This window comes from Pristis pectinata, chromosome 6, assembly GCF_009764475.1.
Source record: "Pristis pectinata isolate sPriPec2 chromosome 6, sPriPec2.1.pri, whole genome shotgun sequence".
Lineage (NCBI taxonomy): Eukaryota > Metazoa > Chordata > Chondrichthyes > Rhinopristiformes > Pristidae > Pristis > Pristis pectinata.
This window is the reverse complement of record NC_067410.1, coordinates 104,520,443-104,648,625: the sequence shown is the minus strand read 5'-3', so window position 1 is coordinate 104,648,625 and position 128,183 is coordinate 104,520,443. Positions and strand designations below refer to the sequence as shown.

The following is a 128,183-nucleotide window of genomic DNA, read 5'->3' as shown; positions in this document are numbered from 1 at the left end:
GATTCTAAATAGGGTGAAAGAACAAAAGAACACTGAATGCAAAAACATAAAAGTTGCCAAAAACAAGCAGCAGAGGTTAACACAGCTGGAAAATAATCAAACCAAGTCATAGAACTTATGGGGGTGGGGTGGAGGAGGTGACCTGAGAGAGGAAGCAGCAAAGAAACTAGGCTACACAGGTCAAAATGCAGCTGGAACTAGCATTGGAATATTTTGTAGAGCTCTGATCACCATATAAAGATGTAGAGGCAGTGCAAAATAGATTAACAAGAATGATACCAAAAAACAAGAAAAGATGAGCAGACTGGGCCTCTCATTTTGAAATGAAAGGTTGACCTAATAGGCATTTTTAAAATTAGAGAAGGTTTTACAAAGTTAACACAGATGTAGGAGTTTTAACTTGCAAGGAACAGCAAATCCAGAGGCTGTGAGTATCAAGAAGTCAATTAGAAATGCAACAGAACCCCTTTAACCACAAGAGTGGTGAATATGTCAAACTCACTACCACGTCAAGCGGCTGAAGTAATCATCCAAGGAGAAGTAAAATAAAAAGCATTTGAGGTAGAAGGGAATAGAAAAGATTAAGCTGATGAAGGACAGAGGATTGGAAGAAACCCAAGTAGAATCTTAACGCTGGCCTGAACTAGCTGGACCAGGTGGTCAATGCTAAATAACGTTTCTAGTTGTGGGGTAACTAGAGATCACAAATTCTAGATAGTCTGTAATAAATCTGTTAAGGAATTCAGAGGAAACACATTTACCCAGAGATTGGGGAGAGTGTGAAACACACTTCCCTTGGGTGTAACTGAGGTAAATTATTTTTGTTCATAAGATCTGGACATCACTTGCAATGCCAACATTTACTGCCCATTCCCAATTACCCCTGAAATGTATGGGTGGCAAGGCCAGGTGATAGTTGACCACATAGCTGGGGATCTGGAGTCACACATGGGCCAGACTGGCTAAGGATGGTGGATTTGCTTCCCCAAACAGGATAGGCCTTTAAAACAATCGGGTAGTTTTATGGCCTTCATTACTGATACGAGCTTTCCAATTACAAAATTTGATTCATTAAGTGAATTTTAATTCCACAGCTCCCACAGTGGGATCCAAACTCCAGCTAAACAATCCAGGCCTCTGAGTTGCTGGCCCAAAGTAAATAACATAGATACATTTAAGGGGCAAGCTGGAGAAGAACATGAGGGAGAGACAAAAAAATATTGAAAGGACAAAATGAAATTGTTTTTGTTTGGTTCAGGTATGGTAGTGTAGCTGTTAGCGTAACGCTTTACAGCACCAGCGACCAGGGTTCAATTCTGCCACTGCCTGTAAGGAGTTTGTACATTCTCCCCGTGTCTGCGTGGGTTTCCTTCGGGTGCTCCAGTTTCCTCCCACATTCCAAAGACATACGGGTTAGGGAGTGGTGGGCATGCTATGTTGGCGCAGGAAGCGTGGCGACACTTGCGGGCTGCCCCCAGAACACACTACACAATGGATGCATTTCACTCTGTGTTTCAATGTACATGTGACTAATAAAGATATCTTATCTCATCTTAAAATGGGATGGGATGGGAGAAGGTTCACAGAGTATGGGCTAAATAGGCCAAATGCCTGCCTGTGTGATACACTTCCCCTGTAACTAATATAGGAAAACATAGTGATCCAGATTGTCAGTAGATGTTAAGAACGTATTGCTCCTTCTCTCCAATCTTGGGAAAAGGTCCAAACACTTCTCTGAGACATTACTGAGTTAAAACCACAGTAAGCCTTTGATCCCAAGTTAATCAAATTATAGAGCCTTTAAAGGGATCCTTGTATTTAATATGCTGATTCCACTTCATCCAGAGACCAGCTGCACTTCCCATCTTACTCTGGAGGTGTCAAACACAAAGTACTAAACTGCTGTGAAGCAGCGGTTCATGCCTGTCCAGTCAAAAAATAAGTGCTTCAAAGTCTTCAAAGGAAAAATATCCCCTAAAGCGACAGAGACTCGCGGGGTCTTCACTTCACAATTAGCAACGTCACTAGGTCCAGAGCAACAACAGGATACAGATCAGATGGAAAGTTGGGCAGAGCAGTGGCAGGTGGAATTTAAGCCTAACAAGTATGAGGTGATGCATTTGGTAAGTCAAATAGTGGTAGGATATATACAGTAAATGGTAGAGCACTAAGGAATATTGATGAACTGAGAGACCTAGGGGTCCAAATCCTAAGTTCCCTGAAAGTGGCAACACATGTCAATGGGGTGATGAAGGCAGCAAATGGTATACTTGTCTTCAATAGGTTGGGGCACAGAATATACCAGTTGGGACAATATATTGCAACCTTACAAAACACCGGTTAGGCTGCACTTGAAGTATCATGTGTAGTTTTGATCATAGAATCATAGAGCAATACATCACAGATACAGGCCCTTCAGCCCAACCTGTCCTCACTGACCAAGATGCTGATCTGAACTAGTCCCATTTTCCGCAATTGGCCCATATCCCTCTAAACCTTTCCTATCCATGTACCTGTCCAGGTGTCTTTTAAAATGTTATTAGTATACCTGTCTCAACTACTTCCTCTGGCAGCTCATTCCATATACTGACCACTCTCTGGGTGAAAAAGTTGTCCCTCAGATTCCTATTAAATCTCTCCCCTCGCACCTTAAACCCATGCCCTCTAGTTCTTGATTCCCCAACCCTGCGAAAAAGACTTCTATGCATTCTCTTTATACATCTCTACAAGGTCACCCCGCATTCTCCTACGGTCCAATGAATAAAGTGCTAGCCTGCTCAACCTCCCTCTATAACTCAGTCCTGAGTTACCAACACCCTCGTAAATCTTTTCTACAATCTTTCCAGTTTAACAGCATCTTTTCCACAGCAGGGTGACCAAAACTGAACACAATGTTCCAAATGCAGCCTCACCAACGTCTTGTCCAACTGCAACAGAACATCCCAACTTCTATGCTGACCTGACTGATGAAGGCCAGCGTGCCAAAAGCCTTCTTCACCTCCCTGTCTAGCTGTGACAACACTTTCAGGGAAACATGTACTTGTATCCTAGGTCCCTCTGTTCTACAACACTCCCCAGAGCCCTACTGTTCACTGTGAATGTCCTAACCTGATCTGTCTTCCCAAAATGTAACACCTCGCATTTATCTGAATTAAACTCTATTTGCCATTTCTTGGCCCACTTACTCAGCTGGTCAAGATGGGAGATGGTCACAATCTTTCTCCCCCAAAGTAGGGTTATCAAAAACAAAATGGCACAAGTTTGAGAGATGAAGGAGCTTTAACCAGGATCTGATGGACAAGTTTTTTTAAATTCACAGAGCGGTCGATATCTAGAATGTGATGGCAGAGGTGGTGGAATCCGATACAATTACTGTGTTTAAGAGGCACTTAGACAAACACTTAAATAGCAAGGCATTGAAGGATACAGTCCTAATGCAGGCAAATAGGATTAAAGTAGATGGGCAAAAAGATTGGCATGGATGTGGTGAATTGAACAGCGTGCTTCTGCACTGTATGATTATGACTCCAAGACATTTCACCTCTCAGTGCAAGCTGCACAAATAGCAGCTCCACAAAAATCTCCAACTTACTTTTATCTCGTTCCTGCAAACTTAATTCAGAAGCATCCTGGCATGCAATGTGATCCTTTGGTTTGTTAATAAAAGCACAGAGCACCAAAGCAAGCAAGTTATGCATTACCTTTGTAAACCACTGTTTAACTTGAGTCCAAGTACAAAGTCCTATTATGGGCAGCACACTTTGGAAAGGACTCGGTGAGGGTGCCAAAATAATTTACCACAATGGGAACAGAGATGATGGATTTCAGTCACGTAGAGGGAGAATAGAGATGAGGGGGATAGCTTCAGTTAAAACAAAGTGGTTTAAGGGGGAGTTTGCAGGTGCTTTAAATTATAATCAGATCTTTATAGAGAGAAACGATTTCCACTTACAGAAGAATAGCTATTCAGATTTAATGCACTGTCAATAAGCCAATGAGGGGGATATTTTTGCGGCATAAAGTTTTTATGTCTGTCTGAATGGGTAGTGGAAGCAGATTCAATAAGTCTTCAAAAGAGACCTAGGTACGTGTTCCAAAAGAAATAAATTAGTGCAGGGAACTGGGTAATAAACAATGAAATGGGATTAACAAGAGGCCTTTCTGGGAACAAGAGTAGGCATGACTGATTGAATGGCCTTCCCTGTGCTGTGCCAACATACTCTATAGTTCATAAGGAATTCAGACTGATCGGAACTGCCACTTGTCCAAGAAAGAGTAATATCCCACTTTTCTTGCAAGTTTACTTGCAATTGTTCAACTATGAATCAATGAAAGAAGTGACACAGGCTTTTACTTTATTACCAAGGTTGGGATCCGTGGCTTGTCTCTTCTTAATCTTGGCTTCGGAAACCGCGGCGTAATAAGCACAGGTCATCTTTATGAGCCACGCACCCCTCAACAATGGCACAGAATACTTGGCCAAATAAGCAAAGATTTCTTCCTTCTTGCTAAGGATCGGGACCTGTGCACAAGAGCAAAATACATTTTGAATGCAAGTCAGTAGGTCAGGTATGTACATGCCCTAACAAAGCAGCACAAAAAAGACAGGCTGTTATTAAAAAGTCAGGAAAATTGACAGGTTTTCCTACATCTAGACTGCTATTTAGCAACCCCTGCATAGAGTCCAGCAAAGGTCTGGGGAAGGGAGACTGCATATAGATGGGTAAGTATCTAAAAATCAAACAACCAGCTTATTTCCATTTTCCATTTACAAGCAAAACATAGCCTTTGGTTTACTTACCAGAGAGAAAGTCACATCCAATGAACTGTACACCAACTAACGAAGACACACTGTATTTATGAAACGCCTTTCATGGAATAAAACAACCCAATAATAATTCAAAGGAGCATGATCAAATAAAACGAGCACTCAGTCAATAAAGGAAATTAGAGCAGATAACTAAAACAAAACTTTCTCAGAGAGGAAACTTTGAAAGAGCATCTTACAAGCAGAATTAAGAAAGCAAGAGGTTTAGGGAGAGATTCCTTGTCTCAAAGTCTTGGTAGAGCAATGGTGCAGGGAGCAAAATCAGGAATACACAGATGTCAGGAAACTGATAATATTAAGTTTTGGCATAGTGAGAAATGAAAGGCTGGCTGGGTAAATGTCGAACAAAAAACAAACTGCTGGAGGAGCTCAGTGTGTCAGGCAGCATCCGTGGAGGGAAATGGACAGTCAATGTTTCAGGTCAAGAACCTTCCTTTGGACTGAAAGAGTAGAGGGGACATAGCCAGTATAAAGAGGTGAGGGGGAGGGCTGGGGCAAGAGCTAGCAAGCGATAGGTAGAGAGAGGTGAGGCAGTGTTGATTGACAGATGGGTAAATGTTGAAATTTAGAAGCCTAGGAGGTAAGAAAGGCATGCTTGGATGGTTTCAACATCAGATGAGCTGACGCACGGACATAGTCAGGGAGCAAGAGGTGAAAGCTGACATTCTGAGGAAAATTTAGAAGTTCATCTTGAGGTCAAATACGAGACTCTCACGATGACAATGGGAGGGAAAGTGGGGGGATGTTAGTGAAGGAAAATGGGAGAAATAGAGAGGGAGATGATACATAGTACCCAAGTTCTTGGCAATAACAGGAATTTATGAACTACAGTTAATGGATAAAGCTTTCCTGCTCCCATTTAGATAAAATTTACAAACGCATTATGATCCTACCTTTTTGGCTAAAACTGTCAGAGGTTTGTTCCCTGCAAGATCAATGAACCAGTTGTGGATTGCACTCTGAGAGCGGGCAGTCACCAGCCAGTAGTTATCTTTGGCATTCACCTGAGGTTTCTTCTTCCCTGTGTCTTGAAAGGTGTTGAGCTTGAGCTTCTCCGCCAAGATGCTGCTGAAATAGGCACCGATCTGTTACAAGGCAAAGCCAAGAAGCAAGTTAGACTGTGGCAGTGTATGCGATTTTGCAACCTCAGCACTTTTGGCAATATTCTACTTTAGAAAAAGCCTTTGGGGGTGGCTGCAAGGTTGGGGCAGAAACAACATATTTTACTTCATTTGCTGGGGATAGAGTGGGGAGTGAAATACACACATCCCTTTATCTCAGTCTACTGTTAAATCCCTACAAGTGCAATACATTTGCATAATCCTCATAGTATACACCAACAATAACCTTAGCAATATTCCTCCATTTCCCATAAAGCCGAGATCAATGCATGAAAGCAAAATATACAGGTGGAGCTTTCATGTAGAAATTAACCCACATCAGGTTAAACCTTCACTGGTTTCTCAGATGTTGCTATGCACAAGGTTATCATGGCCTTTGCTGCCCTAACGGCCAGTACACTTCAAAATTGCTAATTGCTTGGGAAGTACTTTTGGGAGAGATGGTTCCAAATGCACAACTTTGACTGAAGGGCACATTGTAAATGGTAAGGATCTGCAAGAAGATGGAAAAAGGGGGAAAATGGGTAGAAATGGGAATCTGGAGAGTACTCATCATAAATGCAAAATAGCAATGAATGAAGGCAATAAGGAATTTGAGGCAACTCTCTTTATGCAGAGACTGCAATATGACACCACATGGAGCAATTAATGCAAAGTATATAGATACATCCAAAATGAAGCTGGGGAAAAGGAACAGAAAGGCATGCTCTGGGTAACAGGAAGTGGGGCAAAGAGAAATGTGACCACTTGGGCTAAAAGGCCAGTTCCTTTGTTGCAGACTCTATTTCACCATAATATGAATCTATACCACAATGTGCAAGCACCTTAGCTGCACTTTTCCCGGTATCAAGTCACCAATCCAGCCAACAAAGCTATTATAGAAGAAAGAACGAGTCACAGAGCAATGCAGCATGGATACAGGCCCTTCAGCCCAATGAGTCCATGCTGTCCACCTAGCTAGTCCAATTGCCTGTGTTTGGCCCATATCCCTCCAGGCCCCTCTCCTCCATGTAGCTATCCAAGTGCTTCTTGAACGATACTATTGTACATGCCTCAACCGCTTCCTCTGGCAGCTCATTCCATATACTCTGCGTGAAAGCACTTTGTCACACTGTTGGAACGGCCCAAAGTGTTGCATTACTGATTTAATTTTGCTTCTGAAGTGGCCAAAATTACATTGCAGAATCTGGAACACCGTCCAGATGGTCCTCTCCCAGTTATGAACAGCCAGCAGCCAAATGACCAAGTATACTTTTCATGTTCTGGAATGATAGCTAGAACCTCAGAACTCACCTAAAACAGCTGGCATCCCAGTTTCACAATTCATCTGATAGATGACACCAAATTGGCAGCCTCAGTTAAGCGCTCAAAACATTAACAAGACCCAACCCCCAATTTAACTTTGAGGAAACATTGGCACATACAAACAAGACAGTGATAATAAAACTGATTCCGTTTCTGACAAATAGAAATCTGTTGCAAACCAACCCTTCACTGACTGAAGGCCATGAGCAACATATGACCTCAAACAAAGCACAATTAAGTCAACCACTGTAGTTATAATTAATTCAATGCAAAAAAGCTTTGGCATAAGATTTGTAACTTAATACATTATCAATGACCAAAATTGGCACAGATTTATAGCAACATGCTCCAATTTCACTTCTATTGACCATGGGCATCATTCACTCATTAAAGAATGCTGAATCATGACAATAAAGAGTCTGAATAAACTGCTTCACTCTAAATTTTGAATTCAACTTTCCTACATTGGTATCCATTAACAGATTTCCCATTTTATCATAGAATCTCTGCCTCACTGTAAAGGGGATAGCTTTAAGATGAGAGGGGAAAAGGTTTAAAGGAGATGTACGAGCAAGTTTTTCTTTTTTTATTTACAGAGAGTGATGGGTGCCTAGAATGGGCTGTCTGGGGTGGTGGTGGAAGCAGATACGATAGTGACGTTCAAGAGGCTTTTAGAAAGGCTCATGAGTATGCAAGGGATGGAGGGATATGGATTACATGCAAGCAGAAAGAATTAGTTTAAATTGGCATCACCGACGATACAGACATCATGGGCTGAAGGACCTGTTCCTGTGCTATACTGTTCTACGTTCTTTCAGCTGACCCCAGCACAATGGAATCCAAGGACTGTCCATTCCGCTACAACATTCAGGTTCAGTTGGGCCAAGGCAATGTGGTTCCAGGTATTACTATAAGCATCCTGTGCTCTTACTCAATGGCATTGCACATGCAGCATACAAAGTCTCTTTTCCGCAAATTCCTCCAGGTTGGGTCAGGAATGGGAAAATGTAGTCAAACCTTGCATGGGAGTCCGCCTCCTCCTTTCCAATGCAAAATACAAACTGCTGGAGGAACTCAGTGGGTCGGCAGCATCTAGGGAGGCAGAGGGATGGTTAACATTTCAGATCAAGACCCTGCATTAGGGTCCGCTGCATTCCTCCAGCAGTTTGTTTCTTGCTTCATACTATAGCATCTGCAGTCTCTCGTGGTTCTCCTTTCAAATGTCCAGTAACTGCTGCATCCTCTATCTGAGAGTTTCAGCAAGATTTTCCTCTCTCCTGTGCTCCATCTATTTACGTCTCTTACAAGTAGATTAGCTGCCGTCCATCTTCGCTTAATTCCCAACTTATCATAAACATCTGCTTTGTTCTCCACATCCCTTCTTTACAAATTTAAACCTGCCTGTTTTCTAAATTTTCCCAGTTTTGAAGAACCCAAAACACTAATTCTGCTTCTCTCTCCATAGATGCTGCCTGTCAAGTTGATTATTTCCAGCATTTTCTATTTTTATTTCAGCATCTGTGGCTTCTAACCTAGTTCAGATTGGAGCCTGTCCCAATGGTACAATTCCTTCCTCAATGTTGTTAGTGGAACTGGAGTCTATCTTACCCATGCTGCTCCTTCCCTAACCCAATTATCCCCCTGTCAAATTATACATGGCTCAGGTAGTATTCTGGAGATTATAACTTGAGATCTTTTCTTTAAACTTTGTTCCTGATTCCTCACAAACTCTTCAAACAAATTCCCTTGCCTACATGTCATTGTTGGTCATTACATGGGCCAGAATTACAAGAGCCTTCTCATCTCTTTCCAATATCCTTTCAAGTCAGCTCAATCCTAACACTGGACAACCAACACAACACATGGGATTTTCAATTCTGTTTATAAAAGGATACGTTTATCCTCCTAATTATGGAATTTCCCATAACTACCACGTGATTCTTCCTCTTGTCCTCCTCTGAACTTTGCAGCTTCCTATTCCAAAGCATTCTGGCTCTCCTTCCAACAGTCTTCATCCTTATAGATGACAAGCACATTGCAGTGTTGGAGAGAATCAATAATTAGGTCCAGAATGCACTTCTGCAGCAGTACTGCAGACAAATTCAATTGCAGTATCAAAAGGGAGCTCGATAAATTTCTGAAATGAATGATTTACAGGATTAACCATTCCATAATTCAGCAAACCCTAAATTTTTGCCTCACTTTGGATGCCTCTTGCTCTGTGCACCAACTCCATCCTGTTTCTGCTCCTCGGAGTTGTGACTAGGATCTGGAACATTGTCCAGATATTCCTCCCTACCTTTCTGTCATGGGTGCATTCCCAATTCGTGCTCTAGCTCAATGTGAATGTGAGGATCCCGAAAACAGAAATATAATCCCTTATAACTTGTGATCAAAATTTCCCTTCAGCATTAGATGCACCTCCTTCTGACACTCAAGACTATTCCAGTTTGAACACATCCAGTCTTGGCCAATTATTCAGAAATCTGCTCCAAATTATCAATCATTTTAAACAAAGGGAGGAGAACACATTTCCAACAGAGTCCTTCTTCCTGATATTCTTTTTCACAAACCTCATGCTTCGTAGCTTTTTTTTAAAAAGAGGGAGGACAAACCTTTTCCCTCCCAGATTAAACCAAGATATGCAGCATAGAATTATACTGTGAAGAGGGTGATATTTGGCCCATTATATCAGCTCCTCGAAAGACCAATCCAAGTAACACCACCTCCCTGTTCATTCTCCATTACCCTCCTAAACATTCAAGTTATTGTACTTGCCAAGTTATCGATATTGTAGTATGATAAAATTGACTCTTGACCTCACAATCTACCTCATTATGACCTTGCAGCTTACTGCCTACCTGCACTGCACTTTCTCTGAAGTTGTTACACTTTATTCTGCATTCTGTTATTGTTTTACCTTGTACTACCTCAATGCACTGTGTAATGAATTGATCTGTACAAACGGTATGCAAGACAAGTTTTTCACTGTACCTCAGTACACGTGAGAATAATAAACCAATTCCAAGTTATCATTGAATCTCTTTCCCTCACCCATGTATTTCAGATCAGAACTCACTGCATGCAAGAATTCTCTCCTCATCTCTTCCTAGTTCCTTGCACAACCAAGAACATCCCTCTATATTTCAGTCAATGTACATCATGAGCATATTTCTTCAATAGATTTTTTATAAAGTACACTTATAAAATAAAACTTTATACTTCGAATGGTATTCACAGGAGAATAGTTTGGTTGAAACAAGTCCATTGTTATTATATTTGGAATGCAGTAACTTGCGCAACAATACACAGAGGCGAGAATGACCTTAAACCAACATACACTAATGCTGTCACAGTCAAAGATTAACAATTGTTAAGTCATAATTCAACCACGTTTAACAGCAGGCAGGTTACTTGGGTGAAACCAGCATTAAGTAGATGCTGTGCTAATAAGAAACACTTGTCTGAAAGTCTGGTTTTAACCTGGAATTATAGGGCTAATTACTGATTACCGTGATTTAAATGTGTCTGGAGGTGCCAGACCAGACATCTGTAGAGTTAGCACTCAAGCAGTAATTTCAAGCAATTTTTCCAAGGTGGTGTTAGGAGCCGAGGAACCTCCACACACCCACTTCCACTGACCACGTGCATTGTCCCAGCTATCCCACAACGGAGGGAAGAGGTGTGTGGGTTCCCAAAGTTCTGGTGGCAGATGTTCAGAGAAGGAGGGATATCCTTAATAGGCAGGGGAAACAGGAGCCCACCTCACCACCAAACCCTCACATCCACATTCATCTTCTCTCCAGTGGTTTCTTTTTATTCATTTTTCAGATATTGGAGTTTCACTGGCAAGTCTAGTATTTATCTCCCAGCACTTAGTGCCCTTCAGATGCTGGTGGACAACGGGTGAAGGTATTCCCACAGCACTGTTGCATAAGGAATGATTTAGACACAGAGGATACAGGAATGACAATACAGGTGAACCCCACATCTTTTTGCACTATTTTCTGTAACACAAGCCCCTTTTCCCATTGAATCCCATGTTATATCCCACTGAGCATGCTCAGAATCAGATTTATTATCACCGACATATGACGTGAAATTTGTTGCTTTGTGGCAGCAGTACAATGCAAAGACAAAAAAAATCTATAAATTACAAAAATTAATAAATGGTTTAAAAAAAAAGGAATAATGAGGTAGTGTTCATGGATTATTCAGAAATCTGATGATGGAGGGGAAGAAGCTGTTCCTGAATCATTGAGTTTGGGTCTTCAGGCTCCTTCCTGATGGTAGTAACGAGAAGAGGGCATGACCCGGGTGGTGAGGGTCCTTAATGAAGGATGCCGCCTTCTTGAGGCACCGCCTCTTGAAGTTGTCCTTGATAGTGGGAAGGGTTGTGCCCGTGATGGAGCTGACTGAGTCTACAACCCTCTTCAGCCTCTCGCGATCCCGTGCATTGGAGCCTCCGTACCAGGCGGTGATGCAACCAGTCAGAATGCTCTCCACCACACATCTATAGAAATTTGTGAGTCTTTGGTGACGTACCAAATCTCCTCAAACTCCTAATGAAGTAGAGCCACCGGCATGCCTTCTTCGTGATTGCATCAATGTGTTGGGCCCAGGACAAATCCTGCGAAATGCTGACACCTAGGAACGTGAAGCTGCTCACTCTTTCCACCGCTGACCCCTCAATGAGGACTGGTGTGTGTCCTCCCGACTTCCCCATCCTGAAGTCCACAATCAGTTCCTTGGTCTTGCTGACGTTGAGTGAAAGGTTGTTGTTGGGATGGCACTCAACCAGCAGATCTCACTCCCATAAGCCTCCTCATTGCCATTCAATCATGCCCGATTTTTTGAACCCTATTCTCCCGCTTTCTCCCCTGACCCTTAACCCCCTTACGAATCAAGAACATATCAATCTCTGCCTTAAGTACACCCAATGACTTGGTCTCCACAGCCGTCTCTGGCATCAAATTCCACAGATTCACCACCTTCTAGCTGAAGAAATTCCTCCTCATATCAGTTTTAAAAGGGATGTCCCTTTATTCTGAGGCTGTGCCCTCATATCCTAGGCTCTGCTACTGATGGAAACATCCTCTCCATGACCACTCAGGGCTTTCAGTAGGTTTCAGTGAGAACCGCACCCCCCAACATCCTTCTGAACTCCATCAAGTAACGTGGTGACTTAAATGGAAGTGGAATAAAAGCCGAGGGGTCGCCACGGCTAATATAGCCCCCAAAATGCAACAAGTCAAAGAAAAATGCCACTTCTGAAGATGTTGATCATTTGACCCCAAAAGGTACATGCAATGCCAAAATGTCCAACTGGCTGTATTTCCACAAGGAATTTTCCTGCTGAGCGTTTTTAAGTTTCATTTTCATTTTCCAAACGACTAAATATTCAATAACACTGAAATAACTTGGCCGCTAAGGCATTAATTTTACTTTCAACTGAAATGAATTCTGAATAAAAATACCAAAAACTAAGGCAATGAAAACAGTATTTAACTTGTTCAGTGAATGCAAGTCAATGGCCCTCGCCATGGTTCACAACAAAATTTATCGTAATTTCAGTGTGCAACCCATCTCCTGAATTACAACTTTTATAAATGCCAAGTATCTCCTTTACAAGGCAAAATGGATTTTCTGCAATTTATTGTAATAATCTCAGTGTACACTTAGAAGCATATTCATGACGAGGCCATTTTGAACGATTACAAGCAAAAACCTTCACTTTGTTCCATAATTTGATGCCAAATTCAACTTGTCCCCAATTCACAAGATATTTTCTTCAAGAAATTTCCATCTCACACCAGTATCCTCCCAGCATTAGCTGCATCATATCATCATATGCCCTGTTGCTTTCACAAGTACAATTTACTAACCAACTTGCTTTATGATTAGTATATTTCTGAAGCGTCTGCAGAACTGCCGAGTGCATGCTGTTTTATACTGACTGTTCATCCAAATGGCAAGGGTGCAGACAGCAAAAATAGCACTCAATGTACTCACACTAAATAGTAACCTGAGGAAAGGATGTGGGTTTCTGAAAAGATCTGCTTTAACACATAAGATTGCAGGGTTACAGAACCTGGACACCAACAAATGGAGCAATAGTAAGGAGTGAACAGGAGGAAGGTGATCATTTTCACAATAGCAGGCTGAAGAGGGAGCAGTTGATAGGCAGTGTTAAAGCCATGCAGGTTCACAAAGACTACTTGAATCATTATACAGAAGCTTATGAAGCGTGGTTATGTTTTGCTCCCAGTGCGGTTTCCTCCACATCAGTGAGACCCGATGAAGATTGGGTGACCGCTTCGTCGAGCACTGTCGCTCCGTCCGCCACAGAAGCAAGGATCTCCTGGTGGCCATCCACCTGAGTTCCACATCCCTCTCCCATACTGACATGTCCATCTACAGCCTCCTCTCCTGTCACTGAGGCCAGACACAAGTTGGAGGAATAACACCTCATATTCTGCCTTGGTAGTCTCCAACCTAACTACCTCAACATAGATTTCTCTAACTTCCAGTAACCCATCCCCCCTCCCCCCCACTTTTGTTTCCCCTTATTCCTGTGGCCCCCTCCCCCCTCCTCTTTCCCCTTTCCCCACCCTCATGACCTGCCCATCCCTTCCCCACCTCCTTGCCTTTATTCCATGGTCCACTGCCCTCTCCGACCAGATTCCTTCTCCTTCAGCCCTTTGCCTCTTCCACCTATCACCTCTCAGCTTCTTGCATCACTCCCTTACATCCCCCACCCCCCCCCCACCCACCCACCAACCTTCCCCCTCTCACCTGGAGTTACCCATCACCTGCCAGCCTATCCCCCTCCCCCCACCTTCTTATTCTGGCTTCTGCCTCTTCCTTTCCAGTCCTGATGAAGGGTCTCGACCCGAAACATCGACTGTTTATTTCCCTCCTTCGATGCTGCCTGAGCTGCTGAGTTCCTCCAGCATTTTGTGTGTGTTGCAATATGGTTACGTGACTGGACCTGTGGCGCCATCCACAGCAGCTGCGTAATTCTAACAAGGTTAAACAAATCTGAAGCCCAGAGTGGTGCAACAGGTAGTACTGCTGCTCCTCAGCTCCAGCAGTTCGATTCCGATCTCTGCCATTTTCTGTGTGGAGCTTGCACACTCTGTGTGGCTGCCTGCGATTGCTCTGGCTGCCCCCCACATCCCATCGACATTGGGTTGGTAGGTTTGTTGGCTGTTGCAAATTGCCCCTAGATCAAGTGAGCGGTAGGAGAAGTGGGGTAGATTTGATGGGCATGAAAGAGAATACCTTACAGAGAAAGTAAGCGGGGAGGATGGAATTGATGCGATTGCCCTAAGAAGGCGGTTTCTCAGCCCACCCTTGTTGTATGAAGAACATGGAAAAAAAAGTGGCTGCCAGTGATTGAAACTGCAAGATTGTGACACTTTACTCTGTACTGTTATTGTTTTTACCTGTACTACATCAATGCACTCTGTACTGACTCAATGTAACTGCACTGTGTAATGAATTGACCTGTACGATCAGTATGCAAGACAAGTTTTTCACTGTACCTCGGTACAAGTGACAATAATAAACCAATACCAATATTGTTTTAAAACCTTCCAGTTCTCTTGCAGTTCAACTAAAGGAATTATTACTCCCTTAGGCCCATATAACAACTCTGGAGCCTCAGCAACATGATTGGCTCTTAAATGAAAGGATACAGCAAGCCAACCTAGAGAAACAAAGGACTGCAGATGCTGGAATCCAGAGGAAAAACAGGATGATGCTGGAGGAACTCAGCAGGCCAGGCAGCATCCGTGGAGAAAAGCAGGCAGTCAACGTTTCGGGTCAGGGCCCTTCTTCAGGACTGAAGATAGGAAAAGGGGAAGCCCAACATATAGGAGGGAAAAGCAGAGGAGTGACAGGTGGACAAAAGAGGGAAGGCGGGGTGGGCACAAGGTAGATGCAGGTAAGAGATAGTGGTAGGCAGGTGCGGGGAAGGATGGGAGAGCAGATCCACTGGGGGATGAGTCAAGGGTAAGGAGAGAAAGGAGACAACAAAAGGAAGCTAGGAAAGGGAAGAAGAGAGGCAGCATGGTCGGGGAGGTGGGGGGGTGGGAATGACCTAAAGTGGGAGAATTCAATATTCATGCCAATTCTCCCACTTTACGTAACCCACCTCCCCGACCATGCTGCCTCTCTTCTTCCCTTTCCTAGCTTCCTTTTGTTGTCTCCTCTCTCCTTACCCTTGACTCATCCCCCAGTGGATCTGCTCTCCCCTCCTTCCCCGCACCTGCCTACCACTATCTCTTACCTGCATCTACCTTGTGCCCACCCCGCCTTCCCTCTTTTGTCCACCTGTCACTCCTCTGCTTTTCCCTCCTTTATGTTGGGCTTCCCCTTTTCCTATCTTCAGTCCTGAAGAAGGGCCCTGACCCGAAACGTTGACCGCCTGCTTTTCTCCACGGATGCTGCCTGGCCTGCTGAGTTCCTCCAGCATCAATGTGTTTTTCATCAAGTCAACCTGTTATACCAAACATCTGTGGATGGTTCAAGCGAGCTGTTCATCACCTTCCTCACAGGGCAACCAGGGATGGACAATAAACACAGGCTTTGCCAGTGATGCCCATAAAGTGTAATGACCTTCAATCACTTTTGCAATGGTACCATAACAGGGAAAGAACGCAGCAAGACAGTGATGGACAGACATGGAAACCAGGACAGGGTAAAACGGCCAACTGACTGAGGTCCACCCCGATTCCACGACTGTCTGGTACCTATTTCAGGACACGAGGCAGATGTACAAAGCGTTACAGCAGGGAAGTGTGTTATGATGCCCAATTAAGTCACATCAATGTGTTTGGCCCACCTGAGACGTCTCCTTCAATTATCCACTTCAATACATTTTTCTATTCCTTTCTCACTTTCCCCTCAAGAAGGTTGTGGAGATTGAGGACAAAAGTCTAGACAGGCACTCAGGTACAGTACAGAGAAAGTGCTGCACTGTTGGAAATTTCACCTTTCACACACCGATAAACTGAGGCCATGTCTGGTCTTACTTGGTGGACATCAGCAGTGCCATGCGATCTTTCAGAAGGACATTACTGTTCTCCCTGGCGACAATATTTAATCCTCAATCAACAAAATGCGGATTATGTAGTTATTATCCCATTCCTATTTGTGCAAGCTTGCTGTTCAAATAGATTGCTGCATTTCCTACTTTACACCAATGATCACACTCGTGTGCTGAATTGACTGTGAAGTGCTGTGGCATGGATTGAGATTGTGAAAAACACTATAGAAATCCAATCCTGTCTTCCTGGAAACAGGGTGGAACCAGAATAAAATGTCACGTACAATTCATGGAAAATGGAAAGAAATAAGGCTTCCTGTTAAAAGAAAAATCAAAAATCGGGCAGAATTCGTGATGAGGTGACTCTAGTCTAGCTCAAAATATGCTACTCCACCAGGACTGGCAGAAGTGTAGAAAACAACTGGTGCTTCTCATTGAAATATCGACCTCCACCATCAGGAACTCAACTTCAAATTGGGATGAATGGCAAGTGAAGTATTGAGCCAGTGCTGCATGACCAGAAGGTGTTACTCTTCAGATGAGATTCAGTCGAAGTCTTGACACCGGTTCTGCTGGATCAATAAATATCCCATGGAACTGTCCTGTAACCAATACTACCAAATGCAAACTGTCTGGTCACTCACGTCACCAATGGGGGAAGAGATCTGACAGTATGAAGAACATCCATCACTTCCGCTTACATAGCGTGTCACGACACTTCTACTACGTCTTGTTGATCCACTGTGTCTTCATACCCACAATGACTCAGTTTTAATACATGCATCAGTGTGTTCAAATCCCTCTTGGGCTTGCCCTCTGCAGGGATTAACAATTGCCTTCTCACCAATGTGTTAAATTTCAGAGACTCTCATAGGAAGCCCATCACAAACTTGGAAAACACCACAGGAAGAAATTAAGTCAAGCCTGTACGCAAGTATTCCAACAGCAAAGATAAAATCCACCACAGCAATGTTTAATTTACACAATATATTCTTTAAGCTGTCACAAGAACACCATGTCCAAATTCCATCATTACCTTCTCAGAATCTCTTCACCGTCTTTAATCAATGTTAAAAATTGGCACTGCTGTTCTAAGGAGTTCTTTTCACAAGGTAATTACAGACAGGCTAACAGGGATTAGAATACCTGATGCTTTCTTTTTGAAGGAGACTTACTTTTTTTGAAAAAAATATTATAAAGCTTTTCTCACAAGGCACACAGAATTAGCTGGCCCCTACAAGCAATTCTAACTACAAGTTGCCCTCAAAGTTGCACACACCATCTTCACTTGGAAATAAAAATGAATGGAAATGAATGGAATTGGAAATAATACTGGAAATCTGAAGAAAAGAACAGAAAATGCTGGAAAAATTCATCAGTTCAGGCAGCGTCTGGTTAAAACATAGAACAGTAGAGCACAGGAACAGGCCCTTCAGCCCACCATAAAATGCCCAACTAAACTAATCCTTTCTGCCTACACCATGTCCCATTCCTACCATTTCCCCCCACATTCATGTGCCCATCTAAGAGCTTTTTGAACACCCCTATCATATCTGCCTCCACCACCACCCCAGGCAGCGCATTCCAGGCAACCACCACTCTCTGTAAAAGAAAAAAATTGTCCTACACATCTCCTTTGAACTTTCCCTCTCTCACCTTAAATGCATGCCCTCTAGTATTAGACATTTCAACCCTGGGGAAAAGATACCAGCTGTCTACTCCATCTATGCCTCTCAATCTTGAAAACCTCTATGAGGTCTCCCCTCAACCTCCAGCGCTCCAGAGTTTGTCCAACCTATCCTCATTGCACATGCCCTCCAATCCAGGTAGCATCCTGGTAAACCTCTTCTGCAAGCCTTGACATCCTTCCTATAATGGGGCAACCAGAACTGAAGGCAATATTCCAGATGCAGCCTAACTAAAGTTTCATAAATTTGCAAGCATAACTTCCTGTCTCTTGAACGCAATGCCTCGACTAATGAAAGTTGCTGGCTCTAGATCCTCGAACACTCCACCCAGCAACATTGAACGAGTTTCTTCATCCAAAAGAAAAAGAATGTGGTTTACCATCATCTTCAAGGTTACATAGAACACAGAACAGTACAGCACAGGAACAGGCCCTTTGACCCACGATGCCTGTGCTGAACATGATGCCAAATTAAACTAAATCTCTTCTGCCTGCACATGATCCATATCCCTCCATTTCCTGCATATTCATCTGTCTTTCGAAACGCCACTATCGTATCTGCTTCCACCACTACCCCTCTCAGCATGTTCTAGGCACCTATCATTCTCACTGTTTAAAACAAAACTTGCCCCACACGTCTCCTTTAAGCTTTCCCCTTCTCACCTTAAATGCATGTCCTCTAGTGTTTGATATTTGTACGTTGGGAAAAAGATTCTGACTGTCTGCCCTATCGCTACCTCTCATAATTTCTATCAGGTCTCCCCTCAGCCTCTGATGCTCCAGAAAAAACAACCCAAGTCTGTCCAATCTCTCCATGTAGCTCAAACCCTCTAATCCAGGCAGCATCCTTCGGGCTGCTGGTAATTAGAGATGGTCTTGCCAGCGATTCACTATAATGGATAGATGGATAATATTGATTTTAGCCATCTAATCCACTATAGGTTGAACAGGAACCCTGGTTGTCCATTAGTGTCAGTGTAGTGGGCAGATACAGTAGTGTAGTGGGCAGGTACGGTAGCATAACGCTACTACAGCGCCAGCGATCCGGGTTCAATTCCGGCCACGTTCTCCCTGTGTCTGCGTGGGTTTCCTCCGGGTGCTCCGGTTTCCTCCCACATTCCAAAGACGTACGGGTTAGGAAGTTGTGGGCATGCTATGCTGGCGCCGGAACCGTGGCGACACTTGCAGGCTGCCCCCAGAACACACTACGCAAAAGATGTATTTCACTGTGTGTTTCGATGCACCTGTGACTAATAAAGAAATCTTTAAAAAAAACTTAGACATCAAGAGTTGTTCCGATGAAGGGTCTTTCTCATTCCACAGATGCTGCCTGACCTGCTGAGTGTTTCCAGTATTTTCTGGCTTTATTTTTTTGACATCTGTAGCTTCACTTCAGGAATAATCCCAGCAAGTCTGTTAGGTACAAGTTCAAGTTCAAATTTATTATTGTCACAGGCAGACATACACGGGGTATAAATGCCATGAAAATTAGCTTTCTGCAGCAGCAGCACGGTACATTACAAGCATGACAACAATAAGCTAAAGTTAAATTATACACAATTGAAACGTGTGCTAAAATAAACATGACAACACTAGTGCACTAGGTAGCTAAGTTTTTATATCCCAGTCACAATGCTTTTAGGAAGAGAATTTTTAGGATCAGGATCCAATTTAGAATGTTTCCACAGATGAAAGGATTAAGGGACCCTCGAATGTAGGCAATTGGCAAAAGCACCAAAGAAGTGATGAGCGAACATATTTTGTTAAATAAAGAGGTTGTGTGATTCCGCACTCTCACGCACTGCCAGTGCAGAGGTAGAGAGGGCAGATTCAATCATGGCATTCAGAAGGAAGCTGGATGAGTAGTTCTACGTAAATAAAAGAACAGGAGGGCAATGAGAGATGGCAGAGAAGTCGGACAGGTTGGATTGCTCTTACACTGAGCCAAACATGGGACAAATGGCCTCCTTCCATGCCAAAATGAGTCAAGGGGTACACTTGGAGCTGGTGTTTCCATGCCCAGATCTGTCTGAGTGGAATTAATCATGGGTTGGGAAGGTAGTGCAAAACATACAGTGATGTGAAGTTGTGAATGGTGGAAATAGTGGATTGCCACCAATAACACTAAATTGTACACTGAACAAGAGCTCTCCTGAATTGAAACACAATGTGCATGTGACTAATAAAGAAATCTTATCTTATAAATGCATTCACCTCCATTTAAAACACCAAAAATAACTTGCTTATGAAAGGCAAAGAACATACATCAGGACTGAAATTAATATATGGTGGCATGCAAAAGTTTGGGCACCCCTGGTCAAAATTTCTGTTATTGTGAATAGCTAAGCGAGTAAAAGATGACCTGACTTCCAAAAGGCATAAAGTTAAAGGTGACACATTTCTTTAATATTTTAAGATTACTTTTTTATTTCCATCTTTTACAGTTTCAAAATAACAAAAAAAAAAGGGCCCGAAGCAAAAGTTTGGACACCCTGCATGGTCAATACTTAGTAACACCCCCTTTGGCAAGTATCACAGCTTGTAAACGCTTACTATAGCCAGCTAAGGGTCTTTCAATTCTTGTTTGGAGGATATTTGCCCATTCTTCCTTGCAAAAGACTTCTAGTTCTGTGAGATTCTTGGGCTGTCTTGCATGCACTGCTCTTTTGAGGTCTATCCACAGATTTTCCATAATGTTTAGGTCGGGGGACTGTGAGGGCCATGGCAAAACCTTCAGCTTGTGCCTCGAGGTAGTCCTTTGTGGATTTTGAGGTGTGTTTAGGATCGTTATCCTGTTGTAGAAACCATCCTCTTTTCACCTTCAGCTTTTTTTTTAAACAGATAGTGTGATGTTTGCTTCCAGAATTTGCTGGTATTTAATTGCATTCATTCTTCCCTCTACCAGTGAAATGTTCCCCGTGCCACTAGCTGCAACACAAGCCCAAGGCATGATCAATCCACCCCCGTGCTTAACTGTTGGAGAGGTGTTCTTTTCATGAAATTCTGCACCTTTTTTTCTCCAAACATACAGTACCTTTGCTCATTGTGGCCAAAAAGTTCTATTTTAACTTCATCAGTCCACAGGACTTGTTTCAAAAATGCATCAGGCTTGTTTAGATGTTCCTTTGCAAACTTCTGATGCTGAATTTTGTGGCGAGGACGTAGGAAAGTTTGGAGAAACTTTGTTATTTTGAAACTGTAAAAGATGGAAATAAGAAAGTAATCTTGCTTAAAATATTAAAGAAATGTGTCATCTATAACTTAATATCTTTTGGAAATCAGGTCATCTTTTACTCGCTTAGCTATTCACAGTAACAGAAATTTTGACCGGGGTGCCCAAACTTTTACATGCCACTGTAAATGCAAGTGCTGGCCAATTTAGCCATTGTAATAAATGTTATAGCAACTTTCCCACAATCAATACGATAATTAAATAAAGGGAATTCTCCCTTATCTATCAGCCCCAGCCCCAGGGCCACATGGCTCACAGATAGAAGTATCACCCGCTTTGCCACTACCACATTTGACTGCTGGCCTAAACACAATGCATTCTCCACTGAGATGGTGATTAGGGAATTATTAATGTTCCAATATTTATCCACAGCTTCATTCTCTTTAAGACCACACTGGCAAGGAAAGAATGTGCTTCAGCAACTTGAGTTCAGATAGAATCACATCACAATTAACATTCTGCAAGTTAGAAGAACTCTACACCAAGGCAGCTCTGTTCCATGTTCTACTTTCATTTTTTAGTAGCTGCTCTTAGGTTTGCAGTTTAGATTTCTCAGGTCTGTGCAAGGGGTCTGCTCTTACTGTTGCGTGTGTGGACAAACCCTGTGTCAGAACACCAAGTTCATCGAGTATCAACCACTAGAGTTACACACAAAATAATCAGTATGATGGCTTATACCATCGTAAACAGACAAAAATCTTTAACCTCCCAATTCCAAAGATCCAGGTACAGCTGTAAGCAGCCACAAGGTCAAGTGCACACACTGCCTTGTTGGACAATACAGAATCACGAAGCATAGAATGCTCATCGGTCTGTCTTTTGTAAGTTGGATCATGCTGAGGACTTGCCAGTTATGAAGCACTGGCTAGCTCCAGTCTGTGTCTATCTCTGTATGTGGGCGTGTTGCTTAGAATCATTCAGTGCAGAAACAACCTTTCGTCCCATCAATTCCATGCTGACCATCAAACACCCATTTGCACTCAGCCCATTTTATTCTCTCAATGGTCCTTTCAAATCCCTCTACCACTCATTTACACTCCGGGGGAAATTTATGCTCAACCTACTAACCCACAGGGGCTTGGGACGCAGAAGAAAACCAGAGCACCCGGAGGAAACCCATGTGATCATTGGGTTTCCATATTTACGGTCTACAGCACAGAATGCACAACAGGTCAGATACAAGCACATCCAACCTCTCCCTGCACCTCTGGATTCGACATTCATTTATTTGATAACATCGCCAACCTGTGTGAAAAGGAAAGCAAAGCCAAGCAGATTTTTTTTTTCTTATTGGACGTTCATTTTAGATCAACATTCTAATGAATTTCCATAAATCTATAAACATACAAATAATTATTTCAGTCAGAGCGATGTACAGCACACAGACGGGCCCTGCAGACCACCACATTTTAACTGATTTTCTTTTTTGTTTTAGTTCTGATGCATTTCATCATAAGACATAGAAACTATAGAAAAGGCCTTGACAGCATGAACCGTTAGAGACCATCTGAGCAGAATGGGTGATGCGGGGTATATCTACATTTGAGGTCTAGCCGCCCCTTGCACACCACTTCACAAAATGGTCTTACAGACATTGGAAGTCCAATGCATGCAAATGGCAAGTGCAGCCACAGGAGGAGGGATCCCAGTCAAGCACACCTGACCCTCTGAACCGAAACCCCAACTGTTCTCTCGAGCAACTCAAACAGAACCATGGTGCTATTCTGCTGAAGAACAAGCCAGTTCTCTCTGATGGCCTGGCCAAAACTGGGCTCTCAAACAGTATTATTTTGAAAACTTGTTTATTGCAATGTGCTGTGCACAAATTGCTACCATACCTTCTACATTACAATGATTATACTTCAATAGCCCAGGAAGGGACATGAAGGGCACTGTATAAAATGATGCCAATAACATCCTTATATTATTCAGTAATGTTCTCCCTGACCCTTTTGTTTTGTAAATATTTATAGGATGTGGATACCACTGCAAGGCATTTTTGCTCATTCCTCATTATCCTTGAAGTGGCTTGTTGGACATTTCAGAGGAAAAGTCAATCATAATGGAACAGGTCACATGCAGCCCAGCTAAGAAATTTCCATTTCCTTAAGGAAAAAAATTAATTAAACATTTTTTTTTAAAAAAATCAGATGTCAAATAGCACAAGCTCTTATTCCACATTTTTATTGAACTAAATGAAGTTAAATTCACTACCTGGTGTAGTGAGATTTGAACTTGCAGCTGGATTACAAGACACAGAGACCGCAGATGTTGGAATCTGAAGCAGAAAACAAAACTTCCAGAAGAACTCAGTGGGTCAGGCAGAATCTGTGGAGGGGAAAGGACAGTCAACTTTTCTGGACTGAGGAAGGGCCTCGATCTGAAATGTTGACTGTCCATTTCCCTCCACAGATGCTGCCTGACCTACCGTGTCCCTTCAGCAGTTCACCTTTTGCTCTGGATTACGAGTCCAGTTACATATTAGTCAACTGTGTAAATCTGAATGCTGAAATATAGAAATAAAAAGTTGGGGATTCTAAATGTCATTTATTCAGAGTGTAAAAAACACTTCTCGATTTTACTTGCCACAAAAAACACATGATGGTGTACATTTAGTGAACAAAAAGCTGATGTTGGAAATGATGCAGGGTCAACACCTGACTTGCATTTCAAATTATGAGGAACATTGGTGAAGGGAAGCAGTTTTCACTGACAATGGGTTTGGAAACAGGACAGTTTTGTTTTTAGGTAACTGGCAAAAAGTCAGTGCCGCGAGAAAAGGGAGAAATAATTTTATCCTGTGAGTTATGATCAGGACTGCAATGCTTGAAAAGGGCAGTGTAAGCAGATTCAGAAAAAGAACTTAAATAAAAGAGCAAAACTGAAGAGAGTCAGTAGGGAAAGAGTAGGGGAGCACGACTGATCAGTTGTTTCTTCAACAAAACTGCATAAGCACAGTGGGCTGAGTGACCTTCTTCTGTGTGATTCCAGTGTTTAGATTGTCTCTTTTCCCTGGAAGTTGAGCATTTACACTTGCTATATTTTTGTTTCGTTTTCACTAGCCACTCCACTATTGCATCAACAATATTTTTCTTCCCCTCAATTGCTTCAAGTCTTGCAGTTGTTAAGCAATTTTCAACAGATGACCAAGTCATTTGTCCAGCAGCTGGTTAATCCTTAATTCATAACTTTCAACTTAAATCAACAATGCAGACACTTCAGTTCTAAAAAACGCTAAATCCAACTCCGCCCACAAAACAATGACAACTGTTCCTTAGAGATGCAGACTATCTAAACATGCCAATGAAAATTTTTAAATTAGGAAAGCTTGAGGACAGAGTTACAGCAATACAATGGCAATTAATTGAAAGGAGTCATTTGCTTTAATGAGAGAACAGATACAGTCAAAACAGAAAGAGAAAAAATCTGACAAAGGATCATCAACCTGCAACATTAACTGTTTCTCTTCCTCAATGCTCTCTTAGGCATCTGAGAAGATCAGTATGTCCACAAGGATTCTCTCGAACTTCTAGAGATGCATTATAGAAAGTATCCTGATGGGTTGCATCTCAGCATGGTAAGGCAACTGTTCTGCTCTTGGCCAAATGAACCTGCAGAGAGTGGTAAATACTGCCCAGTCCATCACAGGCTCATCACTTCCTTCCATCCAGTCCATCTTCACCGTGTGCTGCTTCAAGAAGGCCAACAGTATTGTCAAGGATGCCAGTCACTCTGGGCCATTCCCTTTTCTCCCTTCTACCTTCTGGGAGAAGATACAGGAGCTTGAAAGCCCAGACATCCAGACTGAAGAACAGCTTCCTCCCCACTGCTGTCAGACTCTGGAATCAATCATCTCTTTCACATCCCCTTCCTGGTGGTGCTGCCGCATTTTCATACTCTCTTGGTTATTCCGTTATTGTCATTTTAGTATTTTTGTTTTTGCACTACTGCAGAGTGAACCACAATCTTTGCACTATCCTGCTGTTTTGCACCAGTTGGTGTACTTACTATTATCGTGAACACCGTTTACTCTGTGAGCTCACGTGAAGAAGGAATGTCACTGCACTCTAATGTATATGACAATAAACTAACCTAATCTGACCTGCTGAATGCTTCCAGTATTTTCAGTTTTTATTTCCAAAAAAAATTAACACCCTTAATGACAAAGGAAGAGAATTATACCCAGTAACTTTGATTAAAAAATGCCACCTTACAGAAAGTTGGCAAAAAAAAATTTAGTCAAAAAAATTAAAATTTAACTTTGACAGCCTTTTAACAAAAATGCATTTGAAATTATGTTTATAAGAAAGAATGTTGACTTTCACAAAAGCAGAGTATGCAGGAAATGGCCAGTGGATCAGGCAGCATCCAAGGACAGGTGGACATAAGTTAATAATTCAGTACAGCAATGTTAATTCACTTTCTCACCCCTCAGGTTCTGCCCCATCCACGGAACAGTTCTAACACTTAATGATTAGAAAGGGAAAAGATTCACAAGGGTGTTACCAGGACTGGAGGGCTTGAGTTACAAGGAAAGGCTAGGACTTTTTTTTTTCCCCTGGAGCATAGGAGGCAGAGAGGTAACCATATAGAGGTATACAAAATCATGAGGGGCAGAGATAAACTGAATCATCAGTCTTTTTCCTAGGGTAGCTGGATCTAAAATTAGGGGACCTAGATTTAAGGCAAGAGGGGAAAGATTTAAAAGGGACACAGACGGTGGTGGGTATATGGAACAAGCTGCCAGAGTAAGGTGCAGAGGTGGGTACAATTACAAATGTTCAAAAGACATTTGGACAGGTACGTGGATAGATGATGTTTACAGGGATACAGACAAAACGCAGGCAAATGGGACTAGCTTGGATCGACATCTGGATCAGCAGGGACGAGTTGGGCCAAAGGGCCTGTTTCCATGCTGTACAAATCTATGACTACAACTAATGCTGCCTGTCCACATTCCTAACGTCATTCCCTTCATAGATATCAGCTGAAAAAAAAATAATTTAGATTCTCAACTCCACTGAACTCAAGTTACAGAGAATGGTCAAGCAGACAGACTCAGAGGACTTTATTAAATATCTCTGAGTGCATAAACAGTGTGATAGTCAATTTAAAAATACATGTACTGCCATTGTAATGCTTACACACATCGTACCAAGATGCTTGGGTATGTTTGTAGACTCACTGCCTGGCAAAGACGACTCGACATCTTAAATATTTTGAAAACTGTGACAAGTTGCGGACAAAAAGGGTAACCCATTGTCAGACTGTCTAGGGCAGTGCAAAGGTTTCTAACTGGCAACAGGAACACACACTACATAAGGTGGGAGTGATTAAAGACCAGTTTGATCAAAAAAGCCTTGGATTTCTCTCAGCACCTTTCACCCATCTTTCAGGACATTCTGAAGGACATGGGAACCAACAAAATACTTTAAAGGTGCAGTCGTTTCACTTATGTGGAAAATTCAGCAGGCAATTTGCATACACAAGCCCACGCAAACAGCAATAATGCTGATATGGTCTTGCTTCCCCCGCCACCCCCCCCCCCCCCCCCCAAAGGATGAGGGGCACAGGATGACCTTCTAAATAGCACCACAGGATCACTTGCATCCACCTGAGAGGACAGGCAGAACTTCGGTGAGCTCCCACCTTGAATCCCTACCTAGTTCATCTGCAGTGTTGTTGGGCAAAAGATTCCAGGATTCAGATCTAACAGTGAAGAAGGAATAGCAATGGTGTGTGACTTGAAGGGATCACTGAAGAGGATGATGTTGTCCTTTTTGATAGTTGAGGTCATAATTTTGGGTCAGAGCAACCAAAGCAAGTAACTACTGTGGATTTCATAGATGCCAAAGCACACTGCAACCATAATGCACTGATGGTGGAGGGAATCAACTGCTTCATCCTGGATGGTATCTAGCTTCTTGTCAGTGTGGGTGCTGCACTCACCCAGGCTAGTGGAGAGTATTCCGTCACACTCCTGACTTCTGCTTGCAGATGGCAGAAAAGTTTTGGGAAGTCAAAAGGTAAGTCACCTACCTCCATTGAACTAGGAGTAAAATCCTTCTAACAAGAAAGGCTATTTAAAAATGTCAAAGCAACCTTAAAATGTACCAAACCATCTCAAAGAAATCTTTAATCTTTACACAAAAGAGTGAACAAAACAGAAGTGCAAACACGCTCTGTGGCGAGATCTTAAGCCACATCCGCACCATGGCAACAGGGATACAGAATTTTCATACTAGGCTGAAAATATCAAAAAACTCATCTCGTAAAAAGCAATCTCATTAGATTCAAATACCTGAACTAACAATTGGTGCAGGATTTCAATTAGACCAAGCCAAGAGGGAGATAAAGCAGTTGGTTTCAGACAACAGAAAGTCAAATAAAGCAACAATGATGTCAGATCACAGTAATCTTCCAGCATTATTCCAGTAGATATGTTTAACATTTAAACAGATTCCTTAACCCCAATAAGCACAAATTCCAACACCAATGGTGACAAGCATTTTTTGCTTCCATAAACAAAGATACGTGAATGATTAAAGCATACAGCATTTACAATATGCATTATTCTTAAGAAAGTTCACACAAGGCAGCAAAATACCATTAAATGCTTGACATAGTATCCAGCATGTTCATACATTTATATTACCTCCAAACCTTTGGAATACAACAGCCCTGGAGGTTCTCAATGGCTCAGCCTGCTTATCCAATGAACAGCTTTGGCCAGCGTCCATCAATAATTAAACAGGCCATCTTCCTTACCTAAAATGCATCGGTGCTCACTTGATGGCTCAAATACAAAAGCATTGTCTTCTGAGAAGTCAATGCTGTAAAGGTAACAATTGTGAGAAATAAAGTATGAGCTGAGGGAACTGAATATAAAAAAAATCCATCCTTAATCCAGTCATCCCAGCCACCATGGTGATTCACCAGCCATTAGAACAATCTGACTTAACCAAAGGAATCTCTTACCTTTGCTGGGTTGATGACGATGTTCCGGGCTGAGCCATGTTCATCCCCAGAGAAGGCAGGCTGATTGTTGAACCCCTGCTTTACATTCACTGCAGTCAACTCATCCTGCAAAACAAGAGACAATGGGTCAGTTCTGTCAATTCGAGACTGTAAAAGGCCACAATGATGATTGCATGGGAGCCTTTCTGTCTAACTCCTGTTCAGCCAAGAATTCAATTGGCAAGAATATGAGAGCAATGCATAAACCAATCAATTTCTTTAGCAATGACTGGCACAATCAAAATAGCATGAAGAATGCAAAGAGAGAAACCTTTCTGGTCCCTCGAGAAAAACTGCTGAATTTTGATACACGTTAAGAATCCAACTCGTTTGTTACCACTTTACGAGGTCACATACACTCCTAAAGCTGAAAAATACCAGATCACCATAAGCACAATGAACACTAAGCTTAGTCCATTAGTCCCAAAACCTGCCAAAAAATTGGGGCTGTGCCACAAAGAGGTCACTGAGCCATAACAGACTTGCTCTTTGTTCCATTTTGATTGTGACATTTGCAATGTTGTCTTTGTACATCTTTGTGTTTCCATACAAGCCCCTTGCCAGATACATCAGTGGGAAACGTTGATCTAAAGTCACTGTTAAAGCAGTACATAATGACATCAGTGTTTGCGAAGCTCAGGCATTGCTGAATAATCTCAGCGACACTAGAACAGCTGCCACTCCATTTGACAAAAAGGTAGACACCACACCTGCGCCTTACCACCAAACTCAACCACAGCTTGAAATACATGCAACTGGGTCAACAAGCAAATCAACTGTGCTCCAGACAGCTGTATCTTTGAACATTAAAATTTCACAATACTCTATTTCAATGGTCACCTTTTGCACAGCTCTTCATCAGTAGGTGTATCCCCGAGAGTTATAAACTGTCCCACTCCCTTCATTACAGGCCATGCCTGGGTTAAGAACACCCCTATATACAAACAAGCTCCCTTTGTACTAACTCAATACACTCGTGTACTGAATTGATCTGTATGAATGGTATGCAAGACAAGTTGTTCACTGTACCTCGGAACAAGTGACAAAAATAAACCATTTCCAATTCAAAAGTCCAACGTACGTACGTAACTAGGCAGAACTTATTCCTTTCTCTTTCCTCTTTTAGTAATTGTTCTTTCTCATTAGCCTTATGCACCTTTGATACTGTTCATTACAATGCAGCCTTTTGCTGCCTTGGTGAAGCAGCCAGCATAATCAAAGACCCCACCCACCCAGGTCACTCTCTCTTCTCTCCTCTTCCATCAGGTAAAAGATACAGGAGCCTGAGGGCACGTACCACCAGGCTCAAGGACAGCTTCTATCCCACTGTGATAAGACTATTGAACGGTTCCCTTATACGATGAGATGGACTATGACCTCACGATCTACCTTGTTCTGACCTTGCACCTTATTGCACTGCACTCTCTGTAGCTGTGACACTTTACTCTGTACTGTTATTGTTTTTACCTGTACTACATCAACACACTCTGTACTAACTCAATGTAACTACACTGTGTAATGAATTGTCCTATACGATCTGTATGCAAGACAAGTTTTTCCACTGTACCTCAGTGCAAGTGACAATAATAAACCAATACAGTGGAGGTATGGCTACCATAAAGTGATTTTTGTGTATTTTCTGACTTATGAACAAAATTGACTTATGGACATCAGCTGTAAGAATGGAACCCATTCATTACCCAGGGACAGTGTATAGTCTGAAGTGATTTGAACCTCATTTAGAATTTACAACACAGTGGTGCTCGGTATTTTTTTTCCCAGAAATTATACAAATTACGCAATGACAAAAGCACCTTTTATACACATCATTACAAGTGGAGGGAAGATTTCATTCTGGATTTACTTTTGGGAATGAGACACTGTGGGCCAAAGGGCCTGTTCCTGTGCTAATCTGTTCTCTATGGTGTGTGAGAATGAAGCTGGGCAGATGGTAGCGAGTATGTCAACTATAATTGGTCTATGGAAAAAGATAATGATAAAATAAGAGTAAAGGTTCTAAAATGGGAGAAAGCCAATTTCATCAAAGAAAAAGCAACTTCGCATATGTGGACTGGAAATAGTTTTTGCAAGGCAAGTCAGTCAGAGCAACAGAGACACTTTATTTATGGAGATTCTGGGAACACACATCCCCACAAAGGAAAAGGTTGGATGGCCAGGTCCAGAGATCCCACATTACAAGATACATGAAGAATAAGACGAGGTTAAAAATAAAGTTAACTTACATGAGATAATACAGCAAAGACCTGGGCAAGTATAGTGAGTGTATAAGTACACTGAAAGGGTGGAATTAGTAAAGCAACGAGCTCATGAGAAAGCAGTAGCAAAAGATTAATCAAATAAAAATCTGTATGTTTTAAGAACATAAAGAGCAAGATGAAAGAGTGGGGCCTCTTAAGGATCAAAAGGTAATCTCTGCCTGGTGCTGTATTTGTAGGCAAGATTCTTAATGAATGCATTGTAGCCATCTTCACAAAACAGAAGGTTGCTACACTTGAGGAGGTGAAGTAAAATATTGGATGAAATAAACATAGTAGTGAGAGAGGAAATAATAAGGAACGGGTTTAACATCTTTGAAAATGGTTGCACATGGTAGATTGGTCAAAAAATTGAGATCCCATTGGATCTAAGAGATTGTGGCAATTGGATCTAAAATTGTCTCAGTAATGAGAAGCAAAGGTAACTAGAAGGGTGCAACTCGTGGGCTCAGTACTTGATCCTTTTCTTTTTGTAATAAATGCTTATGGTTCAAATTTAAATGGAGGGGATATGACAAATAAGTGTGCAGATGATATAAAAAATTGGCCATAAAGGAGAAAAGCTGTAGAGTGCAAGAAGATATTGACGTTCTAGACATTTGGGGAGAGAAATGTCTTAGTCCAGAGAAGTACAAGGTCACGCATATGGGGAGGTGCCACAAGTAAAATAAGTGGAAAAATACTGAGTGATGTAGAAAAGCAAAGGAACCTGGAAATTTATGCTACAGACCTTTAAAAAGTTGGCAAAGCAGCTCCATAAAAAGCTGGATAAAAAGGCTTACAGGATGCTTTCTTTTATTTAGCTGAAGCATAAAATATAAAAGTAGATCGATCACAATGGAACTTAAGGCGTAGACAACACTAATCAGGCCAGACTGGATTACAATTACAGTCACCACATTATAGGAAAGATGCAACTGCACTGGAGAAGGTGTAGAGGGAATTTACAAGGATGTTGCCAGGACTGGAAAACAATAGCCATGAAGAAAAATTAGATAAACTAGGGTTACTTTCTTTGGAACAGGAGGCTGAGGTGAGGATGAAGAGAGATGTATAACATTACAAGGGGCAAAAACAATCTAAATAGAAAAGTCCTATTTCCCTTAGTTAAAGGAGCACAGGTACGTATTAACCAGTGTAAGTAGCAGAGGGAACAATAAGGGAAAATAGTTCTCACCCAGAGGGTGATAGAGGTCTGGAATTCACTAGCCATAGATACAGCCGAATAAATGTTATCTACACTTCCAGTTGCACTGTGACTAACCTGCTCTTATATTTTATGCTTCAACTAATAAAGACCATCCTGTAAGACTTTAAATATACCCTGTGGACCTGTTCTGCCCTCTAAAGATCTGTAGACATACACTTCCAGCAACAATCATATTTACAAAGCACAAAGAGTTAGGTTCCTGCAAAGATAAAGGTCTAGTACTGCAAGGTGGGGTAAGGCTGGATGATACCTTTCCATTCACCACAGACGTGATAGGCACAATGGCCTTGTGCTACACCCTAAACTTTCTATGATTCACTATTAATGGAACATCCTTTCTGCCTCATTGCATCCAAAGTCACCAAGGAGCACCTAATCGAGGGATTGTTTGGCCAAACCCAGCCTTATTTTGCCCAAGGTTCCAAAAGTTCTGCTGGTCCCAGCCCCCACTGTGAATAATCCAAATAACAGATGCCAGCACATCTGTCACTCTGGTCCATCACCGGACTTCAACTGGAGCCAAGGCATGAAGGGAAAGCCTCCACTGCAATCCCACACCAGACAGACCTGGAAGCTCCTGACCTGGAGATTAGTAGGAGAAAGCCCTGGTTTTCCCCAATTACTTTAAAAATAATTTTTAAAATGACAATAAAGTGTTTCATTGCATTTTGTATCAAAGTTTAAATAATATTAAATGTAAAAGTGCTTAATTTAAATGCTTAATTTCAGCAGCATTAATTAGCCAAAATTGCTTCAAGAAAAATTTAAAAGCTGGTATTGGTATATTATTGTCACTTGTACCGAGGTACAGTGAAAAACTTGTCTTGCATACCGATCGTACAGGTCAATTCATTATACAGTGCATTTACCTTGAGTTAGTACAGAGTGCATTGAGGTAGTACAAGTAAAAACAATAACAGTACGGAGTAAAGCGTCACAGCTACAGAGAAAGTGCACTGCAGGTAGACAATAAAGTGCAAGGTCACAAGGTAGATCATGAGGTCATCTCATTGCATAAGGGAACCGTTCAATAGTCTTATCACAGTGGGATAGAAGCTGTCCCTAAGCCTGGTGGTATGCATCTTCTACCTGATGGAAGAGGAGAGAAGAGAGAATGACCTGGGTGGGTGGGGTCTTTGATTATGCTGGCTGTGACAAAAACTTGAAAAATGTAAATTGGAGATGCCTGTAGGCCCCTTTCCCATCTTGCCTCTGGGTCAAGAGATGGGGCCTTAGTGGTTCAGCACCTCACACTTAGCTGCCAGATGCTTCCCTGTGTGGAGGGATTGAGTGTTAGGGAAACCAGGTGTGAGAAGATGGGAAAAGAAAGCAAACAGAGACCCAAATTTAACTCCATTCAGCCAAACTTCTGTACAAGATCCTTCTCGACTATGGAGCTTCAGGGTGGGCACAACTGGAAATTTGACAGGTTACATGCTAAGGGGAGGAGCTTAAGAAAATACATCACCAAGGCTGTGGGTTAGCAGGGACAAGGTGGACTGAAGGACCTACACCAGTAAAACTCAATTAATCCACTGTTTGACTATTCAGAAATCCCAATGGTGCGGTGCCTGTCTGACCTGGCTCGGTTTCCTCCACTCCCTTGAGACTCAGCCAGTTCCATTCCCCATGCTCTCTCGAGATTCATCTGGTTCCGTTTCCTAGTTTAAGATGTTATATGGCAGAATAATATTATGTTGAAGTATTAATAGGGATAACAGCTAATAGTCTGGAAAATCTACTTGTCCAACATTAATGTTCTGAGCATGCCAAGTTCATGGAGTTTTACTGCATTTCTTTGAGGTACGGAAAAGTAAAGGCAGCAGAGAATCTACTATAATTTATATTATTTTTGTAACTGGATTGATCATATGACATAGGAACAGAATTAGGCCATTTGGTCTATCGAATCTGCCCTGCTATTCGATCATGGCCGATTTATTGTTCTTTCTCAACCCCATTCTCCTGCCTTCTTCCCGTAACCTTTGACGCCCTTACTAATCAGAAACCTATCAACCTCCACTTTAAATATACCCAATGACTTGGCCTCCACAGCCACCTGTGGCAATTAATTCCACAGATTCACCACCTTCTGGCCAAAGAAATTCCTCATCTCTGTTCTAAAGGGACACCCCTTTATTCTGAGGCTATACCCTCTGGTCCTAGACTCTCCCACTACTGGAAACATCTTCTCCACGTCCAATCTAACCAGGCCTTTCAATATTCGGTAGGTTTCAATGAGATCCCCCCCTCATCCTTCTAAACTCCAGTGAGTACAGGCCCAGAGCCATCAAACACTCCTCATACATTAACCCTTTCATCCCTGGGAGCATTCTTGTAAACCTCCTCTGGACCCTCTCCAATCCCATATCTTTCCTTAAGAGAAACAAAAGACTGCAGATGCTGGAATCTAGATGAACCACAAGATGCTGGAGGAACTCAGCAAGTCAGACAGCATCCTTTTCTGTGCTAGGAAAAGAAAAGAAAAATAAGCAAGGTGCAGGGTGGTTGTGGGGCGGGGGGGGTTGTGAAAAGAGGGTTGATTTACTTAAGATGGGAGAATTCGATGTTCATCCCGTTAGGCTGCAAGATTCCAAGATGGGAAATGAGGTGCTTTTCCTCCAGTTCGCGCTTGGAATTCTCCCGGCAGCGGAGGAGGCCGAGGACTGACATGTCAGAGATAGTGTGGGAGGGGGGAGTTGAAGTGACTGGCAATGGGGAGAATGAGGAGTGACTCCCCATTGCCAGTCACTTCAACTCCCCCTCCCACACTGTCACTGATATGTCAGTCCTTGGCCTCTTCCACCGCCGGGAGAAATCCAAATGCAAACTGGAGGAACAGCACCTCATTTTCTGTCTTGGGATCTTACAGCCTATGGCATGAACATTGAATTCTCCCACTTTAGGTAAACCAAACCCACACCCACACCCACCTTGCCTCTTCTTTTCTTCCCTTTCTCAGCCTCTCTTTTTTTCTCCTCGCCATTTTTTTTCCTCTCTCCCTTTTCCCCCTCCCTGCCTGCCTCCACATCTTTGACCCATCCCCTGGTGGATCTGCTCTCCCCTGCACCTGCCTATCACTATCTCTTACCTACATCTACCTATCACCACCTTGTGTCCACCCTGCCTCCCCCTTGTCCACCCATCACTGCTCTGTTCCCCCCCCCCCACATATTGGGCTTCTCCTTTCCCTATCTTCAGTTTTGAAGGGCCCAAACCCGAAACATTGACCGCCTGCTTTTCTCCACAGATGCTGCCTGGCCTGCTGAGTTCCTCCAGCATCTTTTTTTTAAATCCTTCCTTAGACCTGGGCGCAAAACTGCTCACAATACTCCAAATGTGGTCTGATCAACACCTTATAAAGCCTCAGCATTACATCCTTGCTTTTATATTCTAGTCCTCTCGAAATGAATGCTAACATTGCGTTTGCCTTCCTTACTACTGACTCAACCTGCAAGTTAACCTTTAGGGAATCCTGCACTAGGACTCCCAAGTCCCTTTGCACCTCGGTTGAAGATTGAGGAGCATTGGAGATTGCAGAAGCTGGAACTCTGTGCTAGAACATGGAACATAAGACATAGAACAGTACAGCACAGTACGGGCCCTTCAGCCCACGATGTTGTGCTGAACGATATGTACACCTCCTCCATGATCAATCTAACCCTTCCCTCCTGCACAGCTCATAACCCTCCATTTTTTTTTAAACTTCCATGTGCCCACGGTACATCCAGACACGGTAGTGTAGCGGTTAGCATAACGCTATTACAGCGCCAGCGACCCGGGTTCAATTCCGGCCACTGTCTGTAAGGAGTTTGTACGTTCTCCATGTGTCTGCATGGGTTGCCTCTGGATACTCTGGTTTCCTCCCACATTCCAAAGACGTACGGGTTAGGAAGTTGTGGGCATGCTATGTTGGCACTGGAAGTGTGGCGACACTTGCGGGCTGCCCCCAGAACACTCTATGCAAAAGATGCATTTCACTCTGTGTTTCGATGTACAGGTACATGTGACTAATAAAGATATCTTATCTTAAGAGTATTTTAAATGTCCCTATTCTATCAGCCTCTACAACCAATCCCAGTAGTGCATTTTAGGCACCCACCACTCTCTGTGTAAAGTACCTACCTCTGACATGGCCCTGAACATTCCTCCTCTGACCTTAAATGGATGTCCTCTGGTATTGGCTATTTCCACCTTGGGAAAAAGGTATCGACTATCCAATTTATCTATGCTCCTCATAATCTTATACACCTCTATCAAGTTGCCTCTTATCCTGCATCGCTCCAAAAGATGAAAGCCCTAGCTCGCTCAATCTTTCCTCAAAACATGTTCTCTAATCCAGGAGCATTCTGGTAAATCTCCTCTGCATGCTCTCTAAAGCTTCCACATCCTTCCTGTAATGAGTAGACCAGAACTGAACAATACTCCAAGTGTGGTCTAACCAGGGTTTTGTAGAGCTGCAACATTACCTCGCAGCTCTTGAACTTAACTCCCCAACTAGTGAAGGCCAGCACTCCATACGCTTTCTTAACCACCCTATCAACTTGTGTGGCAACTTTGAGTGATCTATGGACTTGGACCCCAAGATCCCTGTGTTCCTGCGTACTGCTCAGAATCCTGCCATTAACCTTGTACTCCACCTTCATGTTCGTTCTTCCAAAGTGCATCACTTCACACTTTTCTGGATTGAACTCCATCCGCCACTTCTCCACCCAAATCTGCATCCTGTTGTAACCTACGACAACTTTCTACACTATCCACAACCCCGCCAACCTTCACGTCATCCGCAAACTTACTAACCCATCCCTCTACTTTCTCATCCAAGTCATTTATAAAAATCACAAAGAGTAGGGGTCCCAGAACAGATCCCTGTGGAACACCAATAGTCACCAACCTCCAGGCAGAATATTCGCCCTCTACTACCACCCAAGCCAATTCCAAATCCATGCAGCCAAGTCTCCGTGGATCCAATTGCCTCAGGACTTTCTAGATGAGCCTACCATGGGGAACCTTGTCAAATGCTTTACTGAAGTCCATATACACCACATCCACCTCCTTGAAAAACTCAATTAGGCTCGTGAGACATGACCTGCCCCTCACAAAGCCATACTGACTATCCCTAATCAGACTATGCTTCTCCAAATGCTCATAAATCCTGTCCCTAAGAATCCTCTCCAATAGCTTGCCCACCACTGATATAAGACTCACTGGTCTATAATTCCCAGGATTATCCCTATCACCTAGCTCAACTATACTTTGCAATCACCATGGTAGATATCACCAAGTCCCAGGAACAAGAGCATGACAACAGTTCAAGAAGGTGACACCACCATCTTTGAGGGCAATTAGAAAATGAGGAATAAATGCTTTACAATAATATCCACATCCCACAATATGAGTAAAAGCAAACCACAGAAAAACTTCTGAAGCATTGTAACAATTGTAATGTAAGAGGTACAGCAGCTAAATTATGTACAACATGCTTCCAGTACAGCAAGGAAATAAAATGGGAAGATATATTGTTTTAGTGGTGCTGGTTAAGAGATCAATAACAGGCAGAATCAAGGGGAGAACTCCTCTGCTCCAATCAAAGTGGTCCCATCAAACCTTGGATATCCACCAGACTGATGGGTTCGAGTCTAACAGCATATCCCAGAGCTGGTATCCTTGACCACGCAGCACTCCCCCTGCATGGCTCTGGAGAAAGTCTAGGTGCATGTGCTCAAAGCCCGAGACTGATATTTGAACCACAACCTTCTCTCAAAGGAGAAACCCCAGCTGACACCTTTACATTCAATCAAGTGGGCATATGGCCCCAAAGTGAAGTCTTGAGAGAAGTAGAAAGAGTATCTGTAGTTGACTGCACTTCAGTGACCAACACTGACGAATGCAAGTGCAGCTGGTGGGACAGGCACAGCTTAAAGTCTTGCCGCGCAGCAGGGTTTGCTCAGTCAACCCTTTCTTTTGTGCCCCAGATAACAAAGCCAATATAGCTCTGGTGCACTAGATGAAGCACTTGCAAAAAAAAACACCCACAAGCCCAGGTGTTGAGTGAGAAACCATAGTTGCAACTTTCAAAACAAGTCACCTGCTAGGAAATAAAAATGTTCATCAAATTGGTTTATTTCATGCCATTTCAAACCAGTTAAATCAACATAAAACGAAAATTCAATTTTTAAGACAAATTATTTTCACATCAATTCATTAAATTAATAAGACTATTTGATTGTAAGCGATCTAATTGGTCTTTTACTCTGGAGGAGAGGATGGGGGAAGAGAAAATTCCTCAATGAATGATAATAGGAGCAGATATCTGTAAATGCCATGCCTAACACAGGACTACAGCAAAGCCTAAACACGCTCAACTTAAATTCAGAGAAGGTAGGCAGGCTTGTAATTATGTAATACCTTTCATGCATTACAGAGAAAGGAATATTTTCGCAATGTAGTCTGTTATAAAATGGGAAACAGAGCAGCCAATTTCCATACAGCAATATTATAATTACCAAATCACCTGCGTTATTGTTACTGGTTGAAGGATAAATATTGGCTAGAATGCTGGGGGATAACTCTTCAGGGGAAGTTTATGAGAGGGAACCTAATCTGAAAGATAACACTAAACAGTTCAGCACTCCCTCCCAAACATATTGAAGCATCAGGCAAGTTTCCTATGCCCATGGAGTGAGGACATGATCGTAGCAGACAAGACTAAGATACCAAATAACTGAATTTGGTTGGGATATTCACAACAGTACAACTGTCTCTCAACACTGTGAATCCAAGGTTACACACTGAGAACAGTTGATTGGATAAGATGCAAGACCTAATCAGAGCTCCTCGCATTATCTCCCAGCATCAGTTTCTGAATAACACACAGACCCTGTGTGAACAAAGAATCTGTCCAAATCCAAGCTGCCACAGCGGTTGATGCTGGGATTCCTTGAGCATCATTGCATTATTAATCCAAAGCATTTAGAGCAAAGCTGGACCAATGGAAACAAATTTTCCTGACAAACCCAACGATCCAAGATTTTGTCTCTCAGCAAACTTTCCTAATTAATAGAGGTAGGCAGGACTTTGTGGGCCAAGGGAGCTCTGCTCTGTGACTTTACAACACGAGCTAAAACAAAGATGAAGGATGGGCTGGTTTATTGCAATCAGTTACTCACACAACCGAAAGGATGCAGAGCAGGTTTAGATTTACCAAGTGAGGAGATTATCTGGCCCATAATCTTTCTGTTGCTATTCCTACCAAGTCTTCCCTACAGCTACACAGAATGAACAAAAATCCAGCTGGGGGAAGTTATAGAGTTACACAACATGGAAGCAGGCTCCTTGACCCAACTCATCCGTGCCAACCAAGGTGCCTACCTGATCTCGTCCCATTTGCCCACATTCGGCCCATTTCCCTCTAAACCTTTCCTATCCATGTACCTGTCCAAATGTCTTTTAAATGTTGTAATTGTACCCGCCTCTACCACTTCCTCTGGCAGCTCATTCCATATACCCACCACCCTCTGTTCTTGAACTATATTGCACCCTATTGTCACAAAGTTTTTTTCCCCTCCCACAGTTAGTTACTGCAATAGTACTGTTACAGCAATGTATACACAGCCTAGAATCACAGAAAATAAAATATTTAAAATATTTATTAGTCACATGTACATCGAAACACACAGTGAAATGCACCTTTCTGCTTTACTGAGAATGTGCTAGGGGCAGCCTTCAATATATGATGTAGTTGACCATTCAGCCCATTGTGTGTGTCAAGGGCAAAACCCAGCCTTCTGCACTAGGTCCACAGCCCTGCAGATTCTGGTTCTTAAAGTGCACATCAAAGTACTGTTTACGTGGATCCAAGAGAAGGTAAATGGAGTTAAGGTGCAAATCCGCTAGGATCCAAGTGAGGGACAGAACATGGTCAAGGGCTGAATGGCTGACTACAGTTCTTATTTTTTGGGTGGGATTGGAACTCTCCAACCCAAATCAAACCAACCGGGCCAAGTCAAATTACGCATTGATGTCTTGGGCACGTGGAAGTATTTCCCCTTGACCAACAGGAGATTATGCGCAGCAACTCAATGGCACCTAGATGCTGCAATACAATGAAGTTCCAATCTGAGAAAATCTGAAACCAATTTGTTTGATGTCCACCATCCTCTCCCCCAGTCAACCAACCACCTTTCCCATTTATAAGTTAAGCATGGACTGTAATACGACAAAGAATCTTAGCAGTGGAAAGAAGAAGAAAATCTTTGCAGCGGCTGGGGTTGAAGAAATGGTGTGGTGGAGGAGAGGTGACCATGTATCAGAAGACACAGATACAAGATTTAAAGAAAAGGTGTGGGTAAAATTAAAAGAAAAGGGGGGGGGGTAAGAATGGGAGAAGAGATCTTGCTCAATGATTGTTTTGATCTACAGTGCACTGCCCAAGAGGATGGTGGAAGATTGAACAGCAACTTGGGAGTATTATTAAAAAGGAAAGGGATTTCTCATAGCTCAGGTGTCGACAATAATGGCACAGGTTTAGGGTGAAAAGCAAGATTTTAAGAGGAGATCAGAGGAGGAATTTTCTTTTCCCCATCACAGGGAGGTTGGAATCTGGAACACACTACCCAAGGAATGGCGAATACAACCACTATAACAATATTTAAGAATCAAGATGAGCACTTGAATCACCAAGGCATAGAAGGCCATGGAACAGGTGCCAATAAATGGGGTTAGTACATATGGTAATTTGATGGTCAGCATGGACATGGTGGGCCAAAGGGCCTTTCTATGCTGTATGACTCAATAAGTTGCAGAGCTATAGGATGGAGAAGGGAAATAACCAATAGCTTTCCCATCGGGCTAGCACTCTCAGGTGGCTTTCTTTTGTGTAGCTTGATTTTTAAAGGCTATTGGGACACAGATAACAACAACATTTAGATCTGAAGTTACGTATTTGAATAGGGAGAACATTTCTGAAGAGAGCGTGAGAGAGCAAGCGCGTGATAAAGTGAGCACTTCTAATTGCTCATATTCCCATTACAAACAACTTTTGATTCTGTTTTTGTATACATGCAAATCAAAGCCACAAGGTTGGAAAACTAAATGATATTCCCATTTGCACTAACTGCAGAGTGCTCTGTATCAAAATGATGTGAACAGTTTTAGAGAACAATTTGTCCAATTAACAAGATGCTGGAGGAACTCAGCAGTCCAGGCAGCATCCGTGGAGAAAAACAGATGGTCAACGTTTTGGGTCAGAACCCTTCTTCAGGACTGAAGATAGGAAAAGGGGAAGCCCAATATATAGGGGGGAAAAACAGCAGTGATAGGTGGACAAAAGAGGGGAGGCGGGGTGGGCACAAAGTGGTGATAGGCAGATGTGGGTAAGACACAGTGATAGGCAGATGCAGGGGAGGAGCAGAGAGCAGATCCATGGGGGTAGGGGATGGGTCAAAGGTAAGCAGGCAGGCGCCCCACGGGGGAGAGGGGAGGAGAGGAAAAAAAAACAGGCGAGGAAAAAGAAAAGAGGCTACGAAAGGGAAGAGGAGGCATGGTGAGGTGGGGTTTGAATTCTCCCACTCTAAGTAAACCAATGTTCATGCCATTAGGCTTAAGATCCCAAGACAGAAAATGAGGCGCCGTTCCTCCAGTTTGCGTTTGGACTTCTCCTACCAGTGGAGGCAGCCTTACAGCCTAACAGCATGAACATCAAATTCTCCCCCTCTAAGTAAACAAACCCCCGCCATGCCTCTTCTTTCTTCCCTTTCCTAGCCCTATTCTTTTTTTTTCCTCTCCTCCCCTAAGCCATAGGGCACCTGCCTCCACACCTTTGACCCATCCCCTGGTGGATCTGCTCTCCCCTCCCCTCCTTCCCAGCACCTGCCTATCACTATCTCTTAACCTGCATCTACCTATCACCACCTTGTGCCCACCCCACCTCCCTCTTTTGTCCACCTATCACTGTTTATTTCCCCGCCAATATATTGGGCTTCCCGTTTTCCTATCTTCAGTCTGAAGAAAGATCCTGACCCGAAATGTTGACTGTGTTTTTCTCCACAGATGCTGTCTGGCCTGCTGAGTTCCTCCAGCATTTTGTTGCTTTTTCATGAAGATTCCAGCATCTGTAGTCCTTTTTCTCTCTAATTTGTCCAATTAAGATTGAGTTATAAAGCTAATTATATTCATTTCCATCCCAGCTGATGATTCATATGGACGTTAAAAGCCATTTAGTTGTGCTGCTTACAACTTGGGAAGCTTTGTCAATCTCCCCAGTAACATTTCCTTCTCAAATTACCAGTATCGAACTAAAAAGTGGTCATTCATTTCATTGCTACTTACAGGACTTTTAGGTGGCTTATAGGTGGCTGCCAATGTGCTCTGATAACAAAACTGCAGCACTGCAGAGTGACTCAGGTAGATGAAGACCTTTGCAAATTTCATTAGAAGTACTAAACGGTTTTTAAATTTACTTCATCCATCCCAGCTGCGCCACATTTTTCTTAGCCTGCCTCTCAAGAGCACCAAGATCTCTCAACACCATTCCCGTCCTCAATGACCTGCACTGGCACTAAGCCTAACATCAGCCCACTTCTGAAACTCTAATCGTCCTGGTCAAATTCCTCATGACCTCACCCCTCCTCTAGCCCCAAAATCCTCACAGCACTTTGCATTCGTCTGGGTCTTTTTAATGCACCAATGCAGAAGGCCATGCCTTCAGCTGTCTCCACTCCATGGTCTAGAATTCCACACCCTAAACCTTTCCACTTCTTTCTCTTTTACATGGGTGCCTTTAACCCTCTTTCTTTGTGGAACCTTTTACTAAGCTCCCCCAGCAATTCTTCCTTTGTCTGACAGTTAGTTATAGGCTCTTTTTTTAAAAAATGGCAGGACATTGCTTAAGCTGATGGGGTTTGATGCCAGTGCCAATAATATTGTCCATGAAGTTGGAGGATTATCATTAAAATAAATGTCTGGTTCGCTAATATCCTTCAGGATAGGTATTTGCTATTGTTACCCAGTCAGGCCTATGCATGACCCTAGAACCACCTACAAGTCTTAATTGCCCTCTGAAAAGGGCCAAGCAGGGTATTCTGTTTATGTGGTGCTTAGGATTGGGAAAATCACAGCATGGAACTAGCATAGATCATTTGAGCCAAATGGACTTTTTCTGTAATGTAAATTCCATGTAACATGCAAAGGGACTGATTGGATGATTCCTTATGTGAACGACACCAAGTGATCCAGCATCAGTTCCCTTCTATGACAGTCTTTTTATCGAATCAAGAACACAGAAGGACATTGTCAAAAGGCAATGGAAGAAAAGTCTGAATACGTTTAAAGCAGTAGTAGTATCTCGGTAGGTAAGGGGTGAAAGGTTAGACAGGAGTGCAGAACTGAGGTTACAATTAGATCAGCCACAATGTAGCTAAATGATGGAGCAAGTCTGAAGGACCAAGTGGCCTCTCCCTGCTCCTAATTTAAGTGGGGCATTCAAGAGACTCTTAGACACATGAATGCTAGAGAAATGGGGAGCTATGTGGGAGGGAAGGGTTAGATAGATCTTTGAGCAGGATAAAATGTCGGCACAATTCTATGTTCTAATTTGTATGCATGTTCATTATACTCCCAGGATGCATTTTGGGACATTTCCCAATAGTCAGAAGGTACCATGTGAAAAGTCTTGAACTAGTTAACTGAAAAATACATTTCAGCCAAGCCATGCACAGCAAGTTCACACAACCTGCAATAGTGCAGTGTCAGGACAATCTATTCTGGTGACGTGGAGCAAGGGATGGATCACCAGATAACCCTTCAAAATTCAGAACCTTCCCCAATCCCAAGGGCACCAACAGGACCTTAATTTAACACTTCATCCAAAAGATGACACCTCCAACAATACAGCATTCTCTCAGCAATGGAGATAAAAGAGATTCTGCAGATGCTGGAATCTGGAGCAACACACAAAAACCTGAGGGAACTCAGCAGGTCAGGCAGCATCTACGGAGGGAAACGAACAGTCAACGCTTCGGGTCGAGACCCTTCATCTGGGCTGAAAGAGGGGAGAGAGCCGGTATAAAAAGGTGGATTGAAGGGGTGGAGCAAGAGCTGTCAGGCAATAGGTAGATCCAGGCATAGTCTGCCTGGCGAGTCTACAACGCAGCACGAACAACAAATTCTCCGACTTCGGGTAAAATGCTCCCCCTCTGTCCCTTTTCTCTCTCCTCCAGATCTACACAGTTCTTCCTACACTCACCTAGCCCCCTTCACCCTCTTTCCCCTCCTCCACCCACTCCATCTATCACCCATACACTCCTCCCACACCATTCCCGTCTGCCCTCCCCACCTCCCTCCCTTTATTCCGTGGTCCACCTTCCTCTCCGATCAGATTCCATCTTCTTCAGCCCTTTGTCACTTCCACATATCACCTCCCAGCTTCTGGCACTATTCCCACTCTCCCCTCCCCAATCTGCCTCCTCACCGGGATCCACCTATCACCTGCCAGCTCCCACTTCACCCCTTCCCTCACCTTTTTATACTGGCTACCTCCCTTCTATCTTTCAGTCCGGATGAAGGGTTTCGACCCAACACGTTGACTGTCCATTTCCCTCCATAGATGCAGCCTGACCTGCCGAATGCCTCCAGCTTTTTGTGTGATTCTCTCAGCAACGTTCTGCTGTGCATGCCTGGATTTTTACGCTCATGGACTCAAACCCACAACCTTCCAACTCCAACGTGAGAGGGTGACCAACAGAACCACGCCTAACCACTTACTGTGGTGACCTGGAAGTGGGCAATACTCTGTAAAGTGACCTAAGCAGCTAGTTTGAACCAACTATTCTGTATTCCAGGAGCTAGTGACGACTGCTCGAAGCCAGGATGATGCAGTGTGTGTCATGAAAAGGTTGACCTACTTTTCTTTCATTTAGCACACAGTTAGCACGAGTGCAAATGAAGTGCTTTCATCCAGTTGGTTTATCCCCACATTACTGGCAGCATTACTGGTGTGGAACACCAGTTTGGGGATCATTTTGTTGCTGCTACTGTTTCTCTGCAAAACATTTGGAGAATAACTTTAGTGGCTCATACCAAGGGTGGGTGTTAGGGAAAAGACTTCCAAATCATGAATGAGAGAGCTGGACAGTGAGAATTAGATGTTCAAAACAAACTGCTGTCTCCTAGTTTTAAAGTGATTACGAGAGAAAATATGCACAACTCCATCCTCCAAAGTTGATTAAATTTATTGTTCTGCAACAGGTCATCTAAAATAATTAAGGCAGAGCATGAAAGGTTTGCATATTGTACTGCAGCGTCCTGAAGGCAGTTATTTTCTACCATATCTTTGGCCAATAAAAGGGAGGATATGCATTTATGTAGCATCTTTCACACCGTCAGGTCTTTGCAAAGTCACCGTGTAATGCTGAAGATGAGGCAGCCAAGTTGTGCACAGAAAGCTCCCAAGAATAGCATCCTTATGCATTAGGGGTGATTGCTTGAGGGCCAGGTGTTGATCAGGATACCAACACATGCCTGGGACCTTTTAGATCAATCTGTCCTTGATTTAAATGCCTCATCAGAAGGACAGCACCTCTGACAATGCAACACTCCCTCAGAAACCACAGTGCTATCCAACAGCAGCCACAAGCATACAAGTGATGAGAGCAGCTTCCACAATCATGGACTTACACAGAACTTTTTATGCGTGACCTATGTAATTCAAACAAGAGCTGAGCCCTCAAGCTCACCAGCTTCAACTTGTACATTTTGGAGCTTTTCAAAGCATACAACTAACTGTAGTACAAGAAGCCTGTGACAGGAAATAATTCTCTCTCACTCACTCAAGACGGAGAAAGTATTATTCACCAACACCATTTAATGGGCTGCCAAAGGCATCTTCCACTGGTCCATCTTGAACAGACACAGATGACTTCAATCATGGTAAATGGTACAGGCGGGTAAACACGTACAGACCTATGAAGAAAACTTCTATAAAGTTCTATAGAAAACTTCTAAATAAGCCTCTATACAAAACTATAAAGAAACTTCTCCAGGAGAGCAGCATGCTGTCTACTGTTCAAATGAGTATCTGCAGTGAGTTGTGAAATTCAGCCACAAAGCATCAGGAGCGACTTCCTCCCTTACAATACGTTTCATACCATTTAGAATTCACTTGGCCTTAGCAGGTGATCTCACGTATCCACTCGCTCCACCACTAATCAACAAAGCCACAATTTCCCTCCTCAGCCTCCCCCATCCAATTCCTGCTCTTTACGGCCCTTCAGAGTTTCTTGTCAACCTTAACAGTTCTTTCTTTCACCTGCTACCACCTATCCCTCCTCGAAACATCTTTGGACACTTCTTTGTCAAAGTTGCCAGGCACACACACGACACAATACTGACTACTTGGCAGATTATTTCAACTTAATTTCACACTCGTCCTTCTGCAGGAACATCAAGCAAAAGTTCAAGTGATTTATTTTTCAGGACAGCTTTTACTGCCCATCCCTAATTGCCCTCGAGAAGCTGGTAGCGAGTTGCCTTCTTGAATCACTGCAGTGCTTCTAGTGAAGGTACTTCTGCAGGTGCTGTTGAGTAGGGAGTTCCAGGATTTGGACCCAGCAACGATGAAGGACTGGCAATAAATTTCCAAGTCAAGATCACGTGTGGCTTGGAGGGGACACTGCAGATGGATGTTCCTGCTGTCCTTGTCGGTACAGGCCACTGGTGTGAGACGTGCCATCAGAGTAACCACCATATATCTTGCAGATGGTGCATGCTAGTGCAGAGAAATTGACTAAGGTGGTGGACGCGCTGCTCTGTTCAAAATTATGTCGAGCTTCATCAGTATTGTCATACAAATTAGAAGCAAAAGGCCATTTGGCCCCTCTAAGCTAATCTGCCACTTAATAAGATCAATCTGAATCTGACTGCAACCTTAACTCAGTATTTCCATTTACCCACACTGATGTTTCACCCCTTGTTCATCAAGAATATATCTGCCTTAGCTTAACAATGATCAAAGGTTCTGCTTCTATTACTCCTTGAGGAATAAAGTTTCTCCTATGGAGGAAAAAAAACATCTCTTTTTTTTAAAAAAAGAAAAGCAGGAATCTTACAGAACATAAAACACTGCAGCACAGTACAGGCCCTTCAGCCCACAATGTTGTGCCAACATTTTAACTTGCTCTAAGATCTATCTAACCCTTTCATCCCACATAGCTCCCTATTTTTCCATCATTCATGTGCCCAAGAGTCTCTTAAATGTCCCTAATGTATCTGCCCCCACAACCTCTGCCGGCAGTGTGTTCCACGCACCCACCACTCTGCGTAAAAAAACTTACCCCTGACAGCCCCTTTATACCTTCCTCCAATCACCTTAAAATTATGTCCCCTCGTGTTAGCCATTGTCGCACTGGGAAAAAGTCTCCAACTGTCCACTCAATCTATGCCTCTTATCTTAATTCTAGATTCTCTCACAAGAGGAAATTTTCCTCTCCACATCTACCCTAGCAACACTGCTCAGACCATGATTCATTTAAATCAAGTCACTACTTACTCTTCTAAACTCCAGCAAATAACAACCTAGCCTTTCCAAGCTTTGGTTATTAAACAACCCGCCTATTCCAGGTATTAGTCCAAATACTCTTACATCCTTCCTTAAACAAGGATACCAATACTGTACACAGCACTCTAGATTTGGCCCCACTAGCTCTTACGTAACTGAATCAAAACTTACCTACTATGTATTCAATTCCCCAGTAATAACAACATCCTGTCAGCTTCCCCAATTACTGACTGGACCCGAAAACTAGGCTTCTGCAAATGATGCACTAGGGCATCTCAAAGCTCAATAATCTCCCATTACTTAGATAACAGGCCTTTTTTTTGACAAAAGGAACAAACTCTCATTTTCCCTCATTGCATTCCATTTGCCAAAACTTTATCCCCTCACTTAATCAATCTATATCTCTGTGTCCTCTTTACAACTTATTTTCCTACCTATCTTTAGCAGCCATATCTTTGGTGCCTTCATCCAAGCCATTTATATAAAAAGTTGACTCCCCAGCACTGAGCGCTGTGGTGTACAATCATATCAACCAGAAAAAGACTAATTTATGCCTACTCTGTTCCCTATTAGCTCGCCAATCTTCTACCCACGACAATATGTTACATCCTACACCATGAGATTTTATTTTTTGCAGTAACCTTTGAAGCCACACTTTACAAAAAGCGTTCTGGAAATAGAACCATAGGACAATGCGGCACAATACAGGCCCTTCAGCCCACCACGTTGTGCCACCCTTCAAACCACACCTAAGACTATCTAACCCCTTCCTCCCACATATCCCTCTAACTTAAATTCCTCCATATGCTTATCTAACTATCTCTTGAACTTGTCCAACGTATCAGCCTCCACCACCACCCCAGGCAGCGCACTCCATGCACCAACCACTCTCTGGGTGAAAAACCTCCCTCTGATATCTCCCTCGAACTTCCCACCGAATACCTTAAAGCCACATCCTCTTGTTTTGAGCATTGGCGCCCTGGGAAAGAGGCACTGGCTGTCCACTCTATCTATTCCTCTTAATATTTTGTATACCTCTATCATGTCTCCCCTCATCCTCCTTCTCTCCAATGAGAACAGCCCTAGCTCCTTTAGTCTCTCTTCATAATCCATACTCTCTAATCCAGGCAGCATCCTGGTAAATCTCCTCTGCACCCTTTCCAAAGCCTCCACATCCTTCCTATGATGAGGCGATCAGAACTGGACACAGTACTCCAAGGGCGGCCTAACCAGAGTTTTGTAAAGCTGCATCATCACTTCGCGGCTCTTAACCTCAATCCCCCGATTTAGCACATCCACCTGTTCCCTTTATCCACAGCACACGCTACTTCTTCAAGGAACTGCAATAAAGTGATCAATGATTTTCTTTACTCAAAACCATATTGATGTCATCTGATGGCGTTTTTTAAAAAAACTGTAGCCTGTTACGAGTCCTTTTGAAAAAATTTTCCAACATTTTCCCGTGAGAGACATTAAGCCAACAAGATTAGTTTTCTCCATTCTGTGCCCTGCTACGTTCTTTAATAAACAATTTCCAACATTCTTTCCCTGCCTTTTTTCATTGAAAGAGTTATATCATTATTTCCTTTCTAATGGAACTTCCCCCGAATATGAGGAATTTTGGAAAATCTAAATCAATGTGTCACATACCTCAGTAGCCATTTCTTTTGAGACTTTAGGATGAAATCATAGAGTCATGCAGCATAGAAAGGCCATTTGACCCACCAGGTCCACTCTGACCAGTGGCACTCATCTGTATCAATCCCATCTTCCAGCACTTTGCCCATAGCCGTCTATACATAAGCAATTCAAGTACTCATCTAGACACTTCTTAAATGCAATCAGTGACACTGCTTCTATCACACTCTCAGTAATGAATAACAATGTAATGTAGTGTAGCATAATGTAGTCGTTGGGCAGTGTATTCCAGGTATTCATGCTCTCTGGGTGAAAAAGGTTCCCCTCAGATCCTCTCCAAATCTCTTACCCCTTGCCCTAAATCTATGTCTTCTCATTTTGTCTACCTCTGATAATAGGGAAACGTTATCGGCTATATATCCTATCTATATCTCTCATCATTTTATGTCCCTCAATCACATAGGCAGGCATGGTAGTGTAGCAGTTAGCGTAACGCTATTACAGCGCCAGTGACCCAGGTTCAATTCCAGCCACTGTCTGTAAGGAGTTTGTACATTCTCCCCGTATCTGCGTGGGTTTCCTCCGGGTGCTCCGGTTTCCTCCCACATTCCAAAGACGTACAGGTTAGGAAGTTGTGGGCATGCTACGTTGGCACCAGAAGCGTGGCAACACTTGTGGGCTGCCCCCAGAACACTCTACGTAAAAGATGCATTTCACTGTGTGTTTCCATGTACATGCGACTAATAAAGATATCTTATTTCATCTTTTCATCTTATCCACTTAAACTCCTCTGCTGCAAGAACACAGACCCAGCCTCTGCAGTCTGTCCTCAGAAGTGAAACGCTCCATCCCAGGCAACATCCTGGTGAATCTCCTCTGCACCCTCTCCAGCACTGTCACCTCTTTCCTATAATGTGATGATTCTCAGGACCCAGAGACTTGTCAGCTTGTTGCTCCAACTCGGTACCTTCTCCCTGGTGATTGTAATTTTCCTCCCTCCCAATTTACTGCAGTTTTTGGGACACAACTTATTGAAGTTGCACTCATCCACATAATTGGATAATATTCCATCACAGTCCTGCCTTGAGCATTGTAGCAGGTTGAAAGGCTTTGGGGTGTCAAGTCACTCACCACAGAATACTCAGCCTCTAACCTACTCTTGTAGACACATATTTCTGTGGCTGGTCTGGTTGAGTTTCTGGTTGATGGTGACCCTAAGAATGTTGATGGTGGGGACCCCAGGATGGTTACGCCAAGGGTAAGTGGTCGAACTATTGTTGGAGATGGTCATTACCTGGCTATTTTGTAGCATGAATCTCACTTGCCATTTATCAGCTCATGCCCAAAATGACATCTACCTCTTGCTGAATGTTGGTGTACACTGCTCCATTTACCATGAAACCAGGAATGGAATAGAATACTGTGCAATCATCAGCGAACATCCCCACTTCTGACCATACGGTGGAACAAAGTTCATTGATGAAGCAGTTGAAATGGTTGGGTCAGGATAACATGGCACCAAACTAATCAAACCAGCCCCAGGGCAACGCCCTGAGGATCTCCTGCAACGGCAATTGGCCTAGAGCCATGTGATCCCGGCAAACCCAAGCTGCGTAAAGGGAAGCATGTTACTGGAGGGCAAGTGCAGCTTTTCAGCACTTTCAACATTCCCAGTCCACTGATAACTGGCTTAATTGAATTTCTTCTGCTTTTTGCGAACAGGGTTGACTTGGACAATATTCCACATTACCAAATGAATCCCAGTTTTGGAACCGTACTGAACCAGCTCAGCTAGTTCTGAAGCATGGCTCTTCAGTACGACGGCCAGGATACCGACAGTTTGAACAGAAAAGGCTAAAAGGATTCAAATGCAACATAGGTAAAAGGAGAATTTCATTCTGAATGACTGCAGACGACACAATGCAAGTTTTCAGGATTGGTGCTGGTTTGGGAGGAGGGTGGTCTTGTGTTTTTTTTAAGTTGCTGCAACTGTCCAGCAGCGATGATGTCTACACAGGTTGGGTCAATTTCATCTTTACTACTCGGGTAGTAACGAACAAAGAAATTCAACTGAGCCAGTTATCAATGGACTGGGAATGTTGAGAGTGCTGAAAAGCTGCACTTGCCCTCCAGTGACATGCTTCCCTTTACGTTGGCTCCACCAAACTATTCAGAATGTATAACAAATGAGTACTCTCTCTTGGAAACAAACATGAAGATCTAACCTAAGGAATATCGGACATTCAAGTTCACTTGACTGATACAAGACTCACACACTTGCTAGCATTACTGCCATGTAATTACAACCAAACATCTGTTATTGTCCGTATCTTTGTATCTTCACAGCAGCGAGTCATATTATTGGGCAGGGAAACATCAAGAGCACCATTATAATGAAGAAAGAATGCTGCCCATTGTATGTTTGTTTGGGATAGATTTCAATGCCTTTGCCACAAGGTCGACAGCACAAGTAAGGCATCTTAAATTAGTATCAGAACTGGTTTATTAGTTGTTCATTGTCAAAATGGTTATTAAAAGGCATAAGCAGGTAGACAGAGTATGCAAACACACTCACTTCAGAGGAGTGGAATGCCAGTCCAGATCATGCCAACCAGAGAGTGGTACTGTCCTACTCTGGATGAAGTTATTTCACAATCATCACAGTAATCATCCACCACTTAACCAAAGGCTGCAGATCCATATTCAGACTCAAAACTCGACTGCAGAATCACCAGTATCTCTTCATGCTTACAATGGATGAGGAGTTGGATGATGGAGGAAGCCAACAGAACAGGGAGACTTTTTGGTACTGTTTTGGCAAGGTTAAGCATTAAAAAAAATTTGGCTCAACAGCTTATTTTTGGTATGGAAGCAAAATAGAAAGGAAATAAATGGCTTTAGGCTGTCAAAGCTTGAAGATTGACACAGACCACAGAAAATCATGAGACAATGATAATGAGGCAGAGAGCGCAGCTATTGAAAAAGTACAGCATTTTCCATCAAGCTGAAATAAAACTAGCATGCAGAAGAATCATCTGGCATTGCTGCATTTCAATGATCCCATTCCGAAATCTCTGTTTTGGAGCCAGTAATCAGCTCAGCGTCTGAAATTTATCTTCATCGGAAATGTCCATTAAAGCCTTCAAAAAAGTTTTGCACCACACGGTTTAATAAATGCACAAAGACATATTTCCAAAGCTGCAGCTCAAAGCAAATAAGAAAGGAATTGGGCCACCTGCAAACAAAGAAAAAAGTTCTCCGTAGGTTTCCCATTTCTCCCCAGAAGCACCTATAATTGCTTTTTCCAATCTATTTTGCTGAGACCAAACTTCTCATGAGCCTTCAGGTGGAAAGGCAATGATGATCTTGAACAATTTGACCTACATTCCCCTATGGCTCATGATATCAGAATTTCACAATGCATCACAGTTAAAATTAATCCAACAAGTTGATGTAGATATAAATATGTGGACAGACAGACATCTATATCTGTCTGTCTCTTTCAGCAGACAGACACAACACTGTCCAATTGACCAATTCACATCCCATACCACGCGAAACCTGAATCACTGTCACTTCAAGAACGAATGCCAATTTTAATCTTGGCCTACAAAATTAAAATTTCATTCTATCTGAAGTCACAGAAATTTGTTTTAATGAAGCTGCTAAATATCAAGAATATTCAAACAAGCTGTAAACACTTAAATCAAAGTTATCTGTCATCCTTCTTGCAAATGTAACTTCAAGGCCATTTAATGAGATAAATCTTGAGTGGCACGTGCCCATTGGCGCCACATAAATTGTGATTAAAGTATGATTGTAACTTTCAGGGATCAATAAGGACATGCACTACACATATCAAAGTAGTCTAAGGACTGACCTATAGTCCATATTGAATGAATTGGCAGGACAAATGGAATCACATAACAGTAACAAAAGAGTGTTTTAAAAAAAGTCAGTCAGGAAAAAGGAGAAATGAAGATATATCAATCAGTGATGCATCCTGGAAAATGCGCATATGCAGAACACTATCCCTCTTTCCATCCCTCCCACCCTTATCACCAAATCAATCCCTCAATGAGATACACTCCTCCTGCCTCCGTCAGCTAACTGAGGCACTGGTAGATTTCAGTACCACACAAATAGGGGATGGGCAGAAGAAAGGGCAGCTCTGTTCAATTTCAACCGTCACAGCCAAAATTACAGTAGACTTGCAGTTGTCAACCACCTGTTTATATTGTAATTCAGTCACTGTTTGAATATTCGAGTTAAGCAAACATTTACACTGTTTGAACCAACATATTTCAGCATTTATGTGTAGTAAAGTTCTACATCACAGTACACACTATTGACAACTTCTTTAACAGAAGGAAACAACTTCACAGCACAGATAAATATTCACGTTAAGATATCTATTGCCGAATTGACTTAACAAACTTTCCCTAATTTTAGCAAAAACCCTCCTTCATTCTGCATCCCAATCAACCTGATAGTTATTCTGAATAAAGCTGGTGTCTAACTGCCTGCCTAAAAATTGGGTAATCAAAGTAACAGTGGGCTTTGAGGGACAGTAAAAAGAGCATTTTGATAGTCTAAGGAGACTTGTAAATGAATCACAACAAAATGTCTCATCAGGGCATTTATCATCCAGCTTTTGTACAAAACGACAGGTGCATTTTCCAGCAAATAAATACTTGCATCCATATAATTTCTTTCACTTCACCCCAAGCACGTCATGGCTAGTTAAGTATTTTTCCAAAGTGTAGTCACAGTTTTGTTACATGGGAAATCCAACAGCCAAATTATGCACAGCAAGCTCCCGCACAAGCAATTCAGAAACAACTGCATTATGTGTTGTCATGTTGTGCGAGGTTGAAATACTGACCAGAACACTGAAGTGACTCTCCTGTTCTTCCTCAAAAATGGTACTGAGAGATCTTTCAGAAAATAAAGCAGTACAGCACAGGAACAGGCCCTTCGGCCCCAAGATGTCTGCACGGAACATGATGCTGAATTAAGCTAGATCTCTCTGCCTGTACATGGTCCATATACCTCCACTCCCTGTGTCCATCTACTCCTACCCCTTTCAGCCTGTTCCAGGCACCTACCACTCTCCATATGAAAAAAACTTGCCCTGCACATTTCCTTTAAATTTTACCCCCTCACCTTAAATGCATGTCTAGTACTTGGAATTTCTACCCTGTGGAAAAGATTCTGACTGTCTACCCCATCTGTGCCTCTCATGATTTTATAAACTTCTACCAGGTCTCCCTTCAACCTTCAACACTCCAGAGAAAACAACCCAAGTTTGTCCAACCTCTCCTTATAGCACATGCCCTCCAATCCAGGCAGCCTCCTGGTAAACCTCTTCTGCACCCTTTCCAAAGCCTCTACATCCTTCCTGAAATGGGGGGGGGGGGGCAAACCACCGGAATTTTACATCCTCCTGACACAATAGGTGGGGGCAAGGTTTTAAGTCCGGTCCAGAAGACAGCACCTTAGACAGTGCAGCTCTACATAGGAGCAGCAGCCTCTACGTAGAGTGGCTGGAGTGACAGTCTGGCTCAGAGCTGGAGAGTGCCACCGGACCACACCACACAACCCCCTGAAAGCCTCTCACATAAGGGGCTAGAAAATAACACGCACTTCAACCTGCAACACTCAGAGTGAGAATAGAGAGAGAACAGGGACAGAAACTCTGCAGCAGGACTAAATGACATATGTTACTGCAGGGATCACCTGCGGAAGTAACTGTGCCGAAATAAGGACACACTGAAAGGAGATGGAGCTGTTTCCCCGGCTGTCGCCTGGTAGTTAAAAGGGGGGAGGTGGGGGTGATAGGGGGAAGGGGAGGTGAAGGGGAAGAGGAGGAGGAGGAGGAGCAGCAGCAGCAGCAGGGGGGCCGGGGCTCTCCCCTCAGCCGTGAGAAGGCAGATGACGCCCTTACCTCTTTCTGCTTGGGGTCCTGCGGGTAGACATCAGGAGGTCCGAGCCTGGGCCGTTTGAGCGGTCTCTGCTCGTAGCTCAAGAAACCGAACGCCGCCATCCTGCATCCCAGCAACAGAGCCAGAGTTTGGAGAACCGCTTCCCACAATCCTCCAGCCCGCTCCCAGCTAATTAAAGAAAGAATGGGATACATTTTTAACAAAATATACAGTAATAACGGGAAACCCAAATACCGACTGCATTGCACCAAAAGAAAGATTACGGTGCAAAAAAAATAAAAACAGCCCTCACAGAGTTAGTTGTATGGAGATGCACTCAATGCCGAGTGCAAATATACATAACTACAAATTGTACATCTATCAACATATAATCATGTAAATATATTCTTTGAGGTGTACAAATATTGATATGTATAAATATATAGATTATATATTGCAAGTGTATATAACCTTGTCTCTATGGTATAGATATGAGGAATGCCTATTACATATGTGAGAGATAGTTGTCTATCATATGGATGTTTGGGAAATATGAAATAGTCTATTGCAGTTACGTTGATGTTGTCTATTTCCATGGGTGTATATATATTTAATTTAAATAGAGATAAAATATTTACACCCATGGAAATAATTTTCATCCTCATTTCAAATATTCTCACATTATTTCCGTGCACTATTTAGGAATCCCTCCACAGTTGTACTGGCAACAGTTTTATAGTGTCTGTTTTTTGAGGGGAAAGGCGTCCAGGAGAATTATACAATGTTACATTATATACATTTTAATCCACTCGCCACTGTGATTAAAGTATCTCTTAAAAAGGTGGCAAACTATTGATATCAATTATACATTTTTTGTCTCCTGCTAGCTGTTAATTATTAAATCTCCTCAATCTGTCAGCCAGTGTAGAAAAATAAGAATATTATAAAACTATTTGTTGCAAGATTGAAAAAGGGATGACCATACTTCTCGCAAACATTCATTTTTTTTGCTAGTCTGAATGATTTGGCTTTTTTTAATTAAATAGTCAGAGGTGCTGCATTTGCTAAGACTAGTGTCTGAAAATGAAACGAGTTGCGAGATTTTTGCTTTTTTGTTCAGCTTGCGCCCAACAACCGCGAAATAAATAGAACAGAGCTCCCAATGCCGACGCAGGTTGTTCAATACCGTCCTTACCTTTGTAGAGGGTTATTCTGTGTGAAGGAAACTAGTCAATGATGCATTAATGTTCATGATCCACCGCGGTGACAGTCCCCTATCAGCACAGCCACTACAATGCAACCCCCACTCTCCTGGTAATTAAGAGGGTAATTTGTTTCTTCTTTGTATAAAATCTCTTCGCGTTTGCCCTTTTCCTCAATGCAGGTCTACCCTCTGTATTGACCCAGCCCCGATACCGGTACAAAACAGCTCATACGGCAAGCCCCCACTTAAAGGGAAAGGGAAGAAAACACATCAGGTCGGCCGAAAAATATTTCGCCTAAGCGAGAGGCTGTGGAATAAAAGGGGCTGGTTAAGGGAGCGTCTCCAAATAAAAAAACTGACGCTTCCTTCATATCTCTGCACGAATGTGTTTTATAGAGGTATAGAAGACATGTGTTACGCTTGTATCTCTAATAGGTGGCTCCTCTTCACCTCTCTGATCATGACCTTGGTGGAATCAAGTCACAGTCCAAGGAGCAAAAACCAATCTGCTGGAGGAATTAGAGACACAAGAGACTGCAGATGCTGGAAGCTGGAGCAAAAATCAATCTGCTGGAGGAACTCAGTGGATCAGGCAGCATCTGTGGAAGGGAACTGGACAGTCGACGTTTTGGGACAAGACCCTTCGTCTGGAATTGTGGCGGAGGAAAATGGACAGATGAAGGGTCTCGACCCAAAACATCGACTGCCCATTTCACTCCACAGATTTTTTTTTCACTGGAGGAAATCAACGGGTCAAGCAGCATCTGTGGAGGCAAAGGGATGGTTGGCGTTTACAGGTGGAGACCCTGCATCAGATGCTGCCTGACCTGCTGAGTTCCTCCAACAGATTCCAGCACCTGCAGTCTCTTGTGTCCCCACCCTCCAAAGACTTGACCCTACAATTTAAAGCTGGCACTGAGTGCAACAGTTTCAGAGGCGAAGACTTTCAGCTGAACGTGTCAACGTGTTCCAAGGGTAACAGAAGAAAAATTCCATGATGTAGATTTTTTATTAAAAACAGGCAAGTTCTTTGATGTCCTGAAATGGTGATCGTTCCAGCAGCATCACTGCAAAGATAATGCTCTTTGTGCGAGCTGTCTATGCACAAATTGGCATTCAGGTAGGTGTTTCCTGCAATAAATTCCAAATTACTTAATTGCCTGTAGAGGTGCTGAGGGACACTTTGAAAGAGATGTAAAAGAAGCATTCATGTGTGAATATAAAATAAAACTTCCTTTATTTATGAAGGATAAGCAAACCAATGACAGCGTCTTCTCCCAGATCAACATATCCAGTATTGATGCCCTAATTACATTCAGATGGCAAACCACATCTCTTGCATGCCTGACACCAGGCTCATGAGTCATAGAGTAATACGACACAGAAACAGGCCCTTCAGCCCAACTTGTCCATGCTGATCAAGATGCCCAACTAAGTTGGTCCCGGTTGCCTGCATTTGGTCCATATCCCTCTAAACCTTTCCTATCCATGTCCTTATCCAATCGTCTTTTAAGTGTACTTATCTTATCTGCCTCAACTACTTTCTCTGGCAGCTCATTCTATACATCCGCCACCCTCTGCATGAAGAATTTGCCCCTCAGGTCCCTTTTAAATCTTTCCCTTTTCACCTTAAGCCCATGCCCTCAAGTTTTTGGTTCCCTTTCCCTGTGAAAAGACTATATGTATTCACCCTATCTATACCCCTCATGATTTTATACACCTCCTCATTCTCCTATGTTCCAAGGAATAAAGTCCTAACCTGCCCGACTTCTCCCTATAATTCAGTCTCTCAGGTCGTAAGGTCCTGGCAACATTCTGAAAAATTGCACTCAATTCCGAGTTCTGTCACAGAAAGAGATTACCAGACAGAGGAAAAGATTCAAGGATGTGTTCAAAGCATCCTTGGAGAAATGCAACATCCCACTGTTTCCTGAGAATCCCTGGCCTAAGAGTGTTCAAAGTGGAGGAGGAACTTTTGGGATGGTATTGACAACCTTGTTGTCCATGTTTCTGGAGCACACAGAGGCCTTGCAGAAGCAGTGGAAGGAGTGCACCACCTCACAAACATCCCAAACGTTCACCCCATCAGAAATCTCCTGCCCCACCTGTGAAAGGGCCAATGGTTCCTAATGGTTCTGACAACAGCCTCATCAGCCATTTTGGAACCCATAATACAAGTGGAAGCAAGTCATCCTCAATCTCAAGGGACTTCCAAAGAAGGAATAGAAGATACGGCAAAATAAAGTGAATATATTGACAAAGAATCGCTGTCCACAGGACATAGAGCCAATACATCATTCTTAAGTGAGGGCAGGATCAGGCTCGACTGTGATGATGGAGTCAAGTAATCTGCCAATGCTCACTCAATCTGAACATCTCTCCAATGGAGACAAAACCGAGAGAGGTAATTCAGCAAGTTCTCCACCCAACAACAGTGTGGGAGTAATTTCACCAGAAAGACTACAGTAATTCTAGACAGTGACTCACCACCACCTTCTCAATTAAGGATGCACAATAATTTTTTTCCATGAGAATAATAAGTGTAAACCATAACTTCATAAAAAATAAATTAATGGGCTGAACTGAAATTGGATGTATTCCATAACTGGCAGATAGATGTGGCACTCATGTTCTGTCATACAAAATTCCAAATGCCATGTGGTGGTCATGGATGAAAGGTTAAAGGGATGAATTAAAAGTCCTTTTCTCAAATCAAAACTCAGTAGCAGCCCTTTGCCTCCACACCTCCCCATTATAATCAATATTCTTTCCCACCTACCTTGTCCTGCTAACTCTCTGCAGCTAACAAATTGGCATGAAGATTCCCCCATCTCGACATACAAGTTCCACCAGGGTCTTGGACCACTTTATCTGAAAGAATTTCAAGAGGGCATGCGCCCTCCTCTGCAACGTTCTGGAACTGCCGTTGCACCTTCGGAGGGTAACCATGTGCCCTTGCTCTGTGGAATTTCCCAAATCAACTTGTCCAACTTCTCCCTCCTTCCCTTCAAATATCTCTTTAAAACAAAATCCCTCTGAGCGTGATGTCAATTTCCTCAATCTTTCTTGCCTCCAGAAAGTTTCTCTGTTGTGTCTTTCAACCTTTAAGAGGATTTTCTTAATATACGGCGTGTTATATTACTTCAAGCTGCTACTTGCAATGGCTCTCACCGATTAGCTGCTGAAATCACAGGCAAATTCATACTTCCTTCAGTTAACGGGTTATTATACTCTTGGACCTATATAATTATTTGAAGAGACATAAATATGGGAATAATATTTCCTAATGTTTCCTGTCAAGCAGCCAACCAGAAAAAATACCTTCCTTTTAACCAGGCAACAAAACAATTGTAGATGATGGAAAACTGAAGCTGAAACAGAAAGTGCTTGAGATGCTCAGCACAAGAGGTCGTATTTGAGGAATGAGAAACAAAATTAACGGTTCAGAATCATAGAATCATACAGCACATGAAGGCGCCCTTTCAGCCCACCCATGCTGAATGTCTTGCCTATCTACATTCTTCCTATTTGCCCACATTAGTTCCATTTCCTTCTATGCCTTTCCTATCCAAGCACCTATCCAAATGCTTGTTATACCTTGAAATTATATCTTCTGGCAGCTCATTCCAGGTAACCACCACTTTCTGTATGAAAAACAAACCCCTCAGATCTTTAAATTTCTCTCCTCTCACCTTAAACCCGTGCCCTCTAGTTCTAGACTCCCCTGCCCTGGGAGAAAAGACTGACTATCTACCCTATAAGGTCACTCCTCGTTTCATTGAGAATAAACCCAGCCTATCTAGTCTCTCCTTATAACTACAGCCCTCCATTCCAGGCAACATCCTCATGAATCTCTTCTGCACTCTCTCCATTGCTATCACATCTTTCCACTAGTGTGGTGACCAGAACTATACACCGTACTCCAAATGCCGTTTTGTACAACTGCTACATGATGTCCGATCTCCTATACTCAATGTCTTGGCCTAAGAAGGCAAACATTTTTTGTCGATGCCCATTGATCAGAACTCATCAGAGTTTAGAACTAGTTCTTAAGAAAGGTCATTGACCTGAAACACTAATTCTGTTTCTCTTTCAATATATTCTGACTGACCTGCTGGGCATTTCTGGGAATTTCTGTTTTATTTCAAAATAAAACTATTGGAAACTCTAATTACAAATGGCAAGAATAACCTGGGTGAAAAACTTTAAGCTCTAGTTCAATTCAAAGTCAAAAGAAAATAAATATTAACTTTTAATTTAGCTTTTGGTAATGTAAATTTTGGCAAAAATTATTAATTCATTCAGTTATATAATCCCATGGTTTTAGCCACATCACTAGACCATAGGTTAACATTTTACTGCCGTGATGCTTAACTGTGGTCACTACTTGATTTATTTGTCTGTGCATTAATGCAATATATCATAGAACATAGAACATTACAGCACAGTACAGGCCCTTCGGTCCACTATGTTGTGCTGACATTTTATCTTGCTTAAGATCTATCTAACCCTTCCCTCCCACATAGCCCACCATTTCTCTATCATTCATGTGTCTATCTAAGAGTCTCTTAAATGTCCCTAATGTATCTGCCCCCACAACCTCTGCAGGCAGTGCATTCCAGGCACCCACCACTCTGTGTAAAAAACTTACCCCTAATGTCCCCCTTATATCTTCCTCCAATCACCTTAAACTTGTGTCCGCTCGTGTTAGCCATTGTCGCCCTAGGAAGAAGTCTCTGACTGTCCGCTCGATCTATGCCTCTTATCATCTTGTACACCTCTATCAAGTCACCTCTCATCCTCCTCTCCAAAGAGAAAAGCCCTAGCTCACTCAACCTATCCTCATTAAACATGCTCTCCAATCCAGGCAACATCCTGGCAAATCTCCCCTGTACCCTCTCGAAAGCTTCCACATCCGTCCGATAATGAGGCGACCAGAACTGAATGCAATATGTTGTAATCATTTGCTTTCATTTTGTTTTCCAACATGTCCAAACTTAAGCAATGGTACAGTTCTACAGGTACAACCTTGAGTGGTGGTACACGTTCTACAGGTACTGTGTTGAGTGGTGTTACTGTTCTACAGGCACTACTTTGACTGGTGGTACAGTTCTGCTGGCACAGCTTTGAGTGGTGGTATAGTTGGACAGCAACTACCTTGTGTATTGGTGAAGTTTTCAGGGAAAGGCTTTGAGTGGTAGTACAGTCTTGCAGGTAAATTGGTAAATTGGTTTATTGTTGTCATATGTACCGAGGTACAGTGAAAAACTTTGTTTTGCATGCCATCCATACAGATCATTTCATCACATCAGTACATTGAGGTAGTACAAGGGAAAACAATAACAGAATGCAGAATAAGGTGTTACAGTTACAGAGAAAGTGCAGTGCAGGCAGACAATAAGGTGTAAGGCCATAATGAGGTAGAGTGTGAGGTCAACAGTCCATTTTATTGTACTAGGGGACCATTGAATAATCTTATAACAGCAGGATTGAAGCTGTCCTTGAGCCTGGTGGTTAGTGCTTTTAGACTTTTGTATCTTCAGCCTGATGGGAGAGGGGAGAAGAGAGAATAACCGGGGTGGGTGGGGTCTGTGATTATGTTGGCTGCTTTATCAAGGCAGCGAGAAGTATAGACAGTGTCAGTGGAGGGGAAGCTGGGTTCCATGATGAGTCTCGAGTGGTGTTAAAGTTCTACAGCAACAACCTGAGTTGTACGACAGTTTTCCTGGCTGCTTTGAGTGGCAATACAGGATCAGCTTAACAAGCTAGCAAAACATGAGGCCTAGTGATTCCCAAGACTGCCTTGGGGAATCCCGCAGTTTATCAGTGTAAAATCACATGCCTCAGAGCACAGTTTTCCACCTGATCCCTTCACCCTTAATGCATTGGCTGGCAAATTTATCAGACTAAGGTAACGTAAAGACAGTTGAGACTATAAGTCTATGACTCAATATCCTTATTCAGTTCTGCTCTGCTTCGTCCATGGGTTGGGGGGTGGGTGGGGAGGGAGGTTCTTTCATTACTTCACTTCTTCCAGCAAGAAGTAAGCTAAGATGTGTCTTTAGATTAATGGGATATAGACATCACTGGTATGGCCCACCCCTAACTATGCTTGAGTAGTAGATAGCGAGCCACCTTCTTGAACTCCCACAGTCCATGTGGTGAACAGGATTTTAGTCCTGAACAGGAACTTATCAGTGGTGTGGCTCCCAAAGGTTTTCATTCAATCTGCACTGTTTTGAGTGGTGGTAATGTTCTACAGGCACTGCTTTGAGTGGTGTTAATGTTCTACAGGCACTGAGTGGTGTTAATGTTCTACAGGCACTGCTTTGAGTGGTGTTAATGTTCTACAGGCACTGAGTGGTGTTAATGTTCTACAGGCACTGCTTTGAGTGGTGGTAATGTTCTACAGGCACTGAGTGGTGTTAGTGTTCTACAGGCACTGCTTTGAGTGGTGTTAATGTTCTACAGGCACTGCTTTGAGTGGTGTTAATGTTCTACAGGCACTGCTTTGAGTGGTGGTAATGTTCTACAGGCACTGCTTTGAGTGGTGGTAATGTTCTACAGGCACTGAGTGGTGTTAATGTTCTACAGGCACTGCTTTGAGTGGTGGTAATGTTCTACAGGCACTGCTTTGAGTGGTGGTAATGTTCTACAGGCACTGAGTGGTGTTAATGTTCTATAGGCAGAATTAGTAACCATTGCAAAGATATGACATTGCACACCATTAGAAAGGAGCTCCAAGCAGCTTTACGATTTGCTTATGGTTCAGTTGGGTGCACCCCAGGTCCTGCCAATTTGGAATGGCAAAAGGCCTACTTTTTGCTTTATGTTTGTCAGGAGCAAATACTGTATGTATGCTTTATCAGAGACTGGGTGCTAATCAGATGTAGTAAGTTAATTTGGAGGGTTCAGAAATGTTTCTAACCACCCCTGAGGCCTGGGTGAGAAAGTGTCTGTGATTTGTGTTAATGAGGCCTTCATGTATAATCGGTAGACCTTGTAAAGGTATTAACAGGTATTTCAGCTCTGATTATTTCAAAATTGATGTTGAGATAAGCTTGAAGTTACTTGTCCTTCTACTGGTGTGCTTTCCAATTGCCTGGATGCTTTGAGTGGTGGAGTGGGGCTTTACTCTTTGGCGAGAAGAAGGATGAGAGGAGACATGATGGAGGTGTACAAAATATTAAGAGGAATAGATAGAGTGGACAGCCAGCACCTCTTTCCCAGGGTACCAATGCTCAATACAAGAAGGTACAGCTTTAAAGTAATGGGTGGGAAGTTCAAGGGAGATATCAGAGGAAGGTTTTTTACCCAGAGAGTGGTTGGGGCATGGAATGCGCTGCCTGGGGTGATGGTGGAGGCAGGTACATTGCTCAAATTCAAGAGATTGCTAGATAAACATATGGAGGAATTTGAAATAGAGGGATATGTGGGAGGAAGGGGTTAGATAGTCTTAGGCGAGATTTAAAGATTGGCACAATATAGTGGGCCAAAGGGCCTGTATTGTGCTGTACTGTTCTATGATTCTATAGCCCAGCTTCAGCAATGCTCAGCAGCACCAGGGTCAGAGCAGCCAGGCTGTTTGGTACTCCATCCACCACCTCAAGCATTCATTCCTCCACCACTGTCTCCATGGCTGCTGTGTACACGATCTACAAAATGCACTGTTCTTACTTGTCTAGTCTGCTCCAACAGCACCTTACAAATCCACAACCTCTACCAGCAAAGACAAGGAAACCATGCACATTTGAGCAGAACCACTTACGCATTCCCTTCAAGTCATGCAGACTTAGAAATATATAGCCGTTCCTTCACTGTCTAAACCCCAGGACTCCATCTCTGACAAAATTTTCAGGAGCAACTTCACCATAAGTAGAACATAGAACATAGAGTCATAGTAGAGTCAAAGAGTCGTAGAATAATACAGCATGAAAATAGATCCTATGTCCTGACTTGTCCATGCCAGCAATAGTGCCCACCAAGCTCAATCCATTTGCCCTCATTTGCCCGTATCCCTCTAAACCCCTCCTATCGATGTACTTATCCAAATTTATTTTAAATGTTGCTATTGTACCTTCCTCAACCACTTTCTCTACAGAGGTTCAAGGAGGTGTCTCACCGCAACTTTCACCGACATTTACCAATAGGCAATAAACCTTCCCAAAAAAATGAATTAAAAGAAAAGAGGTTGTAGTCTGGTGTGGGTAGCAGGAAAGTGATGAATATCCTGGACTCATCACCTCCTTACTCAAAGGCAAATCTATGACCAATTAAGCCAAGTTGTTATTGCGTCGAATGCTTTGGTGGAAAGTGCCTCAAAACCATGTTATCTTTGGGCGTTGGTTTTTAAGTGTGCTTGATGGGCAGTACTTGTACTTGATAAGATATTTTTAGCCATTGGATCTTGGCTGCAATTAAGACAAAACTAGGACACCTACATCAATGGGCAAAATTGTCTAAAGTAAAATGATTGAAAACAAAGTATGTCAGGGACTGGTGATTATACAGTACCAAGCCGGGGCTTTAAGTACATATAGATTAGAGGAAAGGAACATTGTGGGAGTTGAACAGTTCTCGGTTTTAGATTGAGAAGCTATTAGAGAAGAAAACAGTCTTAACTGAAACCCAATGAAACACAAAAAAGGATGAAAATGTGGAAGTAGAGAAGTAAGGTCGTCAACTTTCAGATGACAAATAACCATAGAACTATTAATAAGCGTGGAAAGAAAGAAAGATTGTGTGTGGGAGAGAGAGAGAGAGAGAGAGAGAGAGAGAGAGAGAGAGAGAGAAGGAAAGAGAGAGAGAGATGGGAACAATTTCAGAGATATTCTTTGTCTCCAATGTATTCATCCTTGTTTTCACTGTGACACTGCATGCTAATTACTCAGGTATCTATGAAGCTTATGAAGTTAACCTAATGCTTCATGAGGTTTATGAGGTTTTGTTTTTAATGTTATTGTATATGCTGAAACTCTCCATTAACTTCCACTGAGACATGGAGCTGGATTGGGTTGGTGTTCTGGCCCTTTCAAAATCGCCATGAATCCAATGTTTTGTCTCTATCTTTTCTCCCCCTACCACCAATCCCCTACCCCCTGCCCCCACCCCTGGCCAACTATTGCATCCCCAACAGGACCACAAGGTTTGTGGAACCAAAGTTTGAAAAACCATCACCCCTACTTAACTTCATTATCACAGAGGAAAAGAAACACCAGGTTCCCACTGGATCTCTTGCTCTTAAATAGCAGCACTTGCAACAAACTCTAAAGACAGCAGCCAACATCTATTCGAACCCTTGGAAGAAAGGGAAGACTCTTTTACTCTTTGTATAAGCCCCCAACACAATCAGCTGTAATTTGTGTATGTATGACTAAGATTTGACAAAGTTATATGAATGACTTCTAATTTTTATTCAGGTTTCCATGGTTTTTATTTATAAGTGTAACTTCATCATTTTTGTAAGAAAAAGATCGATGATAAAATTTCAGCCTAAAGCATAAGTAAACAGATGTTCCACCCTACATTGAACCTTTGAGTCAGGCAATTTTTACAAGACTTTTGCTGGAAGGTTAACAGAGCTTGGTCCTGGTTTCAGGACATTGACCCTGGTTTTGTCATTGTAATGATGGAAAAGTTAACAGTATTCCCCATCATTACACATGTGGGAGTCATCCATGTACACTGTAATATGCAAAACTCCTAAAGTTTCTGTCAGTGATTCCCCCTTCTCAATATGGTACATTATTTTACAAGTTTTTCCAGTATAATCAAGCAATTGGAAGAGAACTTCAAGTTCTCGCAAACTATTCCCTCTTCACAATGCTCTGAAAACATCATGTTTTATGGGGTGGCTCTGAGCCATAGTTACTGTTTGGGAACATTATTTCTAAAGTGTACTCTTTATGTTTAAAATATAATTCCCTCAACTAAATATTTCAACAGATAATAGATTTTAAAATAATGTAAACTATTTTTCATTTTTAAAAAATCCAGAGTTTTCACTTTCCACTCTTTCTTTGTCCCCTGTAATTGTTTAAAATGCTAGTTAAAAATTCTGCGTTTCACTTCCTCATTTCTGTGCTGTGAGAATCTCTCTATATGATTAGCTCCTGAGCCAGCTCAGAGACATCAAGGTCATTGGATGCCAGTGACCATTTATAACTGACATCTAACAGTACCCAATGACAAAACAAAAGAAAAACACGCAACATACAACTTAATGATTGTGCACATCTTTTTAAGGTCATTGGGAAGCACCACCATTTTACCCAAGTCACAAACTGTGCACCAGTATTCATTGACAAGCATACAGCATGTGAAGTGATACACTTTGGAAGATCGAATCTGAAGGCAGAATACAAGGTTAATAGCAGCACTCTTAGCAGTGTGGAGGAACAGAGGGATCTTGGGGTCCAAGTCCATAGATCCCTCAAGGTTGCCGCGCAGGTTGATAGGGTTGTTAAGAAGGCGTATGGTGTGTTGGCCTTCATTAGTCGGGGTATTGAGTTCAAGAGCCGCGAGGTGATGTTGCAGTTCTATAAAACTCTGGTTAGGCCACACTTGGAGTATTGTGTTCAGTTCTGGTTGCCTCATTATAGGAAGGATGTGGAAGCTTTAGAGAGGGTGCAGCGGAGATTTACCAGGATGCTGCTTGGATTGGAGAGCATGTCTTATGAGGACAGGCTGAGCGAGCTAGGAGGATGAGAGGTGATTTGATAGAGGCGTACAAGATGATAAGATGCATAAATCAAGTGAACAGTCAGAGACTTTTTCCCAGGGTGAAAATGGATAACACGAGGGGACATAATTTTAAGGTGTTTGGAAGAAGATATAAGGGGGAATGTCAGAGGTAATTTTCTTACGCAGAGAGTGGTGGGTGCGTGGAACACACTGTCAGCAGAGGTGGTGAAAGCAGATGCATTAGGGACATTTAAGAGACTCTTAGATAGACACATGAATGATAGAAAAATGGAGGGCTATGTGGGAGGGAAGGTTTAGATAGATCTTAGAGTAGGATAAAATGTCGGCACAACATCGTGGGCCGAAGGACCTGTACTGTGCTGCAGTGTCCTATGTTCTATGTTTATAACAGGGTGCACAGCAGTGCGTCAGCTAGAGCTGCTGCTTCACAGTCAGAGTTCAATCCTAACCTCCAGTGTCTTCTACATATGTGGAGTTTGCATGTTCTCCCTCTGACCATGTGTGTGCTCCAGGCTCCTCCCACATTGCAAAGAAATGTGCTGTAAATTGACCGTGGGCTGCAGGTGAGTGGTGGGATCTGGAGGGGGGAGGGGGTTGATGGGGAGAATAAAATGGGATTAATGTCGGATCAGTGTAAATGAGCACTTGATGGTCAGCATGTACTCGAGGGGCTGAATGGTTGTTTACGTGCTGATTCTATAATAACTATTGGCATTAGTGGACCAAATACTCAAAGGAAAAAGGGCTTGAATGACTGGTGTCCTTGGCCGGGCTGAGAAAGTCAACTAACTCTGCTATAAGGGGTTAAGGATTGTGGTAGGCTACATTATGCAGGAAGTGCTCTCTCCTTCACTTATTTTCCCTTTTAATAATTTCAGCGAACCATCATTGTGTTTCAGGCTATGCAAACCTTAAGAGCAGACTAATTACCTATTCTCAGTGCTTCAAATGCTATTGTTTTCTTTGTTCAGCTAGGTGAGTCAGTGCAAATTCCTTTTATTTACTTACCAGAGTCTAGCCTGTATAATCTCTGTACTCTTCCACTGATGATATGCCAAGTACCATTAATAATACCACATAGGAGTAGTAGTTATATAATAGAATCTTTAATATTGGGTTAATTTAAATGACTTTCCATCCAATATTACATTTCCATCAGGTGTGTATATGCATATTATTAAGTGAAGTATTTATATAAATTCAACAAGTCATTATTGTCCAGCTTGCTATGGTAAGATAAGATAAGATATCTTTATTAGTCACACATACATCGAAACACACAGTGAAATGCATCTTTTGCGTAGTGTGTTCTGGGGGCAGTCCACAAGTGTTGCCACGCTTCCGGCGCCAACATAGCATGCCCACAACTTCCTAACCCGTACGTCTTTGGAATGTGGGAGGAAACCAGAGCACCCGGAGGAAACCCATGCAGACAGAGGGAGAACGTACAAACTCCTTACAGACGGTGGCCGGAATTGAACACAGGTTGCTGGCGCTGTGATAGCGTTACGCTAACCACTACACTACCGTGCCTGCCTTAAATACACCTTTGTGGTCACAGAACCAGAGAATGATTTAGCATAGAAGGAGACCATTCAGCCCATCATGTCATTCCTGGATTCTTGGTAGAACTATCCAATTTAAACCCATCTTCCTAATGGATTATGAATTTACACCTTCCAAAGCACCATAAAAATAATTACATAAACATTCGGCATTTGCAACTTGCATTGACATTCTCTACTGTATGGATATTATTGTATGATCAATTTAGTCAGAAATGTATCTTTGGTTACCAGAATTAATAACATGAAAGAATATTGATCACCAGTTGTATTCACTTCCATGTATTGAGTTCCATTGACTTCTATAGTTGGATTGATATTTCCAGTGAACCAGTAAGGAATTTCATGAGAGACTTGAATACTCAAAGGACCCACCTTCTAAGCATTTGTATCCAACTTGCTTACCTTCCTTGGTAGTATGGGAATATTCATGCAGGACAATCCAGGAGAACCATTTCATTCCATGTGTGCCTTCTGAGGGCTGGCTGTCTACATACAACAGCGATACTTATATCGTCAACGATACTGCAGCTTTAAATCTGGGGAGTGGGGAATCCTTGGAATCTTTCTCCTTAAAAGGGTCAAAGAGCCCAACAAAGCAACATCAACTTGTATCTATAATGCACTTTCAACATATTAGGACAAGGTAGAACATAGCAAACAAATTTGACCCAAGCCACTTGAGGAAATATAAGAGCAGACCTCTAAAAACTTACTGAAGAGGATCATCTTAAGAGAATTAAAGGTAATGAATTGCGCCTGGAGTGAAGGTAACTTTAATTCCTTACCAATATAGCCACTTTCTTACTGGTAAACCATATCAACCTACTTCCACCTCTGGGCTGGGCCCAGGAAGCTTAAATTCACAACAGCCATTGATGAACTGAAGAAAATCGGAGATGCACAAGAGCTCAGAATTTCTGAATGGTCCATGAACACTACCTTGTTATTCCTCTTTTGCACCATTTATTTACCTTTGTAACTTAGTAATTTTTACCGTACTGCTGCCGCAAAACAACAAATTTCACGACATTTGTCAGTGATAATAAGCCTGATTCTGACTCTGAGAATTAGAAGAACACACCAATTTTTTGCTGTGATCTTGCTGGAACAGTAGGCATGAAAACAAATCCTTCCCTTTAACTTTGATACTGCTATTGCGGAAACCATCACACCTTGCCTCAGTATTTTATGCCATAACACAGCTCTGGGGAGGTGATCATCCATTAAACACTTTCCTTGGCATCAAGAAAGCAGAATAGGTGTTGCTTCTGCTGAAAAATCGTCACCACACACCTCTCTGGTTTCTTTGTCAGCTGTGTGCATTTGTAATGACTTCAAAGCCTATGAAATATTTTTGCTTTATGTAAAAGACATAAACTTATGTGAATTTTGTTCAGTTTCCTTTCAGAGCAACCTTTTAGCTTCTATCTTTTTTCAATTAATTTGTAATATGATCCAACTTTGTCATTTTGTTTTACTGTGACAACTATCAGATTAGTAAACAATTCAATTTTCATTCTGTTTCTTATGAACAGAATTTCCTTTCTGTTACTTATTTTCCACTGTAGTAAAATCACAATTCACAACACTAGGACCAATGCAGATCTGTGTAGGAGAAAGGTGCAGGAGCAATGTGCAAGGTGTAGGAGATATGTGTCACAGGAAGGTGTAGGAGCAATGGTGGTAGTGATGGATTTTAACTTTCCCAATATTGACTGGGAAGGGGATTAGATGGAATGGAATTTGTTGAATGCATCCAAGAAAGTTTTTTGAGACAATATGTAGGGAGTTTAACTAAGACAGGGCAGGTTGTGGAAGTGTTGGTGGGGAAACACAGTGACGATAATCCTGTAAATTTCAAGGTAGTTATAGAAAAGGTTAAGGTTGGTCCTCAAGTTAAGGTCTTGAATTGGGGGAACGCTGATTTCAATAGTGTGAGAAAAGACCTGGTAAAAGTAGATTGGGAGCAGAAGTCTGTGGGCAAAATGTCAGCTGACAAGTGGGAGACTTTTAAGTTCGGTGACAGTAGGTTCCAGTAATTGAAAGGTAAAGATGACAAGATCAGGGAAACTTGGAGAACATTGAAGGTTTGTTCATGAAAAAAGGTATAGGTAACTGGAATCGAAGAAGTCTCTTGAGGAATAAAGAGTGTGTAGGAGAGAACACAAGAAAGAAATTAGGAGGGCAACAGGGGGTCATGAAATATCCTTTGCAAGTAAGATTAAGGAGACTCCCAAGGCATTCTATATTGGGAGCTGGAGAGTAAACAGAAAAAGAGCAGGCCCCCTTGGGGACCAAAGGGGTAATATATGTGTGAAGCCAGGCAATGTCAGAAAGGTTCCGAATAAATACTTCTTGTATTAACTGAGGACAAGGGCATGGACCATATTGAGTTCAGGGAGGGGTACATGGATAACCTGGAGCAGCTCAGTTTTAAGAAGGAGGAGGTGCTAGATGTCATGGGATACATAGGATTGATAAATTCCCAGGGCCAGATGAGATCTATCAAAGGTTGCTGTGGGAAGCACGGGGAGGTGATAGCTGGAGACCTGAGAGAGATTTTTGCATCTTCATTATCCAGAATACTGATGGTTAGTTAATGTTATTCTTTTATTTAAGAAGGGCAGCAGGGATAAGCCAGATAACTATTGGCTGGTTAGCCTTATGTCTGTGGTAGGGAAATTATTGGAGAAATCCTAAGGAATAGATTTGTGTACCTTTGTAAAGGCAGGGGCTGATCAGTGAGAGAGAGCATGGCTTTGTGCAGGGGAAATCCTGTCTCACTAATATGATTGAGACTTTTGAAGAGGTAATTAAGAGGATTGATGAAGGTAGAGTGGTAGACATTATCTATATGGACTTCAGCAAGGCATTTGACAAGCTTCTACATAGTAGACTGGTCCAGAAGGTTAAGGCACAAGGAATCTAAGGCGAGCTGGGTAACTAGATCAAAAATTGGTTTGGTGATAAGAGGCAGTGTGGAAGGTTGCTTTTCTGACTTTAAGTCTGTGACTAGTGGTGTACTGCAGGGACTGGTGCTGGCACCCTTGTTGTCTTTGATATATGTTAACAACTTCGTCGAGAATGTGGGAGGTGAGGTTCATAAGTTTGTGGATGACGCAAAGGTTGGTGGTGGTGTGGATAGCGAGGAAGGTTGTCTAAGTCTACAGCAGGATATAGAGCAGAAGGAAAGTTGAGCAGAGCATTGGCAGATGGAATTTAATCCTGACAAGTGCAAGGTGATGCAATTTGGGAAGTCAAGTAGGGGTAGGACATATACAGTAAATGGTAGGGCACTAAAGAATGTGGCTGATCAGAGAGACCTGGGGGCTCAAGTTCATAGATTCCTGAAAGTGGCAACCAAGGGTGGTGAAGAAGGCAAATGGCATGCTTGCCTTCTAAAGTTGGGGCGTAGAATATAAAAGTTGGGACAGTATATTCTACAAAACACTGGATAGGCTGCAGTTGGAGTATTGTGTGCAGTTCTGGTCGCCACACTATAGGAAGGAGGTGGTTGCACTGGAGATAGTGCGAAGGAGGCTCACCAGGATATCAAATGATAAGAGGCATAGATAGGGTATGTAGTCAAAATCGTTTTCCCAAGGAAGGGATATCAAAGTGACAGATGGAGTTCAATCCAGAGAAGTGTGAGGTGGTACACTTTGGAAGGACAAACTCCAAGGCAGAGTACAAAGTTAATGGCAGGATTCTGGGTAGTGTGGAGGAGCAGAGGGATCTGGGGGTTCAAATCCACAGATCCCTGAAAGTTGCCTCACAGGTGCATACGGTAGTTAAGAAAGCTTAAGGGATGTTAGCTTTCATAAGTCGAGGGATCGAGTTTTAAGAGCCGCAAGGTAATGCTGCAGCTCTATAAAACTGGTTAGATCACACTTAGAGTACTGTGTCCAGTTCTGGTCATCTCATTATAGGAAAGATGTGGAAGCATTGGAAAGGGTGCAGAGGAGACTTACCAGGATGCTGCCTGGTTTAGAGAGTATGCATTATGAGGAGAGACTAAGGGAGCTAGGGCTTTACTCTTTGGAGAGAAGGAGGATGCAAAGAGACATGATAGAGGTGTACAAAATATTAAGAGGAATAGATAGAGTGGACAGCCAGTGCCTCTTTCCCAGGGCACCAATGCTCAATACAAGAGGGCATGGCTTTAAAATAATGGGTGGGAAGTTCAAGAGAGATATCAGAGGGAGGTTTTTTACCCAGGGAGTGGTTGGGGCATGGAATGCGCTGCCAGGGGCAGTGGTGGAGGCAGGTACATTAGTCAAATTCAAGAGATTACTAGATAAGCATATGGTGGAATTTAAAATAGAGGGATATGTGGGAGGAAGGGGTTAGGTAGTCTTAGGCGAGGTTTAAAGGTCGGCACAACATTGTGGGCCGAAGGGCCTGTATTGTGCTGTACTGTTAAAAAAAAACTGGGAGGTATAGGTCTTGGGTGAGAGGGAAGGGTTTTAAGGAAGATTTTTTTTGCAAGAGGAATGATTGATATCTGGAACTCACTACCAGAGGAGATGATGCAATCAAATAAAACCATTACATTTAAGAGACATTTAACAGGCAGTTAAATAGGCAAGGTATAGAAGGATGCTGACGTAATGCGGGCAAATGGGATTAGTGTGGATGGACTAAAAGGTTGGCATGGATATATTGGGCCAAAGGGTGTGTTTCTGTGCTGTACAACTCTATGACTATGGCACTCAGAATCATACACTAGATCATTAATGCAATGTGCCTGTGCCAGCTCCTTGAAAGAGCTATCCATTTTTTTGTTATCTTTTTGTTCACAGGATGCAATTATTGTCAGCATTTAGTGTCAGCATCACTCGACAACAGCAATACATACTCAGTCTGCTGTTTATCGATTACAGCTCAGCGTTCAACATCATCATCCCCTCAGTATTAATCACCAAACTTCAAAACCTGGGCCTCTGTACCTCCATCTGCAACTGGATCCTTGACTTTCTTATCGGGAGACAACAGTCAGTGCAGATCAGTAGTAACATCTCCTCCTCACTGACAATCAACACAGGTGCACCTCAAGGATGTGTGCTTAGCCCACTGCTCTACTCTCTCTACACTCATGACTGTGTGGCCAGGTACATCTCAAACGGCATCTATAAATTTGCCAATGACACCACTGATGTCAGTAGAATCTCAGATGGCGATGAGGAAGCCTACAGGAGTGAGATAGATCGGCTGGTTGAGTGGTGTCGCAACAACAACCTCACACTCAACATCAGCAAGACCAAGGAATTGATTGTGGATTTCAGGAAGGGGAAGTCAGGAGATCAGACACCAGTCCTCATTGAGGGGTCTGCAGTGGAAAGGGTGAGCAGCTTCAAGTTCCTGGGCACCAACATCTTAGAGGACCTGTCCTGGGCCCAACACATTGATGCAATCATGAAGAAGGCATGCCAGCAGCTCTACTTCATTAGGAGTTTGAGGAGATTTGGTATGTCACCAAACTCTTACAAATTTCTACAGATGTACGGTGGAGAGCATTCTGACTGGTTGCATCACTGTCTAGTATGGAGGCTCCATGTGCAGGACCAAAAGAGGCTGCAGAGGGTTGTGGATGCAGCCAGCTCCATCACAGGCACAACCCTCCCCACCATCGAGGACATCCTCAAGAGGCAGTGTCTCAAGAAGGTGGCATCCATCATTAAGGACCCTCACCATCCAGGACATGCCATCTTCTCGTTACTACCATCGGGGAGGAGGTATAGGAACCTGTAGACCCACACTCAACATTTCAGGAACAGCTTCTTCCCGTCCATCATCAGATTTCTGAATGGTCCACGAACCTATGAACACTACCTCGTTATTCCTCTTCTGCACTATTTATTTATTTATTGGTAACTTATAGTAATTTTTATGTCTTTGCATTGTACTACTGCTGCAAAACAACAAATTTCATGACAAGATGATACAAGATGATAAGAGGCATAGATCGAGTGGACAGTCAGAGACTTTTTCCCAGGGAGACAATGGCTAACACGAGGGGACATAATTTTAAGCTGATTGGAGGAAGATAATAAGGGGGATGTCAGGAGTAAGTTTTTTACACAGAGGGTGGTGGGTGCGTGGAACGCACTGCCGGCAGAGGTTGTGGGGGCAGATACATTAGGGATATTTAAGAAACTCTTAGATAGACACATGAATGATAGAGCAATCGAGGGCTACGTGGGAGGAAAGGGTTAGATAGATCTTAGAGCAGGATAAAATGTCGGCACAACATTGTGGGCCGAAGGGCCTGTACTGTACTCTGCTGTAATGTTCTACGTTCTATATGTCAGTGAAAATAAACCTGATTCTGATTCCGATTCTGACTAAGAGACCCTGGTTGCTAAGGCATTCCATGCAGCAATTAAGAATGAGGTCTGGGGGTCACAGAAAGGCAGACGAGGAAAGGATGAAAGATTCCCTTTGCTATAGGAACCTGAGTAAGCCAAATAGGTTTTTATTGACAATCTGGTAGCTTTCTTGTTACCATTACTGGCACTGTTTATATTTTATTTGAATTTAAATTCTACAGCTGCTGTCGTGAGATTCAAACTCATGTCTCTAGATCTACAGGCCAGGCCTCTGAATATTAACTTAACCCCTATGCTACCATATCACATGCATTCTTTTGCCAAAACCTCTCTTCCTTATCTCATCATTAACCAATTCCTTTTTGGAAATTATTATTGCAATTTCTTTCACCACGCTTTAAGGCAGAATGCTTTAGAACAAACAGCCATTGAACAAAATAAACTTCTACTCATTTTGTCCCTGCGCCTTTGCCAATTATCAGAATGTAAATTCAAGGAAGATTGGGAAGAGCATTTGATATAACAACCAAGCATTGGGTCGAGATCGAGATTTCTTTCAAGGAATTGGTGCCTGCATACTGAACAAATGATCTTCTTCCATTGTGTAAAATGTTTCTGAAAATATGAGAAAGAAGTTTGTCCTTGGTCACAAGTTCAAAATAGGTGCCTGTTCCTGTCAAATTTTCCTCTCAAATCTGCTTTAAAACTCCTTCCCTCTCACCTTAAACCTATACCTCCCAGTTTTTGATACCCCTACCTCGGGAAAGCGAATTTGACTGCATACCCGGTAACATTATGATAAGGTTGTGAACATTGTCAGTTTGGTATAACCTGCAGCAGACAATGGTTAGCACCAGTGATCTAACATGTACCCCCTTAGAACTGTCCTTACAACCTTAGCTGTTGAAATCGTCACTTCAGTAGCAGGTTCTGTAAGTTGACTGGCCATTTTGTGATAAACCAGGACTCCAAGCTAAGCCAAGGTCAATTCAACAACTATATTGATCAAGGAGGTGGGAGTTTCATCAAATTGATTAGGCGTGGTATATGCCAAGGTCCCACTGTTAAAAGGATTTTGTAATAACCAACTGCATAGTCCAGTTCTTTGGATCTTTGAATTTTCATCCTGTTTTTAATAAAACCAGAGATTTTGACGAAAATAAATCTGCATTGATAATCTCTGATGGAGCAGATGCTGTGTGTTCAAGTGTGAAAGTTGACTGGCAGCACCCAAGCAAGAAAAATTTCACAGCAGGTTGTTCCTGATTGTTCCAGAAACTAAATTTGCTGGAAAATGCTTCACTTAGATGACATCATCCTTCAAATGCAAATCTGACTGCATTAAAATTCATACATTAACCACTAGACATCCAACTTTTCACTCATTCAGCTCCACATTCCAATTGTACCCTCCTGGCCCGAACCCTGTGAGGATGTGGGAGCAGGACTGGTGCAGGGAGATATGGGCTTCTGTTGGCACAATGACCTCCTGGGAACCCTTAACTCATATAAGTGAGACCAGAAAGAGTTGGTGGTGGAGTCAGTTGATATAAGTGCCAGTCCTGGTAGGAAGACCTTCAGTCACCCACCTTCCATCACTGTTCGCTGCCAGTTGAGAGATCCTCACATCTCTTGGCAAAGCCTCAGGATGTAAAAGTTGAGGGCAGTGTTAACATTGACAGCCACTGGTAAAGAATGGTGGGCAGTTCCAGCTGGGGACAGGTCTTTCACCAGCAGGCTGTGAAAGTCTGTCTCTGGATGATGCAGAAATCCATCTGAGACACTGGTGTTCCAACATGATATGACTTTAAATCAGTATCAGTAATGAAGGAGGTAAACTGACGTATTATTCTTCAGTACAGGACGGTCATTGTGAACCGTTTCACCGTTAGGCTGTAATATAGGTGCATATTCTATGAGCAGACCCTGATTTTGTCTCTGCAAGCATATGAACTATTGACTTTGGGGTAGCTTCCCACATTTATTCAGCATAGATCCATTAGATGGCTAGCAGGATGTGGCGTACAGTTTGCTTGGCACAATTTCAGTGTGATGTATGAGAACAATACGCTAATGTATCTAGACCCTGCATGTTCGGTTCCCGGGTGTTATTATGGGAAAGCAGTGTTTGATTTGACTGCTGAGTTATTTCCTAAACTTTATGCAGCACCTTTTGTCATCCTGGCTGAATTTTGGTTGTCTTGGAATTGGGAAACACAATATATAAAGGGAAGCTTTTCCTTCAATAAAGTAGTGCAGGAATTTTTTGCTCTTCTCTGTAGTCTCCCGAGGCTATACTTTACTGCCCTTTCTCTCTCACTTATGCTTCACATTTCTTTATCTTTTGGTGCTTCAATTGGTTGCTGCAGATCCTGAACCAACATTTCCAAAATGCTAATTCTCCTTTAAGTAGCACATGGCAAAATGCTACATCATTTTGCAAGGAAATTAAGTCAAAATCAGAATCATTATAGGACGTGAAATGTGTTGTTTTGTGGCATCAGTACAGTGGAAGGACATACAATTACTATAAATTAATTAAAAACCTAAATAAGTAGTGCAAATAAAAGGAATAACGAAGTAGTGTTCATGGGTTCAGGGGCCGTTCAGAGATCTGATGGCAGAGGGGAAGGAGCTGTTTCTGAATCGTTGAGTGTGAATTTGTATTTTATGAATGAAAATTAAGCCAACTTGAAATTGGTAACATCATGATATGGTTATGATAAGGTAAAGAGCTGTCAATATCTGACACGGTAGTGTAGCGGTTAGCGTAACGCTATTAAAGTGCCAGTGACCTAGGTTCAATTCCCGCAACTGTCTGTAAGGAGTTTGTACATTCTCCCCGTGACTGCATGGATTTCCTCCGGGTGCTCTGGTTTCCTCCCACATTCCAAAGATGTACGGGTTAGGAAGTTGTGGGCATGCTATGTTGGCACCGGAAGCGTGGCGACACCTGCGGGCTGCCCCCAGCACATTCTCAGTAATGTAAAAAGATGCTTTTCACTGTGTGTTTCGATGTACATGTGACTAATAAATAAATATCTTATCTTATCTTGTCTTATCATTTTGAAACAAACGATATGGTTTACGCCACCGGAGAAGATGATGGAAACAGATTCAATGGTTATAAAAAGTGCTTATCATTCAGATCAATTTAGCGTAGTAACGAGAAAGGAAAAAGGCAGACAGCATTGTAAGATTTTCAGTTGTGTTAAGGCCAACTTTCCTAACCTGAAGATGCAATGCAGCATAAGTGGATCGAAACAGCTACTTATCGGTTAATCAGCGTCAGAAAAGTTCCAATGAAAAGTCATCAACCAGAAACTTCAATTTGTTTATCCTTCTACAGATGGTCCCTGAACGGCTGATTATTTCCAGTATTTTCTGCTTTTATTTCAGATATCCAGCATCCGCAGTATATTATTATTGCTGTTTTGGGAGAACCTCACAGGACTGGAGCATTACAGCTTCGGGGAAATATGAGAATAGGCTGGGGCCACTTTCTTCAGGTGGGAAGAAACTGGGGCCAGAGGCAGAGGTAGAAGGGGTGGGGGCTGGGGCTGGATTTAACTGATGTCTATAAAATGAAGAAGTTAAGGCACATGGGATCCAAGACAAGCTGGCGACTTGGATCTAAATTGGCTTGGTGAGTCAGAGGGTAGTGGTGGAAGGATGTTTCTCTGATTGGAGGTCTGTGATGACTGGTGTGCTGCAGGGATTGTTGCTGGGACCCTTGTTGTTTGTGATATATATAAATGACTTGGATGTGAATGTAGGAGGTATCATTAGTAAGCTTGCACTGTCAGGAAAACTAGTGGTGTTGTGGATAGGAAGGAAGATTATCTAAAGAATATAAATCGATTGGAAAGTTGGGTGGAGCATTGGAAGACAGAATTTAATCCTGACAAGTGAGGTGATGCATTCTCGAAAGTCACCTAGGAGTAGAACTTATACACTAAACAGTAAGGTACTAAAGTCAATAGTTCCCTGAAAGTGGCAATATAGGTAGATAAGGTGGTGAAGAAGACCTGTGGAATGCTTGCCTCCATAGGTCAGAGCATAGAATATAAGAGTTGGTAACACTATTACAGTGCCAGTGACCCGGGTTCAATTCAAGCTGTGGGCATGCTATGTTGGCGCCGGAAGCGTGGCGACACTTGCGGGCTGCCCCCAGCACATTCTCAGTCATGCAAAAAGACGGATTTCACTGTGTGTTTCGATGTACATGTGACTAAAATAATTATCTTATCTTATTATGTTGCAACTTTACAAAACACTGGATAGGCTGCTCTTGGAGTATTGTGTGCAGTTCTGGCCACCACACTATACGAAGGTTATGATTGCACTGGAGAATGTGCAGAAGAGACTCACCAGGATGTCGTGTGGACTTCAGTTATGGGAAGAGATGGGATAGACTGGGCTTGTTTTCCTTGGAACAAAGGAGGCTCAGGGGTGACCTGACAGAAGTATATTATATTGTGAGAAGCACTGATAGGGTAGAAAATCAAAACCTTTTTTCTCTGGTAGGTGTATCAAAATCAAGAGGATGAATGCTTTTCTCATGAGCCACAAATTTCAACAATTTTATTTCCAGCAGGAACTAATGAAATAACTGAAAAGGAAAAACATGCAGAACCATTGGGTAAGAACAGAAAGAGTGGGATTAATTGCACAGTTGTACAAAGAGATGGTATAGGAATGAAAGATCTAATGGCCTCTTTCTGTGCTAGAAATTCTTTGGCACTTGAAAGGTGCATTAAACAGGCAACTCTTGGCAGGACAACAGTCGTTTATTTGAAGTGCTAGTGGCCACAAAATTTTATTCGGCATTAAATCCAACACGTCATGCACAATAGAACAGTCCTTGCATGCTTAATGCACTGAAAGGCCTTACGTCTGCTCTCGACACAATTTTCAGGCCTTTGGTTCTAACCTCACCTCAACAGGACACCAATGCTGCTTAAGTAAAGACAAAATTCAAGCCCTCATTAGTGGATCTCTTACATAAAGTCTGCAGTATCATGTTGGTTTGGGCACTGGGTTCAGATTCCAAAGGGCTAGACTGATGACGTAGAGATGTGAGTTTAAATCCAATCACACTCACTGTAGAGTTTAAATTTGCTTAAGTAAATGATCTGGAATCTTTAAAAAAAAACTAGTATCGGTAATTATGATGAAGAACCACTGGACTGTTGTAAAAACCTATCTGATTCACTAATGCCCTCAGAGAAGGGTATCTATTGCCCTTTTCTGGCCTATGTCAGGCTTCAGTAATGTGGTTGACGTTTAATTTCCCTCTTAAAGGACCCAGCAAGTCAATCAAATAATACTGGCCTTTCCAAAATTGCCCATGTCCTCATAAATGGATAAACCATCCTAAATAATTATTCCGTATGGTGTGACTACTGTGTGTACCATCTATAAAATGCACTGCACTATAAAATTATCTTGGCTCATTCAACAGGAGTTCCCAAACCTGTGACCACCAAGAAGGATAAGAGCTTCAGGCATTTGGGAGTATCACCACCACCTGCAGCTTCACCTTTCACACCATTCTGACTTGAATATATATCACTGTTCCTATCTCATTGTTGGATCTAAATCCTGGAACATCCTACCCAACAGCACTATGGGTGCGCCTTCACCAGAAGGACTGCAGCGGCTGAAGAAGGTGACTCATCACCCATCACCTTCTCAAGGGCAATTAGGGACAGGCAATAAATACTGACCTTCTCAGATTTAGAGAAACAAATCAAAAAAAATGGAAGCTTCAGGATATTAAAATAAAGATTAAAATGATTTATTTTTCAACTACTCAAGAAACATTTCAAATGTTCAAAACTATGAGAATATACATTGGAGCCTTTAAGAAGTCATACAAGGTGAGAGAGGTTTAAAAAGAATTGAAAAGGTTTTGATATGAGGAACCAGGTCTGCAACACAATGCTTCTAAAAGCTGGGAAAAACTACTCTAGACTTGATAGCATTGCAGAGATTTGCAGAGAAATTGCTTCCAAGATATACTTGAGCACAATCACTAGCGGTCCCCAGAGAGGTTTCAAACAATCCACCAGAATTTGATTATGTGCAGGAACCTTTAAGAGAAATAACCACCATATTGAACTGTAGAAAAGATGAACACCCAGAGGTATATCTTGTGTATTTGCAGCCACAGTTTCTGAGATAATGGGAATGAACAAAATGACAGTGAATTATTTTCCCATCAATTGTATTTTGGTGCAAAAATTCTCAACATTCCCTTTTTCCTGCTCAGTCTGTGAAACAAATGGATCGAATCAAGAGAGTACAGGCATCGTATTAAAACTGGAAAATAAATGTCAGTGAATGCACTGAGGAAGTGAAAGTCACCATTAAGCTCAGGGAAGCTCCCTCTATAAATTCTCATGAATTGCATTCAGTTTGGGTCAAGCTGACCAGTTCTGAAAACAACCTCTTGATGGCTCATTGTACAAAATGAGTAGAGCACGAAGTATATCCGAGGTACAAGATTGGTGCTTTTTTTTCCCTTAGTCCTTCTATTGATATTGTTCCTAATTTTCTGACTGCCTCTCCCTCTTTTATAGAAGGTTCTCTTTTGGTTAGGCCGCACTTGGAGTATTCTGTGTAGTTCTGGTTGCCCCATTACAGGAAGAATGTGGAGACTTTGGAGAGGGTACAAAAGAAGTCCACCAGGATGTTGCCTGGCTTAGGGGGTATTAGCTCTAAGGGGAGGTTGGACAAACTTCGATCGTTTTCTCTGGAGCGTCGGAGGCTGAGGGCAGACCAGATAGAAGTTGATAAAACTATGAGAGGCATAGATAGGGAAGACAGTCAGAACCTTTCTCCAAGGGTAGAAATGTCAAATACAAGAGCAAATAGCTTTAAAGTGAGGGGGGAAAGTTTAAAGGAGATGTGCGGGGCAAGTTTTTTTACACAGAGAGTGGTGGGTGCCTGGAAGGTGCTGCCAGGTATAGCAGTGAAAGCAGATACGATACAGGCATTTTAAACCATAAGACGTAAGAGCAGAATTAGACATAGAACCATAGTAGAACCATAAGACATGTGGGCAGGCATGGTAGTGTAGCAGTTAGTGTAACGTTACTACAGCACCAGCAACCTGGGTTCAATCCCAGCCGCTGTCTGTAAGGAGTTTGTACGTTCTCCCCGTGTCTGTGTGGGTTTCCTCCGGGTGCTCCAGTTTCCTCCCACATTCCAAAGACATACGGGTTAGGAAGTTGTGGGCATGCTATGTTGCCGCCGGAAGCGTGGCGACACTTGCGGGCTGCCCCCAGCATATTCTAGGCAAAAGATGCATTTCACTGTGTGTTTCGATGTTTGTGTGACTAATAAAGATATCTTAATCTTAATTAGGCCATTCAGCCCGTTGAGTCTGCTCCGCCATTCGATCATGGCTGATTTATTTTTCCCTCTCAACCCCATTCTCCTGCCTTCTCCACGTAACCTTTGACGCCCTTACTAATCAAGAACCTATCAACCTCCGCTTTAAATATACCCAATGACTTAGCCTCCACAGCTGTCTGTGGCAATAAATTCCACAGATTCACCACCCTCTGGCTGAAGAAATTCCTCTCATCTCTGTTCTAAAGGGACGTCTTTCTATTCTGAGGATTTCAGAGCCTTTAGATAGACACTTGAATATACAGGGAATGGAGAGATATGGATCGTGTGCAGGCAGAAGGGATTTAGTTTAATTTGGCATCATGTTCAGGACAGACTTTGTGGGTGGAAGGGCCTGTTCCTGTGCTGTACTGTTCTATGTTCTATGCTATCACTCTAAAACAGTACAACTGAGACTGGTAATCAGGAACACCTTGAGTTACAAGAAAGAATCTGCAGCCACCTGGATTATTGATTGACTTTGAGCCTTCATTTTGGAGGATGTAGCTGGACAATACTATAGGCCTGCATTGTGCTGCTGGTACTGCATATGTCCCAGTTTCCCCAGAAGCCAACCCAGCAATCTAGACCCGCACATGGAGAAGGCCAGCAATCTCCAAAAACCTGATTACCCAGCTGACACCCTGAAGGATTACAAATCATTGAAGCAACTCACACTGCAAACACCGAATTGCTAACCATTTCCTTATAGAACCAGTAAATTTCCAAAATAACTGTCAAGATGATCAAAGTCACTTGAGGTAGAAAATTTGTCCTATTCTGTATTCACCAAACACATGAAGTATTAATGTTGAATTCTGTGACTGAAATTCTAATTTATTGATTCCGAAGGGACCAAATTGCAGAAGTGAACCCCTTGTTACATATAATATTATATCAAGTTTTTAGTGAACGAAAGATCAAAAAGGAAGGGAAGAACAGAGCATGAATTCCCATACCATTCTCTCCAATTCTCTGCTATAGAATATCTTTTTGATCCATCATTTCCATTGCTCTCCCTTACTATTATCTGAGACTGAAGCAGGCGGTTTATAACTTTGCTGTTCTTCTTCACCAAGATCTGAGGTTCTGACTCCACATTCTCTCCATCCGCATTTTTTTTAGATAGAGTGAGCTGCTCACTGCCCAAGTCCCACATTTGGGGTATCTTGCTCTACCCCCAAGTCCCACATTGTTCTTAAGTTTCTACCCATGCTGCACAACTGAAAACAGATTCCAGGATCAGGCAGGACCCTAAGCCACTCCCAGTGTCAACATTCTCTCTTTCTCCCCCCTCCCACTGGACAGAAGATACAAAAGCTTGAGAACACGTACCACCAGGCTCAAGGGCAGCATCTCTCCCATGGTTACCAGACTCTTGAACAGACCTCTTATGCACTAAAGATGAAATCTTGATCTCACAATCTAACTTGTCATGGACCTTGCACCTTGTCTACCTGCACTGCAACTCTGTAGCTGTGACACTATATTCTGTAGAAATACTAGAGAAATAAAGGTCAGCAGATGTTGGAATCTAGATGAAAAACACAATGATGCTGGAGGAACTCAGTTGGCCAGGCAGCATCCATGGAGAAAAGCAGGTGGTCGACATTTTGGGTCAGGACCCTTCTTCAGGACTCTATTCTGCATTCTGTTTTTCCTTTTTCTACTACCTCGATGTACTTATGTATGGAATGATTGTACAGATGGCATGGAAACAAATGCTTTTCACTGTATCTTGATACATGTGACAATAATAAACCAATTACAATAGGTCACTCCATGTATCACTGTTTTCCCTCTCTCTCATCCAGAAACTCAAACTTGGTTCCTCTGCAAAGGCACACATTTCCAACAAAGAAGAGATATTTAAAAAGATTTGTTATCTTTTCTGGAATTCTGTGCCTGGGGCATCTGACCTAAGAGGCCATTCTTTGTACATGATCTGTAACAATGAGCAGTGGAAAGCTATCAATATTGACAGGCAGTCAAAGTAGAAGCCAAAGGTAGGCTCATTATGACACAGAAGAGTTCAAGATTAACATTGATTCATCAACTAGTCTTTATAGATACTAAAAGTAAATTTTGGCACATATCCTATTTGGAGCAACACACACAAAATACTGGAGGAACTCAGCAGGTCAGGCAGCATCTATGGAGGGAACTGAACAGTTGACGTTAAAGGGGAATGGTCTTGGCCTGAAATGTCGACTGTTCATTTCCCTCCATAGATGCTGCCTGACCCGCTGAGTTTTTCCATCATTTTGTGTGTGTTGCTCCAGATTTCCAGCACCTGCAGTCTCTCTTGTGTCTACATATCCTAATTGTATATTTTACGTGTGTGCGTATGTGTGCACGAGAATATGCATATGCCCATACACATACACTGCCATCTTCACTGGATGCGCCTTGCCATCCTATTGCCAACTCAATACCAATGAAGGGCCATAGCTTGCTGAACAGTGTAACTGAGACTTGCATTAACCAACTGAGCTGAAATATTGGATAGGCTTTTTTGTTTCTAAGAGTATTTATTACATATCAACCAGAGAAAAAAATACTTTGTTGTTCTGAACTGCTTTCTTTCATTTATGCAGAATTTGGCTTGAGGAAAAAGTCTTTATAAAGACTGTATTTATATAAAGGAGGTGGGATTACACACTTGAATGCTTTGAAATACAATGTGGAGAGAAAATCCCCAAGAAAGCCAAACATGTTGCTGTATCTGATTTTAAATAAAATTGATCACAGGCTCTGATATATTCTTTCAAACATCAGAAATATTGTTTCTTCAAAGCAAGCATTCACCTGTTAAAATTCAGATCTATATGTGGTCGAATGTAGCACAAGCTTAGATATTTATACTTCCTTGGTTGTGACTGTAACATTCGAGTACAGAGCTTCAATTACCAGGCAGAGCTGCAAGCACTTCACTGAGATTATTCTGATAATTACTCCCCCCTGTAGAAGTGCTGTTCATCTTTTCTAGTTCAGTGATAAGGTGTTTTAAAATGTCTATTTTGTCCCTTTTGGAGTTCCACTCTTGTCTCACTAATCCTCCAATATGATACCAAGTGAACATCTGCATTTCAAGGAGGCATGCAAACACCATGTGACTAATCAGTTACGTACACCTCTGGAATTTGGATTTGATTCTGGCTAAAAATCAGTGGAATGAAGCTCTCATCTCTCTGCTAACAGTAAGAATTGCACTTGAAATGAAGATTTGTATGCAGCACACAATAATTTAGCATTGCCACAGAACAAATGGTGTGTAAACTAGTAATGTCATAACAACAGAGTAACAATCAGTTTCTTTTTCATATCACTGCTTTTCTCCCTTTGACCTTGGCTTTCAGTTGAGATGTTAAACTATGGCTCCACCTGCCCTCTCAGGTGAACAGTGAAGATTACAAATAATCCCTGATGCCCTGACCATAGTTATCCCTCAGTTAACATTTCTAATAAAGAGGAAAATCAAAAAAACTGCAAGTGCTGGAAATGTAAAATGAAAAAAACAGAAATGCTGGAAATACTCAGTGATCAGGGCACATCTGTGGGAAAGAAGCAGAGTTAATGTTTCAAGTTGAAGTTCCTTCGTCAGAACTGGGAAGTTTATGGGAAGAGAACAGTTAACATTTCAGGTTGAAGACCCTCTGTCAGAAGTAGAACAGGGATTCTGTCTGTCTTTCTCGGCCTGTTCACCCTCAGTTGCTTCTTTTTCCCTTCTTGCCTTTGATCTTCCCAGTTCTGATGAAGGGTCATCAACCTGAACTGTTAACTCTGCTGGGAGAGCTCGACATCCATGGTGAAAATGAGGCAGTCAGGGCCGGGGAACTGGAAGTTGTTGAAGTGATGGTGAACATGCAAAGTATCATGGACATAGGTAGGAAGGGACTGAACCAAGGGACAAAATGGAGTCAAGATATGAGGACATAAGTTTAGTGGGGCAGGAGCAGGCAGAATCAATGGGTCTACCAGGGCAGCTGAGTTTGTGAATCTTAGGTAGGAGGTAGAAATGGGCAGTGCAGGGTCGGGGAACTATGAGGCTGGAAGCTGTCGAGGGGATGTCTCCGAAGGCGAATTAACTCTGCTAATGTTAACATTAACTAATTTGCATAATCAAAGACCCACCCACCTGGGTCATTCTCTCTTCTCTGCTCTTCCATTAGGCAGAAGCTGCAGGAGGGCACATACCACCAGGCTTAAGGACAGCTTCCATCCCACTGTGATAAGACTATTGAATGGTTCCCTTATACGATGAGATGGACTTTGACCTCACGATCTACCTTGTTGTGAACTTGCACCTTAGTGCACTGCACTTTCTCTGTAGCTGTGGCACTTTACTCTGTACTGTTACTGTTTTTACCCGTACTAAATCAATGCACTCTGTACTAACTCAACGTAACTGCACTGTGTAATGAATTGACCTGTACGATCGGTATGCAAGACAAGTTTTTCACTGTACCTCGGTACAAGTGACAATAATAAACCAATGCCAATTAACTGTTTCGCTTCCTGTAGATGCGGTCTGACTTGCTGTGTACTTCCAGAATTTTCCTTTTTTAAAATTTCTTTCAAAGATTATTATCACCTGCTCTCCGTGTGACCGTCAGATGCTTACATTGGTTTTCAATACTCTTCCACAGGTCATTCGGAGCTTTATACTTCTCCAATTAACACCCCCTCCCCACCTCCACTCTGATCTTCTGCCTTCTGAATGTGTTCCTTTTTGGCTACATCTCTAATTGCTTTTTTATCATTATTATTGAATCTGCTTTCACATCCTCTCAACCCCCCGAGAGTGCAGGCAATCAGGGTAACCTCAAGGAAGCGTTTGCTTCACCATTTAGGCTGAGTCACCAAATTATAGAATCATAGAAAGTAACAGCATGGAAACAGGTGCTTCGGCACACCGAGTAGTGTAACGGTTAGCGCGACGCTATTACAGCGCCAGCGATGGGGGTTCGATTCCCGTCACTGTCTGTAAGGAGTTTGTACGTTCTCCCCGTGTCTGCGTGGGTTTCCTCCAGGTGCTCCGGTTTCCTCCCACGTTCTAAAGACGTACGGGTAGGTTAACACGGATTTAAAATGGGCAGCGTGGGCTCATTGGGCTGGAAGGGCCTGTTACTGTGCGGTATAAATAAAGTTTTCTGTTCTATGAGTTCACACCTACCATCATCCACCCATTTAGAGGACAATTATGCTTCTTTGTCATTTCTTTTTATTTTTGAAGAACTTTAAATGCTTGGGAGTTAAGAACGGAGCAGTGCAGCACAGGAACAGGCCTTTTGGTTCACAATGTCTGTGCTGAACATGATGCCAATTTAAACTATTCTCATCACTCACCAACCTTTATCGATGCACCATAGAAAGCATCCTATCTGGATGCATCATGGCTTGGTATGGCAACTGCTCTGTCCAGGACTGCAAGAAACTGCAGAGAGTTGTGGACACAGCCCAGCACGTCACGGAAACCAGCCTCCCCTCCATGGACTCTGTCTTTACCTCTCACTGCCTTGGTGAAGCAGCCAGCATAATCAAAGACCTCACCCACCCGGGTCATTCTCTCTTCTCCCCTCTTCCATCAGGTAGAAGATACAGGAGCCTGAGGGCACATACTACCAGGCTTAAGGACAGCTTCTACCCCACTGTGATAAGACTATTGAATGGTTCCCTTATACGATGAGATGGACTCGAACCTCACAATCTACCTTGTTGTGACCTTGCACCTTATGGCACTGCACTTTCTCTGTAGCTGTGACACTTTACTCTGTACTGTTAATGTTTTTACCTGTACTACCTCAATGTACTCTGTACTAACTCAATGTAACTGCTCTGTGTAATGAATTGACCTGTACGATCGGTATGCAAGACAAGTTTTTCACTGTACCTCGGTACAAGTGACAATAATAAACCAATACTAATACCAATCTGCCTGCACATGGTCTATATCACACCATAGACTTGTTTTTGATTGGGTTTTTTTGCACTAATGTCTTGTCTTGCACAGTCTTTTTTCTTCACTGTCTTGAATAATTTCTGTATAATTTACGTTCTGTGCGTTGTCTGATGCTCTGTGCCAGTGATGTTGCTGCAAGCAAGTTTTTCATTGCACCTGTACCTCACTGTACTTGTGTATATGACAAAAAACTCGACTTGACTTCACTACTCTGCTGTTATGTGCCTATCTAAATGCCTCTTAAACGTTACTATTGAATCTACTCCAACCACTACCCTTGGCAGCATATTCCAGGCACCTACCTCTCTCTGTAAAAATAAACCTGCCATACAAACCTCCTTTAAACTTTCCCCCTCTCACCTTAATGCTATGACCTCCAGTATTTGACATATCTACCCCGAGAAAAAGACTCTATCTACTCTGTCTACGTCTCTCATAATTTTATAAACTTCTATCAGGTCTCCCCCTCAGCCTCCGACGCTCCAGAGAAAACAACCCAAGTTTGTCCAACCTCTCCTTAAAGATAATACTCTCCAATCCAGGCAACACCCTGGTAAATCTCTTCTGCACCCTCTCCAAAGCCTCCACATCCTTCCTGTAATGCCGTGACGTACCACTGCACACAGTACTCCAATCTGAAAGCATTTGTTATGATTTAGGGAGAAGAAGCTAGGCAAAAGACAAACTGAATGGGAAGGTCTCCTCATTTGCACGTCAAGGATCAACCTTTGACATACCAGAACTTTAACATGCAGGAAGAGGCACTGGTGCACCATGCCCAAGAAAGCGCACTAGAGCCTCTACTTACTCAGGAGGCCATAGAAATTTGGCATGTCTTCTTTGGCCCTCATCAGTTTTTATCAATGCACCACAGAAAGCATCCTATCCGGATGCATCACGGCTCGGTACGGCAACTGCTCTGCCCAGGACCGCAAGAAACTGCAGAGAGTTGCGGACACAGCTCAGCACATCACGGAAACCAGCCTCCTCACCATTGACCCTCTCGCTGCCTCAGGAAGGCAGCCAACATGGTCAAAGACCACGCCACCCAAGACATTCCCTCTTCTTTCCCCTCCCATCAGGCAGAAGATACAAAAGCCTGAAAGCATGTACCACCAGGCTCAAGGACAGCTTCTATCCCGCTGTTATAAGACTATTGAACGGTTCCCTACTACGATAAGATGGACCCTTGACCTCACAATCTGCCTTGTCATGGCCTTGCACCTTACTGTCTGCCTGCGCTGCATTTTCCCCGTAACTGTAACACTTTATTCTGCATTCTGTTGTTTTCCTTTGTACGACCTCAACGTACTGATGTGATGAAATGATCCATTTGGATAGCATGCAAAACAAAGTTTTTCACTGTACCTTGGTACAAGTGACAATAATAAACCGATTAACTGCGGAACCAATAGCACTGATCTATTTTGAAAATAAAACATTTATAAGACATAGCTTTTAAAAAAAACTCTTGCAACCCGGGTCTCTCTCTCTCTCTCTCTCTCTCTCTCTCAGGATATAGACTGGATGCAGAAGGACTCTAATGGAAATGAGGATAGCTCTTTATTCTGGGTCACTGGTCCAATCAGATTGAAGACAAACTGGGACGGGGAGGAGGCAGGAATAAAGCGACGTTATCACATTACATGGGAGAGGTTTCTCGATGAAATTTGAAGCCTTTTTGTTGTTACCCCGTGACGACCGCAAGATCTTGTGGACAATTAACGACAGTAACTCGTATTGGGAGCTTTCATCCAGGCCCTCGGAACAGTTTCGCTTTTTACATCAGGAGTGTTTAATTGGTTAACCGTCCACTAACCCTCTCTCCCCTTCCAGAGTGGTTGGAAAGAGCTCAAAGATGCCCTTCCAATGAGAGAGAGGGTCTCGAAATCCAACACAGTTTAGTGCGAGACAGCAGTTTGGGAAGTTTTCAACCAGGAGGGAGGATGGCCAACAGACAAAAGAGAGTAATTTTCTGCGGAGGGGCTTTATTGAGCCTCGCCTCTGCTTTGACCGCACTTGTGGCACTTAGCACTCACTTCTGGGTCGAAGGCTCCCTGTTGTGTAAGACCGGAGTGCAACTGGTCAATGCCTCGGGAGCAGAACTGCACAAATTCGTCGGGGCCATCAGATACGGCATTTTCCACGGACAGAGACTCCGAGAATGTGGTCTGGGCGGAAGAAGCTTTCAAATTACCTGTGAGTATCTGTATTACAATCGGGAATTCGGTTACCCAGGCAATGGGGCAAATTCCACCCCTTAACTTGTTTAACAGTATTTTAGCATATATCACAAAAAATGTGTAAATCTGTGGATATACTCTGCTCATGTTAACATTTAGAGAAAGTATTTCTCTGCAGTTTTCATGGGGGGAGGAAAACTGCAATTCCCAAAATTTTAAAAATCCTGAACTCCCATTTCGTAAAACTTGGGAATTTTCATTAACCCCTGAGACGAGGACCTAAAGTGTAATGGTGAGTCTTGGAGTATCTTTCACCAAATGTGATGCAGCCACCAAAGGCAAAATATAATCTGTCACTGAGATTTCTTTTGGGATCAGTGTAAAAGATTCGTGTAAATGTCTAATACTAGTGGGCGTGCATTTACGATGAGAGGGGGTAAGTTCAAAGGAGATCTATGGGAAAGGTTTTTTTTACACAGAGTGGTGGGTGCCTGGAATGGGCTGCTAGGGGTGGTGGTGGAGGCAGATACGGTAGAGGTGTTTAAGAGGCTCTTAGATAGGCACATGAATGTGCGGAGAATGGAGGGAGATGGACCATGTGTAGGTAGAAGGGATTAGTTTAGTTAGGTTACTAGTTTAATTAGTTCGGCACAGCATCGTGGGCTGAAGGGCCTGTTCCTGTGCTGCACTGTTCTGTTTAAATGAAGACATAAGAGACTGCAGATGCTGGAATCTGGAGCATCAAACAATCTGCTGGAGGAACTCAGTGGGTTAAGCAGAGTCTGTGGAGGGAAAGTAATTCCTTCCCCCCACCCCCACCCCCACCCCCACCCCCACCCCCCAGAGATGCTGCTCAGCCAACACGTTCCTCCTGCAGATTGTTTGTTGCTTTAAGTTAAATGAAGATCATTTCAATACTACACTGTGCAGGTTTGAATTTAACATGAGCAACCTAATTCCTGTCCATTGAGGGCTGAAATTTATGGCCAGAATACAAAAAAAACATAAACATAGAAAACCTACAGCACAATACAGGCCCTTTGGCCCACAAAGTTGTGCTGAACATGTCCCTACCTTAGAAATTACTAGGCTTACCCATAGCCCTCTATTTTTCTAAGCTCTATGTACCTATCCAAAAGTCTCTTAAAAGACCCGATCGTATCCGCCTCCACTGCCGTTGCCGGCAGCCCATTCCACGCACTCACCACTCTCTGAGTAAAAAAAACTTACCCCTGACATCTCCTCTATACCTACTCCCCAGCACCTTAAACCTGTGTCCTCTTATGGCAACCGTTTCAGCCCTGGGAAAAGGCCTCTGACTATCCACATGATCAATGGCTCATCATTCTTGTACACCTCTATCAGGTCACCTCTCATCCTCCGTCGCTCCAAGGAGAAAAGGCCGCGTTCACTCAACCTGTTTTCATAAGGCATGCTCCCCAATCCAGGCAACATCCTAGTTAGCTATTAGTTGGCTACTATTTGAAACCAAGTCAAGGTGTTCTAGCAGTTCCACCATCAATAGGGTAAGGGAGGGGAGGGAGGTCTGAATTCATCTTAGTGGAACCCAGACAAGCATTCTTACTGCGTGTTACTAGAGTGAATACAAAGCTAACTGAAGGCTCTCTTCGGCTATTTTGTATAATTTATGTTTTTCTTATGAATGTTGTGTATCCGATGCTATGTGCCTGTGATGCTGCTGCAAGTGAGTTTTTCATTGCACTTGAGCATTGACAATAAACTCAACTTCAATTTCGACTTCAGCTTTGGGTTGTCTTTCACCTGTGAGGGTTAAAGCCAGTATGAGATCCCAGAAGTTTTTCAAAGAGTGGGGATGTGATGGACAGGATGGGGCAGTGGTAATTAGCCTTGGAGGACTTTAACTATAGCCCCTGTGTTATGCCAGGGTTCTGCTCCAGAGAACTGTTCATAACCCGAACTGTTCGTAAGTCCGAAATGAACAGAAACAGTGTGTGGGAGAGGATCACGGGAACAGCTGCGACAGGAGAGCGAGCAGATGTGGGAAGAACAACCGCCAGTCGGCCTCGCTGACTCAGTGAGTGAGTGAGTCTGCTCGGGACTCCCAGCTCTGCTCGGCTCCACCCAGCCCCCGATTGTTGCGGCTCGGGTGGGGAGAGAAGGCACTTGGAAGTGTCCTGTTCCCACCCGGCAAAAGATGCCTGCAGCCCTGCAGCAGCCAGCAAATCCATCCTGCCGGTCTCCAAGACACTTGTTCACGTGTACAAGGTGTCCATAACTTGGGTTTTCATAAGCTGGGGCGGTCGTGTAACCAAACACCTTATGTATGTTGTATGCTAGGGTTTACATCCCTAACTCCCTCTCCCGTACCCACAATGGGCCCTGATTCCATCAACTGCAGTAGCACACATTGTCCCCATTGTATGACTGCACTGTTACACAAACCTCTCTTCCCTGTGCTCTTTCTAAGCCAGACTGGCAACTTGCCACTGATTTATGAGCAGTTTGTGGTGTGGACAAGTGATCTGGAGCAACCCTGCACAATACCATTACACCAGTTAGAGAGAAAGATGCTCAACAAACATCAGGAACTGAATTCAGACATGGATCCTCACCATAATATGTGAAATGTCACTTTTGTTTTTGTTTAGTGTATATGGGCATCACAGTTGGCATGGACAAGCTAGGCTGAAAGGGTCCATTTCGGTGCTTTTGGATCCTTTGAATATTAGACAAAGATTTTGTTTCAATGCATGCTGATTTTAACAATTCGAATTTGCAATTCCTCAATCAATAAGGACCATTCTTTTGTATAAAAATAACATTCAATAAAATAATCTTGCTGACAGCTGTTATATTACATTAAGTTAGAATAATTGAGTAAAGAGGTGGTTTACAATGTACAAATTTCCGTAAATTGAAGCTACCAAATTGGCTTTTGAATTATAGTGAACATGCCAAGCAAACATTCATGGGTCATTGAAATTCATATCACCCGGGATAGTTAATCCCTTTGGGGTGATGTAGTACTTCAGGCAATAAAGGGTATCAGATTTGGATGTGCAGCAACGAGATGCAGAATTTACAGCTCACAGTCAAATCCCTGGGGTTAGCTTTATGGTTTGCAATGAAGAAGAAGCTTCACTCAAAATTTATGAATTGGTTAACTAAAGTCTCAGAGGAAATCAGTGGGGTCACGCAGTGCATGTGCGTACATTCTATCCAGATTAGTCAAGTCATCGTGAGCTAGTGGAGATTGGACATTTTGAATTATTTCATCCAGTTAGAAACATAGACATCAAGAACAACGCATTTTAGACAAGGAATCGCTCTCTTTTATTGGTATTGGTTTATTATTGTCACTTGTACTGAGGTACTGTGAAAAACTTGCCTTGCATACCAATTGTACAGGTCAATTCATTACACAATGCAGTTACATTGAGTCAGTACAGAGTGCATTGATGTAGTACAGGTAAAAACAATAACAGTACAGAGTAAAGTGTCACAGCTACAGAGAAAGTGCAGTGCAATAAGGTGCAAGGTCACAACAAGGTAGATCATGAGGTCAGAGTCCATCTCATTGTATAAGGGAACCATTATGAACTTAATTGTAAAGGTATGTCTCTAAAGGAGAGTTACTAATGATAATACACTTGCATTTATATAGCACTTTATTAGCTCTTCGAATGACTCTGAATGCTGGTCATTTTAGTAACCATGGTCCTTATTTTACACACCACACAGTCCCCTAAATAGTAATTGATGAATAAGAGTAAATCTTCTCCTGTAGTGGTTTCCAAGAAGATTGGGGTCCAAAACAACCTTCTGGTCTACTTCAAACAACAGAAGAAGAAAAAGCAGTATCGTCTTTTAAAGATCTTCTGCCGTGGATTTGACTTAGATTTGATTAAAATCTTACCCAAGAAGCCTGTGACAGTGCTGTACCTCCCCAGTCCTGCACTGTAGTATCAGTGTACATTTGTTCCACTGGGACAGAGTGCCTCAATACTCCAACTCAGAAGCAGGAGTGCACCAAGTAAGCCGAGCTGACTTTCATTTGAAATAATGCCATTTCCCATTGCAACGTCCAACAGAATGATAGACATCCCTGGCATTTTTATCTCTTCCATCTAAAATGACAGAATACGCCAAGCATTTAGAGTCACCTCTAATATCTCTTCTTACATTGATTTGGGACCAATTTAAATTTATACGAAATTGGCTCCATCATCTTGCCAGCATATTCATGTTCATTCACATGTGGTCTTGTACATCTCCTCACCCACCCTCATTTTCTGCAGCACAGAAATTTCACATGGGGGATAAAGTATTTCCTGGCTTTAAAATGACATTTATTAAGGTAATATATGCATATGAATTCAGAATTAGAGAATCCATGATTAATGTTTTATTTTCCTGTCAATCTGAACTGGAACCCAGTGCTGGCAGAATCATAGGTATAAGTTCTGAATGTCCATCAACATCCACTGATCCTTGCACTTTAGTCACAGATGCAACGGAGCCCAGGTGATGAGCCTTTACTGCACAATAACTGCAATACAAAACTTGTTTATATGTAAAAGAGTCATACAGTGCAAAAGCAGGCCCTTCAGCCCAGCCTGTCCATGCTAGCCATCAAGAACCATCTATACCAATCCATGTTATTTTGTTGCTTTGGTTATAACATGAAACATGCACTAGTTGTGTGAGAAATCCACATGGCTGTCACGTGACAGTAACGACAATGACCCCTGCTGACCGGAGGACAGCATTGCTCCTTGGATTGGAAGTTATACCACTGTCAATCAAGGTGCAGCTCCACCCATCCCTCAGGTGCGAGAGTACATTTTGCCTCTGAACTTGCCTGACCAGTACCCTTTGTCTCTGAACCTGCCTGACCATTGGCTGTGGCAGGATACTTGGTCTTTGACTCCCCCCCCCCCCCCCCCCACACCATTGGCTCGTTTAAATCACAACAGTGAGGCTCCACCCAGCCTCCTAGCACCATAAAAAGGGCTGCATCCACTAGCCCTCCCTCTTTTGACGACCCCAGGAGTAGTGAGACAACACTGCAGAGATCATTGGTAAGAGTGCATCACCACATGGTCAGGGAGCGTTTCACTCAGACTCAGGGAGCGTTAAGGGCCAATGCTAGTGTGGGACAGGAATTAGTGTTATATCCTGAAGTTGTACATTGTTACTGTGTGCTTGTGTGTATTGGTGTGTGTGTGTGAGTGTGTCCTAAACTAGTTGCGATCCTCTCTCGTATTCATGGTATCCTGTGCGTGAGTGAGCGTGTGTCTGTTCCCATCCATTCTGTCCTGCATTTGCCTTTGTGATTAAACTAGTTTTGGTCTACAAAGCTCGTGTCCAGAGTCCTTGATCCTTAAGACAGTAAAGAACAATTTCACACAACACTAGTGTAAAGCAATATGCTCCTCCCTTGGTGGCAATTGTTGTAAAGGAATTTTTTCCCCTAATGAAAAGATCCACATGATTCACTGGTACCTGCCTACAAGTCTATTTGGTATTTCCTGCTATGAATGCAAAGATCTGTATCTCCCTTTATCATAGAACATAGAACATTACAGCACAGTACAGGCCCTTCGGCCCACAATGTTGTGCCGACATTTTGTCCTGCTCTGAGATCTATATAACCCTTCCCACCCACATAGCCCCCTATTTTTCTATCATTCATGTGTCTAAGAGTCTCTTAAATGTCCTTAATGTATCTGCCCCCACCACCTCTGCCAGCAGTGTGGACATCCCCCTTATACCTTCCTCCAATCACCTTAAAATTATGTCCCCTCATGTTAGCCATTGTCACCCTGGGAAAAAGTCTCTGACTGTCCACTCGATCTATGCCTCTTGTCATCTTGTACACCTCTATCAAGTCACCTCTCATCCTCCATCTCTCCGAAGAGAAAAACCCTAGCTCGCTCAACCTATTTCTTACATTTTCTCTTAAATTTTATTATGCATTGTTTCCAATTAGTGTGCTGGTTTCTTGTTTGATTGAAAAGTTTTGGTGTTGCAGATGTATACTAATAGAAAGGAAAAAGTAAAGACTTGCATTTATAAAGCTACTTTCATATGGGGCTGGATCACATTTGCCAGCACCATGACTCTCCCATTTTCCCCTTGCCCCTCTCTTCCCCCCTCCCCCCACTCTTCCCAACTCTGCCTTGATGGCAGTTACCTATTGTAGCTCTGTAGGTCCAATGTTTCTGGAGATCCGGCCACTGCAGCCAGTCTGTGAAGTGGACTGGGCCATGAGCAAGAAGCAGGTATCAGGAAGCAGATCCTGAGGCCTGACCAAGGTGGCCTTGATTATTATAAAAACCCACCTAGTTCACAAAGGCCCTTCAGAGGAGGGAATCTGCTGTGCTTACCTGATCTGGTCTATATATTATTCAGTCCTACCAATGTAGTTGATTAGTAAATGTCCTCAGAAATGGTTTAGCAAACCACTTCATTCAAGGGCAATTGAGATGGGCAATAAATGCTGAACTTGCCAGTGATGTCTAGAACCCCAAAAAACAAATTTAAATAATCTCTTTTGCACTTCTTCAAAGAATTATAAATAATTAAGCAATCACACATAAAGTGCTAGAGGAACTCAGCAGGTCAGGCAGCATCCAAGGAGGGAAATAAACAGTCTAGGGTCTCGACCCGAAACATTGATTGCTTATTTCCCTCCATAGATGCTGCCTGACCTGCTGAGTTCTTCCAGCATTTTGTGTGTGTTGCTCCAGATTCCAGGATCTGCAGAATCTCTTGTGTCTCCGTTAACTAAGAGAGCAGACAGGGTTAGCATCTTATTCTACCAATCATTTCCCCAGCGCACAGCCTCCATATTTGAGTTGGGCTTGATCTTCCAATGCTACTCATTGGTTTGATGCCAATGCAAATAGAAAATCAACATGTGTCAGCTAAGACCACAATGATCTTCAATCCATTCCTAACCCGATTATATTTGCAGCTTCTTTCCAATGTTCTTTGTTTTGCTTTTCAGAGTCTACACAGGTAGTTAATTCCATAGCATAGTGCATTGCCACACCGTACACTCGGTTATTCAAAGCATTAAAATATTTTGTGCAACAAGCAATCTGCTGGAAAAACTCAGCAAGTCAAGCAGCATCTGAAGGGGTGGAGTGGGGGAGGAATTGTCAACATTTCGGGTCAAGACCCTGCATCAGGACTGGATGCAGGGTTTTGACCTGAAATGTCGACAATTCCTTTCTCTCCACAGAAACTGCTCAACTCGCTGAGATCCTCCAGCGGGTTGTTTGTTGCTCCAGGTTCCAGCATCTGCAGTCTCTTGTGTCTGCATTAAAAAATTTTGTGGTGGTTGTTTCAATTAAAGCTAGTTTTGTTACAAATGGTAGGATTTATAAGATGAAAAGTTTCAACAGCGAAGAATGCTTCTATTAATATGTTAATAGGAAGCTTATTATACATTTACATGTATTTACAGTGGACAGGTTGGGGGAGTGTCTCTTGTAAAGACCAGGAAATCACAATCTCCTTCATTTGGTCTGTAATCTATTAACATTCTCAGTTTGTATATGATGCTAGTTCACCTTGAATTCTCAATATATTTCTCTCGAAAACAGATTTCATATAAACAAGTTTCTTATAGCAGATGTGCAGAAATTAAATCTAATCAACGGTTAGACCTGCCGTCCTTTCATTTTCATTGCCCCATTTGCTTTGCCATTCATAGTGTGTGTTCATCCACATATTGAAATGCAGCCCAGATACTCACCATCTGCATAATGGCATTTGATGAGACTGACATGGCTTGTGAATAAGGTTGAGTTCATTAAAATAATTAATAAGGAAGTTTAGTTGGATTTTTGACAAGCAGGTTGCTCAGAGACACTGTACAAATAGATGAAGTTGTAATATTCCACAAAGCACTGTTATAATGACCTGTTATAATGATTTTAGATGGGGCTTGTTTAAAAAAAAGACCTGCACTTAGATTTCACCTTTCACATCCCTCCCAGAACATCCCAAAGCCATTTATAGCCTGTGAGTTTTGAAGTGGAATTACTGCATTAATCTTGGATTGAGCCAGCCAATTTGTACAGAGAAAGCTTCCACAAACAGTATTTCAATGAACACTCTGCATTAGTGACTCAAAACCAAAATACTGCGGACATTGGAGATTTGAAATTCGACAGGGAAAGCTGGAAATACTAAGCAGGTCAAGCAACATCTATGTAGAGAGAAACAGAATTAATGCACCATCAGTGGAAAGGTCATAGACCTGAGACTTTTGTTTGGGAGATCACTCTGTACTACTTTAGAATATATCATGGGATCTTTTACAGCCATCTCAAAGAGCAGATGTCTCATCTGAAAGATGGCTTCTCCAACACAGCAGAACTCCCTTACTACGGCCTAGATTTTTATGCTTTGATTTATAAAGAAGGACAAACCCAGGACTTCCTAGCTTGGTATCAGATCTACTATCAACTGAGGCAGAGTTGACACAAAGAAAGCACAAAACTCTGTTTTGGTCTCTAAAGATGCTGTCTGACCTGCTGAGTATTTTAAGCACTGTTTATCTGTTTTAGTGATGTTACTGGAGGAATAACAAGTACCAGCCAGGATGTTGGGAAGGGCAACAGACAACCTGCTGGAGGAACTCGGGGTCAAGCAGCATCAGTGGGGGGAAAGGAATTGTTGATGTTTCAGGTCAAAACCTTGCATCAGGACTCTTGGGGAGTTTGGGAGATCATTCTGTAGAATATATCATGGGGTCTTTTACAGCCATCTCAAAGAGCAGATGTCTCATCTGAAAAATGGCTTCTCCAACACAGCAGAACTCTCTTACTATGGCCTAGATTTTTATGCTTTGATTTATAAAGAAGGACAAACGCAGGACTTCCTAGCTTAGTATCAGATCTACTATCAACTGACGCAGAGATGACACAAAGAAAGCACAAAAGATATGTTGAAAAAAAGAAACCAAATATTGTCATGAAATTAAGATAGAAAAATGTTTCTGAAGTTTTAAGGAAACATTTCCAGTTTACAATAAGCCACTGCTACTAATAATTGTTTCAATTAGATTCACACACAAACTCTCCTGCACACACATAATTAAGAGAGTGTATCAGGATGAATGTGAACTCTGAGCAGTATGCAAAATATCCAACATTGACTTCAATTGAGAGAGAGAATGGAGGCAAACTCCATATCAGAAACCATACACCTTGGGTCAAAGTAAATATTGGCCTCAACTTCCTCATAGAGGTGCTGGATTTTTTAGTTAGCTTGTAGTGGAACAGAACATTAATATATTTGAGAATTATTCTTATCCCTAGCTTCTCTGATCTTCATCCTTTCAAGGAGACAAGCTGTTTCTGTTTAGCTGTTCACTATTCTAGTTTTGGGTTAAAACCGTACACACATTCAGCGTGCAGGATAAGCATAGTTCAATATCTCCCCACAGGAAGGGGAGATTAAACACCACTGACCCAAGTGCCAGTAAATGGAGACACGAGAGGCTGCAGATGCTGGAATCTAGAGCAACAAATCTGGAGGAACTCATTGGTCTAGCTGCATCCATGGGGGGGAAAGGAATTGTCGACATTTTGGTACTGATGCAGGGTCTTGCCAGTTCTTTGGGGTTAGTATAGATGTGTACTTGATAGTCAGCATGGACAAGGTGGGCTGAAGGGCCTGTTACTGTCTAACTCTGACTGTCCAGAGGCAACACGATGGGTTTGTGCCTGCAACTTTGCAGCCAGTGATTCTTGATCTTTGTTGACTTAATGAAGAAACCAGTAAATTGAAAGGGGCTGAGTTCACTCAGTGGGCAAGGGGAAATGGCTGAAATTCCTATGTCAACTTTAATGCAAACCACTGGGCTCCTCCCTCCCCTGGAAAAATTGTGGAGGGATCGTTCACCAGACAAGAAGAAAAATAGACAAGCTGTCCGCAATATGCTTTCACTTTAAAAAGAACCGCATGTCAAAGTTAATTAATGGCTGATGGTAAACGCTGCTGCTCTGGGTCTCGTTCTGGGTCACTGGTTCATCTCCAAAGGGCACCTGCTATCAAGGGAAAGGCTGCAATTATCTCTAAACACATGCTCTAGATCTGCAAAGAAGAAATGAGTTAAGGACTTTCAATGACATTCAGCTTCCTGCAGGTGATTGGACTGACATTTATTATTTATGTCATTAACAATTTGTCAGACATTATTGATGTTTTACATGTGTGGGGAGCCTGTTAGTTCCAAATTATATAGCTTCTTGCAGCTTATGATAGATTTTAGAGCAGGAATAAAATCATAACAGTTGTACAGGATACCATTCGGGTTTGATTCGCACATTGAACAGAGATTGGGGTGATGGGGCCCAAGCTATGATGAGAAACAATGGGCTCAAAATACTGGTTGACGCCCATCACTCAATCATCTCCCACCAGGATTACCCCGCTACAGATATAGGGTGCTGGACGAGCTAACCCTCTGTACCTGAGAGTTGTCCAGTGAGGTGGAATGAAAGGCGAGTGATGACTAGGCCTCAGGTGGTTGATCCTGAGGCCAAGCTCCAGAACACTCGGGTGGTCTTGTGATGGCTTGCTGCTGTCAAACATCTTCTTTGGGGGGAAAAAAAATTCAAATCAACCCAAATAATTTTGTAAAAATGATGAAACATAATAAATAAAGAGGTTTACCAGGATGCAGGTCCTGATGCAGGGTTTCAACCCGAAACATCGACAATTCCTCCCACAGATTGGTATTGGTTTATTATTGTCACGTACCAAGGTAGAGTGAAAAGCTTGTCTTGCATACCATTCGTAAGGTCAATTCATTACACAGTGCAGTTACATTGAGTTGGTACAGAGTGTATTGAGGTAGTACAGGTAAGAACAATAACGGTACAGAGGAAAATGTCACAGCTACAGAGAAAGTGCAGTGCAGGTAGACAATAAGGTGCAAGATCACAAGGTAGATTGTGAGGTCAGAGTCCATCTCATTGTATAAGGGAACCGTTCAATAGTCTTATCACAGTGGGATAGAAGCTGTCCTTAAGCCTGGTGGTACGTGCCCTCAGGCTCCTGTATCTTCTATCTAATGGAATAGGAGAGAAGAGAGAATGACTCAGGTGGGTGGGGTCTTTAATTATGCTGGCTGCTTCACCAAGGCAGCAAGAGGTAAAGACAGAGTCCAAGAAGGGGAGGCTGGTTTCCGTGATGTGCTGCAACTCTCTGCAGTTTCTTGCAGTCCTGAGCAGAGCAGTTACCATACCAAGCCGTAAGGCATCCAGATAGAATGCTCTCTATGACTGCTCGACCCACTGAGTCCCTCCAGCAGATTGTTTGTTGCACCAGATTCCAGCAAATGTTTCTCATTTCACCGGGATGTTGCATGGCTTGGTGAGTATGAGCTATAAGGAGAGGTTGGGCAAACTTGGATTGTTTTCTCTGGAGCGTCAGAGGCTGAGGGGAGACCTGACCTGATAGAAGTTTATAAAATTGTGAGAGGTATAGATAGGATAGACGGTCAAAGTCTCTTTCCCAGGGTGGAAAGGTCAAATTGGTTTAAGGTGAAGGGAGTTGGCGGGGGTTAGGGGGAAGTTTAGAGGAGATGAGCAGGGCAAGTTTTTTTTTATGCAGACTTGTAGATGCCTGGAACATGCTGCCAGGGGAGGTGGTGGAAGCAGATATGACAGCAATGTTTAAGAGGCATTTAGACAGGCACATGAACAGGCAGGGAATGGAGGGATACGGACTGTGTGCAGGCAGATGGGATTAGTATGGAATGGTGTCATGGTAGGCACAGATATGGTGGGCTGAAAGGCCTGTCCCTGCACTGTACTGTTCTATGCTCTAATTATAAACACATTGGAGCTTTAGAAATGCATTAAAAACATTAAGAAAACATAAAATAAGTAAAGGATTTATCTGCACTTACCCTTTTCACAGTGTCAGTAACCCCACTCATGTCAATGAGGCCTTGAGAGTAATACCAGTTGCAGCTGGTGTAAACTTATCAGGCCAGATGTGAGGTACATCTGGCTTCTCAGCTCTGGATATCTTTGTTTCACAGGTGGAACGCCGACTTGCCGAGCAGAGACACTGGCCTCCTGTTCACTTCCATCTGTTGATGCACCAGCACGGGTGCTTGAGACAAGCTGGATAGTGGGGTGGGAATAGTGGGCAGTTCCCCACAGCTCTACCAGGAAGAGGGGCGTGCAGTCTTCCTCAATCCCACCCCAACTGTTGCAACAACAACTTGCTTGTTAGAGGGACAAGGAAACACAAAAAGTCAGAATTGAAGGAACACAATTTACAGTTGTGGTCTCCTGCATATAGTTTTCTTTCCTAAAGATATGATAGAGTTGGAGGCAGTCCAAAAGAAATTCACCAGGCTAATTCCTGAGAATTGTCCTATTAAGAGAGGCTAAACAGAGAACATAGAACACTACAGCACAGTACAGGCCCTTTGGCCCACAATGTTGTGCTGACATTTTGTCCTGCTCTAAGGTTTATCTAACCCTTCCCTCCCACATAGAGCTCCCCATTTCTCTATCATTCGTGTGTCTATCTAAGAATCTCTTAAATGTCCCTAAAGTATCTGCCCCCACAACCTATGCAGGCAGTGCGTTCCACGCACCCACCACTCTCTTTGTAAAAAAAAAAACTTACCCCTGACATCCCCCTTATACCTTCCTCCAATCACCTTCAAATTATGTCCCCTTGTGTTAGCCATTGTCACCCTGGGGAAAAAGTCTCTGACTGTCCACTCGATCTATGCCTCTTATCATCTTGTACACCTCTATCAAGTCACCTCTCAACCTCCTTCTCTCCAAAGAGAAAAGCCCTAGCTTACTCAACCTATCCTCATGAGACATGCTCTCCAATCCAGGCAACATCCTGGTAAATCTCCTCTGCACCCTCTCTAAAGCTTCCACATCCTTCCTATAATGAGGCAACCAGAATTGAACACAATACTCCAAGTGTGGTCTAACCAGATTTCTATAGAGCTGCAACATCACCTCATGGCTCTTGAACTCAATACCCCAACTGATGAAGGCCAACGCACTATACACCTTCTTAACAACCCTATCGACCTGTGCGGCAACCTTGAAGGATCTATGGACATGGTCCCCAAGATCGCTCTGTTCCTCCACACTGCTAAGAGTCCTGCCACTAACCTTGTATTCTGCCTTCGAATTCGATCTCCCGAAGTGTATCAACAGGTTGGCTCTATATTGTTTGGAGTGTAGAAGAGTGAGTGGTGACCTTACTGAAATATATAAGAACCTCAGGGGGCTTGACAATGTCTGCTGGAGGAACTCAGCGGGTCAAGAATGTAGATGTTGAGGTGTTTTCACTGGTGGCAGATCCTTGAATAAGGGGGAACATTGTTGCAAGGTAAGGGGCTAGTCATTTAACACAGAAGTTTCTTCTTGCGGAGGACAGTGAATCTCTGGAAATCTCTACTCTGGAGGGTTGTGGGGGCTAGATCATCAGAAGTATTTAAAGTGGTGACAGATAACTTTTGAAAAGATTGGGGAATTGAGGATTATGGGGAACTGGCACAAAAGAGGAGTTAAGACCAGCATAGATGGGCCATGATCCTATCTAATGGCGGGGCAGGCTTGAGGGCCCTGGTGGTCAACTCCTGCTCCTATTTTCTTATGTTATTATGTTCTCAGTGTGGTACAGCTAGGAGTGGCTACAGAGGAAGAAAGGAGCATTCATGCAGGGGTATGTATTGTTTTTGGGTATTTGGAGTAATGGTACGATGTGCTTACAATAACCTAGCTGGTTAAGATGCATTTGTCCAAATGGTATGGCTAGTTTTGTTGTTTCTTTTGACCCTCAGCAGATCTACTGCTCTGGGCGTTTGCAAGCTTCAAATTCTGTCACCTCCCCCAGCTTCGGCGACTCAACCAAAGGGAAAAATTGAATGACTTGCAGCTATGAAGAAATAAATCCTAGTTTGCATTTATATAGTGCCTTTCATGACCTCAGTTCCACACTGTAGTTTATGATCAGAATCAAAATCACGTTTATTATCACTGACATATGTCATGAAATTTGTTGTTTTGCGGCAGCAGCAGTGTAAGACATAAAAATTACGATGAGTTACAAAAATAAATAAATAATGCATAAGAGCAATAACGAGGTAGTATTCATGGGCCATTCAGAAATCTGATGGCAGAGGGGAAGAAGCTGTTCCTAAAACGTTGAGTGTGGGTCTTCAGGTTCCTGTACCTCCTCCTCGATGGTAGTAATGAGAAGAGGGCATGTCCCGGATGGTGATGGTCCTTAATGATGGATGCCGCCTTCTTGAGGCACTACCTCTTGAAGATGTCCTTGATGGTGGGGAGGGTTGTGCCCGTGATGGAGCTGGCTGAGTCTACAACCCTCTGCAGCCTCTTTCGATCCTGCACATTGGAGCCTCCATTCCAGGTGGTGATGCAACCACTTAGAATGCTCTCCACCGTACATCTGTAGAAATTTGCAAGAGTCGTTGGTGACATACCGAATCTCCTTAAACTCCTAACGAAGTAGAGCCGCTGGCATGCCTTCTACATGATTTCATCAATATCTTGGGTCCAGGATAGATCCTCTGACATGTTGACCCTGAGGAACTTGAAGCTGCTCACCCTATCCACCTCAGTTCCCTCAATGAGAACTGTCGGTAAGGCAAAGTTATTTTTATCCAAGTGCATTAATGTCTTCACTGGTAAATATTAAAGGTGGGAAATCTCAGGAAGAACATGTACACATGGGATGAATTTTGATTTTGTGTGATGGTTTGTCTACTATATGCCACTATACATCTCTGCAGCAGCTGCTCCCAATTCTGTACCATTTTTCTGTCCCAAACCCTCTCCCCAACCTGGCATCACCTGAACAGAAACACAAAGGCAGGTCCTTGTTTAGATTGTGGAGGAAGAACACACCAATAAACACAACTGAAATAACCAGTGGTGAATCCAAACCAAGCTACCCACAGAGAACCCTGCCCTCTTTCCTCCTCCCCAGCCCACACCCCCAAGTATCAACCCTTCCTGACCCCCTTGGATGACTGCTCACCCATCACCCAGCCCCACCCTTAAGAAGCTCCAGATGGACAAAAATAAAGACACAATGCTTGTGTCTTGACAGGCTAATCATTTACAGAGGGATTGATAGATTAATTTATTATTATCACATGGACGTAATGTAGGTTTATTAAATTTGCCCAGTTCCTTGACACCATCTCCCAATATTGTTAGCCCAACTTCGATTAAGTAGCAGGTCCCAGGAATTGGAGCTGGGATGTAAAATTCCTGAATACGATACTTTCCCCCACCTCCTCCTCCTGACATCCTGCCAGATTGAATGCATTTACCAAACACACGCAGTTTGGATAACCAACTCTTTGAGGGAAGCCTTACAATCTAATCGAGGTTATAGTTTATTGGGACTACTCGTGTCATGCATTCAGCAGCCATGAAGAAATCTGATTCAGCCTGACAGATGCTCTGCAGAAGCGAGACGTGTGGCGCTGTCCTTGTGGTGCAGGGTAACAAACTGTGAGCTGCTAAACGATGGCTGTAAATTGGAGCAAATTGCTTCATCTGTTTAATGTCGCTAATACCATACCAGCTCTCTCCAAGCTGTGGATCAACAGTAATCTTTGCATAAAATTTCACAGACAGAACCTGTCATGCTGAAAGCATATATAAAGGGAAGTTGTTTATTAAATTCACTCTGCAGTTTTTTTAAATAGTATGAAAGAAATGAAATGTGCTGTGGTTAATTGGTTATATCTTAATCTTGTAAGTATCCAGTTAAAGATGCTTTGCACAAAAGCTGTCGTTTGATTGTGTACTGAACCACTCTACAATGTGGCTGACTTGAATCTCTAACAGATACCAATATCCTTCCTGTACCTTCAAATGTAAACAGAGATTAGTCTATCAATCTTGTAGATTCGAGCTGCCAATTATCATTAGTCACTGTACCAGGCCAATGAAAACTTAGAGGGAAATTAGTCCTGATGTTCCTTGCATTTTTGAAGCAGGATTGGAGGATATCTTATTCCAGGGCCACGGAATGTTGTTCAGATTTCCCACTCCAAACACCAAATGAATTGAAAGGCTGGGCTGCCTCTTGATTGGGATTTTTTTTCTCCTGAGGCAAATATCCTGCTGGGGGTGAGGGGTCCTGATGGTACGGAGGGTACAGAGTGTGGTTGAGGTCAGAAATGATTGCAGAAATCTCTATAGAACTCTGGTTAAGCCGCATTTAGAGTATTGCGTGCAATTCTGGTCACCTCACTATAAGAAGGATGTCGAGGCTTTAGAGAGGGTGCAGAGGAGGTTTACTAGGATGCAGCCTGGATTAGAGGGCATGTGCTGTCAGGAGAGGCTGGACAAACTTGTGCTGTTTATTCTGGAGCAGTGGAGGCTGAGGGGTGATCTGTTGGAAGTGTATAAAATTATGAGGGGCATAGATAGGGTGGACAAGCAATATCTTTTTCCCATTATTGAGCGATTCAATACCAGAGGGCATGCATTTAAGGCGAGGGGGGTAGGTTCAGAACAGACGTGAGGGGTACGTTTTTTACTGAGAGAGCAGTGGATGCCTGGAATGCGTTGCCTAATTGGGTGGTGGAGGCAAATTCATTGGGGGTTTTTAAGAGGGGCTTGGATGGGCACATGAACAAGAGGAAAATAGAAGGATATGGACATTCTGTGGGTAGGAGGGCCTGTTCTGTGCTGTATTGTTCTATGTTCTAAGTCTGCAAAAGATAGGACACAAGAATGGTAGGAGTGAGTTGGAGATTTGGGGAAGTTGTCTGATCCCAGAGTCTTATTGTGGAGGCAAGGAGTCTAGTCACATAGACTAGGAACCAGTTGGGAGAAAGTATGACATCTCTTCCTGGGACACTTACCTCTTCCATGCAACAGGCCTTGCTTCCCTTTAGCTGCTGGGTTCCCAAGGACCTGGAAACCAGTGATAAAGCTGGAAATGAAATAAAACCTGAGGCATGTGACTTTATTAAAGATATTTAACTGAGCAATCCTCATTGAGAGAGGGGGATGGTTCCCTCCTCACTTTGTACCTCTGTTAATTACAGAGGTGAGCACATGGAAACATTGAAATTTTTAACATTTCTCCCAACCTAAGTACAGCTGAGATAAGAATACACGAACCCTGTTGAGTTGACTGGTTAAAACCATAAGACATAGGAGCAGAATTAGGCCATTCAGCCCTTCGAATCTGCTCCGCCATTCGACCATGGCTGATTTATTTTTCCCTCTCAACCCCATTCTCCTGCCTTCTCCCCGTAACCTTTGATGTCCTTACTAATCAAGAACCTGTCAACCTCCACTTTAAATACACCCAATGACTTGGCCTCCACAGCCGTCTGTGGCAATGAATTCCACAGATTCACCACCCTCTGACTAAAGAAATTCCTCCTCATCTCTGTTCTAAAGGGACATCCTTCCATTCTGAGGCTGTGCCCTCTGGTCCTAGACTCTCCCACTACTGGAAACATCCTCTCCATGTCCACTCTGTCCAGGCCTTTCAATATCCGGTAGGTTTCAATGAGATTCCCCCCTCATCCTTCTAAACTCCAGCGAGTACAGGCCCAGAGCCATCAAATACTCCTCTTATGTTAACCCTTCCATTCCCGGGATCATTCTTGTAAACCTCCTCTGGATCCTCTCCAATGCCAGCACATCCTTCCTTAGATATGGGGCCCAAAACTGCTCACAATACTCCAAATGTGATCTGACCAACGCCTTATAAAACTTCAGCATTACATCTTTGCTTTTATATTCTAATCCTCTTGAAATGAATGCTAACATTGCATTTGCCTTCCTTACTACTGACTCAACCTGCAAGTTAACCTTTAGGGAATCCTGCACTAGGACTCCCAAGTCCCTTTGCACCTCCGATTTCTGAATTCGCTCCCTGTTTAGAAAATATTCTACGCCTTTATTCCTTCTACCAAAGTGCATGACCGTACACCTCCCTATGCTGTATTCCATCCGCCACTTCTTTGCCCATTCTCCCAACCTGTCCAAGTCCTTCTGCAGACTCCCTGCTTCCTCAACACTACCTGTCCCTCCACCTATCTTTGTATCATCTTCAAACTTGGCCACAAAGCCCTCAATTCCGTCATCCAGATCATTAACATATAACATGAAAAGTAGCGGACCCAACATCAACTTCTGCGGAACACCACTAGTCACTGGCAGCCAACCAGAAAAGGCCCCCTTTATTCCCACTCTTTGCCTTCTGCCAGTCAGCCAATCTTCTATCCATTCTAGTGCTTTCCTGTAATACCATGGGCTCCTATCTTGTTTAGCAGCCTCGTGTGTGGCACCTTGTCAAAGGCTTTCTAAAAATCCAAGTAAGCAACATACACTAACTCTCCTTTGTCTATTCTGCCTGTTACTTCCTCAAAGAATTCCAACAGATTTGTCAGGCAAAACACAAAAGGTGCTTGAGGAACTCAGCAGGTCAGGCAGCATCTATGGCGGGAAATAAACAGTCGATGTTTCGGGCCAAGACCTTCCATCAGGACTGGAAAGAGGGCAGAAGCCAGAATAAGAAGGTGGGGGGAGGGGGAGGAGCACAGGCAGGCAGGGGACAGGTGAGTTCAGGTGATGGGTGAGTCCAGGTGAAAGGGGGAAGGTAGGGAGGAGGGGGAGATGTAATAAGCTGAGAGGTGATAGGTAGACGAGGCAAAGAGCTGAAGAAGAAGGGATCCGGTAGGAGAAGGCAGTGGACCATGGAATAAAGGATGGGGGAGGGGAGATGGGCAGGTCATCAAGGTGGGGGAAGTGAGCCACAGGAATAAGGGAAGACAAAGGAGTGGGGGGGGGGAGGGGAAAGAAAAAGAAGGGGTGGGGTCAGCGAAAGTTGGAGAAACGGATGTTGAGGCCATCAGGTTGGAGATTCCCAAGGCAGAATATGAGGTGTTGTTCCTCAGTCAGCATCTGCAAAATGTTTTGTCTTTTGTCAGGCAAGAGCTCCCCTTAAGGAAACCATGCTGACTTCGGCCTATTTTATCATGTGCTCCCAAGTACCCTGAAACCTTATCCTTAATAATGGACTCCAACCTCCAACATCTTACCAACCACTGAAGTCAGGCTAACTGGCCGATAGTTTCCTGTCTTTTTACCTCCCTCCCTTCCTAAAGAGTGGAGTGACATTTGCGATTTTCTAGTCCTCCAGAACCATTCCTGACTCCAGTGATTCTTGAAAGGTCACTACTAATGCCTCCACAATCTCTTCAGCTACCTCTTTCAGAACCCTGGGGTGTAGTCCACCCGGTCCAGGTGACTTATCTACCTTCAGATCTTTCAGCTTCCCAAGCACCTTTCCCTTAGAAATAGCGACTACACTCACTTCTGCCCCCCTGACTCTCTCGAATTTCTGGCATGTTGCTGGTGTCTTCCACAGTGAAGACTGACGCAAAATACTTACTCAATTCGTCCGCCATTTCTTTGTTCCCCATTACTATCTCTCCAGTGTCACTTTCCAGCGGTCCGATGTCCACTCTTGCCTCTCTTACTCTTAGTTTTTCTGAAAGAACTTTTATATTATTGGCTCGCTTACCTTCATATTTCATCTTTCCTCCCCTTATTACATTTTTAGTTGCCTTCTATTGGTTTTTAAAAACTTCCCAATCGTCCAGCTTCCCACTAATTTTTGCAATATTGTATGCCCTCTCTTTTTGCTTTTATGCTGTGTTTGACTTCCCTTGTCAGCCACAGTTGCCTCATCCTCCCTTTAGAATGCTTCTTCCTCTTTGGGATGAACTGACCCTGCATCTTCCGAATTACTCCCAGAAACTGCTGCCATTGCTGCTCTACTGTCATCACTGCTAGGGCCCCCTTCCAATCAACTTTGGCCAACTCCTCTCTCAATGCCTCTGTATTTAGCTTTACTCAACTGTAATACGGATACATCCGAATTTAGCTTCTCCTCTCAAACTGCAGGGTGAATGTTATGATCACTGCCTCCTAAGGATTCCTTTACCTTAAGCTCCCTAATCAAATCTGGTTCATTGCACAACACCAAATCTAAAATTGCCTTTTCCATAGTGGGCTCAACCACAAGCTGCTCTAAAAAGCCATCTCGTAGGCACTTTACAAATTCCTTCTTGGAATCCAGTACCAACCTGATTTTCCCAATCTACCTGCATATTGAAATCCCCCATGACCACCGTAACATTGCCCTTTTTACACGCCTTTTCTATCTCCTGTTGTAATTTGTAACTAACATCCTGGATACTATTCGGAGGCCTGAATATAATTCCCATCGGGGTCTTTTTACCCTTGCAGTTTCTTAACTCTACCCACAAGGATTCCACATCTTCTGATCCTATGTCACTTCTTGCTAAAAATTTGATTTCATTTTTTTACCAACAGAGCCACCCCACCCCCTCTGCCCATCTGCCTGCCTTTTCGATAGGATGTGTATCCTTGGATGTTTAGCTCCCAGCTGTGACCTTCTTTCAACCACGACTCTGTGATGCCCACAACGTCATACCTGCCAATTTCTAACTGGGTCGTGTTCCAACTAGAAGGGTCCTACACCGGATTCCTACGCCGCTTTAGTCTCAGTCCATGTTTGTTCCCCTGTCACCGTGCCAAAGAGCAGTGAAAGTGAAGCCACTTGCATTCGCAGTCCTGATTACCACTGATGAACCTTGCTGGCAAGTGTGAGTGGGTAACTGCCGTTGTGCAAATGGATGTAAACTGAGTAATGAGTGAGATGGTAGCCAATTTTATTTGCATCTCTTCCACGTTTTCAGTTAAGGTCAGTGGAAAAACTAACAGGGAAAGATTTAAACAGATGGCTAATTTAATATCACCCAGACTTACATCCTTTAGTGAAGTCACAATTACACTCCCTTCTTTAACACCTTCACAGGTGTGGGTATTGCTACCATGTAATTATGTTGATTAATTCCCGTTGTGGAGAAGATGGTGACAACATACTGGGTTGTCGCAGAGGACAGGTGAGCGTCACCACATTCTGTGAGTCTGCAGTCACGTAAGGGCCAGACCAGGGAAGGAGGGCGGATTTTCTTTGAAAGGACTTTAGTGAACCCGATGGGTTTTTAACAGCAACCCAGTCGTTTCATGGTCATTGATTCCAGATTTATTTAATTCACTGAATTCAGTTTTCTCCCCAGATGTTGTGATGGGATTTGAACCCATGTGTCCAAATCATGAGACCATGCCTCTGTGTTTCCACACCCCAGCATAGTCTTGGATAGGAGCAGGTTAGGGCTTGACTTTATGGTCAAATAGGTAGTGGTTTTCATTGTAATGTACCAGAGCAGAGCCAGTGCGATCATATCATTGTGAGTCACCTTCACCTCTAGTGGCTTGCTTTCACAGATGCAGACTATCTGGTCTACTGCAAGCTCTGGAGTTTCAGAAGGACATATTGGTGCTTTCTCAATTGAGCAACTTTCTATAATCTTTAATTTTGTACTTCAGGTATTGGGGTGACAATTGAATTTGGAGAACTGTAAAATGAACACTGCACCATCTGTGCCAACATAACCGGTAAACAATATAACAGGACAACTTCCTCAACAACTGCTGTCTCTTTTCCAGTTTTTCCAACCCTCTTGGATGCCATACCTGCAAGTATTCACGTCATGGTTCTACTGTTTTCTGCAGCAGTCATTGTGTTTGCTCTGGTGGCAGCCGGATTCTTCACGTTCAATGCTTTTGGAAGACCTTACGAGACCCTCCACGGTCCTATGGGCTTGTACCTTTGGAACGCCATTGCTTGTAAGTATCATTGGGATCAACATAATGTTACTTCCTTTGTCAATTCCAGGATCTGGGAGATGGAAGAACGGACATGAGATAATGTCTGTAGTTTTGCTAGTCCACTTTGATGCTGATGAGTTAGTTGGCTGTTATTTAAAGAGGGGAAATCTTGGTGCAACTGATAAGACCACATCTGGACTGCTACTGTTTTGGTCCCCATCTATGGAGAAATGTATTTGCTGGGATGTATCATATGATGGATGAAGTTCAGAGAAGGTTCACTGGGTTGATTCCTGGGATGGAAGAGTTGCCTGATGAGAAAGCAGTTGAGCAGGTTGAACCATTATTGGAGTTTAAAACAATGAGAGGTGACCTTGTGAAAACAACGAGATGGAAGTTTGATACAGTAAATGTCAAGAGGATGGGTTTTCCCTTGTGGGGGATTCTAGCACCAAGGGTCATAGACCAGGGTGAAAGTAACTTAAATTTCTTACCAGTGTGGTTGTATTGCTAACATTGATGATTTAACTCATTCCTGCGACTGTGTTGGCCACCTTCTGTACAATACACTGTCCCAGCCCATAGCATCTTGCATTCACCTCTCAAAGTCAAAGCTGAGTTTCTTGTCATCTGCACAAGTACATGTATGGACAGGTATAATGAAAAACTTACTTGCAGCAGCATCACAGGCACACAGCATCGTATAAGCAGCATTCACAAGAAAAACATAAATTATACACAATTTTACAAGAAAGGACACAATTAGAACAAAAAGAGAGTCTATTTTAGTGCAAAGTGATCAAAGTGTTCATAGTGTTGCTAAACTGTAGTGATTAGGGTCGTGCCGGTTGGTTTAAGAAACGAATGGTTGAAGGGAAGTAGCTGTTCTTGAACCTGGTGGTGTGGAACTTCAGACTTCTGTACCTCCTGCCTGATGGTAGCTGCGAGAAGATGGCATGGCCCAGATGGTGGGGATCTTTGATGATGGATGTTGCCTTCTTGAGGCAGCGCCTCCTATAGATACTACTGACAGTGGGGTGGGATGTGCCTGTGATGTATTGGGCTCTGGGTATAACTTCAGGGAAAGGGGTAGCCCATTTAATTTCTTCTCAGAGAATTGTGAGAACTTTTGGAGAGGCATTTGTTTACACCTTGAACCATAAGGTATCCATAACCTGATTTTATACTTTCGTTTTTAAGATGATTATTGGGCAGACAGGGAGAATCTTGCCCCACTTTGTGAACATCCCTATAAGCTATTATCATGAAGTCATTTACGTGAGAACAAAACATTAAACTTCCATTTTTTGAATAGCAGAAGATACTGGTATAGGGGCAATATTTGTGGGCAGCCCACTCAAAACACAAATGGACTGAGTGGGGGTTGGAAGGGTAAAATAGAGATACGATGGATGTTACAGTCATATAAAGCCTTTTCATCTCCTCAAGACATCCGCAAGGCCTTTGCGGCCAATGGCCAGGACACTACCCAAACCCTTGCTCTCCTTAGAATAGGAGAGGTCTGACATTATACTGCTCCACCTAAACACAGTGGACTAGACATTTTACTGTGTGTGAAAAGAGTCCAAATGGTTGGAGAGCATTGAATTGGGATCCCAAACCTGGAGTGGCAGGTTGGGAATAGGACTTCTCCAATGAGCAATCACTTGTCATGGCAATGAAAGTGGACTTTGAGGAAGCATCAGAGTTTTCATCTCACCTCAATCCCCATAAAAGAAATTGAAGTCTTACCTTCACCATGGGCTCATCTGATTGTTCAGTGCAGATACCATGACTGGGTTCCAAAGCAGATTCCACCACAGAACCTCAGTTGGGAACAGAACCTTTAATCACCCTCCTGCTAAGGCCCACATTTCTAGTTAGGGCATACATGGTTATTCAGCAGGTGTGCCTGCTTCAATCCTGCAGCAGTGACAAAGCATACACTGCATTATAATTGTCATCACTGGCACACAACCATTAAACTCTGTGCCAGGTCAAACCCACATTGATTCAATTCTACTTTGTGCAGAAGTGCTGATCACATTTTGCAAACCATTTTGCATTCCAAGTCAATTGTGTAGTACCAAATAACATGATTGAATTTGCAAGCATCGCCAGGTAATTTTGTTAACAAATGATTGTGCGTCATAGGGATGGGAAGAAGTAAATTATTTCTTCTTATCCCTTTTAAAACCCATGAAAAATGTACATTTAACAAAGTGCTAAATCAGTGGAGGCAATGTCCAACATCTACATATGTCCTTGGTCAAATAGCATGTAATAAGCCACTCAATTTTTCACTCTTTGAGCTGGTTCTATAACAGCCACCTGAGGCACAACACCAATGTTACACTTTAGTTGTAAATTGGCAATGGTGCTATTTCGTATGGGAACAAAATCACTGATGGTTCAAATCCACAGTACCTGAGCCTTTTGCACAACTCAGTGGCAGTTGTGCAGCTGAAATTGATTGATAAGCTCAACAAAACTCCAAGTAACTTTGGAGGTTAAAATCCTGTAGTTTCTCCGATTTGCCATCTCGACTGGTTATATCAACTGGGGCCAATGACTCAACTGATGTGTATGAGATGAGGTTTCACAGACTTTCAGGCCAGATTTTACTCTGGATCTGCTAACTGTCTGTGTGCATCTGGGAGTTTAAATCTTGCTGGATCAGTTTATGTGAACAGCGAGACCTAGGTGTGTCCAGTGCCTTACAGCCCTGTGAGTTTGCCACTCCTAGGTTACCGAACTCTTAGATGTAGAACAAATATTTATTTTGGATTCTCGAAGCTGTCTTCAGGTCAAAGTCATAGTCAAGTTTATTGTCATATATACAAGTACGTGTATGCACAGGTGCAATGAGAACTTACTTGCAGCAGCATCATAGGTACATAGCATTAGAGATACAATATTCTCAAGAAAAAACATAAATTAAACAAGAAAGAACACAATTAGAACAAAAGAAAAATCCTTTGTAGTGCAAAGTGGTCATGGTGTTGCTATACTGAGATAGTGATTAGTGTTGTGCCGGTTGGTTCAAGAACCGAATGGTTGAAAGGAAGTAGCTGTTCTTGAACCTGGTGGTGTGGGACTTCAGGCTTCTGTACCTTCTGCCCGATGGTAGCTACGAGAAGAAGGCATGGCCCAGATGGTATTGGTATTGGTTTATTGTTGTCACTTGTACCGAGGCACAGTGAAAAACTTGTCTTGCATACCATTCGTACCGGTCAATTCATTACACAGTGCGTTGAGGTAGTACAGGGTAAAAACCTGTACAGGTGAGCAATGCCATCAATCCTATTTCCCCACCTGTTTCCCTACACCTTATTCTTCTTCTACCACCTTGATTCTCCCACTAGGGGAATTATATACTTACCAATTAACCTAACAAACTGTACCTCTTTAGGATATGGGAAGAAACTGGGGAGAAGCCATACTGTCACAGGGTGCAAACAGAGAGCACCAGAGGACAGGGTTGAACTCGGGTCGCTGGAGCTGTGAGGCAGCAGAGCTACTTGCTGTGCCGCATGGATTGCGTCAGTGCAGAGCAAACAGTTCGGCTCTTGGCTACACAGTCCAGGATTGTCATGGGGGAATGAGGGCCAGATGAATAGGGATTTAGGGAGAGGGTGGCCGCCGGCAGTCAGAGGTCGTGGTTGGTGGGGGCAGTCGGGTCATGCAAGGTTCATGATGACTAATTTCTTCTCATGAGAAATTTCTTCTGTCCTTAAATGTATGTTTCTTATTTGTTTCTTATCCAGCAAACCTCCCCAGCCACCATGTAAACCCCACCATTGAACATAGTCACAGATCCTATGTTATTAGATCCACTTGCAAATGAGCATTTTCACTCTTTCTGGGATTCTGAGAGCAAGATTGAGATTTAGAAGATCCTGGTTTGCGCAGTGTCAACTCCATGGGCCTAATTATCAGCACTGTTTACTTATTTATTCTTTCCCAGGGCCTCGCATTGTTGGCAACAATGCACATCAGCAGGCATGATGAGTGTGCAATTCAGAACTGTGGTGAGGGTGGTCTAAAGGAGATCCAGTAAGTGACTAATGGAAAGGGGACCTTATCAAGGTCAGGTTCCCAATGCTGAGCGGGGACTTGCCAAGGGGATTCGCTTTCCGTCATCGGGAAGGAGCCCTCCGAGGTTCCTCTGCAGCAGTGTGTTGCAGACGGACTGAGCTACCCCATTAGGAATGGAAATCCTGTAAGTGGTGTCCAGCCACGCACTGTGCATTGTCTGGGTCCTTTGTGATTCGCAGGATAAATATGCACAGGAACAAGGAACAACAGCCTCAGAATACACAATCCAAGACGTAAAATGGTCGGTTTTCATTTGCATCTTATTTTTCATAAAAATTGGCTGTACAGGTGGTTAAAAACATAGCAACAACCTGATTTCTAGACCATTTAGAATCAAGAATCACACGATGTTCATGACACAGAAGGAGGTCTTTTGCCCATCATGTCTGAGCTATCCAGCTCAATAGAGTTACACAGCAGGGAAACAGGCCCTTCATGTCTATCTGAGCTAGTCCCATTTGGTGCATATCCCTCTAAACCTTTTCTATCCATATACGTCTCCAAATGTCTTCTGAAAACTGTAATTATACCCACCTCTACAGCTTCCTGTGGCAGCTCATTCCACATACTCACCACCCTCTGTGTGGGAAGAGTTACTCCTTGGGTCTTTGAAATCTTTCCCCTCTCACCTTAAATCTATGTCCTCTAGTTTTAGACTCCCCTACCCTGAGAACAAGGTTGTGACCATCCACATTATGTTCACCCTTCATGATTTTAGATAAAATAAGATGTCTTTATTAGTCACATGTACATAGAAACACACAGTGAAATGCATCTTTTGCTTGGAGCATTCTGGGGGCAGCCCGCAAGTGTCGCCACACTTCCGGTGCCAACATAGCATGCCCACAACTTCCTAACCCGTACGTCTTTGGAACGTGGGAGGAAACCGGAGCACCCGGAGGAAACCCGCGCAGACACAGGGAGAACGTACAAACTCCTTACAGACAGAGGCTGGAATTGAACCTGGGTCTCTGGTGCTGTAATAGCGTTACACTAACCACTACACTACCGTGCCTGCCTTATAAACCTCTATAAGGTCACCCCTCAACCTCCTACGCTCCTGGGGGAGAAAAAAGTCCCAGCCTGTCCTTATTTGGGCTCTGTGCATCTTATTACTTTAAATCTATGCCTCCAGGTTTTGACCTTAGGAAACTATCTCTTCTTATGTACTCTTTTGTACATCTCACTTAAGATTCCTTCCAGCCTTTCCATCCACAGAAAATAATCATAGTGCATCCAATTTCTCCTCATGGTGATATTTCTGTCTTCTAGGTTTATGTCATACCCGACCACACATAATCAGGAATGTGTTTATGTGGAAGTGCTGGGATTAGGGTAGGGGAGGTTAATGAGGGATTAGATTGTCTTCAAAATCACAGGGGGCTTTGATGAAGATTGTGGAGAAGCTGCGAGAGGGTCGATGACCACAAGACACAGATTGAATTTACAACAGAACCAGATGGGGGGAGGAGGAGAAGATTACATGCAAACATGGGAACATACTAATGTAGGAGCTGGAGTCGACCACTTGACCTCTCAAGCCTGTCCCACCATTCAACAAGATCGTCTGACCTGGTCGTCTCCTCCAATCCATATTACCAGCCACTGCTTATCCATGGATCCATCAACCTCTGCCTTAAAAGGTACAGGAGATACAGGAGCCTGAGGGCATGTCCCACCAGGCTCATGGACAGCTTCTACCCCACTGTGATAAGAATATTGAATGGTTCCCTTATACGATGAGACGGACTCTGACCTCACGATCTACCTTGTTGTGACCTTGCACCTTATTGCACTGCACTTTCTCTGTAGCTGTGACACTTTACTCTGTATGGTTATTGTTTTTACCTGTACCACCTCAATGCACTCTGTACTAACCCAATGTAACTGCACTGTGTAATGAATTGACCTGTACGATCGGTATGCAAGACAGGTTTTTCCACGTGCCTCGATACAAGTGAGAAGAATAAACCAGTACCAATAAAAATACTCAAAGACTGTTTCCACCACCCTTTGAAGATGGGAGTTGCAAAGACCAGGGAAAACCTATTTTAATAAACAGAGACCCCTCATTCTGGATCTTCCCACACGTTCTCCACATCCACTCTGTCAAGACACATCAGGGTCAAATACACTTCAATTAAGTCTCCTCTCACACTCCTAAACCCCAGCAGACACAAGCTTAGCCTGTCCAATCTTTCCCCAAAAGACAATTTCCACATTGCAGGAGTATTGCAGTTATTTGCACTAAGAATAAGATTTGCAGAAAAGATTCATGGGGATGTTGCCAGGGTTCAAGGGACTGGGTTATTGGGAGAGGTGGGGCAGGCTAGGACTTTATTCCTTTGGAGTTTAGGAGACTGAGGGGTAATCTTAGAAGGTGTATACAACTATGAGGGGCATAGATAGTGTGAATGCACACAGTCGTTTTCCCAGGGTTGGGGCGTAAAGAACTCAAGGGCATGGTTTTAAGGTGAGAGGGAAAAGATTTAGTAGCAACTTGAGGGGCAACTTTTTCACACAGCTTTCTCTGAATTCCATGGGACCTAACCTTCCAGACCAGCCTACCATACGGGACCTTGTCGAAGGCCTTGCTAAAGTCCAAATAGACAACATCCACTGCCCTACCCTCATCTATCCTTTTAGTTACCGCTTCAAAAGATTTGTCAAGCACGATATATGGATTGAGCTGCCAGAGGAAGTGGTTGAGGCAGGTATAGTAATAACATTTAAAAGCCACTTGAACAGGTACATGGATAGGAAAAGTTGAGCGGGCTATGGGTCAAATGTGGGAAAATGGGACCAGCATCTTGGTTGGCATGGATGAGTTGGGCCGAAGGGCCTGTTTCTGTGCTGTATGAGTGGAAAACAATTTGTTTTCTATACCAGATATACCAGAATGGAAAGAGATGGCTGTAGAGTGTATGGGCCTTAAGCTAACGCAAGACCTGAAGTCTCATTAATTCTTCATGTTTCCAGATTTGGACATAAGACTGTGCTATACTAATCTGGAATTTACTGCTTGAATGGGGTGGGTGGAAGCAGATTTAATAGTAATTCTCCAAAGGTAATTGGATAAATATGTGCGAGGAAGAAAAATAACAGGAGAGTGGGATTAATTATATGGCCCTTTTAAAGAGTTGTCTCAGGCTTGATAGGATGAATAGCCGCCTTCTGTGCTGTATCATTGTATAATCCTCTACAACACTGAGAATGATGGCATTGGATAATGTTTACTTGACCTCCGCCCTACATCGACATTTTATTAGAATTTACACCGAAATTACAATTGAACTTTTCATTAATTATTGAAGAATGACAATTCATAAATCCTTCTTTAGCTGCAGTTATAATCATAACATCATGCAACACAGAAACAGGTCCTTCAGCCCACCATGTCTGTGCTATCTATCAAGTGCCTATCAATACCAATCCCAGGGTAAGGAGCAGGGAATAGGAGAATGATGGGCCAAATCAGGAAGGTGGATTCGGGGGTAACAAGGCTTTGATTTTTACAAACCTGAAGGAAAATTTGAGGAAGAAGAGAAAATTGAGGAAGGTAAGATAGATTTTTTCTTATTGGTAGAATATCTGGTATAGAAAACAAATTGTTTTCATTTCTTTCAACTTCTGTAAAGGCAATCAGACTTGAACCAATCTTGCAAACACCATATTACAAATTTAACCCAAGGAGTTCTGCGGTTTTATAGTTCCTGGGAAAAATAACTTGAGTCAGAAACTGTGATTTAACCACCTGAGAGGTTATTGATAGATGTTGTTTCCAAACTTCTTCTCAGCCTTGGTCCGAATGGATATAAGAGCAAGTTTGCAGGGGAGAGCTGAGAGTGACTGCCCTTAGCATCAGGGAAGTGAATGTGGAATCATTGGGTCCCAGTAAAGTTGAAGCTGATGGTAATCAGGATATGAACTTTTCTTTGACAGGAGTTGTATCTCCAACAAAAGAATATGTTGTAATTGTTGGAAGCCAATCATTTCGGCTGCAGAATATATTGCAGGAGTTACTGGGGTTGTCCTCGGCTCAGCGAGCTTCACCTCCTTCATCAGTGACCCTTCTTTCATCCTAAGTAGTTCTTGATGATCAATCTTATTTGCAACACCAAATAGTAAAGCAGACTGTGCCTATTGGCAGTGAAACCTAGCAAGATTCAGGCAGGTGGTAAATAGTATTTGTGTCTCACTGCTGCCAGACAATGATCTGCTTAAGAGAATCTAAATACTTTCCCCGAATATTCAATGCCATTGATGTTGCCAGATCTTCCTGGGGGTCGTCATTAACTAGAAACATAACTGGACCAAAACCAGAAAGTGCTGGATACACTCAGCAGGTTGAGTTTTTTCCTGGTCCTGACAAAGGGTCTTCAACCTGAAATGATAACTCTGTTTCTCTTTCGACAGATGCTGCCTGACCTGCTGAGTTTTTCTAGCATTTTAGAATATAGAACACTACAGCACAGTACAGGCCCTTTGGCCCACAATGTTGTGCTGACATTTTATCCTGCTCTAAGATCTATCTGACCCTTCCCTCCCACATAGCCCCCTATTTTTCTATCATTCATGTTTCTATCTAAGAGTCTCTTACATGTCCCTAATGTATCTGGCCCCACAACTTCTGCCAGCAGTGCGTTCCACACACCCACCACTCTCTGTGTAACCCACCATTTTCTGTTCTTATTTCCCTTCTCTGCATTTATTTGAATTTACGTAACTGGACCAGCCGCACAAATCCTACAGTGCCTGGAGTTGGAGATTGTGGGGTGTTGCTTATCACCTGCTTTCCCAAAATCTTTTCGCCACGTGCAAGGAACCAGTTAGGAGTATGTTGGAACACATTCCCAGCTGTCTGGATGAGTGCAGTTCCAACAATACTTGAAAAGCTCGACACCATCCAGAGCAAGGCTTGATCTGCAGCCAAACCTTCACCCGAAATGCTTTCTTCCTAACCAGTGCACCTTGACTACAGTGTGCACTGTCTACAAAACACAACGCAGCCACTCACAAGAGCACTTCTGAAACCTATGATCTGTACCACCAAGAAGCAAAATGGGAACAGTGCCAATTTACAACCAAGTTTCCAAGCCACAAGCCACCCTAATTTGGAAATTGTTTGCTATTCCTTCAATGTCACAGGGTCAAAATCCTGGAACTCCCTACTTAAAAGCACTCAGGTGGCATCTTCACCACTGCAGCAGTTCAAGCTGGTGACTCCTCATCACATTCTCAAGGGCAGTCGAGAACTGCCATAAAGGCCAGCAATGCCTCTGTCCTGAATATGAATAGAAGTAATAGTCATAGAATCGTACAGCATGGAAACAGCCCACTCAGCCCAACTGGCCCATGCTGACCAGTGGGAACCCTTCCATACTAACCCAATCTCCCAGCACATGGTCCATAGCCCACTATGCGTCAGCGGTTCAAGTATTCATCGAGACACTTCTTAAATACTGTCGGCAATCCAGTTTTAGCCACTCTCTTATGCAGTGCATTCCATGTACTTGCCTCTCTAAGACGTCATTAAGCTGGAAGGAGTGCAAAGAAGATTTAAAATTATGATTAAGATTTCTTTATTAGTCACATGTACATTGAAACACACAGTGAAATGCATCTTTTGCGTAGAATATTCTGGGGACAGCCTGCAAGTGTCGCCACGCTTCTGGCGCCAACGTAGCATGCCCACAACTTCCTAACCTGTACGTTTTTGGAACGTGGGAGGAAACCGGAGCACCCAGAGGAAACCCACGCAGACACAGGGAGAACGTACAAACTCCTTACAGATAGTGGCCAGAATTGAACCCAGGTCACTGGCACTGTAATAGCGTTACGCTAACCGCTACTTTACCGTGCCTGCCCTACAAGGATGTTGTGAGGGCTCAAGGGCCTGAGTTATAGGGAGAGGTTGGAAAGGCTCGGACTTTATTCCTTGGAGCGTAGGAGACTGAGGGGTGACCTTATAGAGGTGTATAAAATCATGAGGGGTCTAAATAGGGTGAATTCACACAGTCTTTTTCCCAGCGAAAGGGAATCAAAAACTCGAGGGCACAGGTTTAAGGTGAGAGGGGACAGATTTAAAAGGGACCTGAGGGGCAGCTTCTTACATCAGACAAAGAACAGTACAGCACAGGAACAGGCCCTTCGGCCCATGATATGTTGCTAAACTAATTAAACTAGTAATTAAATGCTCAACTAAACTAATCCCTTCTGCCCACACAATGTCCATATCCCTCCATTCTCTGCACATTCATGTGCCTATCTAGGAGCCTCTTAAACACCTCTATCATATCTGCCTCCACCACCACCCCTGGCAGCATATTCCAGGCACCCATCACCCATGTGTAAAAAAAAACTTGCCCCGCACATCTCCTTTGAACTTAAATTGGTAAATTGGTTTATTATTGTCACATGTACCGAGGTACAGTGAAAAACTTTGTTTTGCATACCATCCATACAGATTATTTCATCACATCAGTGCATTGAGGTGGTACAGGGCAGACAACAGCAAAATGCAGAATAAAGTGTTACAGCTACAGAGAAAGTGCAGTGCAGGCAGACAACAAGGTGCAAGGTCATAACAAAGTAGATTGTGAGGTCAAGAGTCCATCTTATTGTACTGTTCAATAGTCTTATAACAGGGGATAGAAACTGTCCTTGAACTTGATGGTACGTGCTTTCAGGCTTTTGTATCTTCTGCCGGATGGGAGAGAGGAGAAGAGAGAATGTCTGGGGTGGGTGGGGTCTTTGATTATGTTGGCTCCTTTACCAGGGCAGCAAGAAGTGAAGTCATAGTCCTTGGAGGGGAAGCTGGTGTCCGTGATGCACTGGGCTGTGTCCACAACTCTCTGCAGTTTCTTGCGGTCTTGGGCAGAGCAGTTGCCGTACCAAGCCGTGATACATCCGGATAGGATGCTTTCTATGGTGCATTGATAAAAATCGGCGAGGGTCAAGGGAAGCATGCCAAATTTCTTTAGCCTCATGAAGAAGTAGAGGCGCTGGTGAGCTTTCTTGGCCATTGCGTCCACATGGTTGGACCAGGACAGGCTATTGGTACTGTTCATTCCTAGGAACTTGAAGCTCTCAACCCTCTCGACCGTGTCGCCATTGGTGTAAACAGAAGTGTGTCTCACCTTAAATGCATGCCTTCTAATATTAGACATTTCAACTCTGGGAAAAAGATACCAGCTGTCTACTTGATCTATGCCTCCCATAATCTTATAAACCTATCAGGTCTCCCCTTGGCTCAGAGAAAACAACACAAGTTTGTCCAACCTCTCCTTATAGCACATGCCCTATAATCCAGGCAGCATCCTAGTGAACCTCTTCTGCACCCTCTCCAAAGCCTCCACATCCTTTCTATAGTGGGCGACCAGAACTGAATGCAATACTCCAGATGCAGCCTAACTAGAGTTCTATAAAGCTGCAACATAACTTCCTGATGCTTGAACTCAATGCCTCGACTAATAGAGACAAGCATGCCATATGCCTTCATGCAGTGCATGGTGCATTATGGCATGAGCTGCCTGAGGAGGTGGTTGAGACAGGTACAATAATAACATTTAAAAGACACTTGGACAAGAACATGAATTGGAAGAGTTTAAAGGTATATGGGTCAAACACATGCAAATGGGACTAGTTTAGATGGGGACTTTGGTCAGCATGGATGAATTGGGCCAAAGGGCCTGTTTTTATGCTGCATATTCCCTCCTACCCTAAACCTATGTCCTCTAGTTTTACGTACCTACATGGGGAAAGGTTTCCTGCAGTCTACCCTATCTATACTCATAATTTTATACACCTCAGTCATGTCCCCACTTAACCTCCTCATCTTTGGGGGGATCAAACCCAGCCTCTCCAGTCTCCCCCTCACAACTGAACTGCTCCATCCCAGGCAACATCCTAGTGAATCTCCTCTGCACCGTCTCCAGTGCTATCACATCCTTGCTATACCTTTGGGACCAGAACCGCACTCAGTACTCCAGTTGAGGTCTGACCAAGGTTTTATAAAGTTGGAGCATAACCCCCCCTAGCTTCAATGCCTGACTAATGAAGGCCAGTATCCTGTTGTCTTCTTAACCACGTTGTCTACCTTCAAGCATTTATGGACTTTCTCTGAGGTCCCTCTGTTCCTCAATACTCCCTGAGACCTTACCGTTTACACTGTATATCCTAGCCTCATTAATACTTCCAAGATGCATCATCTCACATTTGTCTGGATTAAACTCCATCTGCCATTTTTCAGCCCATTTCACCAACACATTGATATCTCTCTGCAGCCTAAGACTACCTGCCACACTAAACAACTCCACCAATCTTTGTGTCATCCACGAACTTGGTGATCTTGCCTCCCACATCCACATCCAAGTCAAGGGTCCCAGCACTGATCCTTGTTGGACACCACTACTTACAGGCATCCAATCGCAAAAACAGTGCTCTATCGTCACCCTGTCTCCTATTGCCAAACTATTGTTGGATCTAGTTTGCCAACTTGCCCTGGATCCCATGGGCCCTAACCATTTGAACCAGTCTCCTATGTGAGAGCTTGCCTAAGGCGTTACTGAAGTCCGTGTAAATTATATCTACTGCCCTGCCCTCATTGATACATATTGTTAACTCTTCAAAGAATTCCTTCAAGTTGACTAAACGGAATATGCCCTTGACAAAGCCACGTTGGCTGTCTCTGATTAGTCACTGCCTTTCCAAGTGATTCAATCCTCTCTCTCAGAATTTTTTCCGGTATCTGCCCTGCCACTGATGTTAGGCTCACAGTGTACCAAGTTTTTCTTAGGGCCTCTGAGAAATAAGGAAGTTGAGTTCAGAAGAATACCAAACCTTCACACTTCTAAAAAGTAGAAAGAAAATGAGAGAATGTTCTCAAAAGTTTCTAAAATCTCAATGAATAAGTGCTGAACAATATTTCCTTCACTATTATTATGCAGCAACAGAACTAGCAGGGGAGGCAAACTCTCTCATCCTGTTAAATATTTGTTTAACCCTGCCCTGGTTCTCTTTTTCCACTTTAGGTTCATGTGGTTTTATGGTTATGATACTGTTTACCTCCGAAGTGAAAATTCATCATCTGTCTGAGAAAATTGCAAATTACAAAGAGGAAAGCTTTGTCTTCGAGACGTATACCGAAATGTTTGGATATTCCTTCTGGCTTGTCTTTGCATGTACAATGATACACTGCAGCAATATACTGCTCATCAGGCTAATAGGAATCCAGTTTCCTTTCTCAAAGTCAAAAAGTACCAATTCGAGTGATGGAGGAGTTGACCTTATGTACTAACCTCTCCTCCCACAACTTACAAGTCAAGTTTCAGCTCGCATTCCCTGAAAATCAGGACAGAACTCCCTAAAACCCAACGTTCATGGATTCATGATTCTAAGTGAGCATCTTACACTGTGTTACCTCGGTGCTATGTGTGAACTGGTCCTCTGGATATTGTGGCACGTTAATACCTAAGACACACCACAGCACTGAAATCAACAACATGACGTCTTCAGCAGACCATTGAAAGCAGGATAACTTCGAGGATAAAAGAGAACATACACCCTGAAGCCTGGCCACTTATTGAGCACCATTGCCTCTGAAACTGCAATAATTATCTGTGACAATGACACTAAACCTGTTGGCATTTTAAGAAGAACACCATCTACCATCATTAAAGTAGTAACGATCTTCAATGGCTTATTTCTTCTTTTGGTCAGATAGCTGGCAGGGGAATTGATTAAGAATGCTTACATCGGAACGCAAGGAGGTGATTCAGCCCATCGGGCTTGCACTGTCAGTAGGTTAGATCTGCAACTCTACATCATTGGTCCAGATTGCTTGCCAGTCTTCCCAACAAATTCTTTCACTTTGTCCCGAAATTCCAACCTCCACAAACCCATGGATCTAGCCTTTGTGTGGAAAAGTGTTTTTTGTCTTTTTCCCCTCCTAATTTTAAGATTAAAATCTGTTTCTTCCCGATTTTCTCAACAAAAGGAATGCAATCAGTATTAATATCAACACAGCAGTCTCAATTTTAGTAACTTCCATCTGGATTTATTCCCCCTCTAGCCTATTGTTAGTAGCTCACTTTCATGGCATCAATATTAAGTGTTGCAATGAAGGTATCCAGGGTATCCAACTATTTAACATGATTTTGTTTCTAATCCGTGGTTTACAATGGTCATTCTGTGATCCTGAGTGATATTTAAGACTGCTGATCATTATAATAGAAGTGGTGGTGAGGGGAGGAAGAAACATGCATCAAAACACTATGCCACAAGAAGAGGTCCTCAGTAGAATATCACCAACCAATCATACACTTCCTTGTGCCTTCTTTTGTAGGATTTGATTCATTCATTACCTCAAAACTCAGTCATGTGGTCATGTCCAAGATCCCAAATTCGCATCCTAGTTTTCAATTTCTCATTTCCTCTCCCTGCAACCCCCCCTCACCCTCCTCCAAGATACACGATCCCTCTCTTCTCCTGATGCACTGTTGGTACCTTGAGCTGAGCTACAGAATTCTCCTCCGCTGGAATTCTCTCCATCTCGCTTCCTCACTCTTCTTTAAACTCTGCTTATGATACCACGTGTTGGTACATAAGATGCTCTCCAATGGACTTATTACCACTTCCCGACATCACACCACCACTTCTATTGCAGTCCTCAGCAGTGTCCACACCTACTCCTCTCGGTTTGGAGTTCACTTTTGTCTAAAGCACCACTGGATCTTTTATTAAATGAGAGGTGCTAGGTAAATGCACAATATTGTTGTAAGGATACAGACATCCTGTATGTCTGCAAGATTTCAAAAGCACCGAAGTATTAAACAACAAAAGACATAAATTATTAAAAAGATTAAAACAGAAAAAAAACTTTCACACACTTAACTAACGATTAACTCAAATGAAAAAAAACAACAGTGCAGCACAGGAACAGGCCATTCGGCCCACAGTTTCGGTGCCAAACATGATGCCAATCCATACTAATCCCATCTGCCTGCACATGGTCTGTATCCCTCCATTCCCTGCCTGTTCATGTGCCTGTCTAAATGTCTTTTAAACATTCCTATCATATCTGCTTCCACCACCTCCCCTGGCAGCATGTTCCAGGCACCTGCCACTCTCTGTGTTAAAATAAAACTTGGCTTGTAAATCTCCTTTCAACTTTCCCCCTCTCACATTAAAGTTATGCCCTCTAGTATTTGACATGACTAGCTATCCCGTCTACGCCTCTATATACTTCTATTGGGTCGCCCCTTAGCTTCCGACACTCTGCTTGCAGACACTCTGATACACTCTGACACTCTGATATACACAAGACACTCTGATCTTCAAAGGGGCTGCAGGATTATCACCAAGTACTGGCTCAGGGGGAGCTGAGATGTCTGCAGAAGTTCCCTGTTCTCTTTTGGACTCCTGCAGTGTCCACTACCACAGTGCTGGGAGAGTCGGAGACAGGTAGAAGGTGGTGTTGTCAGTTCAGGTATTCGCTGGACCTTGGGACACCACCGGAAACAAGGATAAGTCTCGGCTTTGAGCAGAAGATTATTTCAATGAGTGTTCAGTATTTAACACAATAAATAAAAAATAACAATAAATAATGAAGTTATATCAACAGAAACTTTCAGCAATATAAATCACCATTTAGATAAGATCTCTTTATTAGTCACATGTACATCGAAACACACAGTGAAATGCATCTTTTGCGTAGAGTGTTCTGGGGGCAGCCCGCAAGTGTCGCCACGTTTCCGGCGCCAACATAGCATGCCCGCTACTTCCTAACCCGTACGTCTTTGGAATGTGGGAGGAAACCGGAGCACCAGGAGGAAACCCACGCAGACACAAGGAGAGAACATACAAACTCTTTACAGACAGCGGCCGGAATTGAATCTGGGTCGTTTGCACTGTAATAGCATTACGCTAACTGCTACACTACTGTGCCTGCCACCATTTGCATTTAATCATTTTGTATCAGTAACATAGAACATAGAACACTACAGCACAGTACAAGCCCTTCAGCCCACAATGTTGTGCCGACATTTTATCCTGCTCTAAAATCTATCTAACCCTTCCCTCCCACATAGCCCCCTATTTTTCTATCATTCATGTGTCTATCTAAGAGTCTCTTAAA

At 42.9% G+C, this 128,183-nt stretch overlaps 2 protein-coding genes across 3 annotated transcripts in view; one reads left to right on the top strand and one right to left on the bottom strand.

The window, feature by feature from the left end:
- The window catches only part of LOC127571939 (mediator of RNA polymerase II transcription subunit 12-like protein), a 499,625-nt gene extending 443,333 nt beyond the window's left edge, over positions 1-56,292 (bottom strand). Inside the window, exons 1-5 of the mRNA XM_052018705.1 lie at positions 56,039-56,292; positions 54,867-55,032; positions 28,204-28,308; positions 5,722-5,913; positions 4,363-4,522 (exon numbers count right to left, since the gene is read on the bottom strand). Coding sequence (XP_051874665.1) covers positions 4,363-4,522; positions 5,722-5,913; positions 28,204-28,308; positions 54,867-54,965 — 556 coding nt within the window. The 5' untranslated portion in view covers positions 54,966-55,032; positions 56,039-56,292. The remainder of the gene's footprint in view (positions 1-4,362; positions 4,523-5,721; positions 5,914-28,203; positions 28,309-54,866; positions 55,033-56,038) is intronic.
- Positions 56,293-89,720: 33,428 nt separating this feature from the next.
- Positions 89,721-125,666, top strand: clrn1 (clarin 1). 2 transcript variants are annotated; one of them, XM_052018454.1, is made up of 3 exons: positions 89,721-90,207; positions 111,854-111,967; positions 125,080-125,666. In XM_052018454.1, the coding sequence occupies exons 1-3, from the start codon at positions 89,955-89,957 to the stop codon at positions 125,343-125,345; spliced, it is 633 nt and encodes a 210-aa protein (XP_051874414.1). In that variant the 5' UTR covers positions 89,721-89,954; the 3' UTR covers positions 125,346-125,666. The 2 variants fall into 2 exon arrangements, with proteins under 2 accessions (XP_051874414.1, XP_051874412.1); XM_052018452.1 differs by having other exon boundaries at positions 111,788-111,967.
- Positions 125,667-128,183: the final 2,517 nt, after the last annotated feature.

What these genes read in the sequence shown, in the direction of transcription:
- clrn1 (XM_052018452.1), top strand. Translation starts at nt 89,955, where the DNA reads ATGGCCAACAGACAAAAGAGAGTAATTTTCTGCGGAGGGGCTTTATTG. An exon ending in AAGAAGCTTTCAAATTACCT is followed by an intron (nt 90,208 to 111,787) that starts GTGAGTATCTGT and finishes TCTCTTTTCCAG; the next exon opens with TTTTTCCAACCCTCTTGGAT. An exon ending in CCTTTGGAACGCCATTGCTT is followed by an intron (nt 111,968 to 125,079) that starts GTAAGTATCATT and finishes TTTCCACTTTAG; the next exon opens with GTTCATGTGGTTTTATGGTT.